Source organism: Apteryx rowi, unplaced genomic scaffold (assembly GCF_003343035.1).
Source record: "Apteryx rowi isolate R43461 unplaced genomic scaffold, aptRow1 scaffold_62, whole genome shotgun sequence".
NCBI lineage: Eukaryota > Metazoa > Chordata > Aves > Apterygiformes > Apterygidae > Apteryx > Apteryx rowi.
Genome location: NW_020450894.1, coordinates 527,709 through 671,887, shown reverse-complemented (window position 1 = coordinate 671,887; position 144,179 = coordinate 527,709). Strand labels below are relative to the sequence as shown.

The window sequence follows — 144,179 nt, the reverse complement described above, 5'->3', positions numbered from 1 at the left end:
AGTTTTTGCACTCTGAAATAGCAAAGAAGAGACTTCTTCAAAGGGCCGCTCATGGGATTTATTATCACAAATGCTTAATATTTAACTATAGGCAAATAGTATTGAATAAGAGACAATTGGGTTATTTTGAAATGATACTTGAAGAGAAAAATATAGCTGTGTTCTTTTTCTTCTTTTAATTACTTATGAAAAAGACCTGACGTCTCTCTTTCCTTATCAACATATAATTGGATTACTTTTGCACTACAGCTATCGAGATGTTCACGTCATGTTTAAAAGACGATGGACAGCTAGAAAATGAATGAAACTATAAAATAAGGAGCGCAGATGTGCTAAAGCTGTAGCTTCTTAGATACAGACAATTCTCAAGTTCTAACTGCAGCTCATATGACTAGCTGGCCTCTGTAAAAAAGCAGAGGCTGTTTAGTAATCCTAATTCCTCACTTGGTGCTATTGAAGCTGACATTGCTTGGAAATTTATTTGCATGCTCAGCCCAGTGACTGGAGCACAGTGCAATGGAGCACTGGGAACATATTTTTATCATCTCTGACCTATAAAAACTCCAAGAGATTCCCCTTCCCACAACTTTCTGAAGTATGTTGCATGGCTTTGTGCCTGTAATCCAGCTGAGACATTGTTATTTTGAGAGTCTGAGAATTGAGGGAAAGGAATTTTTAATTACTTACACTTTTGTTAATGTTATTTTATATGAATACATCTGTCTGAGTCAAAACTCTTGAAAAATATTTGAGTAAATTTTGTTATTGTTGTTAAAGATTTACATGCTTGCACCTTCTGGTAAGGATCAAGAAGTCCCTTTAGGAGTCCATCAGTTAAAAAAAAAGAAGATCAGACCATATTCTAAAGTAAGAAACTAGTAAAAGCACAACCCTCCTCTCTAACTACTACAGAAGGACATTACAATTCCAATCAAGCACTCAAAAGTTAGTTACAACATGACAAAATTAAGGTGACTGGTACAACTTTAATTGGCCCTCACTGTATACAGGTATTAGGACAGTATTTTGACATGATCAACAGCCATTTCTGCTACAAGATCTTTGCCTCATTCAGTGCACTTATGAGATAATGCTCCTTTACTGACTAGCTATCCAGTGGGATTTCATTATTCACTGCATCCCCACATGTTATTTACTGCACACTGTCAGATATTGCTTTCAACAGAGAAGTGCTAATCTCCCTATGGACTTTTCTGTGCTGCTCCCCATTACAGCATATGAATGCTGCGTAAGCGTTAACACATTTATATTCATAAGAGCCTTGTGATGTGAAGATAATTATGTTATCCTTGCTTTACAGATGAGAAATGAAGGCACAAAGAAGTTAAATTTGAAAATACCCAATAATTTGAGTGTACAGTATAAGATACCGAAGAACTCATATTTTAGAGAGTTCAGCATTTGTGGGCACTTATAAGCTCAGGGCAATGTTTAGTGACTTCAGCTGCAGCTGTTACTGCAGAGCATTTCTGCAAATCAGACAGTAGGGTCTCAAGTCAGACACCAAGAAAATGAGGAACACTCAGTAAGTGACCACCTGTGAAAGTTTGTTCAAAGGGACTTGCCTAGCATCATTTGGGAACTCTGTGGTAGAGACAGGGTCACAACCCACTTCTCCAGGGTAGCATTCAGCTGCTTTAACTTTGAGAGCATCCTTTCTCTTCCTTATTTACTGTGTAGTTTGTAACTTCTGCAACAGATGCATCAGCGTTCCTACAGATGACAGTCTCCTTTACTGAAAAGTCACAGGTCACCATTAGAGCAAGACATATCCATTCACTGAACGAAGTAGGGACCTTTGGAGGAAAATGTAAAAAATATATACCTAGGCAGGAGGGAAGGGAGGAGATAATGTTTTGATTTTGGCATTTTCTAACATAGGAGTGCTTTCACATTCTGGAAAAGCCTTCCCCAGTTTCCTTAGTTAACAAAAATAACATTGGGCAAAAGCCTTCCATAAAAATCCCTTCAATCTGCCAGCTGATGGCAATAGCAAGTTGCCATCTTCCTACTTTGCCAGAGAATTTCATGGGTATTCACTGCAGCAGAGAAGCATTAAGAGTCCAGGTGAAATACTGGGCTCCACTACAGTCTTGGGAGTTCAGAGTGGGAAGGCGACACTGGTCTTTCCCACTCTGTTCCTCAGCTTGATCCCTCCTTCCCTTATCTTCTCCAGACCAGTCTTCTCCCTCCCCTATCTAGCTCCTATTCTTGCCTCCCTAACCCAAGGCATCTCGGCACAAGCTTCCAAACCCAATCCTGCTCTCTTCATCCAGGTCCCACAAAGTTAGTCCAGATTCCCTTACGAATATTAGCCTTCCACATGTCTTCTTGCCAAATCAGTTCCAATTTTCTCTTCCCAAATCCTGGTCAGATCTCTTTTTAGCACTTCTCCTCAACACTCCAGTCAGCTCTCTGGTGTTCAGAGCCAGTGGCTATGTAATCAGCTTTTGTCCCTGATGACCTCCAACTCCCAGCCTCCTTGCCCAGCATCTTCCCTGCTCTTCTGATTTCCAGTCACAGTTTCTTTCGTACATTTCCCCATGCATCCTGCGTAGCAGTCCCTGGTAGTTCTTCTTCTCAAGTTCAGCTCTTCTAGTACCTGCAATTCAGTCAAGCAGCTACTCGTTCCATGGTGCTTCAGTACTGTCCAGGAACTGGTGGAAGAAAAAGTTGGTCTGAGAGAGCACAGAAAAACTGGAATCCCTTCTTGCATTGCTACTACTCAACCTCATCCTGGTACAAAGCTTCAGGCACAGGGCAAGTCCTGCTTTGCCCCTGCAGTACTGGTTCACAGCATATGCTGGTGGAAGAGCATGTAACAGTCTAGCACCTGAGAAGAAGCCGGGAAGGAGCAAAGCACATTCCCCCTGCTCCGGGTCCTCAGGCTTCAGATGCTCAAGTCTAAGAATTTTTTGAGCATGGGTGAACTGAAGAATTTCAGTGGCTGGCAACTTATCTAAATATGGATGAGTTTTTATGGGACAGAAGAAAACTTGTCTTCAACACAAACCTTACCACACCTGTTAGATTTTCAGTGTCTGATCAATAGCATATAATTAAACAATCCTGAAAAGGCTGTTATTAGGGACAAAGCAATTTTGTTTGCCTTGCACTTCAGCTAAAACTATTGAACAGATGTTCAACATGAGGCTCACAGTGGCATAGAGTCATAGCATTTAGCCAGTAATTTCTGTCATGATTTGTGTTTATGGACCTTTCTCAACATATATTTAAAATCGACCTTGAAAGCAGGCAAGAATTACAGGATATCCCCCAGGTTGTTATAACTTCTTGACATGGGATGGAGTAAAGCTTGGTCTCTAAGGGTGTGCATATGAAATATGTACTGGCACTGTTGTGCTTAATTTAACTGAGCATTTCTATATTCCTTGAATCTAAAAGTTACTCAGACCTCCACCATACATTTTGCATAGATAATAATGTTAAGAGCTTTGCCTAAAATGAGAATAGTAAGGCAGACACAGGTCAAAAATGCTATTTGGTTTGAAGATTGATGTGGCAGTGTTCCTCATTTTTCCCTGCTGCAACATGTTAAAAATGTAACTTGCAAGCTGCCTTCTCTGGGAAGCCTATTTATATTTATTTCTGTAAGGTGTCTGACATCTTCTGGGGGAGCTATTAGAATACAAAACACTACTTCTAACCATGCAGTAAGCAGAGTAATCAGGAGCTCAGCTTGTTTGGGTGTGTTGAGCATGTACTTAGTTTTAAGTTAAAATATGCTTCTGATGAGTGAAAGACCACATCTGAGTGTTTTCTGGAATTGGATCCCTAACTCTGAATATCTCTAAAGTGAGCTTTAAAGAAGTTACTTTAAATTAGACCTCTCACATCTTTAATTTAGATTCTTGTATATGATGAAATTAAGTAGTTAGCTGGCCCACAGCTTAATAGCAATTTCATAAAATATTGGAAGGCAACTAGAAACCTTAGCTTATAAACCCATTATTCCATTTCTCAATCCATTTCATGTTTTTAAGTATTTGTTGTACCAGATTAACTAAATATACACCCTACCTTTATCAAATGCATCCTAGAAAACTTAAATAAGCTAGACTCACTGAGATCCCATTGTAGGTGTGGGTTGGGGGAATTCCATAGAAGACATTTATATGATATACATAAGGCTAAGGTGTGGTGTAACTGTCAGCTCTCTTGCTTTTTAGTTGAATTTAGTGATAAAAACACTACATACTGGCATTTAGCCTTCTTTTGTTGCAAGTGTCTCTTAAAGAAATCAGTTTTTAAAATATTTATTTGATCCTGTGGGCTTGTGTGGCTGATGAGGGGAGAGGGAATGGCAATGTGGCCAACTCAACCATTCCTATTTTTTTCTTAACTGATCTTTTTTCCTCTTGCATTTCATTTCTCTGTTTTCTAACTAGTTACCCAGGGAAATGTAGGGGGGGGGAAAAAAAACTCCCAGGCAAGTTAGTTTTTTGATTTTTACAATTTCTTTTACCTCAAAAAGAAATTGAAAGGAGTGTGGCCAAGTAGAAGCCACTGCAAAAAGACAGTTTCATTTGAAATTTAAAATGGTAAACTACTCAGTTTCAGAAAATTCTTTTTCAGACAAAGTTTCCAAGCCAGGACATAATGTTACCAACATGCCTCCTACCCTACCATCAAGATACAGGATTTCTTTAACACCAGTTTGTAAAAATCCCCAAAGCCTAAATGCTTTTTCGGCACTTCCCTGATAATAATAGGAAGCATTTATTTGCTAGTCATAGCACTTTATGCCCACACAACTGTGTGTATCATCAAAGCATAAAACCCCATTATATGGGACAGCATTTTTTTTAGTTACCTTCAGAGCATAGTAATGAGATTAATTCTATTTTTAAAAAAAAAATCTTTTACCGCTCTGCAGTTCCTTAAAATGTATTTCTCTTATCTAGAATTCAACAGAAACCTGACCTCTTTCTGCTCCCTCAATAGAGACAAAATGTGTTGATTATTTTGTAATAGGACAATTGTAACACCAGTAACAGTGAACTGTCTTTGGCTGTAAATAGTTTTTGCCTTTTAACTACTTTTATTCAGAGCATTTGACTGTAAAGTCAGACATGATTTCCTGTCTCCAGCTGAACTAGATCAATAGGTTACCTCTCCCAACCGTGTATTACTATCTTCCTCCCAAGCCCACAGCTTCCTCCTTTCATAATATCTATTTTCAAGTCTCCTACTCTTCTTTTCCTTCTCAGTCCTGTGTAGGAAACACCTGTCTACCTCCCTGGTGGGACTTAATCTAGATTTCTGGCCCTGAAAATAGAAATTTTGTTAGCAACTCAAACTGATATGCTTTTGGTGGTTACATACTCCAAGCATTTTCTTAACTTTGTGGAACCACTCATGGAGTAAGGTAACCTACATGAGAAAGGTATCAAAATCCGATCTCACACTGTAAACTTCTTCAGAAAAAAATATAGGACATACTCACTTTGCAATGGGTCTGTCTGGGAGATGGCACTTAGCCTGTCTGTTGCACATTGCAGAATTTGGGCCAGGCTGTCAGCATACCTTACTTTTAGTGATTTAAGACAAATATATCTGCAGCAGAAATAGTTGGAGAAAAATTCCTATGGAACATTTCATTCTTCAGTTGAAAGCCCAAACTGATTTCTCTTTTCAGTTTTTCGGGAGGTGAATTCCAACATACATTTTGCTTTTCTGGTTCTTGGCCCTCTGATGAATTTGCACATTTTCCATGAAAGTTTGAGTGCTGCAAAAAGCTCAAATTTGTATTAGAAAAGTTTTCCTCTCCTTTTAAGTAGAAATTTATTCCTTATATAGTGTCTCCATACCATTTCTGCCTATTTTGAGGTTATAAGTGAAATAAATATACACTTCTTAGGCCTCGTTCTCCTATCCTGTGGGGTGTTAAACTTCATTTAAAGTGAAGTTCAGTTTGTGTTCGTATGATGGCCATGTAATTTTAATTGATATTTTCATTACTATGGCACTCATTACTCCTATTCCCTACTCCACAGGCTTAGGAATACCAGGCTGGTCCTATGATTTGCCTCCACCACTTTCTGTCATAGGCATATTTTTCCATTACTGGTAATTTACAGAGCATTTGAAGAGAATTTAGAGCTTGCTTAATTACATGTGTTTATTTTTTTTCTTGTTCAACTACAGAAGTAGCCTTTCAAGAGATGCTTAAGTGGTCTGTCTGCCTAAAGCTGGTATGTACCCTGCCCACTAAAAATGTTAGGATTATGTTGCATTTATACTGCTTGCTTCTATATAGACCTGCTATAAGTCTTTGAAGCTTTTTTTTTTCTTCTGCTATAGACTTTTTAAGACCTTCTTTTTCCTTACTGGCTCCTCTGTCTTTAAATCTCCATCCTTCTTTTGTACCAGATATTCTGTCTGTTTTGTGGTAACTATATCATAATCATGTCCAAAACTTTGGTGCAGGTCATTTAAGATCAACCTTAAATACTGCCCCCCCTCCCAGTATCTCACAATTTAAATGGAGCAAATTTTTCATTCCCTGCATACTCTGATTTTTGAACTACAAAGTGATTCCCACCAGACATTCCAAATTCTTGCACTGTAGCCCAGCAGCTGTGCTGTTACATGCTCTTATGGAATTTCTTAGAAAGCATGTATTTATTCTGATAATATTTCTTCTCAAACAGTCACCAGCTGGGATTTGTTTCCAGGTTCTACCTGGAAATACTATCACCTATATTGCAATACTATTGCAGTGTTATGATTGTTCCAAACTGTGGACTAAAAAAACAATTTTCTGCAACTGCCTAATTCTGTAGGCATTAAATTTCATCAGCACCTCACCACTTGCTATTCAAGTTCTCTAGATGATTAGAGATGGTTACATCTAAATGTAACACAAGAATACCATACAGGGTCCCCATGTGTAGATGTCCTGGTGTTCCCCAGATTTGTGGCTTAAGGAATTTGACGATATCTCCGTCTTTAATAGTCCTCAATGGATTTTCCTCCAGTTGCTTTTTGAAAAGGTATTATTTCTCAGTTTCTACAACTTCCTGTAGATAACTGATATCTTCTGTAAATCAACCATGTGTTGTGTGAAGTAGTATATCCTTTGCTGGTTTTGTACTTATCTTCTGTGGTTTCCTCTGATGTCCCTTAATGCCTCTTCTAATACAAGAACTGTATTAGAACCATAATATTTCTTTATTCACTTTCTCCACATTAGTACTGATTTTATAGATTCCTATCATATCATCCTTCCCCCTCTGTTTTTTTCCAGGCTGAAGAAGCAGTGCAGCTTTTATGAGTATCTAGAAATGGCCCAGTCTGACTGACTAGCCCAGTGCCTTCATTTTTCCTAATGCTGACCAGGATCCAGACAAGGTATTCATCTCTCTGAGGTCCCCTGTGTGGTCCAAACTGGCAGCTGTTTCCAGATCATTCCCACCACTTATGAACAGGCCTTTCACCTCATGCAATTTCAGACTTTTTTTTTTAAATATGGGTGAGGGTTGCCTATTTTTCACATTGTGGTTCCGTGGTGAGACCATTTGCCTTGGAAGTAAGAGATGTATGAAACAGTCTTTTCAATAGCTAACAGAGATTCAAACTTGCATCTCCCACTGAGTCATAGGCTGAAGGTGAAGAAGTGCCCTGGCCCAGGTTTAACCTGCAGTGGCTCTGCTTTTTAGGATGTTCTGAATAGCGGGGAGTGTGAGGTTAAACTTGCTGGCGCTGAGGAGGGAACTGAACCCAGATCACTGCTGACTGTGGCAGCGCTGCCATCACTCAGCTAATCTGTGAAAGGTTGACATGCATACCACCACCATAGTCCCAGGGGGAGCTTTAAAAGGAAAGAAGAGCATGGAATTTCACCCATCTTTTTTGTAATGTTTCTTACTACCTAGATAAAGTGCTTTTATTCCCTGCACAGTGCTCTGGCTGCTGATTCTAGTCTGAGGTACAAAACTCCCTCCAAATGCTTCAGAGGGAGCCTAGGGAAAGTAATATGCTGCATTCTGGTGGCACGGCACTTAAAAGATCTGTATTTCAGTGCCAATTTTGTAACACCTACTTTTCATTGATCCACTCTGTGCAGTGTAAAGGCAGGGTTTGTAAGTTGCAATATGGATGGAGAGACTACCATAGCTCTTATATGCCTTTCTTTTCAGCTTTTTCAAAATAGCCACGATTGCCACCATTCTTTGGAAGAGGTTCAAAACTCTTTATCACCTCATCCCAGCATTTGCCAAATCTCAGCTTTATAATTTAGGGGGAATGGTGTTGAAATGGGCTATTGAATTAATCCTGAATAATATAAATGCCTCTTGAATCTGAAGGTGTGTTTTTTCCACAAATAGCTCAGCCACCTGGAAAATGATTAGTTCTTATTTGGTTTCCCAAATCTCACCATTAAAAAGGTTATTAAAATACTCTGTTCTTGTTTGTTCAAATTCTTTCTAAAAGAAAAGTAAAAGATTTCCATTTTTAGCATTCATCAAACTAACCTCCTAATGACACTCTTCCCTTTAACACTTGCTGTTTTTGTAAAATACTCTTATATTATTAATATTTTTGTCTTTCTCTGCTAGTTTTCCACTGAAGTATTATTGGCTTGTAGGTGTTTTAGCTATCCAAATATTTAAGGGATTACTCATTAAACATATACATTACTCAAAGTAACTACATATATATGTTTCACTTTAAAATTTTCTTTTAGTCTTTTTTTTTTTTCAATGCACTTGTTGTTATTAGTTCCCTGTGCTTCTGTTGTGGTTTCTGGTTTTCTATCTTCCCGGGACTTCCCAGCAGAAAGTCACTTCCTTTGGTTATATGGAGCCAAAGAAGAAGCTTCCTGAGAAGTCCTGCTGACACGAGCAACTGGACCAGTATATTGGGTCTAGTTGTAAAGTGAAGGCTTTAGATGTGGGTTTTCCATTGAAGAGATGATCTGCCTGCTTGCACAGCTTCAGCCTCCTTCCCACACTTCTCTTTTTAGGCCACAGAGGAGGGAATTATTTTAGACCTAAACTCTGCAATGATTTATCCAAATACCAAATTTTATGATTGCAATTACTTGATCGATTGAAGTGGAACGTGTTACACATGCAAAATTAAGTAAGTATATCTTTTAGGATTAGATCATAGGTTCTCAGTTCAGAAAAACATTAAAATTCAAACACTTAAGTGGTTCCATTTGTATCTTTTACATTGAGATAAGTACATTTAATTCTGAAATAGTCTGAAAATAGTGTCTATCTTAAGAAATATCTGGAGGTTTTCTCTTTAAATTTATAAAGTCCAGAAAATTATCAACTCTAAAAAAGAATTAAACAATATTTTTAAAGCAATATTAAATTTAAAAAAAGCTTCAGAGACAATAATCTGAAGATAATATGCAAAGGTTTCAATCTCCATATACAAAGGTAAGGAAAATAGTTTGATAGAGATAATCTTTGCTTAGCTTAGGCTTAAATTCTGATTTTTTAAACATATTCAATGATGTCTTTTGTTTTCCTTAAGAAAAGAAAAAGCTGTGTACATAAGACGTAATTGAGAGAATGGTTGGACAAAGCTCTTTTAAAAAAATGTTACCCTGTAAGTAACTATGAAGAGCTCTGAGAAGGATTAAAATGCAAAAACGCCATTCTTTCTGTTTAATCAACTGTAATGCTTTATAAGGTAGCCAAAGAAACAAAACAAATCAGGAAGTCAGGGAAGAATGAGCAGTATTAGTGCTAATACAGCAAATTTCCCCTTACCATACTGCAAATAACACCAGAGTGTGGACTAGATGAGCCAGAACCTCTGTACAAATCAGCAGTGATCCTTTCGCTTTGGTGGCTCTGAACCAATTTCCGCCAGTTAAGGAACTGATACTGTAACTCCACCTATTACAATAAAACAGGATATTTTTTGCGTTACAAAGAGTTTCATTGCCATTTATAGAACAATTCATGAGGCAAGTGAAGAGTTATAGCTTATGATATATTCTGGTATTTGAAGAAATCATTGTATTTGTTGAAATGCATATACTAAAATTTTCTAGCACAAATAGAATTTTTAGACTGACTTTCATTATCTGATTTACTTATCTGATATGGTGCCAGAATTGGGTTTTTGGCTTTTATGTTCCCGTTTAGGGTTTTTGTCTCTATTCAACACTAAATTACCTGACCAACATCACAGTAAACAATATCATATAGGCTGGTGGTTAGCAGGGTTTATTTCTGATTTTTTTAAAGGAGAGGTTTCCTTGTAGTCTGGAGATGGGAATATGAATTCAGGTGTTTTCTGAGCCCACTAATTTGATGTTCAGATTCCAAACTGATTATCTGTGAAACACTTATGCCGGGATAATCACTGTATTCTACATGGAAAAGAAGAGATCGCTCCACATGTGGATTTGTGCTCTTGTGCAGAGAAAAGGTTGCATCCTTGCTGCAAGAAACTTCCCAGTTTCTTCTGAACCCTAAATGCCATGGACCAGACCCGGCATAACGGCAGAGGTTTGAAGGTCCACTGATATGGTTAGGCTAAGGAGGGGAGGACAGGCATGTAATCTCCCTACCCTTCCACTTTCATGGAGGCAACATCTGGGGTTGTTTAATTACTGTGAATCTAAAGCCAGGGGGATTCAGGACAGAAAGGTTGCTACAGAGCTGCATGGCCAGCACAGGTGTGGTGGAGGGATCTGCTGAGGCCAGGACAGAAGCTCTGCGGCCGTCCCACTCGCTGGTTGATTTCTGAAGACTATTTAGCTGGGAGGCAGCCTCTTCTGTGCGGCGCAAGTGATTCCCTGTGATAGAATGATTTCCACAAACAGGGTTTTTTTTCTGTGAAATCCTTTCTGTCTTAAGTGATCTGTCTGTGTTATTTGGGCAGTTACAAATTGTCTGATATTCAAAAACCTCTGAGAAAGCCACAAACAGCTGGTGAAGAAACTTGCTATTTCAAATTTTACCTTCCTTTAGGAAGGGGGACTGCTTTTTCTTCTATGTTTGGACAATGCCTCATGCAAGAGTCTTCATGCTTTCTAGAGCCCTCTGAGACAAGTACTGTAACACATTATTTAATTCTGTGTCTTTCATACAAAGACAGGTGAAAATGCTTCTTCTATACCGTTATTCTGAACTAACTTTTAGTGCAAAGCAAGGTGAAAGAAAGTTCTGAAACGTAATCACTCTGTTGTTGGAAGTTTGTTTTTAAAATATGGAGGAAGGCAAAGAACTTGATATTGTTGCCTCTCACTGATATTCAGATTTTGAATAGTAAGTTCTCTTTTTCACTGCAATCTGTCTTCCCATCGAATGCAAAAATCAAAGCAGACTTTGTAAGGACAGTTCTTGGCAGAGGCCAACATGCAGCCTGGCTTCACTGCACTGGGATTTGTTGAGGAGGTAGCTGGCTCCCTGTCTTGAGATGGACCTTCCATGGCCCATTCAGAGCTCCCGTGGCCTTCACAGGGAAGCAGACTGAGCCCCTGGTCTGGGTTTATAACAGGTCAAAGATGAACTGTGCAAATGGCATAGGGAGTCTAAATTCACCCTAGGAGACAATGATTGATTGCTTTCGTTTTAATGCTACGTGTTTGTACCTTCCACATTTCCTTTGAAAACAAGTATTTTGTTGGCTTGCCTGACAATATAACTTCTTACTTTAAATGATAATATTCTGAACGACCAATTTAATTTAGGAAAATTGGTCATTTTAATGGTGTTAAAACCTTTCATCTCTCGATCTTCACCCTCTGCTACTACAAGCAGGATGGGGAACACAGGAGGGCAGAACAGTAACTGCTCAACTTCAGATCTAAATGTGGGGGTAGGCAGCCTAGGTTGCATCACTAGAGCTTCTATGAATGCACAATTTATCTAAAGGAATCCAGCAGGAATCTGGGCCAGATTCAGATGTGTGTCACAATACAGAAATGTCATTAATTTCAGTGGAGTTTTTCTGAACTGAGTTTGCTATGACTCTGGGTAGAAGGTAGTCTCTAGTGCTGAGAATTATCATTGTGCAAAATACCAATGTAGCTGTTCCTTTTCAGAAGAATCTTGGAGCTCATTCATAATTTAAAATCTGCTAGATATCCCTACTGTAGAAAGGAAGTGAACTCTGAAATCTATGCTTTTTCACATTAAAGAGAAAAGTTAACTGCATCAAATTATAGATTAGCAGTTGGAGAGGAAGTTAATTGTGTAATCAGATTAGGCTATAAACCTGTGCTGAGTCACATTTTGCTGTTTTAAGAGCACTGTTCCTGGTCATTTTCCTTTATAAACACAAGTCATAGCAGAGAAATGCCACAAATGAAATGTAGTTCAAAGAAACACCATATACAAATATTGATGTATTTCCTTAGAAAAGAATGGCAGGTATTTTGAAAGTTTCTGGTTTGAATTTTCAAAAGGCAGCCTGCATTTGAAACCAGCAAATGATACTTGGTGTTAACACTGGTTTCAAATTACCTGCAGTCAGCATTCATAGCCAGGTGGAGGCTAATTCTTGACTATGGTTGTTGGTTGAGGGAGTGTACCTAAATAGCATTAGAGGTGATTGCACAGCAATCGTACAGCAATTTCATGGCATGTGATGAGGAAATTTTGTAGAATGTGCCTCTGAACTGGCTGCAAAGATCTAAGGCACAGGCTGGGTTATGTCAACAGTAAGAAGTTTTGTGCTGAAAAAATAGAGAGCCCTCATCCTATAGGACCCAGTAGCATGGCTTGTAGCTGTTCAGAAGGTGTGTGGCAAATCAGCAACTGCAGCTAGCTCCAGGACTAGCTCCAGACTAAAGTCTGAATCTTTACCAAATGTTTTAGAGCAGAGCTGGGCCTGAGCTACAAATCTGAACTTTGAAGTAGAGTTCTGAAATTCCCCCAAACATGCAGGGCTCATATTTGGGGTCTAGTTTGCTCCGCTTACACTGAGCTAACCGGGAAGGTCAGATAAAACCTCAAGGTCTCCTGCAAGCTGTATGGGACAGATCAGGGATGTAGGATTTTTGCCCTTGCCTGGTAACATAACAGTGACAGCTCTGTTGGGATGCTCCAAAGCCAAACAGAATCTGTCCTGCTGCTTAGAATCTGCAGGTTTGGGACAATAGCTAAAACATTTTATTTTATTCCAGTATAAATCACCCTTCTTGAAGGGCCGTGCTAGCAGTGTACTATACCTTTACTCTAAAAAAAAATCCCTAGTTGAAGCACTTCCCTAAAATCAGCTATTTAACACAGCCCCTTCACCAGCCCATTGCTGTGGGAACTCAGGCTTTCATTTATTTATGAAACCAGATTGATTCTTGTGTTACATGTGGAGTTGAAATTCTAGGTAAGTGTTCAGATTTTTTTTTTAAACTTACCTAAGCTGTAACTTTTTTTAAATATGATTTCAGCTGTATAAATGATATGACCATTCAACAGTACCTTGCTGATACTTCTATCTTTTCAGGCTTTGAAAAACATCAACAATGACTACCGATGTTCAGCCAAGGTTATCACATATCAGTTCGGAGTTTTAGTCAGGCAAAAGCATTTTAAGGAAAGTGAATTAGTTAAAATAAGGGCAACACTGGTTTCGGATCTTTACAAAGGAGATTCATGTCTTTAATTTCTACAGCTCTATATCCCATGAATCTGTGGCTGCCCTTATAGCTAAAGGATTGATTTGGTCCCTCTTCATTTTAGAATAAAATTAGATCAGTCTAGTGACATACTTGCTGCCTGAAGTCAAGGAGAAAACTCCCATTGATTTCACTGAAGTCAATTAATCACCAAGATTTCTTATGGCAAGATCCCTCAAACATATATGTTCAGTCATCAAGGTTTAAAAAAACTCTTACAAGTTTTGACAGCACTTTATAATATATGCTAAAATAGTTGCATGTTATCTGAAGCATAATTAACAGGTTAGAACATTCATGGTGAGTGCTGGATAAAATTCTTTCCCATTGATATTCAAGTGTCTTGTCACTTTGCATTTGAAAACTTCACACAGGGACCAATTCTGCATCTACTGGAACTACAAACAGAGCTTCCAGTTTTTCAATGCACTATGATCAAACCTTTAAAGAGTAAAATACTGATGTGTTGATTATTATTTTTACAATCTGGAAATCGCAACTGTAAATGAGAGCAAGAAAAAAACTGCAATGTAACAAGACCTGATTATTATAATCTGTAACAATGAATATAGTGCCAAAAGGAGGTATTAAGGAATCATTTCTGAATAATGTTGTATATAAAGTATATTCCATGTTAATCTGACTGAAATTTTGCCTATTTTCACTGCTTATTAAACAATCGAATTTGCTTATGGAACTTGCAATTACTCTGAGAGTTTATATATTTTCATATACAGTCATATGCCAATCTGCCTTATGGGAAAAAAATTCAGCTTGTTTCAATTACATCTGAAAAACAGAGACTTAAGCACTTGCATTCAGTTCAGGTCAGTATTTTCCTTGGGAATTAAGCAGTTAAGCTAATTAAGACTGAATGTTAGCAAAAACACATCTTTACTTCATACTGTCTTTAAAACTTGTTTATAATGATGTGGATAATAATCTAAAAGTTACAGTACTAATGAAGCTGGAAGCTTTAGTAATGAAAAAGAATTAATTTTAGAAAACAATATCCAATGTTACAAGTTATTTAATTCATTAGAAATATCACATTTTAATTCTAAATTACTTTTACCTGTATTGTTAAATATCTTTTATGTCATCACTGGAAATCATCTGGAGTTACTCCATTCGATTAATTTTATTGTGCTGACAGAAATATTGTTTATTTTGAAGTATACAATTTTAAAATATTGTTTATTTTAAACAGGATTCCAGCTTTGGTATCTAAATAATGGTAAGTCTACAATACCTTTATTCTCTTTCATTACTGAAAGCTTCAAATAAGCTACAGAAAACTCTTAGGTAAACCTCTCCATACCTCTCCAGAGGTCCATTCCAACCTTAACTGTTCCGTGAATCTGTGATTATGTAAACTCAGATTTTTTTCTTTTAGCTTTTATTTAAATACAAGATGTCCTAAAACAGCAATAAACAGTTTTCTGAAAATCCACAATGTGGTTTCCTATACTGGCATCGTACAGCATTTTCACTGCATAAACAATTTCTAATTCTTGTGTAATATTTTTTGACACTTCAGTGTTATTGAATGATAGTTTTGGCTTCATAACTCATACTATACAAGTGATATATATATCTCTGTATTGAATACCATAAAGCAATCTAATAACATTAACACCCTTTCTGTAAACTTCTGCTGCAAATTAAGGAAATGAACCTTGAAACATTTTCACGAGTGAGTAATTTTACCCACATGAGTTGTCCCATTGACCTCAAAGAGACTTCTCAAAGGAATGAGAACTTTCTCATATTAGTAAAGATTATGGGAAGGCCTAAGTGCCTGCAAAATGTATATTCCACCAGGATGGTGTGATATAGGTATATACTACATAATTGCTATATTTATTTTTTTCCACCTGATCGAATATTGAAGGAACAAGCCTGGTCTTTGCTGACTCTTAACAGAAAAATTTGTTCTTGCAGAGTTGTCCTGATCAAGACATACTGGGCCAGGCTTTTGAAGATGCATTAGAAGTACTGCAGCAGCACTCTGATGCTGAAATGCAATATTCACCAGGTAAAATAAAACTTTTACTCCATTTCATTTACCACTTTATATTTTTACAGAAAAGTACATCTTAAGACTCCTAGGTGGGACAGTAATTTCCCAGAGGTGGATCAATGGACAGTAGAGGGGTACATTGGGAGGAAGAAAAGAAGGAAGAATATCTGAAGGGTCTCAGTCCCTGCATTAATACTGCCTAGTGTGGCATGCATCCTCCAAGTCACAAGATAGGGAAATTGTTGGAAAGTCCTCCTCTCCCTTTCCCCCCAGTACTAACCTAAGTGCATTGAGCTCTGGTTTCCTATGTATATATAACCACAGTGCAACTGCCATTTTTCTAGTTCTCAATGTTTTAATTGAAAAAATGCCCTTTTATTTTGCTGTGAATAAACTCGTATAACAATGAATTCTAGTGCAAAAAAAAAAAAAAAAAAGACCAAGGATCCAACAGGTGAAATTCATTTCCACAATTACTTTTTTACATTAAAATACAAATTTTAAATATTTTTAATGTAGAAGTGGTAGTTCGAGGCTAGATAATTATCAAAAATGTGTTTTTCTTGGAGTATTTACTTCTTGGAGTACTCTTCTAGAGTAAGTTTTCCACTTCACAAAACTTAAAATATAGGCAAACTGTAAATTGTTCCAGTGAAGGCAAGGTTTTGCAATTATAATGCTATAGAATTAAAAATCTTTCTGTGTTTGATGATTTTACATCATAAATAGAAATGGAAAGAAGGGAAAATAAGAGGCTATATCACAAGCCTTCTAAGTCCCGAACAAAACTTCTACTGTTTTCAGTGAGGTATGACTTTCATACAAGGAAAATTATTTCCATATTTATCTACTATATACTGAAATGTAAATAGGACACAGATTGGGCCAGATATTCAGATGTTGTTGAAAGGTTTTTGGCTCCACTGCCATGGCAATTTATACATGCTGAAGGATCCACTATATAGAATGTTTTGCAAATGTTCTTGCCTATATCTATTATCAGGGTCAATGAAGAGAGGTTTTAAACACTTTCAACTCAGTGTTTAGATGTCCCACAATTGCACCCAAGTTTCCAATCACAGTAAATGTACCCCTCTGAGGTCTTCTTCTGGCCTCCTAAAGATTGTGTAATTTCTTCCAAATGTCTCAATTCAGTGTTCTCCTCTGCTTCTTTTAAACATCCTAAGGTCTTAGGCTCCTTCCATGTTGTTCTTTTTGGCACTGCAGATATTCTGAGATTTTTTTTCCTTGTAGTTGATTTGACGTAATAACATTTTTGTACAGCTGAGATGGTATTGCCCAGGTTCATGTTTACCAGTTTCTATTCTTCACTTCATGCAACATTCTAGATACTTGCTTGTATTGCTAATAGCCTGCATAAGAACTGTGTGATGTTCTCTTTTCCTTTCTAACACATATATTATCATCGTGATTCATTATGCTTGATGATCTGCTTGGCCCTCCTTTTTCTAGTAACCAAACTATTTCATAATGTTAACTGACATTTTATTTTAACAAATACTGCTTTTCATCATGAAGGCAAACAAATCCAGCCCAGGAACATCATTAGCAGTCACAGTGTACATAGCTATGTACAGATTGTGGTGGATAGCCCACTGATACAAAACATCCTGGCCCTGGAGAGTTTATTATCTAAAAAGAAGTCATAAGAAAAATATTTTGACGGACTCAGTAACATGTTAGGTTGTTTGCGCTGGGGATTTTCCCTCCTCTCTCCCTTCTACTCACTCACTTTTTGCTCCTTCCTCCTAATTCTCAGGTTATAGAAATTGCCTGACTGTGATCAACCATCATCCTCACTTCCGAGCAAGTCCCAGCTACTCTGCAGCACCATCTGCAGAGGACCCAGGATATAGCTGGAGAAATGTAATAGTAAGTGAACTGATTCCTAATAACCCAGTCAGCCATAAAAGGAAAGCTGGTCTGTTCATAATTTCTAATGCAAATCATTATGTTAACTCCATCATAAATCCAGTCTGGCCAGGATGAAACTGTCTAGGGAAATATTTGCAAAACATGTTTAGTAGTCTCTCTTTAGGATTCATCTTAACTGTTTGACTGTGGTGCTCTTCTGTGGTTCATCATATAATAGGACAAACAAACCTACTAGTACAGTAAGGAAAAGAGCTTCTCTCTCTTACCTGAGAACAGGCAGAGAACAACAAATTCCAGCCTCCGCACAGCTTCTGCCCCTGTGAGAAAGTACCATGCCTTTGATTTCTTCTCCACCAGTCCGCCTTGAGATTGCTGGAAAGACCAGCATTAGTTGGACTCTGAGTTCAACTTCAGCCTGAAGAGTCCGTATTCATTCTTAGAATGAATTAGAATTAGAAAACTTACAATTAGAAAACCTGAAAGTGTGGCCTCCAGATAGTGGTGGAAAATGTGTGGGGGAGATAATTTCAGGTAGCTGGATTCCACAAAAGCCCCATTTTCAGCCAGCAGATTAGCAGAGCAGGACACAGGAGCTACAGTCTCTGTCTAGAGACACTGTTCAGATGAGCCTTGTCTTTTATTAACTCTGGAAGAAGAACCCACAGTTCCTTTTCTGCCTCCAGCAGAGCAGTTCAAGGTGCACAGTGAGGCAATTATTGTGTTTTTCCCCTTAAGCTCTCTCACAATGGGCAGTCATTCCCACTGGACTTAAGTTGGTGCTGCACTTTACTGGTACAGTACACTGCATGCATCTGTGGTTGTGAAAAATCTTGTGTGTGTCAAGTGAAGAAAGGTTTTTTTTTTAAGGCTTCAGGCAATTAATTAGTTAAAAATTCTTTTTCCTCAGAGAATGTACTCTATTTGTAACTCTTTGTCTTAATTCTTGAAGAACAGTGCAGCGGATTTTTGTGCAGATGAAACTGTCTATCACACTCTGCAGAATATTCCAGAAAACCAAGTGATGCATGCTGCTGGCCAGCCAAAAGCAGGGAAAGGTGTGTAGAAAGAACATGACTTGATATGGATGTTGTGTTACTTTTAAAATTCTTTGGCAGATCATGCTTTCTCTATTTCCTTTTTTATTATTATTTTTAACAGGAAAAAAAAAGGTTAAAACATTTAATAGTTATAGAGTACAACTGCTAAGATTCAGTTCCTATCTGCTAAATCTCATAAGGTGAGATAAATTTGTTAGCATCTCATTCTCTCCTCTTGTTTATTACCTGCAAACGTAGATCAGAGAAGTGTATCAGTCCAAATCACCTGGGATGAAGTCTGGTGCAAAGAAGTGAATCTATCAGTAATGTCCTTACCCACTTTAATAACGTCTTCTATTTCACCAGTGAACAGTGGTTTTCTTGAAGGTTTTTCATGCATTTAAAAATTTCTTGTACCTGAATTTATGTCTTTCTCTGCTCTTCAAATTTCCTCTTAGTTTTTGTAACTTCCAGTGCACATTTTAATATTCTGATAGTTATTGTTCATGCTCCTTTTGCATGACTTTATTTGAGTAGATTTCTGTTTTCCGAAGAATAGGTCAGGGAACACTCATCATTACAGCAGTTTAATTGTTTATTGCATTCATTCTTTAGTTTTCATTTGGATCTCAGCATCCTTTTTATGACTCTGTTAGATGAGATTTCCACAACTTCCATTCCAAGCTGATGTACTCACTTTTGCCCACGGGGTCTTTTCAAGTAGCTTCCTGTTTTTGTTGCTTTTTGAAATCCCCATCTCTCAAATTTAACCATATAGTGCCAGTTTTTGATATCATCCCTTCCCGTTGATGTTGAGCACCGTGGTTTCTGTTGCTTAGTAGCTCTACTACTACTACTACCACATGTTCCATGGGACTTTGGGAAGAGTAGCCTCTCCTTTTAAGTCCCGTACTTCTGCACTTGGAATTCGCTACTTCAAAGGCAAGCCTGCCAATCCAGAAATATTGCTTTTTTAAGTCTTACCCAGTGTTGCACTGGGGAATTTTACATGTCGTTAGCTGAAGTCACCTTCAGCTATTACTGCTCCATTAAACTTCACTTCCTGTTTAATCTTTCTTTAACATTAGGCATTCAGTCTTCTTATCCTTTTCCAGAAGGCTATACAGCATAAACTTTTAGAATGATTGACTATTCTTGTGTTTTCTTTGTTCATGGCAATATTCCTGTCAGAAATTTTAATTTGGGGGACTATTTTCACTGTGCCTAAATAAGTTTAGTCCTTTTGGCCTCCTATTAAGCCATGAGAGCTTATGTCTATGCTAGCATGTAGTGTGGCCCACTAGGAATGGGCTTGTAGAGGAGATGATCAGTACTGAGGAGCCGATATCTGTGTTAAAAGTATTTCACAGGGAGTTTACTTAGGACTATCTCAAGACTGGCACTGAGTTCTAAAGCTGGAATGACTTGGATATGCTTTTGGAGTGTATCTTTGAGTTTAGTTTCCTCTGAAAGGAGTTCAGTTCATGCACTTCAAGATCATTCATATGAGAGATGCTCCAGTCCGTCATCTTTGTGGCCCTTTGCTGGACTCACTCCATAAATCTGTCTTTTTTGTACTGTGGAGCCCAAAACTGGACCTAGCACCTCAGATGGGGCCTCACCAGTGCTGAGTTGAGAGGAAGGATCACCTCCCTTGGCCTTCTGGCAACGTTCTGCCTAATGCAGAGGATACTGCTGGCCGCCTTTGCCACAAGGGCACACTGCTGGCCCGTGTTCAACTTGTGTCCAGCTGTTGTTGTCCACAGCAGCCCATTAGGCTGCTCCAGGACAATTCAGCATAGTAGTCTAATGCAGATGCTCTGAAACATCTTCTGGAGGAGTCCCCCTCTCTCCAGTAATAAGAAACCTGCAGATGCTAGCCCGTTAACTTAGACTGCTGTTGTACAATAGCTTAGGGCCAAGTAATGAACGCTGCTAGCTTGTGCAGTGGCATGCGAGTACAAAGATCCCTGAACTAACTCCAGCTCAGTCTGGTGCATCCACATTGTGAGGCACTTTGGAGATAATAGCTGGGCTCTAGAAACATAGCTGCATTAGCACATATGAGCTAATAAGCCCTCTCAAACAAAGACATCAGCTAGAGATGATGTGTCTGGAATTAAAAACTTGGACAGAAATGACAGCTGAACTAAGAGGAAGGACAGCATGAAATCTGAGATGCTATTACAGACATGGCTACACTATCATTTTCCAGCAAAGACTCAGTCAGCAGTAGCTAGAGACTCTATTGAGCTGCATAGACATCCAGATGTCTCATTGTTCTTATTCATCCTACCATAGGTTCATAGGATTACAGGATAACTGAGGCTGGTGGGGACCTAAGGAGGTCATCTGCCATGATTCAGAAGTGCTTACTGTGACCAGGCAACCTCCTTCACCTGTTTGCTTTTAAGCTTCTCATCTTCATAGTCTTACATATATTTCTAGTAGAATATGTACTTCTAGCCACAGACCAATTTTTATTTAGCTCCTGACACTTCATTACTTTCTTGGAAAGTACCTCTGATTTCAGGCTCTTCTTCTTCCTAGTTTGGCTGTCACTTCTCTCCTATTTCCTTACCACCAGATGCAGGGTTACCATCATCCCTAACAGATGTCTTGGCTTGACCTCAGTGCTCCTTAGCAACTGTCATTTTCCCCAGCTCCTAGTTTAAAATAGCCATGCAAGACAAGACCTTACGGTCTTTAGGTGCAGCTGCTTGTCTCCACTTTGATTTAAGTGGAAGACATTCTTCTGCATAGACTCTGCTTTCTCCAAAATGTTCCTCTTTGTCTCATAATTTTCAGTTCTTCCTCCATATGGCAGCTGCTTGGTCAACCTTGGCTTTATGAAGGAAACTTGAAGCACTTCAGAGAGATAGATCCACTAAACCTAAGTGAAACTAAGTAAACACCATCAGTAGACTTAAGTTTGAGATCTGAAGCTGTGGGGAGGAGAACAATTCAGTTAACTGACAAATGCTGTAGTACTGAAGCTTGCTTTTATTCTGCATTGGAATGAAAATTCACACTCTGAATTTTTTTTATAAACTGTAGTATGCCAGAAGGTCTGTTCCCTTATTGACTAGGTAAAGTTTATAATTCAAAACTACCTTGCTCTTGCTGTTCACTCACCCCCTGCTTCTTACATTGAACAGAGACTACCTTGCATCCCAGAAACTTTCCTGAAATAAATTTGGACAAAATCAATTAATCTCCAAAACCTTTGAGTTTTGATTAAGCAGGGAAAGCATTTATTAGAGAACGTTTAGACTAGCTCTCTGGAACCTCTTTACTGCACTGCCTGAAACTGTAAGTTCCTGTAATAGCTTCTTTGACCATGCAGCTGCCCAATATGTGTCTGAAGATTCTGAAAGTGGTTTCTGAGAGCTACCAAGCAGTGAAATCACCAAATATTTGTCATGATCCCCGAATAACTCGCTCTTGAAAATCTAATGACCAGATCCCTTTCTGTCAATCTGTACATATTTCAAAACTATCACCTCATTAAATCTGTTGCTGGTCTTTTGTTGAATTGTTTGTGCTGATTTTTTAATTTGTGGCAGGGTATTAGGTTTACCTATGTTTTTGTCTTTAAGATCCTTTCCAGGAAAAGGGCAACTGTTTATCTTTCAAACCAAGTAGGAGTTCTGTTCTGACCTTTTGTACTTTATTTCTTAATAGGTAGAAAAAAACTTCGACTGTTTGAGTACCTCCATGAGTCTCTGTATGATCCAGCTATGGCAAACTGCATCCAATGGGTGGATAAACCCAATGGTGTCTTCCAGTTTGTCTCCAAAAACAAGGAGAAACTTGCAGAGCTGTGGGGAGAAAGAAAGGGAAACCGCAAGATCATGACATATCAGAAAATGGCCAGAGCACTGAGGAATTATGGAAGAACAGGTGAAATCATTAAAATTCGAAGGAAGCTGACATACCAGTTCAGTGCAGTTGTTTTACAGAGACTTTCTCCATCTTATTTCTTGGGAAAAGAAACAGTTTATCATCCATACATTCAGTCTAATCAAGAATATCAGTGTGCAGATGACTGGATCAATTACAATAATTACATGTATAACAATGGTTATGCATTACAGCATGCTAACAGCTAGACACATCTTTCACATAAACAGGCTTTCCAGCACAGGAACTCTTCTCTATACAAGGCTTTTCTTTTAAAATATCTTACCAACACACGCTGAGGAGAGTTTTAAAAATGACATTAGCCTAGTTTTGTTCTTTTTGAAGTTAATGACTGTCAGTGACTATTCAAGAAAAGCAGCAGCTCTAGGGCAGGTTCTGTTCTCCGTTACATTAATCAGAGGAATTTCTTCAGATTAAGTTAGCATACACAAGATCAGGCACAAGGCTTTTGCTTGCTACTGGACACAAAAGATCCCATCCTGACAACAGCCCTCCTACAACAGTCATTGTCTTCATTGGAAGTTTTGCATATATCCCCAACATTTACAATCATAATTTAGATGCTATTGTACTCTAGCACACACATTCTGCATCAGTTGGATGCATGTGAATTAGAAAGGGAAGAGATTTGCCAACTGCATGAAGCTACTATCTGCTTTTTTCATCAATGCTTTCTATTAACAGACATTTTGTGAGTACATGTTTGGCTGAAGTGTAGAGTCCACATGAAGATGCACCTGTTGGCAAAGCTGTTAATCCTTAATCACTTAAATTAACATATCTTAGCACAGATCCTGACATATGGTATTAGGATGGCCAGGTGCACATTTCACTGTTGGCAGTGGATTCACTGGGAGAGTGACCATATCATGAGTTAGTAAAGGATTATGCTTTTTATGAAGTTATTTACAGTTCTTCCCCCACTAATATGAGAAGCTGCACTTTTGTCCAGCAGTTCTATATTCATCTGACAAACACAGCTTTGTTATTTATAACCTCTTTTGTAGTTATAACTTTATATATATACATACAACTTCACTTCTCCAACTCTTTTTCCTACAGGGTAGCGTAGCTGAAAGGCTCAGTGATTTTGCACTCTCTTCATGGGGAAGGAGAACTAAATTTAGGTGAAGAGAGAGTACTAGCCATTTATGCCAGGGTGATACCTATAAGTCTACTTTTTCTCACACTTCTGCTTCCTGGCACCCTTGCATCATCATTTGTATTGGCTGTTGTGCCAAAATACTTCCATTCAACTGCATTCAATTCCATGTTCTGCATTTTGCTCCAGGTGCCTGCTAGCCCAGATATTAATAAAGACAAAATTGATTTGTACAGAGAGATATAAATGATGGCCTAAAATTTTTGATGAAATTCATTGACTTTGATAGTTACTCTTTGCTCTAAGCAGGACCTTACTTCTACAGAGAAATCATTTTATGTAATAGACACAATACAACACTCCCTATTCAAGCAAAAATCAATGTTTTCAGTTAAGAGATGGAAGATGTGTACTCCTATAAATCTGAGTCATGTTAAATAGTGCTAAAAACAGACCCAGATTTTCAGCCAGCGAACATCTGCCAAAATAAGAAGGTTCATGACTGTGTTGTTAATATTCTGTTTTCAGTGTAGTTTCCTGAAATATATAAGCTTTAACAACAAAATAGACACAAGAATGCCTCTGCTCCCATAGAACTGAATCTGGATCCTGCTGTAACATTGTATGTAGTGGGAATTTTACAAAGTACTGAGGTCTTTCAGTTGGGATGCCTTCATTGTATAAGCACATATGTAAATACAACATTTCAAATGCACACACACTTGCCAAGAAACTGCACAGTTTAGTTATTCTGTATCTGTTACCCACTGCACACTGACTTACGTTATTTACTAGACTGATAACATACACGAGGTTGTGCAACATGCTTCCTTTATCAGAATGTTCAGATTCATTTTTCTCAAACTCATCTACTTGTTAAGGAAATAAATACTTATTCAGATTCTGTGTTACCTTTTTAACTTGTGTACAAACATTAGCATTTGCTTCTTCTGAAATTGGTAGCCAGACTGAGAAGCTATAGCTGCATCTGGGAGGACTAGCCATACAGGAGAACAGTACAGAGCTGCAAGAGAAGAACACTAGAGGTAATAACCAAAGGGAACTTCAGGCAGAGAAGAAATGAGGGAATGAGAATATTTGTGGAGAGGATGAGAGAGAACTTGGAGTTAAGTAAAAGTGAGGGATGAGCAAAGTATGAGCAGGAGAACTAGAGGGAGAACCAAAAAATGAGAATGTTATGGCCTACTTTTTTCAGCAAAAGAACTTGTGTTTGCAGATACATGTGTGAGCAGGTGGGAGCTAAACAGCTTGGATATGTGTATCCTGCAGGAAGGGAAGCAAAAAGTTACTGTGCATGAAATGGAGAAGACAGCATTTCAGCCACAGGAGTAACCGTGGGGACTGACAATGTTAGAAAAGAATAAGAGATTTCTATGAAAAATGGTATGCTCCTCCCCAAAATCAAATGTACCTAAGAGACTTTAGAAGCTGTTACTGTAGTTCTGTGCCTGTATGGAAGGATTTTTGTAACTGTGCAATGAACCAATATTGTGCTTACATACAGAAAAGATTCCGGACTGTTAGCAGCTCTTTTACCTACCAAAACCAGATCAAAACATAAGCAAAGACATAAGATGACCAAAAACCTGAAACACAAGAATTAGATATATTGAGATTGGAAATACGGTGCATCTATTCTTAACTGTGCGAGTGTTGAACCACTGAAAAAACACACCAAGGGATGTGGTGGATTCTTTGTGTCTTGAAATCTTTAGCCCAGATCATATCCATTTCTAAGATGTACTATACTGCAGTAGTGGTAGATTCCAGGAGTTAGAGTTTGATGTAGAATTGTTGGTGCATAAATCTACCAGGAGTTGACATATCTCCAGTCAAAATGGAGGGCCGAGATGGCTGGGTGCTAAAGTCACACAGCCATGTCAGAAGATACAAGACATGCAGGAAGTTGGGCTGCTGCTGATCTCAAGGTTTGCATGATCATATCCTGTAACTCCATGGAAGAAAGTCAGGGTTTCACCTGAAGATCTGAACAGAACTGAGAGATGGGTACCTGTAGCCAGGTAAGGCATTTTGATTCCCAGCACAATCCCCTGTGCTCCTCTCACCCTCCGTTACTGTCCTCCCATCCTTGGCCTCTTTGTTGCATCTGATCCCTCCCGTCCACATAGGCTTGGACACAAGTGGTGCTGGTGCCAAACACCCAGGGGAGACATGCAAAACAGCCCCCAGGGCAGCAGTGTTATCCCACCCATGTGACTCTTGAGATGGGCCCCATTGCTGCCACTGATGACTTTGCCTTTGTTTCTCTCCCCTGTCCCCTTTCTCCTGACCCCCAGCAGCCAAATCGCACCAGAACGCAGACTGCCTGCCTATGTGCCACATTACACACTCATCTCTGACTTAGAAGCTGCATCTGGAAGAAGTCTGCAGCTCCAAAGAGCCTGGGATAGTGCCTAAGGGTGGGAAGAAGGTGGGCTCCTCCCAGCTCCTACACTCAGTATCCCACTTTAAAGGATACCCCATGCTCAGCCAGGTGCCCCTTACTGAAGTCCTGCATGTAACTAATAGTTTGCTTCATGATGCTTCAGGTGCTTTAGTAGCACATAAGCCTTTCAGAGCAAAGTACACCTCTAATGGGACTGGCAGAAATCCCCTTGCCCAGGTGCAACTAAGCATTTGGGCAGTCTTATTGCTCATCCCTTGTGCCCGCTTTGTAACAGTTTCTGTTCAGACATGTCAAACAAGATCAGGGATTATCAGGCTTGTTCCCCTCCCCCGGTTCTTGTTTGCTGCTGTGACTGTAACCAAGGAAGAAGTGCACCTCATATAGGGTATCAGGCTTTAAACTTATATCTGCTATAGCATCAGCATTATTGTCTGATGGATGTTTCCCATACTACAAGCCAGGATGACATTAGATGGGTTACATCCTGGCTGGAAGAGCTTTGTCTTTTTGTCATTGTGGTGCCTGGGCCCACAAGATGGCACTGAAACACAGCTTTTCGTACTGATTTTGTGTTGCTTGGATCATTATGGTCATTTGCTCTTCGCTGCACGTCTCTTCTTTTTCTTTTTTTCTTTTCACGTTTCATTTCTTTCATCTACATGCTGCACACTGCAGCTGCAGATGTGGCAGAAGCAACACCTTTTCTTTTGAAGAAATATGAGACTAGTTCTAGTTGTTGCAGATATAGAAAACATCATATCCCAGATGATGATATGAAATCCACATATTAAAGCACATAACATAATGTTAACAGATCCATAGCTTTGTCCACTACTGTAGGCAACAGTCAGATTTATTGGTGCAGCTGAGGGTCTTCTCCAAAATCAGTATGACTGCAGTGGCTTCTAATGTTGCTGAGAATGGTGCATGAACAAGAAACATAGCTGAACTTTCAGATTTAGACCTGTGAATTCCTATGAGCAGGCAGGAATTACACCGATAGCCTTACAGACTCTGTGTTGAAGGACACAGAGCCAAATTATCTACATAACACATTTTATTTATCCCATCTTGCCCCTCCTGTGCCATATAGCTAAATATATATTTATTTATTTATTTACATTTATATAAAGCTAAACCCAGTGTAATACAGCGGGCTGCCTGTCTGACTTGGCTCCTCCAGATCAGTTCTCTGCTTTCCAAAGCATCTTCAGGAAACGAAAAGCAGGAGGGGTTCTTAACTTCCAGCTGAGAAATGAACTTCACTTTGACTCCCATGAATCTTTTCCCCTGGTAGCTGCACTTTGAGCACACATCAAGTATCTGCTTCCACTTTGTCCAGCTCCTACCAGATGTGCATTTGGGTTACAAACGGATCAGACTGCTGCACCATTGCAAGCACAGACAGATGTTGTCCCATGGCAAGCATTGGGTTACCAGCTCCTACTTTTAGAAAGCTGAGATCTTCTTCTATCACATCACAGAGCTGTGTGTGCTGGTTTTCCATCAGTACATTGCTTAGTGAGTATAAGAAAAATGGAGAATGTTACACAAAGAGTGTTTTTGCAGGAAACTGTTTCATGGATTGTTTCCTAAAAAGTATCCTGGGTGTCAGAGGTAAACAAAACTGTTTATTCTTCTGTTTTGGTTAATAAGAGCTGCCCCTGCATTCTTGGCAACCTCTAAACAGCCATAGCTAATTATCTAAAAGATGAGCTGGGACTGTGAACACGCACTGGTATATCAGTTCAAAGCTGGAACCTCAGGTGGGCAGCCAGGCTCTTTTGTAGTTAGGTTGCACTGACCTTGGCAACTTTCCTAGTTTTCTAATTTGCAACTTTGATTTTACATAGAAGGTCAAGGAATGCCCCCAAACTGCCTCTAATCCACAGGAGCAGATTCCTACATCTGTGCAGAAGTCAGGGGTAACAGCATTACATGTACTTGCTGGGGTCTGTGTGAATGGACTCACTTGAGGGACTGGGTGGGAGAACTAAGAAGACAAAACAAACTTGTATTTTAAATCCTTTTGGACAGTAGTGTTCAGTTCTGCTTTAAATCAGGTTGACAAAGACTCTGTATTTCCAATGTGATAATTTTGCATAATATTCCTATAATTTTAGCAATGTGATTAAGGACTCGTGTATTACAGCAGGGCTGGAAAACAGATAGTCAGTGCAGTGCATAGAAAAATCACTTGTTAATAGTGTCAGCAGAGGGCGTTTCCCAAAATGCACCATTTTCTTGGTTTTTGTATGTCCACTAGAGCTTCCTGTGACTTACAAATTGGCCTCCTGCAAGTGGCTCTTCACAGAAAATTCTTGCTATCTACCTGAGTAAGGACTTCTGCTGAAATCTGCCACTGTTCTAGGGCTTTACTTCATCCAAGTTCTAGCTGTCTTACCTGCTCCCTACATGCTATGAATTACACGGGGCACAATTCAGGCCAAGAACTGGTAGATGTGCCTATGAACTCATCATTAGTTTATTCAAAAGAGGTCGAGACCTATAATACTGGAGTAACACGTATCACCGACAACACAGTGGCTATCTTATAATATGGCTGCCTTGTAATATTATATCACTTTCACCAGGAAATTTCAAAGTGGTTTATAAAAGTACAGTTATCACCATTATATCTCTAGGGAGAGTGGAGCGTGTAAGAAAGCTAGTCGGACGTCCGTAGACTTACAGGGGGTCAGTGACAGAACAGGAGGGAGACCCTGGCCTCCTGAGCCCAGTGTTACAACCAGCAGCCAGGCCCACCTCATGCTGATCCAGCTTCCATCCTAGACCTGCCATTCCTGGAGTGTCAGAAGAAATAAGTAAAATAATTAGCAGAATCAAATGTATGTGTTGAAAGTGCCCCAGAGAGACAGCATGCAGTCCTCCACTGACAAACAGCTACATGTGACACACCTGGTGGCAATGCAAGCTTTTTCATATTACTCAGCAACACATCTTGGATTTGAAACGCTGGAAGCACTACAGCAGAATGGCAGTTCTGGGGAGATGGGCACCTTTTTTGCCTAAGCAGAGTATTTCTTTTGCTTTCTGCGGTGAAAAAAGATATTTCCATATGTCCTATCATGACTATAGGGAGCCTCAAGCCAGACAGTCTGGGCAATGGGGAAATGTTTTAAAATACCACTCTCCCAAGGCAATATAGTGCCTAAGAGGCACCAGCCACCTAGTTAGGAAGCTGCACATTGAACAGTCAGTGTTGATACAATGGATTATAAGGTGAATTACGGTGCAACCAGGCTGTATTAGCAAGATGCCATCAACTGCACACAGAGTGTAAATGGATGGATGGAAAAGTAAATTCCTTATTTGACATTCCAGAAACACATAACCTGAGCCAAGGGTTCAAGAACCACAACAGAATAAAAAGAAAGACAGCTGGCTGTTTGTCGTGATATCTCCGTGTAGAATTAGAGGCATTAATTACATATGGGGAATATTAATGACAGTTTAAAGTGGAATGTAGCTAATCATTGCTGTACTATCTCCAAGCAGAATGCTGATGAAGCCATATAATATTTTTCTTTCAGAGGAAATGAAAACTCAGCAAATCTATTTGGAGTTCTAGCAGTATGTACTAGCCCAAGGGTCTGGGTTGGCTTTTCTGCCTCATTAGCACTAAATTCAATCACAATTAGAATACAGTTCTTTATGGATTTGACTAAGCCCATTAGTCTTGCTGAGATCCAGAGAGCACAAGAGTTGGCTTAAAAATCATGAGATTGGCTTAAAAATATTATTATTTGAATGATCTGATTTGGCTTCCAGTTTTTAAGCTCTTTGGTTTCAGGTTTCCAATCTGCACCCAGCAGTGTTGAGGGTAGCATTCTTTTTAAAAAATGAAACCACGGACTTAGAGAACGCTGTTACTGGGGGAGCTGAGGTTGTTAGAAAAGCAGCATGTTTCAGCATGGTTGGAGAGATTAAGAACAGTGAGTGAAACTCCATCTTCTGTACAAACAGCAATATGCTTCATAATGGAGACAAGCCCACCCACTACAAGGTGTTAGTTACTAGCAGCCAAAGGCAAAGGAAAAAAGATGCAGCTGTGTTATAGACCCTGGCCATTGGAAGGTTGTGCAATCCCTGTCTGAAGAAACAAATGCTCATATTCAGGTGGCCAAGTTTTCACCCAATTCCTTCTGCCCTCAGTCTCCTCTTGGCTGATTCTAGGCAACTGGATTACTTTAGACCTCCGAGGCCTGCAGAGCCTCTCAGTCTTCACAGAGTAAGGAAAAGAATTAGCCAGCATTTTGGGGTGCCTGGAGAAGATCCAGAGAGTCTCATTGTCCATTCTACTGGTTTGTCCGGTCCACAGTATGTAAACCAGGTGCAAATCAGGCTTAAACATCTCTACAAGCCTTGGAAAGTTTGAGCATCTCATAGAAGTAGCCCTGCAGAAAGACTGCAGTTTTTGCTTGGTGTCACTGTGAGATTTTCCCGCATCCTGTGAAAAGCCCACTAGAAACAGACAGTGCTGTGCTGGTTATGAAGCGCCCAGGCCCTGAGCGCGCGCACACACACACACACACACACACACCCCTCCCAGGGATTTGACTGCTGGGGCTCAGGGCCAGTTTTGATAAGCAACTGTCTGGACTTGGAAACGTTGTGAAGAAAAAGGTGTTTGGGAAAAAGCTGAAAGAAGCCTCAGCATGGCCTCCCCCCGCTTTGCTTGGGAGCTGCATTTAAGCTGAGGATCTCGCCTTTGAACTCTGCCTGAGCTGTGCTGCAGCCATGCCCCCGCCTGGCCATGTACCTTACTGATCCAGACTCTGATCCTGACCAGTGAACTGACTTCTTGGCTCGACCTCAGATCTTCTTTGTCACTATGGACTTGTCTGGAGATCGCTGCAGTGTGTCTGACCCTGGCTACTGTCACCAGACCTGCTCCGCTCACCTCTCTCGGGTACTGTGGGCCCATGCCCTTGTTGGTGAGGTCTCTGCCCTGGTCTGCCTTGTTCTGCTCAGCTCCCAGCTCCCCTTCCCTTGCGGAGCAGCTTGCCCTTGCTGCTCCCTCACACAAAGGCAGCCCCAGTGCAAGATGTTAAAAATTTCTGTCCTAAAGAATAAATGACACTACCACAGCCTGCAAAGTGTAATGAAACACAAACTCAAATGGAATTATTTGCAGACTTTCAGAGTATTGTCTGGCATATGGAAAGCACATAATTCTCTATCTGGCCTCTGGGTAAAAAAAGCCACATGCTTATTTAGCTCCTGTCTGTATGGAAAAGATATTTTATTATATGCTAAGCTGTGAATTTAAACCAATATTTAACCTCTCCTCATGTGAATTCTTATTTCTCCTATGTCTCTGCTGAATCCATACTTATTCTAGAGTAAGTATTACAGAAGTACAATTTTAAGTGGTATAGCTTCCTTATCTAGCCTAACCTTTAAGCAAACAGAAGTTTTAATGAGAAAACTCTGCAAGATTTGTACTGTTGCAGGCTGCAGATAACTTGAAAGAGAAGTTGTTCAGCTTTCTGCACTCATTTCACTCAGATTCAGCATGCTTTAATTTCCACTCTGTGCACATCAGCTTGATTTCTTCTCATGTTTTAGAGTCCCTGGGTAGCAGTAATTCACACCTTGGCTTGCCCTTTGACGTGGTGAGGACAGCAGCAAGTAATCAATGGCAGACTCTCTCCTATTAATCTTTTTCAGTTAGGGCCTGATCCTCTTTCTGTGAAAGTCAAGAGGTTAGTTCACACGAACTTCAGTGTAGGCAGGACCATGCCCCAAACATTAATGTCTTCAGCGACAGGCGTTCCAGGAAACCCACATCAATCTTCCCTTTTGTTGAGATTAAGACTTTTGCCACCTTTTGCTGGGCTGGGAATCAAATACCGATGCAACCTGACTCTCTAGCATTAGGTGTGAGAGGTGCTGCAATGCCAAACTCTCCACTCATTTTAATCGGAAGAAAAATTAACAACTAACCCACTTGAAAAATGCACACCTGTAAAAGTGGTCACAATTACTTTCAGCTCTTATATTTAATGACATTCTGAGGTTAAAACAAAGCATTGTAACCCATAAAAAAAGGTGAACTTCTTACTTTCCTGTGGCAAAAATCCTCCTTTCTTACTTTTCTTAGGCCTGAAACAAGATACAGGTGTGGGTTTGGGGGTCAAATAAATGACTCAGTTTTCTCAGCCTGGGACTTGACCCAGAGTACTTTGGAAACAGAAGAGTCCTTGTTTTAGATTCTCAGTCTGCAAAGACTTTGAACTATCTGCGCCAGGTTTGGACTTAAACAGAAGTCTTTATCCTACTGTAGGCCTACTTATTTTTTAACAACAGCTGTCCAAAGATAGGCTGAATTCTGGAACGCTGCATTGCTTCCTGAGAAGGTAGGTTAAGCTCCAATCCTAAAGGGATATTAGTCTGTAAATCTTAATTTGTAATGTGTAAAATTAAGTAGGAATATAAGTCCTTTCAGGCAAAAGCCTGTACAGAGCACATCTATAGACCAAGTGGAAGGCAGAGCAACCAGCCAGGAACTTAGGACATATGCAAGTTATATGATTCCACAGTCAAACAAGCCATTTGGGGCATATATGCATAACTCAATCATCCACTGTCTTGGGGTTGAAGTTTTGTATATTTGTATTATTTATAATACAAAATGCGGAACATATATATGCACATGTAATATTTATATGTGCAGATACTTATAGAGTAAATATTTAAATTTTTCTATAGATCAAAACAGAAAGACATGCACTATTTGAACTATTTTTACTCCTTTCATATGATATATAATTGTTGGTATTTGATAAATTATAAGGAGTGCAGCAAATAGGTGACCTGTAACTCATGAAAATATTTTTCATATTACGTTGCTCTTTGAAAGCTAGTCAATTTAAAATTTTTGTGTGATTTATGCCTGGTTGATGGGATCAATTTTTAATTTCAAGGTAGCAAGAGGTGTGAATGGCTGCAGAGCAGAGACACAGTAACTTTCTCAGAATTATTCATTACAACTTCTACATAGTTCTCAGAGCTGTTATTTTAATTATTTTGGAGGCTTTGCAATATAAAACAGAAAGAGTTAAGCAAGTAAACTTTATTTTTATAACTGTATTTTTGCTAGTACTTGATAATATATGAATAAATGCTTTGTAGAGGAGTTTGAAATAAAGTGCTGTCTCCTGCACAGTAGATCTGTAATTAGATATTTACCTAGAATTAGAAGAGAGTGCTATTTTTTGTTAGTTGGAAATGATTACTCAGATGCAAGCTGGAAGGGAATTCTTAGTGAATACATATAGAGGAACCACATACAAACATAAGCTCATACATATTCATATGAGCTTGTAAACAAAATATCTGACTAAAATTTGTATTTTCTTATCTATTTCCTTATCCAAAAATAGTTAAATAGTTAAAGTCTTTTCAGTGACTTATCTCCAGTTGGGATACCTACTTTAATTCTTACTCCCACTAAGGAATTAAGCTCCCACTGCTTCACATTAAGATCCTAAGGTGTTTCTACTTTGCCATTTTTCTACCTAAAGAAAAAGCCTTTCATTGGTCTTTGTGTAGTGCCCATGTGTAAAGAAGCTGCCAGCTTTACTTTCATTCCTGAGACACATTTAAGTAGTGGTAACTTTCGATGTATGAGGAGCAACTTACAATCTTTAATAGGAGCATCTTAGAACTCTTACAGCCCTGGAAATAGCTAGGGAAGAAAATTTCCAGATCATGTAGTGGCACAAACCCTGCTATTGATATATTGGCTCTTAACAGCAATGTTTTGTATGCGGAAGAAGAAAGTCATGGAGGACACGACCAGCAGCCCGCCCCGCTTCCAGCGAGGGGATACAGGCTAAAACTACAAATACAGTAAGCACCGCCGCTCCTTCCAAAGACACTCCGTGAAGGTCCGCACTGCGCGTTAGCCAGGAGTCAACACTAGTGGCGTGATTCGAGGGTGTTTATTTCTTTAGGTAGCGTATGAGAAAGGAGAGGTGGATTCTGCACTGCTGTGTTTAATTCCTGGAAAAACACTGGAACGCTAGCACGCGCGCGCATGGGACCTGGCAGGGGCAGTCCCTGCGGTTTGGGGCATGCTGGCATTTTTTTGGTTGTTTTTTTGGTTTCTTCCCCCACCCCCCACCCCTCCCCCAATGTGTCAGCTGTTGTGATCTACTCCTTATATTGCCACCATCTCTCGGGATGGATACGGCAGAAACTGCCAGGCTGGGCCGGTTCAGTTTTGCATTTCCAGCAATGGCCAGTGCAAAGTACTTGGAGGGGAAAAGCTGCGCGAAATCCTGGCTGTGGCTGCTTTTGAGGACAGTCTGCCTCCCACGGGCCTCTCCAGCATGATTCAGTAGCAGCTGCCTTGCAGGAGGGTTGAAGTCCCCTCCCAGTTCTGGAGGGCTTGCGAGTATTTCATCAGAGTGCTTCATAAAGGGGCATTCGGAGGCTTCAGATGGTGCCTTGACCATGCCAAGCATCATCTGAACACTCCCAGTTAATTAGTCCTCTTGTTATGACCAGTTCAGCATGGGAGCCACCAAATCCACATTTTGAATGCCAAGAGGCGATGTTGCCCAAACTGCTCTGTTTGGAGATGAGCAAACGATGAAATCTGAGTTGGGAAACACCTCCCTCCTGTTCCAGGAGTGAGGGGTACTAAAAATTGGTGTTTGCTCTTGGAGCAGTCTTCAGAGACTTAGAGCCAGTCTTCAACTTAACGTTTCTGTGAAGCACTCTTTCTGGTGGGAGTATTTATTGCTGTTTGTTTTTCACCCTTTTTCTCTCTTGTCTCATGACACATGTCATGCTCCTAACACCTCGCAAATATACTCACTAGGTAACAGAGAAACAATGCAGGCTCTTGCCAGTTGTCAATCATATGATCAAAGAGCACAGCACTGTATGTCCTAGGTCAGAGTGATGAATTTACATCCATTCTCATCTAGCTCTTTCTTATTCTGGATATAAAACAGAGTATTTGGGTGTGGAAAACTGGAATTGGAGACTTGGCCAGAAACTTATAAGCCTAAGGCTTCACAGGCTGTTACAGTCTGTTACTTTTTTTTTTTTTTCCCTTCCCCTCTGAGCCAGGTAGCAAAAACCAATGTCACCTTCACCACTTTACCCTGCCTGTGACCCGGCTGATCTTGACCCACAGCCAGGATGCTGTGTGCTAGCTTTATGATTCAAGCTGTGGCATGCTGAAGATGGGAACAAAAATGTAAGACTTCAGATTACACTTTGGCAAGGTCTGTAAAATTCAACACTAAACCACTTTAAATCCTTTTTGTTAAAGCTCGCTTTTTTTTTTTTTTTTAAGGTTAGAAACCATCTCATCATCAGAGAGAGTTACTGCTTTAGCTGAGGAGCATAAATCAGGTCGCAGTGGAATTAATAACATTCCTTTCATTTTCTCTGTGTGCAACTTAAACATTAGTTTTAAGAGATTGTTTTACTCAGCTGAATAGAAGATTTGCTCTGCTTTCATGCTTAGGAAGGGTTGAGATGGCAGCTACCTGACAGTTCCTGCTTGTAGAGAGTTGAGAACTCCATTGCAACACATTGTCTTCTGACCTTGGTTTTAATATATTTCCAGTATGTGAGACAGACAGGATGCCTTTTCCTCCAACATGTGCCCAACCTATCTCGGCAGTGCTCCCAACAGCTCCTACTCTCCCCGTTTGCCAGTCTTCAATGGTACTGGTTCATGTTTGACACTGGATGGATCTAAACAAGTTTTAGCATGCCTTTTATGCAGAACAACTGAGTGTTCAGTATACTAGCAGTGCAAACATATCAGCTTTTCACTTTTCCAGTAACTGCATCACATATCTGTGTGTAAAATATACCTCATCTGATTCCTTTTGCTAGACATGAATGTTTTATAGCTTTGTATAGAAATTTTTAGTAATAAAAATAGAAACACTGATGTCAGTTCTTGATAAGTAACTCGTATCAAATCACATCCCACTGGTAATCTGCCATAACTCTTTCTTACAAAAGTATTAGGTGAATGGATGCCCAAAATAACATTTGGTGTACCAAGGTCTCATCTGTAATAACAATAACTGCTGAAAATTGTGCATGAATAAAACAGATGGCAATACTTATATAAGAAAACTTTTGAGTTTCTTTCTCGTTCGCTTGTGTGACACATCTTACTGAGATTATTCCAACCTCATCATTATCTTTTGTTAGTGATAATACACACTTCAGAGAAACTAATCCTTTCTGAAGGTTTTCAGGTCTTTTCTCAATATATGAAAATTATTTAAAAAAAAAGACATTTCACAAATATTGATATGAAGTAAAATTGCATTAGTCATTTCCTTTCATAAGTTTTCCCTGTAACTGTTATGTCTGCCAAAAGCGAAGAGTTACCCTATGGTACCAGATATGTTAGCATGAAAGATTGAATTTAGACACTATGAAAAATGTTGTGAGTGTGAGCAATGAAGCAATGCAATACATCTCTAGGGATGGTATAGATTCTTCATCACTGGAGGTCTTTATGGTCAGGTTGGACCAAAAAAAAAAAAAAAAAAGCAGGAATAACACTGGAATCACTGATCTTGCCTTAGCATAGGTGATGCATGAAACAATCTCTTGAGATCTCTTCCAAGCCCTATTTTCTTAAAATTTTATGCTGTAAGTTTTTCTTATGCTAAGTATTTTATAGGATTAATAAAGTATTCCAGGGTTGGAGCTATCAGTAACCATTGAAACCTTTAGGCACAAGACAAATTGCGCCAAAATATATGAAAGAAGTTACTAATGCAGCTGACCTAAATGAAATGAAATCCAGCCCAAGGAAGCTGAAGTAAAATTCTAAGATCATTAGAAGCTAAGTGGTGCTTTTGTTGACCTCTAAACACCCATTGGTATATATACAGGGTTGTTTATTTGGGCAATTATATGAGCACAGGTCCTGTGAGTCACTTCTGAAAAAAATTTGACTCTTAGATCATGGGCTGCAGAAATGAATATTTAGGTAATGATGTTTCTGTCCTCAAAGATCGCTAAGGCCCTGCTCCACTCAGCTGTGCTATACATGTAAGAGAAGGCTCTGTTAAGTCTGGCAGGGGTCTGATTGCCTAGGGACGGTTGGGAATCAGCCTGGCATGAAGGCTCAGAGTCATGTGGAAAGGCATCACTAAGCTGAAGCTAAGAAAGCAACCTGATCCTACTTAATTTCAGCAATCTAATTTCCATCATTGGTCTCTGAAAGTGAAAATGTGCAACATACATGTGTGGTTCACACTTTCTTAATTGAGTGCTTGTAAGGTTTCCTGGGGGGGGGGAATGCACTTTTTTGCCAGCTTACTATTGTTTTGGATTCAGTCCCAATTCCTGCAAGAAAATCTCCATCCAGGGAGGATGGTTCGATGTTCACCACAGCCTCTAGTGTGAACTGTCCCTCTTAATCTTGATTAACTCAAGTCCTGCAATAAAACCTCTAAGGAAAGCAGATGATTGCCTAGTCACACCAGAGCAGAGAGCATGAACTTTCCTTCACATATCATTCCATCTGAGACAGCTGTGACAGCTACTCACACTGTGGTCCCGCATTATATATAAGACAGAGGCACTATCCTGCAGACAATTGCTCTAGTCGGCACACTTATTCTCACAGAGAATTATTAAAGCTGATTTTGCACAGAATTGTCCACAAGGCAGTAAAAATGGTGCATGAGGCAACCAGATGCAAGAGCTTCCAATAGGACTCAATCTAAGAGTTTGTTTGCAGCTCAGTACAGCACTCAGAGAAGGACCTGCATAAACTTCGCTGTACTAATGGGGCTTAAATTCTCTGTGCCAGATAGAGAGATTTTTAGAGACTTTTCCTCTGTGAGGTGTTTGTTTGTTTGTTTGTTTTAATCATAAAGAGGAAGGAAGTTGACAGGCAGAGGTTAGGCACAGAACTATGCCTAACCAGGCAGGCTCTGTGTGCTACATTTCTGTATGCAGATTCACAAACAACGATGAGAATTTGAGGGATTTCCTAGACTTTCAGTAATCTCTCTGGATCTGCTGTGTATGGTAATGGAGCCCAGAGTACGTGCACAGTAACACCAGCATGGGTGTCCTCCAAAAGTTCATGGCGCCAGTGGCCTTCTGCCTCTATTGCTTTGTGTGAGGCAGGAGGTTGTACCACAGCAAACAGATAAAGCTGTGTTTGAAGAGAGTAGGGAGGGGAAAATTAGCAGGTCCATGGGTGAGCTATGATGGCAGCTGAGCAGAACATTCCTTTTCAATTGAATTTTCCTGGCATGCAGCTTCTAATGCATTCTCCTCTAGAACTGCAAGAAAAATCAAAGTGGTTTTAATATCTTCCAACATGAAAAAAGAGGGGGCATTACCATGCCATTCCATTGCTTTATTGGCTTATGGAAAGAAAGAAGGAAGAATTTCTTTTGATCCCACACAAGAAGAATCATGCCTGCTTCTCATTTTGAATTCAAAACCCATGCACAAGGAAAAGGAAACCAAAGTTGCTCTCTGCCCAAGCATACATAGGGGCACACACACAATGCTTGATTTTACCAAGAAATACTCCCTGTCAAGCCCATCTCCAACAGTGAGTGGAGTGTTGGTTGTCTGTTCTGACGTAACTTTTGGGTCACTTCAGTAATGCCATGGCTTAGTCTTAACAAAAAGTTTGGTGTAAACATGAGGAAACGAGGATAAAGTCTCAACTGAATACTATTCGCCTATGTTTCTATCTCTGTGGGTACAATTCATTAATAAATTACACACTGATTCAACCTCTTGAGACATCGAATATTGAGGTTTTCTTTATTTTGAGTTCTCCAAAGTGTGCTCCTTTAAGATAGCTGGTCTCAACAACCTGCAGTCAACATCTCCCTAAAATCACTAACATTTTTTGGCAGGATAAGCATGAAGGTATATTTTTGTGTGCAAGAGTGTATGAGAGAAAATAGGAGAGAGAAAGAAAGGAAGAAAAAAATGGGGAGTGGGAGAGTCTGATATCTTTTACTGTGCCTACCCTTTCTCTCTGGTCCCTATGTGAATTTGCTCAATTATTTTGAGCAAAAAATATTTTGCCTTATTGTAAAGGAGGCACCCAAGTAAAAGGACACCTTTAAAGAAAGACAAGGATTTTCTCTAAGGACACAGCATGTATGCCAAGGGCTTGCTAGTCACTTTATTGAATATTTATCCAGGTGTTATTTAAACTGTTTCCATATGCCAAAGGTCTTTTTGAAAAAACACCCACTCAGATACCATATTAAAAAAAGGCTATTGGATTTCTTTGGCATTGTCTGTTTCATAGATCTCTCTTGGCTTTAAGCCAGTAGATTTGTCTGCTCTAGCCATCTAAAAATAGATGCTTCTCTCAGGTTTTGCTAATATTTTACCTGGAATTGAAGTCAGGCTACCAGAGCTAGAGTTACCCAGTCCTCTCTCTAGTCTTTTTAAGGATCACAACTTTTCTGTTCTTTCACTTCATCTCTTTTCCAAATTTTGACATTTACAGAAACTTAAGCATTCTTAGAGAGTATATTTAGAAGTGCCAGGATTGCTAGCATTTACTATCACCCCTTTAATAAGATCTTTGGTATCTTTTTTTTCATTATTGCACATACATATTGTATGTATAATATTAGAATTAGAATTGATGAATTTGTAATCTCTTGTTATTGTTAACACTGTGCATCAGTGCTTTGCTGTCTTACTCTACAGATCAGCAAAAAGCTTTTTCTATTTCCCAGCTCCAGTTCAACCTAAAAGTTTTCGTTCTTGTTCTCCCTTCCTTTTTTTCTGATGTAACTGGACTAAACTGAAACTTTTGGGCACAACTCTGAGGACCTGATGGTGTCTAAAGACAGAAGTGAGCTGACAGTCTGGGTTGGAGGCATATCTCTGAGCAAGAGGTTCCTCCTTGCATCACCCTTGCTCCCAGAAGTTACAGAGAGGAGGGCACTTGTAATTTTTTACTAATCTTCTTTCTTGCGCTAGCTTAGCCACTCTGGATGGCAGATAGTGGTGAGGGGACGGAGCCAACCATTGCCTGTCTATTTCTTACCCACAAACTCTGAGTTGGCCCTGTTAACATCTACTATCTGAATTCACGGTCCCAACAGTCCCTGCTGGGTGGAAGAGGTTCCTCATTTCTGTGTCCGGATGTTTAATCTAAATTACAAAGTAGGTGAAGTGTCTAATTTAAATAAATGCCAAAGCTGCAGTGCTTATTCAAATCTTGTCGGAGTCTCCTGACTGGAGTTATCATGAAACCTCTTGTGAAACTGTTGACCTTGTCTTTCTGGCACAGTATATGCAGGTAGCAGGGAGGGCAAAAATGGCCACCCTTTCTCCAGAGCTCTGGTTAGAGCCAGCTGTGAGAAACACAGGGATAAATGAAAATTAAAAAGAAAAGAATTTAAAACAGAATGCAGGAGAGCTGAGGGGTGAAGCAAAAGTTTGAATCCGTTCCTATTTTTCTGACCTTGGATACATCCCCTGCGATTCCTCTGCTTTCCTTGCAGCCCCTTTTCAAGAGCACAATAACTACTGCTCAAATGCAGCCCTTGCCTCAGGCTGCCCAGACAGCAAGTGTCTCCTGTCTTGCAGTTCCAGGGATAATACAAAGCCTTTCATCATGCCATCACCTTGACATCATCAGGAACAGCAACTGCTTGTTTTACTTGTGATATATTACTCTGATGATACAACCTAAATGTCAACTGGCTGCCTGCATATGTTACACAAAGAGAAAACACTATAGCTCTGAACTTCTAACTTAGTTTGCAGACAAACTGAAATGCCTGTATCTTGAAAAAAATGAGCAGAGGTAGAATATTGCAACCCAAGAAATGGTTAAAAGCAAATTCACTTTTTATTTTTTGTGCCACTTGCCCTTTCACAGTGCTAGGAGAAGGGAAGTTTTCCATACATTCTTACCTCTTGCTTCTGACTGGTTTCACCTCACTTTTGTCCATACTGGGCATCAGCATATGCTGTATTGATTTATTTCTAAGGAACATTATTTTTTGAAAATTAAAGCCAATGCCATCTCAGAGAGGGTACAGTAAGCTGTTTGTCTAAGAACTCATATTGTTTAGTGAGAAAATGACCCTAAATAAAAAATGCTGAAGGTTGTTATCTCCCTTGGGGCTACAACTGTCTTGTCACTCCATTTTGTTTTAAAAAAAGCATTTTAGAAAAAAGTGAGAGCTAGTCTCTGTGTTTTCCTCAAACTTCAGAAAGAAAACCCAGGGCTTGGCTTGAATGATGTGATTCTCCTTGGCAGGAAAATGTATAAAATTGACTGAAATCAAAGATGAATCTTTGTGTGCACTGGCAAAAAAATGTTATGTTGTTGTAATGCTTTTGATGGTTTTGTGAAAGCTGGGCTCTTTTTAGAGAAAGATGGGTTTGATCCAGCACTAATTTAGTTTGATAATTGCATAAATACTTGCACATGATAAATCGAGTCAATTTGAAAGAGTACACTTCAGGAGGGAAACATAACTTTTAAAAATAGGCTCTTAAATAGGCATAATTTGCCTTCTCGCTCTGACAGTACACCTTTCCCTTTCTTCTAATTCCTGGCTGGGATGGTAGAAATAGATTCTAGACTGATCCCAGGAGAGTTCAGAAACAGTAGATTAGAACCACCAGATATTCAGAAATTATGTCTACCCTGATGTGGTTGCAGTTTTAAGAAAACTCATTCAAGGATTAATTGTACTCATGGAGCTCTGTACAACAGGCAAAGCCCAATCCGAATATTTATCCAACTTCTTGCATGGGTTTTGCAGCCTGCACTGTGTTCCTGGCTATCCCAGCTTAATCTGCTACCACTACCAGTTTAACTACTGGGTACATGTCCCATAAAGGAGTAGGCTTACATGACTTGTAGTCACAGCAGGACCTACAGTGCAGACATCATCTTAATGATGTCTTCTTTTGTTTAAGTTAGTGGAACTGTTCTTGAGAGCCAAGTTACTCATATGTTCATATGTTCCTTATATGCTGATATTATGAATAGACCCATTTCTTAATAACAGAAGGTAGTCTGCACTTCTTGGAGAACAAAGTTTTGTATGTATTTATTTGTGAATTAGATGCATATGAAAAATGTAGCCACCATACATAAAAGAAAGATATTAGGCCTTCCAGAAATTATGTAGAAGGTTAAGATATTGCTTATTTTTGTTCCCATTAGAATAAATGGTAAATTGAAGGCAAAAATACTGCACTTAAGAAACATTCCAGATGCAGTTAAAATAAAGACAGGTAATAGCAACAGATAAAGTTATAAAGGTGGCTATAGTATAATGCATTGCAAGAGACTGTTCTTTGTGCTTTTCTGCTGCAAAGAAGACCGTATTTATCAAAATAATTTTGTAGATATAGTTTTATCATAGTGTTTCAATGTAACTGCAAACCTCTGACAGCTGCAGCTGTTTCAGACGCTGTAATGAAATGGAAGATGAGTCAGACTGACTCTGTGCCAAGGGATACTGCCAGTGCAATACAACCTCCATAATACCTCCAGTGAGGAAAGCAATGTCAGTGAAGAGGAGGTGTCTAGAAAGGCTGAGCCAAAATAGGCCCCAGTGACAGATCTCAAAAAAGGAGCTACATCTCCTACAAGGGAAATTAGTGGATTTAAACCTCTTTATCTGTCTTTGACACTGTCAGCCTCATCAGTAGACTGGCTTCTGCTAATGGGCAGACTGTATCTGCTAAACAGTGGTCACTGTGGAACATACTTTAAGACATCCACCTTTGCTTGCATCAGGACCAGTGAGTCTGTAGGGCCTTATTGACACAGAGGGGTGTCCCCCAATGCCTTTTCCCAGAAACTTCATTCAGTATAATGTTGTAAAAGATAAGTGTGGGTAGACTGGACAAATGAACAGCACTGAAGTGGTGGGCTGGACATGTAAGGTAGCAGATTTCAAGATGGAACTTTTTAACTTAAAAAAAAAAAAAGGAGGAGCAAAGATAAAAAAAGCAATTGTAAATTCAGTCAATAACAGAGTAGCATATTGGGATTAAACCCAGGAAAATCTAAAGCCACAATCCTATAGCCTTTGCTAACTAGAGTACACTAGAAAACTGTAGGTCTTTGGAAAATTATTAGTCCATTATCAGCATTATGAGCTTTTATCAGATGGGATGTGTGACCTGCTAAGCAGCTCAATATGTGTAATCTGAGATGTATATGCAATTGCCCAAAGGGTTCACAGATAGGGATTTCTATAAGTTGAGGAACTAAGTTGATATTAAAGAAGAGAAGGAGCACATTTTCTTCCCCCAACCACCTCCACCGAGCAAACTCTGCTCCTTCTCGTCCTCTCATTTGCTGAGCAAGTATAACAGTACTTAGTGTGCGCATGCTGGCTCCTAGCAGCACTATGGACTAAATAGCAACAAAATGAAGGCCTAGTACTATTTATGATGGACCTTTCCACAGTTAGTTAGTCAGTTTTTCTGTGCAGAAAGCTAAGGGCAGGAAGGATATTTTAGAGTCTAGGATAGGATTAGATACTAGTTTTATCTGAACACAGAAGTCTCAACATCCAGTCAGAAGCCATCTAGTCTACAGCATTTACTAGTATGAGATGCCACAAACAGAGGTTTAATGTCTTGTTTAGGTCAATTTCTTCCTAACCTCAGGCAGTTGGATGTTCATTTACATCTTGAAACACAACGGCTGATATACCCTAGTTATTTTAGCTAGAGTAACCATGGGTGAGACTTCCGGTGAAATAGGCAGACCCAGGGCCAGCTGAATTTATTCTGACAGAAACTTTTCTTCCTGGGCAAGAATCAAGAGCTGACCACCCTCGCCCTTCTTTCTGAGAGTGCTAGAAATGACATCATTACCTGGAGGGCAATAGGGCTTCTCCAAGGAATGATGGATTTTTACATTTTCTTTGAATTCCTAGAGGTCTCTTCATACATTCCCACCAGCAGCTACATCAGGGAACACTGCTAGGGGCTATGAGACTTACCAGGGAAGTACTTACCTGGAAGGCAGCATAGCTCTATGCAAATACGATTGTACACCAAAACTGTATAAAAGAGTACAGCAATCTAAAATGTTGCTTGATATCATCATAGCTTACACTGGAGCTTTTTAGTCTGAAGATGGTATGAATAACTGAAATACTCTTCCCTGCTCTAACCTCACTTCAGATCCCAAGAGAGGCTGAAGTTATCAATGCGATCATTCCACTCTTTGGTACCTTACATCACTTTGCATCTCTTTACAGCCTCCTCCTTCCTCACCATGCCAGATTGCACTTTATGTTCTCACCTTCTAGCCCTGAAGATGCCATAATCCAGCATTCAGTTTCTTTCTCTGTGTCTCTTTCATCCTGCCTATCCCAACAACCAAACATTTTCTTTCATTACTCCTCCCTTTATTCTTTCTGAGGCCTCCTGTAGAGGTGGAATTACCTCTTACTTCTAGTTTTTAAAGCTTTTATCTTCTTGTGTAAATTCTTCCTTAAACTGTAATTGTCCTGCAAACACTAATGCCCTCCCAATTAAGATTGTGTGTGTGTCCCTAGCTTTCTTAATAGGTGTCAAATTATCAGGACAAAGACTGTGTGTGAGATTTATACAACTGCAAACACATCAGAAATATGGAAAAAATTCCACATGGGGAGAAATTTAAAATATTCTTAATATCCAGTCTAGCTTGTTTGCCTTATGTCTTGACTTTGGGTTGGAATAATGGCTACATGTCAACAGAGCTGAAATAAGTGCAGGATAAAAGTTTACCTGACTGATGTGCCACAGGCCTGCTTGACAACAGAGAGAAGATATGTAGGATTTTAATTTTCTAATCCATTGTGTAATTGGCTCCTTTCCTGAGGATGCCATCCCCACTTCAGTTGGCGGGCTACGCAGCTAGAGGTGACCCAAAAGCCAGAGATGGACTTCTCCCAGTTAAATGACATTCATTGTCATTGGCAAAGGGAAATGGAAATTTTCATATATTTTCCTCCATTCTTTAAGTATGGGAGCTGAAGCAGAGACTGGCTTGCTCAAGGCCACAGTGGGTAGAGGATGGGATTAGAACCCCTGATCTGCATATTCATTATTAAGCTGTATAAACTCTGTCAGTCTCCCAGCTCATTTTTAATAAAATAAAGGATAGGATTTTAAAAACTAGGAGATTGAAATTAGGATCTTGAAGCCCTATTCAGATAATTATTATGATTGTAATTATTATTAACTTTGACAGCACTGCAAGCCAGCAGCTCCCTTTGAGAATTTAGGGCTTCTGAAAACTAGACCAATGTTTGAATATTGGGTTTGGAAGCCACCTTTAGGTTCTGTCTTTTTTTGTATTCTTTTAAACCTGGCAAAAGCATATTCAGGAAATTATGTGACATTTACTAAGTTTATCCCTATTCATAATGTTCAATGCCAAGGAAAAGTGATAGTGGTACACACAGCCTACTGGCTGATCCTTTTGACATTGCAGAAATCTGATAGTTTGTTTTTTTCCCCTCTATTTTTACAGTTCTGTGCAGCTTGATCCTTGGCAAAAGCACATGACAGACAATAATTGCAGAACACTAACAAAAGAAACAGGAGAGGGAGAGGGATTTGAGACAGCAGATAAAAGTGAGCAAGAATATTAAGGAGACACTTGGTAATGCTGGAGGTCCCTGGACATGTTAGCCAGGTGGCTGCTGATGAAACTAGTAGGAGAGTTTAAGAAGTGACCTTTGCAGGTACTCCTAAATACAGGTCAGCTGGAGGTTACCACTGCAAAACTGAGAATATGTAACAAAGCATGAAAGTGCTTCTAGTCCAATTCAGTGTAGGTCAGCATCGTTAGTTTAAATGAGTGCTGAAGGGACCAGTAACTGCCAAAGGAGGGTGATAAGAAACTAGCTGAGATAGTAATTGCTTAAAGTGCTATATCTATACCTGCAAAAAGTCAGTAGTAGAGGGAGTGCTGAACACTGTCCAGCTGATTTGACCAAAATGCCTGCAGGAGTGATTTGCTGTGTGATTCACAAGTAAGAAGTGTTGCAACTGAAAGTCTGGGACTGTAGCTGGTTCCTGCCCAGTAGGGCCAGAGACGGACTGCTACTGTCTGCCTGAGGAAAGAGCATTTCGATGATATAAGTGATCATTTTAATGCAGATATATTTCACAGGAATAAACTACAGAACTTTTTTTAAATTCAGCACTTCAAAAGAAAAAAAAAAAAGTTTGTCACGCTTGTGTGTGCCAGTACTGCGTGCCAGTAGATGGCACACAGTCTTCCTGCTTATGCAGTTGATATGCAGAAAAAAGTCCTGCGGAAGCAATCCCAAGAGGATTATTGAACTGGTAATAACAAAGCAGTGATGGCATAGTGCACAAATGCTGTTCAGCCCCATTTAGGCTTCTCATATGTTTATATTGTTATGGTTCCAGACTGCTAATACCCTAAGCCTCAGGCTCTAACTTGAGCAGGAAGGGTTTATTTTTGGAAGAAGAATCTTTCCCATAGATGAGTCTCTGCGATACCAACTTTTTTTTTTAATAAACCATACAGTGAAGCTTAGGCTAAACTGAAAAGATTTGGCCCAAAACATCATTGTACCACTGAGAAAGAACAAGTCAGAACCCAGACTGAAAAGTCTGTGTATCAAAATGTATTGCACTGCCAACAGCATATCTAGGAAGTGGAGGTGAAGAAGAGATGGAGCTGGGTGGGCTCATATGTGCAAGAATGGATTAAGAGCAGTTCTGTGGGTGCAGAGCCCCTGTGAGGGTGGAGCCAAACTGAGCAGATCTGTGGCCACCCGGGGAGAAGTTGCCTAAGTCCTAGGGTTTGGTGCACATGAGTCTGTGGAAGAGGGGAGGAGCATATGAGAGGGCTCACTTTTGGGCATCCAGTGTATTGGTGTAGTTATGAGCCTAATCATCTCTCAGTCATTAATTTGAAAGTCATCTGAAAGATGCATTGGGCAGGTATCTCTGGATATCTACAGTGGAGCACTGACACGTGAGCTAGTCATTTTAAGGGGTATAACCACTGAAATCCAAGGTGGGAGACGTCCTAAAATTCACTGCTGCATTGCCTCTGAAATCCATTTGCTAAGGGCTCAGTTCATCTCCCTCAACACAGGAGTTTACTGCCATCAGATGTGCCTAAGGTACCTAAGACAGCCATATGGAGCAGGCAGATACAACACAAGACTTATCAGTGACCCACACCCTCTGCAGTGCCAATGGGAGACCAAGAGGGATACCAGAGGGCACTCTCAGATGGCTGTACGTGACTGTGGTCAGGTAACTGAACTGAGCCAGATGGCTAGATCCCCACTGACTGTACAACTGAGAGAGTAGTTCAGATATGGAAGCTGACACTCTACTCATAAAAGTTAAGCAAAAGGGATCACCCTATAAGTCAAAACATGAAATGTCTGTTCAGAACTTTCTGTGTTGAATCAATGGTAAAAGTGAAATATATCTGCATAGGATTCCTCCTCCGGGGTTCACAGATCCAGAAAGAAGCACATTCCTTAGAGCAGGAGCCAAGGGTAAGGACAAGGAGCCACATTGCTGGGATCCTGTTCTTTGATCCTTACATGGAACTGCAGGTCTCATGACTTCTCTGTTTATTCCTTTTTACATAAAATATTCATACTAGTCTACTCTCACCAGCCTGACTGTGAAGCTTAATTAAGGCAGTAAGTCTTTGTTAAGTGACTGTAACAGTCTTTTTTTGTCTTTAATCTTACCACTTCATGTAACTTTTGAGTTACAACCTACCTTTAAAATTCATGTGGATGTTATCCAAAAACTTCCAAGCCATAATCCTCCACATAGAGGGTTAATTGCTCCTTCAAACTTTAATCTTTTGGGTTTTCCTCAGGAAAATCTCCTTAGCATTCATTTAAAAAACATCATTAATTTCCAGCCCAGTGCTGACTCAGATTGATTAGAGGTGACAATGACTTTGGAAATACTGATTGAAACAAGCACTGTATTCCTGCTAAAGCCAATAGCTGTCCATAGATGAAGTTCGTGTGGTGACGCTATGTTCCTGTGATTATATTATATTAAGACTGTTATGCAAAAGATAACAGTTGTTAACAGGGATAGGGAGTACACAATTCCTTTCATTACATAATGTACAAGGGAAGGTAAATCTTCACCACCTGTTGAGTTCAAGGGGAACCACAAAGTTATGAGGCCTGATTAGGCTCACAGAGCAAATGGGGAAAATTTAATGAAGTTAGCTTATTAGTGAAAAAGTCCTCCACAAAAGCAGAGATTCATGGCTAATTATTGCAAGTTTGCCTTGTGTTTTTGGTAGATGGCTCTTCCTTTTCAGTTATGTCCCCTGTAACCCATTTTCACTCTCATCAGTGAATCAGTGGAAATCCCCCAGTGGTTCACAGAAGGCTGAAAGGAATTTGACTTTTTTGTCCAATATATAGGAGAAAAGACTTTGAAAAATTAAAGTAAAATCTAACTCAAAGCAGCAGACCTTATTGGAATGGAAGAATTAGGAGATCAATATGCAGTACTTAGCATGTATCTCAATTATCTTCCAGAACAGGAAGCAAATGTTTATAAACTGTGGATCTCTGAGATAAGGGTATAATTTCACATTAAACCTAACACTATGTGTGTGTAGGTTGCAGCTAAAAGGGACAGTCCCACTTCCCTGCCTACGGCTGTGCACTCCCATTGCCTCAGATCTAGCAATCACGGAGCTACAAGAGTGTATGCTTCAGCTAGCTGAGCCAACAGAAATAAAGTACATCCCACTCCAAATGAGTAGGATTCGCTCAGATCAGTAAGCTGAACTGACTTATCCTGCATAATCACTAGGTCCAATGCAAGGAAGGGAACAAGACCTTGCTATTGGGGGAGGAGGAAGCAAGAAAGGAAAGAATAGGTCCGTCCTGGTAGTGGCAGTCTGCAGCTCCACTGGATTACGTGTAACATGAAACTATACCCTTAATGTGTCAAACAAATTAGCCCTATTTATTATACTATTACAATTATGCAATTATGCTAAAAACAAGTGATTTAATAGAGAATACCAACCCAAAAACTTGATACCCTTTATTCCATCTATTCATACACAGTACTATTTTTTAAGTCAATATAAACAGTAATAATACATCATAGTAGCAACTGAGATTAGTATTCCACCGTGAAAATGGGTATTTTGGTTTTTGCAAACAAAAACACATTCCAAAGAGACTCTAGGCAAATAAAATAGCTATGATGATAGCTATAGGACGAAAGAACAGGTTTTCCTCCCCGCTTTACAAATGAAGAACTGCGGCATGCCCCAGTTAAGGAAGCTGTTTGTGATTACTATGAACTCTGTTGCACATCTGGGAATTGAATATATTTCTCTTAAAGCATGGGTCAGCACCTTCACAGAGTGACCACAGATGGTGAGGGTGACCTTAGATGTTGACAGTCAGAATGGGAACAGCCAGTTTGACAACATTTCCAGACTATCAAATACTTGGGAGTATTTTTAAAGCTTTATTTTTAGCCCCTTTGTGCTTGGAACTTGAATGCTTTTTTTTTAAACAATGATAAATTATGATGCTTGGATTTACATCAATCATTCTGAATAGTAGAAATATTTATCCGCCTTTATGAAATATTAAGGCTTGTAAGACTGCAATGTTTAAAATTCTAAAGCAGAGCAAGTGAAGGCTTTTAATATCCATATATTTCTGATACTTTAATTTAGGTCTTGGTACAATTTTAACATTGAAGACTGATGTTGTATAAGCACTAATTATGAGCTCTGCCTGTGCCATTGCAATAACTATAAAATTTTCTCAGAAGCATTAATCAAAGCAATTCTGAATCCCTTATGCTAGCACTTCCCATACTGTGTGGTAGGTATCTTTGGGTGCACAATGTGTCTGGGGAGTTTTGACACTGGAACATACTAATTGTAATCAGTATGGAAGCAGACTTGGAAAAAATATTTTGGGAATTTTTGTGCTATTTCTGGGATGGTTATGGATTATAGGAATTTCAAGAGCTACATTTGTACAGGTGTGCTTTGGAAATTCTGCATATTTCTAGTAAGATAGATCAAATGCACTGAACTCTTCTAAAATAAATCTACCAAGTTTAATGGTAAAATGCTATATTTACACACAAAAGCACAAAAAAGTGCAAATATGACAAGATCAGAATCCTAGTTTATACTGATGAAGGGGTGTTTTCTTCATCCCAAGCCTCATTGGCCAATGCTAGAGACAGCATACCAGAGTGGTACACTATCATCTACTCTGGTGAACCATGTGCTCTTCTGTAAACTAGAGGTAAATTGCACATGCTTAATGAACAGATAAAATCATAGCTGAAGAGACTTCTGTTTCCTACACTGCATCAGGCATTCAAAGTTAGACAGTTTTCAGTATCATGGTGCATATAAACCCAGCATAGGTCTTGCTTACCTAGGCATAACTCATGTGGGGAGCTGCTTCCAATTTCACCTGTGGAAGTAAGAACAAAAATCTGGGCTGCAATGTCTCTTTCCTTTCCTGGCTGCAGATTTGTCTTTCAAATTTCCTCTTAAAAACAAAGAGTGAAATAAACTCTGGCTCTCTTGAAGTCAGTGGCAAAACTCCCATTGACTTTTTCTTTCTTAGCAACACTCATCTTAATTTTTCTGGTTGATTCAGCAAGGCCGTCAAAAGAACAAACCTGCTCTCCTTCTACCTCCTCCTGTTTTGCCTGCTGCCCTGACCGAGGGGCTAGCTGTTGACTTTGGTGCCAAGTGCCTCAGTGCACTGGAATTTACTGTCAGAAAGGAAACACTGTGACTGCTATAGGACACCATGGGGCATGTGTTGCTTACACAGTAATGTCACTCTTTGGGTCATTGTAAGGCAGAAGGTAAAGCTGACAAGTGGTGTTTATCTGTCAACGACAGCTTGTACATGCCTTGAAGTGTCTCCAAGCCAACTTGTCTTGGAAAAAAATTGCAATCGAGGCTTTAAAGTTTAATCTTCTCTCGTCTTGCTACATAGAGTAAGACCCCATTTGTGGATGCTACATCTATACAGAAAATATTTCTCATCACTTCTCATCCAAGGTCATGTCTCATTTACATGGCAGAAGAGTAAAGTGCATGACAGTAGGAAAGTTTTTCCTGGGAGGTCTATAGTGTAAGGCTCTGATTAAACTGAGCTGGGCAAGTAGATCCAGGTGTCTTTCGTCAATACTAAAATATTCAGCAAAAGGACTACCTTCACAGATCAGATCTTAAAAAGTGACAAGCATCTCGAGATGCAGCATTCTGGATGAATGGACAGAGTGCATCCTCAGCAAGTTTGCTGATGATACAAAACTGGGAGGAGTGGCTGATACACCAGAAGGCTGTGCTGCCATTCAGAGGGACCTTGACAGGCTGGAGAGGTGGGCAGAGAGGAACCTCATGAAATTCAAGAAACAGAAGTGCAGAGACCATTACCTGGAGAGGAATAACCCCATGCACCAGTACAGGTTGGGGGTTGACCTGCTGCAAAGCAGCTCTGCAGAAAAAGACCTGGGAGTGCTGGTGGACAACAAGTTGATCATGAGCCAGCAACGTGCCCTTGTGGCCAAGAAGGCCAATGGTATCCTGGGGTGCGTTAGGAAGAGCATTGCCAGCAGGTTGAGGGAGGTGATCCTCCCCCCCTACTCAGCCCTGGTGAGACCTCATCGGAGTATTGTGTACAGTTCTGGGCTCCCCAATAAAAGAGAGACATGGAGCTATTGTACTGAGTCCAGCAAAGGTCTACCAAGATGATTAAGGGACTGGAGCATCTCTCTTATGAGGAAAGGGTGAGAGAGCTGGGCCTGTTTAGCCTGGAGAAAAGAAGACTGAGGGGGGATCTTATCCATGTGTATAAGTATCTGAAGGGACGGTGTAGAAAGGATGGGGCCAAACTCTTTTCAGTGGTGCCCAGCGATAGGACGAGAGGCAACGGGCACAAACAGAAACTCAGCAAGTTCCGTCTGAACATGAGGAAAAATTTTTTTATTGTGAGGGTGACTGAGCACAGGAACAGGTTGCCCAGAGAGGTTGTGGAGTCTCCATCCTTGGAGATATTCAAAAGGCCTCTGGACACAATTCTGTGCAACGTGCTCTAGGTGACCCTGCTTGAGCAGGGGGGGTTGGACTTAGACGATCTCCAGAGGTCCCTTCCAACATCAGCCATTCTGTGATTCTGTCATTCTTCCATGCTGAGGTGTGTGTCTCTCTCTCTTGCAAAAGGAGAAGGTGTACGTTTTCTAGTTTTACAATTTTAGTCTATCACTTGCCAGTATGGTAGAAATTGACATCACTGATTTGTTATTTTTGCTGGTAGAAAGGAAAAGGTGCTCTGTGGATTAGCAGTGATGTAAAAAAGAAATACATACACCAAAATCTAGAATGTCCTATTGTAAATAGCTTATATGGCAAAGGCAGAATCCAAACACAAGCTGATGTCAGAATGATGTGATTCTGCTGCAGGCATGGAGAATAGGATTTGCAGGCCTTGTGCAGGAGGGAGGAGAAGTGGGACTTGAGTGGGTCTTGGGCTCTATCAAACCTGATTCCTGGGGAAGCATGTTTATCAGTTCCCCCTGATGGGAGGGAGGGCTCTGTCTGCTGCTGCTTTATATCCATTGTCCTTAGACTCCAAAAATAACTTTTCTGGAGGCTCTGAAGCTCCAGATATCAGATCTAGTGAAAAATGATGTTCCTTTATGTAAGATTTCAAAACTTTGTATTCTTTATTCATATAAAAATTAAATAATTTTTAGTGAAAATAGCTAGACAAGGATAGATAGACATAGATAGACAAGGATACCAACCAGCCCAGCCACCCACCCACATGGGATGGCAGAGAGAATGCTTTGCAGTCCAGCTCCAATTGATTTTTAGCCATTTCAGTGATCTGCACAGTTCCAAATACAAGACTGAAACGAAAATAAACCTAGCATAGTCTGGTTATAAAGACATTCCCATGTGAGATGAGAGACACATATTCGGGACTTTGATTTGAATCTGTCAAAGCAGAGACTTGGCTGTAAGTTTCTCATATTCTAGTTTAATGTTCTGATTATGGATTGCTTGTTATTTTGAGTTGTATATCATCATTTTTTTTATTTTTGTCAAGGTTTTTCCCCATGTGGACTGTGAATCTTTTTCCCATTTTCCTCTAAACTGATCATTTCTGCCCAGCATTCTTGTTTCAGTGAATCATCTTTCCTCAAGAACAATGAAACATTTCAGTCAAAAATTTTTAAATAGTTTTGTTGAAGAGTTGTGTCCCAAGTCTTGAGGGGATCAGCCCTGATCCTTTGGCTGGGTGACAAGACAAAGATTTTTCTCTGGTAACAAGTAGACACTGACTTACTAGAATAGAGACTGAAGTAAGTGAGAGAGTTCAGTCCTAGGAATAGCAGCAAATATTAAATTATGGATGCAGATCTAGCAGCTGCTAGAGCAAATAAGTGCTTTGGATGTATGACCAAGGGAATTTATTAAAAACAGATGAGAGACGATGATTTAATTATTTGACGCCTTAGTGCTGTTTGGAAACTACCGAAGGAGCTGTATGGAGTTAAAATAGGATACTCGTGTTTCGGAAAGAGACCAGGGAAAGACAACAAGATTAATTGGGGCAGGAATGGATGGGAAAGACTCAGAGAGCTTAGCGCGTTTGGTCCCTGATGTGGCAGATAGGAGACCTTACAGTGATGCACAAAAGCCAAAGAGTGGTGAGGATGAATTTTGGTCAGAACACATTCACTTTGCAGAAGGCTAAAACACAAGATCACAAGCTAAATTAGGGAAGGAGAATAGCAAGTTATGAGAAGGCCCTTTTTCACTCAGAGACATGAGGCAGTCCATACAAAATAGTGAGTGCTTTTAGCAATAGGGTGAGTCAATAAAATGATGGCTGGGAAAACCACAGCCTCTAATTCTATCCACTGGGGTACAGGAGGTGGGCTGGAGACAAAGTGGAGCTCAGTTCTTTCCACCTCAGAACTGCTGAGGAGGGTTTGGCTCAGTCATCTGGCAGGTAGGCTGGCACTGGGGTCAGAAGGGATCCGTGAGTGATTCTCGGCCCTTTCACTTGCTCTAAAGTTGTGTGTTCAGCACAGAAGAAGAGCTAGATGCTTCCTATTCTGGCTCAGCTGATTCACAAGATGAGTCTAATCAGGTGAGTGATTGGCATATACAGAGGGGAACTGAAGGAAATAATGAAAAAATCAGAACTTTATACGATGAATAAATGAATGCCATTACTAACAGAAAGTGTACTGGTTAGGTTGTGGTCCAAAAAGCTTGAGATTAGACGTGGGCAAAATGGAACAAAAATGAATAGGTCTAGCAAACCCTAGAAAAATGTCAGGTTTTTCCTTCTTTTTTGACCAGTCTTAGAGCAGTTTGGACATTTTTTGCCAAAATTCACATCTCTCATGTACACAGTAATAGGGACAGTTTGGTGACTACCATGCACTGTACAAATGTGGAAGAGAAGTATACTCGTGAAGGACAAGCTCTGAAGGATATCTATCCAGTAGCACCAAAGTACTAATAACTACTACAGCATAAGCAAGGTGGGATCAATATTGTGGCAACATTTGTGCAGGAAGAAGAAAAAACTAAATTACCTAGGTAGTGTTAGGCTGGAGTCCAATTTATTATACAACCACAACTTCTCAATTAAAAGAAATCACAACTTGTTCCCCACAGCTGAAGATATCTTTCTCACAAAAATAAATCCCTAGCCCCGTGGCTCCCAAAAGAAACTTCAAAAGTAGATCAAAAATATCTAAATGCATGACATCTGTCGTCTCTGCCAATAGTCAAAACAATGGTTCAGAAAGAATTGGGGATATCTCCTGATTAGAGGAAAGTGTGTATCAACTTTGTTTTATTTTTCCTGTATAATATATCTGTAGGTACTTGAGGCAGGGATTCAGCTGGGGATTGGACTGAAACAAATAAAATATGTTTTACTTTTCCTAGGAAGCAAACTGTTTCCCTTCTCAGCACTAATGCCAAGATACATTCAGACATGAAAGCCTACATCTACTCCAGTGGCATCTTTTACAATGCAGTCACAAATTACATTTAAAAAAAAAAAGTTGCAACATTGAAATTTTTGATCAGAGTGAAAGAGAATATAATGTCAAATGAAACGAATTATACAAGCATAATGTAAGGGTAGGTTTAAGAAAGGAAAGAGTGAAAATGTGCATAAATTGTGACATGGTTACTATTCCTCAGTTTTGTTTCGTTTCATGTAGCTGAAGGGCCTTTTGCTTGCACTCTCAGCTGGCCATTACAAAGCAGAGACCTCAGGAAGCACACATCTCTCCATACGCTACGAAGACCACTATAGTATCTCATTACTTTTTTCTACACGTAACCTATCTTTTTCTTTTGCTGCCTAGTAGAGGTTATACCGCCAGTTTAGTCTTTCTGGCTTTATTTACTATACTAGTAAATAAGCAGGACTAGGGCATGGGTTCAGGTTTGTCCTGTGATTATCCACACTGGGTAACTGTTAGCATGCTCTCTGCTACTGTTTTGGCTCATGCCAACTAATACTGTCCCTCTGGATGCTTCAGTATAACTCAGGCACATGCCAGCAACCATTCCCTGTGGACATTTTGGCTCCAGCCTGCCTGTTCTGGGGTAGAAGGGGAGTCTAGCTGTGTGGATATGAACTATGCCCTTCTGCTTGGTCTCAGGGCCAGTGAATGGTCTCAGCACTGATTTATTTAGTAGCATAAAGGTAGTCTGTGAGTTAGCCTCTCTTCCTCAATTTCCTTCCTCCTCTGTGTCTCCTGCAAAGGAAGTCCTGTAAAGACAGGAGGTTATGCACTGGCCTGCTATCCTTTCTCAGCAAGAGGTTGCTATGGAGGCCCTCTCTAACCCATCTGGTGCTAGTCTGTGACCATATTTATTGTTTGTACTAACAGCAGTTCAACTGTGTGCAAACACATAGTTCTCAACACCTTTTAGCACATGGTGGGTGAAATGCAAAGTGAACTGTCTTTACATCTTGTAAGAGTCCATGCAGGAAACACTGTGCTGGAGAGAATCAGCCAAGGCATGTTGTGCTTCATCTCTCTCTCGTTCCAGTCATCACAGTGTTCATTGCCTGGGTGGGGGTAGCAGACAGAGGAACAAGAAAAAAATGGTCTCTGCAAAGGTTTTAGGTCTGTGCTTGCAGGGATTCCCCAATGCCACCACAATCAGACACAGAGGTACAAAATCCCCAGTTACATACTTAGGGCAGCTTTCTGTTTGCTTTCCAAAGACAGGAATTATTTCAGTGCTATAAGGAGGTTTACTTAGATAGTGATATGAAAAAAAGTGGGTTTAGGTTCCTGTAGGCGGAGGTCTTGCCTTTCTCTGTAATTTGTGGGCATATGGATCAGTCAAATAATAAAACATCACAATGAGTAGGGCAGAAACCTGATGCTGAGAAATAGTAGGTAATAGTGGTTTCTTAAAGAGAGGAATGAAATTCTTAGCCCTTTTAAGATATAAATATAAAGTGGATAAAAAGCCAGAAAACACAGTAGGGAGAACAATCATGCATGGGCAGGAGGATAAACAAGCAAGATGACCTGACAGGCCTCTTCCATCTCTAACTCCTATGTAAGGATGTAAAGTCTGATTTCCATAACACTTGGGTGTATTTAGTCCATGTGCAGGCTGTCTAGTAGCATTTGCTTCTTATTGATGTGTGGGAAGACCTTCCTATGTTTTAACAGAGTGAGACCTTTGAGGATCTCTTTATCTACTTCATTAATTAGTACAGTTGTGTCTCAAAATCCCCTAAGGGAATGAGAAAATAAATCCTAGTACCCCCGATTAACTAGACCTGCATTTCTATTGCTTACATATTCATAGTTTAAGTAGGAGTTTAAGAGGAGGGCAGCCCAGTGGCTTAGTTTAGTGGCTCAGTGCGTGTGCTACAGATTGTATTTCCATTCCTTCTGTCTTGTTTCCTGGCTTGGCAAAGGCAAGGCATTTTGCATCTCCTGGATGAGTGGAAAGGAGAGTACCTCATCTCTCAGCAAGCACCGACCTCTCCTGTTAATGAGGTACAGTGGTGAAAGGAACTCTATAGTCTCTATCGAAGCCAAAATGAGGATGGCAACAAGGAAAGTACTCAAGAAAGTGTAGAGAATGTAAATGGAAGGCGACATGGAACACAGGAATCTTTTTTTTTCTTCCTTAATATCACAAAGTGCTTCTCACTCCTTCATCTTTGAATATCACTTTCTCTCAAAAGAAGAAAATAACGTTAAATTTAACTGCAGACATACTTTTCATATTTATTTGTTCCTTTTGTGTTGTGGAAAAAAGGTAAATGTATACAGGTAGTTCCTATAAGTTCTGCAGGCTGGAGAGACTCTTTAATAGCTTGGCAGTCACCTTTAGTACCTCTGTCTGCATGTGTGTGTGTGTCTCTGTGTTACAGAGACAGAAAGAGAGCATGGTGCTGCTGAATTTAGAAAGTTATAGATGTTCTCATCAGCCCCATGCAATGCAGCAGAGATTCCTTCCAAAAGCCAAGAGAGCAGAGGCTGCAGACAACAGATGTGAGAGGGGTTCCCATAACTGTCAATTTTCAAAGTGTTTGCACTGAAAAGAGAGGAGGTGCTATTTTGATTGATATTTCAGTTGCAGTATATAAAGCAGAGGAATTCTTCTCCCCCTCTGCTTGTCATACTGATCTGCATACTCTCTCAACTGGACTTGGGGCTACTACTTGCTGTATCTGAAAGACTGAAACTCATTGGGAATAAAGATTTCTTGTAACAATGCCGGAACCCACCAAGAAAGCTGGTAAGCATAACAAATATAACCTGAGCATTTCTTAATACATGACTTATGAGTACACACAAAAATACCCTGTATACCATCTTGCATGGTTTAAATAACAAGTGATATCTAAAGTGATAACCTTATAACATCATTATACTATCACAGATTATTGCTCCTTTTAAGCTAAGAAATGACTTTCAGGTAGGTGTATAGCACAGAAAAGCTTGACCTTCAACTATTTTAGACAATAAACAACGTTTCAGCAGAAATACCAAGAAACTACTTGATTGGGCAAATATTGCACTCACTTTTTAAAGACTGCAGAATTTTGTAGTGCAATTAGTGGTCTCTCTATAGCTAAGATATCCAGACCCTGGAAAACAGGGTATAAAATGTTCTTATGTTTTAAAAAAATCAGCATGTACCTATGTTTTCATTGTCTCTTGTTTATATTATTAAATAGAAAGGATGTGTTTATGAATCGGTTTTAAGTTTTTGATAAAATATAATCTATATGTATCATGCATAAGTGAAGAATGTAGTAAGTTGTTCTATACAAGTCAAACTGCAGTGATATATTTTGCCACACTAGAGAAATTATTGTGATAGCTTTCAGGAAGATAGTTAAGAACAGTAATACTGGCCACTTTATTGTATTCTTTTCCACACAGTAAAGTTCACAGCAATGAAGCCAATTATGTAGTCTGTTAGCAAGATACAGAGACAGTCCAAACAGATGGAAAAAGTTTAGGGACTATTAATTCATGACTTTTTAAAAACTGGCCTTTATTTTTTACTCTTTTGGAAATATAAGCTAAGTAAGCCTCTTACAGTTACATTACTTCTGTAGCCTTTTATTATTTTTTTCATGCTTAGTCACTTTGAGAAATTCTGATAGTTATTGTTTAGCATTGACAATATGCACAGCCTTTATTAAGTCATAAATATGCAGACTGTATACTTTGGAAGCACTGTCAAACAGGGGCATATAGACAGGTTCTCTAACGCATCCCCAAATGCAAAACTGAGTTTAATCTTAAAGATAATTTGGGGGAAAGAATAGGAGTTTATTTTTGAAATATTTTCTAGTTTTGTGGAAGGCAAGAGCAGAGCAACTTTCAGGAGCATTATACAGTTTCAGCACCTTCTTGGGGTTTGGACAGGTGAAAACTAAGCTTTTTGCAGGACTGAGCCTTAACCAAGTAGTGTTGACATACCAACATGATCATTTTACTTACTGGCTCTCCTTAGTGCTCGAGGACAATGATGGATGAAGTCTCTCTCTGAAAATAGCTACACCAAGTGCATGTATTAATACGAGAGCCTAATCCTCTATATCAAACCTAGAGCCAAGCCCCTTCTAAAGTGTCTTATTTGTAATGCAAATGATTTACACATGTATTAAGTGTCCTTTTTATTTGATCTTATTTGTCTGGATATTACACAGTTTAATCAGAATGCATTCTGTGACTACATATTAAAAAAAATGAAACGTCTGCACTTTTAAAAGAAATATACTTTGGAGAAAATTTGTTTGGAGGCTCATGGTTTTTGAGGATATTTTTCTGTTTAAGAATGGATTATTTCAAAGATGTTCTTAGAATACAGTGAATCTAAATGCAATTCCATGGTCGTGTTACAAAATTAGTTTAGTAACTTTGAACAAAAATACATTGATAGTGGAACATATAAGTGTTTTAGGGTGAGTCAATATTCAGTAACATAAGACAAACAATATTAAAGCCTTAGGTCCTGATGAAGCTAAAGTTCACAGATAAGAATGAACTCTGGAAAACTAACACATACAGGTTTTAGAGTGGTTCCTCCTTATTGCACTCAGCTCAACTGCAGCCAGTAGATCAGGGTGATAACATATTTATCTTACTATACTTAAGAGATTGGCTGGTTCCTAAAGTCTTCTGGTAGATTAGGAGCCCACCTGAGTGGGCAGGAGTACTTGTCGTGCTGTACTAGTGGCAGGAGTATTTGTAGTAATGTACTATTAATAGTACATTACCATTGCTAGTACTGGTAGTCGCTCTACCAGTGAGAACTCAGACCCTCATGTGTCTGTCAAATGCCTGTTCTCAAAGCAGTGTCCAGTGTGTGAGGGATTGAAGGTAATTAATTAATGAAGATCAACCTTGGCTTAGCTAGATTGACTATGTTCTGGCAGGCGCCGCTGGAAGGACTCACTGAGAAACCTTTGGGGAACTAGTGGACTGACTACAATAGAAAGGCGAGAAAGAAGAGGCTTAAGGCACTTGCATCACAGAAGCACCTTAGCAGTAGGTTTCTTCTGCCATTTCCAAAAGAAGCAAGCTACATGAGTGATCCCATACTCCTTACTCTCATAGGTTCTTTCATCAGAGCTAAGATAAGCAAGCAGCTGCGAAATCAGAAACTGGCTCACACTTAAATATTAAGAAAATCGCACTGTTGCATTTTATGTCACTGGAATAAATGGCTAGATTTTGCAGAGACAATAGTGTTGCAAACTCCCAGGCTTTTTTCAGGCCAAATGCTAACTGAGCTATTTTAAGATTATTAGATTATGAAAGTGGGAAAATTCCTGATTTGGTGAGAGGGTAGCCCCACAATGCACATTTACACAAATAGGATCACCAACCTAAACACACACTCAACTGACAGAAGGTTGTTGGAGCACTTCAGCCTAATGGAATTTGTCACTGTAGAGACAGGCTTCCATAATTAATGATTTAGGGCCTTTGTCATACTCCTAAAAAGTCAAAGTACTATATATTTTATCAGCAGTGGCTTCCTTGGAGCATATGCTTGTGTTGTTGTAAGATAGTTTTGTCTGGGCCTGTTTAACATTTCCCACTCACAAGGTGAAGACTACATCAGTGGCAATCCCGGTAGCTGATCCCAGTGGATGACTAGGATCATGAGGCCAAAGACCTTTACCAGTGCAGTTAACTTTAACAGCCTTTAGTTCTCCTGGTGGCTAGCAAAATAACCCTCCCTCGTATGATTACTTCCTGTAATCTATTATAATCGTTCAGCTAGTCTTCCTCTCCTCCCCCTTTTCTTTTACTAATATTCATAATAAGGGCTGCCCATTAATTAGCTGCCCTCTTAAACTGTCACAGGCCATGACATTTGGCCATCCTCTTGTAAAAGTGCCAAGTTTATCAAGAGCAACAGTTTCAAACTATTGGTGGGCATCATCCCACAGGCACAGGTGCAAGTCAGCCCCCAGTGGGCAGCTCTGTTAATTTGCCATATTTATTCTCCCCAGTCTAGGAAATAATTCATGGCCATGAGTCAAGTGACCATTCCAAATTTTAAGCCAAAGTATTTATCAACTGTCTGCCAGCCTCATTTTCTAAAGATCTGCAAGGCCTGCTTGAATACTGCCTAGAGCATCCACACATTGGCAAGGAATTAAATAAGATAGCAGTGTTTCTACTTTACCCACTGTTTTAGTAAAACTATCTATAAATAGCATAAATTTAAAAGTTCTGAAGAAAACATCTGCTAGAAGGAGGATCTCTGAAACACAAAGCAATTTGTGAATGGGGGTAAACAGGCATTGCAGTAGAGGCTGTTTTGGAGATATGACGATACCGTTCCCTCTTAAAAAGCCCAGCCAAACAGCCTGTTTTCTATTGGCTTTTGACGGTGATGAATTTTGCTTCATTGCATGATTCTTGTATAATTATATTTGCATTATACTTACAATGTTTAAATCAGTTAATTAGTTGTATCAAGATAATAGACAGTCAAACAAGTTTCATCAAAGGTAGATTTTGTTATATAAGAAAATGTATAGAGCAGCATTTCAATGGGAAATCAATCAGTATCAGGAATGGATGAAAGATCATTGAAGTAAGATTTCTTTTAATATCATATTTTCAAAGTTAGATAATTTTTCAGAGCTGAAAAAAAGTTAAATGGAAATTCTGCTTAAGTATATGGATTTGGCTTTGGTCAAAATTAACCTTGTTGATAGAAAATTTTCCTGAAAATTCAAGAACCCAGCATGTGAACATCATAAAACCTTGCTTAGTGCTTTTCACCCAGAATACTGGACCTGTACACTCATTTTATTATGGCACCAAAACGGGTAGAGCAGCTGCTGCTGTCCTTGCTGCATAGGCACATACTTCAGTAAGGCACAAGGAAAGCATATAAACATTCATCTTCTGCCATCATCACTTTCCCTCTGCAGGACTGACTGTAAAATGCATTCTCATTATTCTAACTAGTTTCAGCCTTAGACCCCTCTCACACACAAAGCCAGGGCCATGCATGTTATTTACAGATACTGTATTAAAGTGATGAGTTCTGGTGTCAGATTTGCAGTGATACTGGCTTTGGCAGCTCTCTTCAGTTTCCTGTTCTTTACATGTTGGAGGTGGAAGAGCGAAGGAGGAAACCCTAACCCCTTTTCTTATTTTCCCTATCAATTCTTCAGAAAGTTTCTCTTCGTCACCTCTAGCTAATAAATTTAAAGCCCTTACAAGTAGAAAGCAAACTTACGCCTATCTATAGTAACTAGATCCGCAGGGTTGTGCCCCGCTGCCATGCTGAGCTCTATAGAGTGGTGTCCTCCTGCATAGATCTTGTTGCACACTGGGAGCTGGGGTGTTCTTAGACTGTCTTTGTCCTCCCCCAGCTAATTTCCAAGTGGTGCTCCCACACTTCCTTCGGAGATATCACTCTGTCTCCGATTTGTTCTGTGACCTTCCGCCTCCACCTCTCTGAAGTTTAAGACTCCTTTTCCAGTCACATTAACCTGATTGAAAAACAGCCTACACTGGCAAAGAAAAATCCCAAAATTTGTATTGGTTTGGTTTGGGCTTTTTTGTTTTTGTTTTTGTTTTTTTGTTATGGTGTAAATTGGGGAAATGCATTCCTTTTTTTCCCTCCTTATACAATGCACTGAATTTATTTTAATACAATCATAGGTGGAGAATGCAAGATTGGTCTGGCTTGCTGCTATTCTTACCTGAGTTGAAAAGCTAACCCACCCTGTGCATAAAGCAGTGAGGCTAGGCACAGGAAAACTATTTAATATGGTCGCACTAAAATCAAAAACTCATTGAGTTCAAGAGGAAAGAAGAGAACTGGCTTTTCAGTAGGCCAGAGGGTGCTTTGTATTTGGCAGAACTGAAATGAGCAAATGCTGCCTTTGTGCCTCCCTATGCTTGCACCTGTTGGGAAGATAAATAAAGGACTGCCCAGTTCTTTCCCCTCATACCTCCTAAATATATCACTTAAGGAGAGCTTAGTAAAAAAAACATGCTACAACACCCTTCTGTTCCATGAAGAACTGGAGAAGTTTCTTTTCGTTTCAGGGATCTACGAAACAAGACAGGAGGGTCTGTGGTCACATACAAAAAAATAGCAGAGATATTTGGTGAGACTTTGGTTATTAAAACATTAGTAACCTCCACACACTTTAACGGTCTGTGGAAACAGTGTGTAGTACAACATAAAAGAATCTGTTGCAGGAAAGGGCATCCAAAGGGTAGCTTGAACTGAAGGAGCAGAACAAGGTTGAACAGAAATTATCTGGGGAAATTTCCCTCAGGATAGGGCCAAATATTAGAAGCAGTTCTTCCATTATTCACCAGGGGAGTTTGTTGCACTCTATGATCACCTGAAGATTTTAGTCTTTTGCTTTGAAGAGTTATTGGTGTTTTAAGACTTAGTGAAGAGAGGACTGATCTGACATGAACATTCATGTTAGTTCATTGAAAATTTTGATAAGTTTGCAACCATAGAAAGATCCTAATAACCTTTACCCTGCAGCATTAGACGCAGGGATAGGAACCAGATGCTGAAATGGAGGTGTGCATGTGAACTAGGTGTCCCGGCTCCCACTGGAGTCACAGAGAGCAGTTCATTACAGTCGGTGGAGCCCAGACTGCTGTTCAGCTGATCAGCCAGCAGTTGCCTAAACACAGGTGCCAACTGCCATTTGAGATGCTCTAGGATACCTGAAATAACCATCTGGGCTGGAGATACGACTCAGGACCTATGGGAGACCTGTAACGCTCTGAAGTAGCAGCTAGAGACCAGGAGCACATGCTAGGGCATCTGAATGGCATTAAACACACCTATATTTTAAAAAATGAACTGAGCCCTAAGCAGCTACTTTAGGGTAAACAAAAACCTGATTCCATTAATTATAGTGGGAACTTGAACAGCTAGCTCACTGCAGACACATTCATGTGTCTGCCCTTTTTGATGAGTACCTTAAGCATAAGGCTGCAGAGTAATTCTTTATAATTTGCTCAATTAATGTTTAAAGATTTTCTGTAATGGGTAATTTTATAAGATGGAGAGGAAAGCATGCCACTCCAAAAACCTTCGTATGTGAGAGCTAGAATACTCTTCTTGAGCGTGACTGTTTGGGCCCAGATTCCTTTGAGCAGAGGAGACTGCAGCCTTCTGTAATCTGCTGGGTGCACTGATCAGCAGGCTAAGCTTCTTTTTTTTTGTCACTTAGGAGATCCAGCTGTTTTCACTTGCTTACTCACACTACACTGAACTTTTAAATCAACAACAAAATGAAATGTCTTTTTTATGTCAATGAGAAAAAACAGAAAGTTGCATTCCTGCTCAAATCAATATGAATTCCTCTTCTTCCTTTCTCCCATATCTTACTCCTACTTCCTTCAAAGCTTTAAGCTGTTAGACAAATGACTAGTTACATCAAGGAGACTTTCTACTACAAAGTACAAACACCTTTTATGTTAAGTAGTATGGCACTTTTTAATATTCTACAATGCGTTCAACAAAACACGTGTAGCTTCAGGAACCTCCATGAATTACTATTTCTGGTATTTTCCTCTCTCTAGTATCATTTTGGCTCCTTAATCTCACTGAACTAGCAGATGGTTCAGTGCCAGCCAGAATGTCCAGAGTCTTGCAAAGATGAAGAGGCTTGCAGAGGAGAGCACATTAGAGCCAAAACTCAGTTCTGTGTCTAACAGGGTTATCTAATGTGTAGGAAGCCATTCTAGCAAGCAAGCCACAGTAATGCTTTCAGCGAATCTTCACCCCTTGGCAGGATGCCATAGTGATAGACAGTTACCATGGATTCAAGAAGTACGAAGATAGCTTTCTTCTCAGAGACCTGCCAGAACCTGAAAAATGCAGCATTCACAAAGCAGTTTCTTTTGGCCTTCTCTCTCCCATTATCTATGTCTATATTTCTAATGATATCTTCACAAAGTTATCAGTGGGACCTAGGCTAAGTAGTACAAGGTGGCTCATATCCACACTGCTTAGACATACCTCTTCTGGAGAAGGCTAATCATATCTGCAACACATTACTGATTGGCCCAGTGTTTTTGTGTGTATTTTCAGTTCAGAGTGCCAAAATAGTGTGTGGCCTCTGTTGCAGTCAGCTATGGTGGTGTTAGATACCATGATACTGAGATGTTGCATACCCTGATTTGTGGTATTGCTATATAGGGGGTAACTTAGCATGCTAGACCTCCTGGAAGAGTGTTGAAGGGCTGTTAAGCAGAAAGAGTCAAACCGGGCACAGTCTCAGCCATACTGCCTATAGACAACATCAAAGGGGTAAACCACCTCAAAAGTCTCCCACAGGCTTTGTCTTGGAGGAAACTTTATTCATTCCAGGAGAAAACCCCAGGAGCAAGATAACTTGCAAGCAGTGTAGTGCCTGTGACTTACATGTAGTGCAGAGAGTCACAGTGTCAGGACATGGAGCACAGCTAGGTGACTGTCATTTCACAGTTTAGAGGCCTCCTACGTCCCATCTCCATGTTCCCAAAAGTATACAGTTCCTGCAGCGCAAAGGGAATCCTGCTGTGTCTTGCAGCAATGGAGCATGTTCAAGACAGCCATTGCTCTCCCTTCTCTGGAGATTAGGACATGTTTCTTAACATAATTTGCTTTCCTTTGTCCCTATGTCTAATAGAAAATAGCATGTGATCTACTACTTAGGGCAGTTGCCCTTATAAGTGATGGCTATGGCAAGTTATTTTGATCAGCTGATTATTACAAAAAGCTCTGTTCTAATTTAATTCTCTGGAGGATCAAATAGAGGTTTTAGTAAGTGTCTGAATGCGTTGTTTGATAGCACTGTGATGCTTCCTGCGAGAGATCTGTATTAAAATACACACTCATCAGGACTTTATAGGCAGAGAATACCTTCCTAATTTTGGTCATAAATGCCAGGAGTAGGTTGCAGTCACACACAGACACATATAGATGTATGTTTGTACATGTATAGCTGTATGTTTGTAAATCTTAGCTCAATGTGCCTAGACATAAATTGCACAGAAGTTTGTTCCACTTCTTATTGAACCTACTGGATGGAATGTGTTAGGAGCAAAACTAAGGCAAATCACAAACCACCACTGACTCATATTGTTTTCTTGAGCTGCAGTCATGCCCAAACTGTTGTTCTGAAATCTTTGTTCAGCCAGAATGCAAGCCCAGTCTGAAAGTTTATTCCAAATTTTGTCCTTTCTGAAATCGAGAGTTGATCTCAACCACTGCCCTGAAGTTTTGATGAAATTAAACTGAACACAATTGCAGCTAAACCTGAAAGAGACTCCAAGTGAAAGACTTACTGATTCAGCTGGTGGGATAGGTCTTACTTCTTAATCCTCAGCCCTCCACTACTCTGGTGTGCTAGTCAGGCCAGAGAGAACGGTAATACATAGTTTTTAGATAGTTGTTGAATTCCAGCCTATGGACATTTTTGTTCATTTTCATTACTTTCTGCCACGAGGTCTTTTCTGTGCAAAAGAAACGCACAAATTATGGCCCCTACCACCAGTTCCATCTGTCTATAAAGAACTAAAACTTTGTTTTATCTGTGYCACCTTGTAATAGCACTGGGATTCTCAAAATCTGAACTTTTTGTGCTAGTGTGATGGGACCTTTTACCCTTTTCTGACCTGGAATGAAACATTTCAAACGATTTGCACTCTGGAATGTGCACAGCATTGCATTTCTGTCTCTTCTTTTTCCAAGCTCTACCAAATTTTCCAGGACTTAAAGCAGTATTGTTTCTAGCAAAAATTGCAGAAAACATTTATGCTCAGTGATGTGGGGAATGTCTGTAGCTAGAGAGATCTAGGAACAGTCACACAAGAAATACCATGCAGATGGAGTAATTCATCGATTAATAGCTTCTGGGTCTCATGCTGTGATATTCACATAGATACAGATATACATAAACCCACTATAGCACACTTGGCATCCTCTGTTTTTATAAGAACATAGTATCTAGGCCAAAAACCTTATTTTAGACCCAAAGAGGAGCTGTAATACCAATGGAGGCTGTGACTGCCACTCCTCCACAGATGCAGACTTCAGTGAAGGCACAGAGGGTCAGATGCCTGGTGACATTTTTTCCATGGCATTCCCTCCAGCCTTACTAATCTTTCATCTAAGCTTTCCTTAGCCCTATTTTTAAAGGGGAAATCTGGCCTCTGGCCTCTGCCCCTTCTTCTTTGCCCTTGTTTTGCATTTTCATGTTTTGCTGTGAAGCTTTCTCCCTTATCCAACAGGTTTTTTTAGCTGGACAGAAAGTATATTCAGCTACCTGTGACTGTGATTTACAATAGCTTCTGAAATGCATTTCACTGTGAAGCTTTGTGAGAGCCTTCATTTATACATATCACTTTACTGATTTACTGATGCAAACCCTCAGAGTTTGTCTGCAGATATCCTGGTATGATGTTATCCCAAAAGGCAAAGTTAAACGTTCTAAGTGAAGGCTTATAATCCTCAAGTTATCAAATGTTTTATCTTTGTTATGGCAGAATGAGACTGAGAGGTGGAAAATGTAACTGTATTAACACAGAAGAACATATGTAATGCAGTATGCATAAAACTTGAAGGGACATATGTGACTTTCAGTTACATAAATATTGCTGCATGATCCACATCTGCTTAGTGCCATAAGTACCTTAGATCTCCTAATTTTCACCTACAGAGAAAGTCCCAGTGTTTTTCTGATAAAGCTTCTGTTGTATGCTTAATTCCAAGCATCTGAACCACAAAAACTACATATATGCAAACACAGATACAAAAAAGGAAAACCCCAAAAGTCAGCACAGAGAAATCACTTTAACTAAGCAAATTCTGAGTCTGAAAATGACTTCTGATTCTTTTAGTGTTTGGTATCAGCATTGTTGCAACTCTGTTACAAAGCTTTCCTCAATGGCTAATTATGTTTTTTGAAAAATTCTTCTCCAGACTTACAAATCACTCTTGGTTTGCATGTACTGGAACACTAGCACTCACAAAAAGCAGAACTCCTTGTATTTCATAGCCCATAGTTATGAGTTACCCTTAGTAAGGTAAGCAAGTGGATACTGCTACTCTCTTTTTCATCTTGGAAGAAGATGAAAAAAACTTAACTGAAAATATATAAACTTATATAAACTCATTTGAAATGGTTGAAAGTTTGTTTGTTTGTTTGTTTGTTTGTTTGTTTGTTTGTTTTCCCCCACAAGCCCAATGACTGAAAATTAGCATTTAATTTTCCAGGTAGGAATAAGTAATGGATTATTAGCGAAGCTATTTCAAACTATTTTTAACAACCCGTGCACCTGACAGCCTTGTATCATTCCTTGTCACAATACCATTCTGTAAGACTTTGTCTCTCAGGGCTGAACACTGGAGTGCAGATGACAGAAGACAGCTCTTATCTAGAGGAAGTCTGAGAAGACTCTTCCTTCTTGAAAAGATCACAGAGTATCAGATTATCTGTCACTCACTATCAAATAGACTTGAAGCAAATGCTTTTCTTATTTGGTATTTGGACACAGTCGTGGCAGTATTTAGACACAGTTGCAGTTCGTATTACTTTGAAGAAGAGCTGATAACAAGCTGAGAAAATCAGTCCTGGGGAAATCTCAACATTTACTTCTTTCTTTTTGCCCTGAAACTCAAAGAAAAGTTGACATTTCAAAATCTGTGTAATGGGAATTCCAGCAGGTTTTCTTTTTGGACTGTTGAAATATTTTATTCTGAAATTTGATTAAAATGAAACCTATCAGCACTTCTCAAGTATTTCCTTGTAATTTGTTGAAATAAGTTAGTTTATATGAATTAGCGTCATCACAGCCGTAGGCTGATGCCCTCATTTTCCCCTAAGAGCTGAGCTGTCTAAGTGAAATGATTCTCCTCTGATGTGCATATATTCACATGACTCTCAGGACTAACTAGGCTGACCTGGGGCATGTGCTCTGAATAATAGGATACATAGTCCTTTATGGATCTCTGTCCATTTATGAAGAGCATGGGGTCCATAATGCAACTTCCATGAAGCAGTACTTTGATTAAACTGCATTTCCTTGATTCAGAATGAAATATTTCAGGATAGTTCAGCAAAACAAGGTTTTGCTGATTTCAGTCAAGCAAGGGTGAAGGTGATTTTATTTGTAATTAGGAAAAGGGTTCCTAAGCTGGTTTGGAACTTGCCTGGACTTTCTGAAAGGAAGTTCTTCACCGGTTAAATACTCTTTTCTTGAAAAAACTACCCATTCAACTTTATTGTTGACTTTTATCTTATAATTAGAAGTGCACTTGTGGTCATTGAAAATATATTGTTAAATCTGAGAAATAACATATTGTAGCTCCTGAGCAGCAGTCCTTTATTTTCTGAAGTTTTTAATCCAATAACCTGTGGTCTACTTTATTGTGTTTTGCAGCTTTCAGAAAGGAAGTTAGCAATACTCAGTGTAATGCTATATTTGGTATCATATCATGGTGTCTTCTGCTTTCATTTTTCCCCAGGGAATCTCTTGAACCAAATGAAAATATTTACTTGTAGAGAAAAATAATTAGCAAATTATAGCAAAGAATGATAGGAAACTGAGAACAAGGTCTATCTGTTGCCATTCTTTTTTAAACTGGGTCAAGTTTTTCCCATGAGTGACTTCATTAATTTCCATAAATACATAGCAAAGATAAATTAGATTTGGGTTACTTAAACAGAATTTCACTTGCCTGGGCTCAGACCTCACCAGTAGTGATTCTGGCATCTTTCCTCCCAGATTAGAGCAGCTGAGAAGAAACCAGGTACAGACAAAAACTTTGAAAACTTGATTTCTTATTAGCACCCGCACACCGAAGACCCAAATTATTGTGTAGGCAACTGAGCACATAAAAAATGTGTTGCAATATTAAACAAGCCTAAATGAATCTCATGTGTGCCATGTGTGTACATTTTGTGTTTATGCAGAAAAGGTCGTTTTCTGAACACGGGAACTAAAGAAGTATGGTTATCCATGGATTTGCATTTTTTTTCCCTGCAAATATCTTTCTTCTTCCTTCCATCAATTCAACAATAGCTCACAGGGAGGATGCTAACTGTTCTCTACCTAGCAGTTTGTTTTCACAAAAATTGGAGAGCTGCGTGTCTTTGATAGTGCTGCGGTGACATTTGCTTAAATTGGTCAGCAATTTAAGTATTTTTTAGGAAGGGGACAGACAGACAAACAATGAGATGGAATGAGTCCTTTTGCCCAAAGAAACAAGTTAAGACAGATTTTTACCTAATGCGAAGGTGTTTATAAAAGACCTTCACCAAAGCTCTGTGTGATTTCACTGATTTTTTTCCAAAGGGCGTCTCTAAGCCTGTGTATGTGGTTCATCACCCCCAGCTGTCAAGTCAGAGAAGTTTTATGTGATTGAGGCTGAAAGACTCAGAATGAAAATTAGCCAGGTCACTAAGATTTATCTTGAAGACAAGAATCAGACCTACTCCGACTTCTCCTTGCTTTCTGCAAAACATAATCATGGCTGGGGCTGGAATCGCACATGCAAAAAATGCTGGAATATGCAATACTGTTAGCCAGCAGCGCCCCTTATGGGTCGCTAGCAAATACATTACGAGCCACAAGGTTTCAAAGGACAGTGTGATTCACAGTGCTTCATATCATCTTTTTAACACAAACTTTATAAAAGAAGGCAGAGTGGAACTATAGTACAGCAGGAGTGCTTCTGTAGAGCTCCCACAATGTTTACGGCCCCTTTTTAATACAATGTAGGACAAAAATTGGTGCTAACTGTTGAGAATTAGCAAAGCTAGGTCTTTAAGGTATGAAAATGAAGCAGTATGTCTATGAGGCAGAGAAATTCATATCGGATGTTTCAGGGCTGTTTGACCGTTGTTTTACAAAGTAAAAATAGGAAATCTGTTTGGACATAGGTACAGCTTCCATCCTCTAGACTTAAGTGCCCATCTGGTTGGCAATGGCTACGCAGCCAGTCTTCTGCTTCCACTCTTTAACAGTAGCCAGAACCATGTAGTGCTCCATGCTAAACCGACTTTAAAGGACCCCTCAGTTCATTGTGAATAGGTAGATGAGGAATTTCAGGAGGAGAGAATCATTTCAAACTTATATTAAATTATGGTATGTACATTGAAAGAGTGTCATAATAGAGTAAGCATGCACTAGCCCCGGGTGGAAATTCCACAGATTTCACTATGAAAAATATTGTGGAGAAAATACCTGCTCAGAATTTTTTCAGTGACATTTGGGTTTGCATACATGTTTTAGAACAAGTTTTGCACTGATAATTCAAAATAAAACCTAACATGGCAAGATATGTAATAAAAAATCAATATAGCCACAAAAAGACCCAGGCCTAGAGTATTTTTCAATGGCTTTGCAGGTAAAACTGTATTGACAAAGCCTTCTAGTAAGGTACAGTTATGATGGCAAAATGAAATACTTCTTCAGTATAATTAAGTCACTTTGGTAAATACTCTAAGACATTTCAGCAAAATCTTTTTCCCATATAGATGGAGTAACCAGCAAAGCTTTGCCTACATGATTTTGCAGTATAGATTGCATCACAAAATTTCAGTTCTGAAATAAAAAATATATATTGTTTTTAAAGATGGAGTAAGTGAGAAAACTGTGAATGTGAAAACCTCAGTGGAAAATTTTCAGTCAAAAAATTTCATCTAAGTGTGACCCTCAAGTTGCAGTCTGCTGCCAATCTGTGACCGGTGACAAGCATGAACACGAGCACAAGTGCTCAGCAGCTAATTTTATGGCTTCATTTCTTTAATATAGAGAAGAAAGATACAAAAAAGGGAATTTAATTAATCCATGTTGGTGCCTTGTGGGCTGTGTAGGTTAAAAATGAGATTGAGAATGCATGGGAACTTGATAACTAGATTAAAAACACCAACTTTAACTTTGTTTATCTATTTTAAAAGCTGGCAGCCCTCTACTTCCCAGCTACAGCACATATGCAATCTCAAGACTGCCAAGGCAAGATTTCACAGTCTTGCACTATCTGATGAGGGTGCTGACTGCCTACCAGAGATGAAATACCTTTATTTTTATGTGTGGAAGATGTAGTCTTTTACTAGATGGTCTACTTGCACTAACTCAAGAGAATATAGATATACAAAAAGAAATTATTCTTTTTCAAGGTCACTGCTAGTGTTCTTAAGTGATTAAACTACGGTCTAGAAAAGCGAACAGTGAGGTAGATTGAAAACTGGCTGAACTGCTGGGCTCGGGTGACTGTGATCATCAGCACAAAGTCCAGCTGGAGGTTAGTCACCAGTGGTGTCCCAAAGGGTCTCCATACTGGTCCAATATTATTTAACATCTTCATTAATGACCTCGATGATAGGACTGAATGCACACTCAGCAAATCTGCAGATAATACAAAACTGGGAGTGGCTGATACACCAGATGGTTGTGCTGCCATTTGGAGGAACCTTGACAGACTGGAGAAATGGGCAGAGAGGAACCTCATGATGTTCAACAAGGGGAAATGCGGAGTCCTGCACCTGGGAAGGAATAACCCCACACACCAGTATAGGAAGGGGGCCAACCAGCTGGAAAGCAGCTCTGCAGAAAAGGAGCTGAGGGTCCTGGTGGACAAGTTGACCATGAGCCAGGAATGCACCCCTGTGGCAAAGGCAGCCACCAGCCTCCTGGGCTGCATTAGGCAGAGTGCTGCCAGCAGATCAAGGGAGGTAATCCTTCCCCTATGCTCAGGCCTGGTGAGGCCACACCTGGAGTGCTGTGTCCAACTCTGGGCGCCCCAGTACAAGAAAGATTTATGGAGTGAACCCAGCAGAGGGCCGCAAAGATGATGAAGGGACTGGAGCATCTCTCATATGAGGAGAGGCTGAGAGAGCTGTGACTGTTTAGCCTAGAGAAGAGAAGGGTCAGAGGGATCTTACCAATATGTGATGAGATTCTTCACAGTGATGCCCAGTGACAGGATGAGAGGCAATGGGGACAAACTGAAACAGAGGAAATTCTGTGTGAACATAAAAAAACTACTTCTTCACTGTGAGGGTGACTGAGCACTGGAGCAGGTTGCCCAGAGAGGTTGTAGAATCTGGATGGAGGTCCTTGGAGATATTCAAAAGCTGACTGGACATGGCCCTGAGCAACCTGCTGTAGGTGACCCTGCTTGAGCAGGGGGGTTGGACCAGATGATCTCCAGAGGTCCATTCCAACCCCAACTATTCTGTGATTCTGTGATTAACTCCTATATGAAAGCAAATTCCTCATAAGAAATGAGAAAGTTGTGCAAGCTCACATATGATCACATTTTACTTAACATGGTCACAGGAAAATGGGCAACTGCAAGGAAAACAAACACTAAACAAATTATGGTTTCTGTTCTTTCTGCACTTCCATACTCATGAATGGAAATGAAAACAAATACCGGAGTGGGCAATTACACTGCAGCTCCTCAAGTGGATCTATAGACTGCCTCTTTGTTGTCTGCTCCACAGAATTCACTATTACTGGCCTTTTTTGTTTCAACTGCAGTATTCATTCAGTTTTCAGTCCTTCAGTCCTCCCTGTTCCTCAAGGAACATTATGCATTCAATATGTGATGATTTGATCTGAACCTGTGGCCTCTAAAGTCCTATTTAATTGGAATAATATAGATGGTTCCTGAAACAGGATTATTGTAGGTAAGATTATATTCTGGGACTAGTTATTATACTTGCTTTGGGGTTTTTTTGTTTTTTTTCCTTCAAGCTGAAATTCATTAGGAATGGTTTGAGTGTAATCATATGTAAAACTAAGTATTGAAGCAAAGTCAAAGTTTATTTCTCCTTCAGCCCCCAGCTGGATTCATCACTGGATTATGAAGCTTTTAACAGCTGGAATACAAAAGTAATTTCAGTTTCTGTGAGCATGCTGATTTGTTCGCTTTGTTGCAATAAGAGACAGGATGTAATGCAAAGCTGCTGTTCTCATGTCTAATCAGAGACAGCCAGAGAGAGCCAGAACAGGCACTCTTATCACTACATCATCACTACAAGTGGAAACAGAAAATAGAAAGTCATTAGTAAATTTATCACTCTGATTCCACCACACTGCTGGCCACAGTGACAGTCAAGTAGGCAGCCACAGGAGCTCCTCTGCTTATTCAGCTCAGTACTTTAGAAAAAAATGTAAAACCAGGGAATATTTGCTCTCAGGACCCAGGGCTGAAGTTTGTTTAGAATATCTTCTGTAGCTTTATTTTAAAAGTAACATAGAAAGCATCCATAAATATTCTAAGAAAAAGGTAATGACTTCATCTGGGATTATATTTTACTGCTTCCTCTCAGACTGGGAACTGTCTGCAGAAATTGTACACAAGTATGTTTAAAATAAAATTATTTCTCAGTAGAGAACTCAGACTCCTGAGGCACAGGGAAGACCTAGTTTGTAGGATTGTGCTCAAGTCTTGCAAAATAAGGAGTATTCTATCCTTTATTGAAAGGAATAGATATTTACTTTGATTTAAATCCTTAAGTGGCATCCTAACCTGGTATTGTTTACTATTGAAATGCTCATCATGCAATCTCTGTAGTTTTGCTGAGCAAGTTATAGTTCATATCTTCTAAAAGATGGCTATGGCTTTTGATCACATCACTGATGCCACTGTAACTCTACACTGGCCTGGGTGAAGTGACCCAGAGAAAATGGTCAAATCATTTTGAGTGGTTCCTGTTCTCCAGAGCACTTTTTTTGCAGGGAAGTTAAGTAATAGTGAAAGGAAGTAGCATTACAACTTTTCTCTGCTGCTGAACAGGAGGTGAGGTTTCTTGAGCAACTGCTCCACATTCTTGGTCCTTCCCTGCCCACCTGTTTCCATGGAGCACCTTCTGCCCCCAGAGAAAGCGAAGTGCCACAGCTGCAGTTCTGGTTTCTTACAGGGGCTGCACACAGGGGAGAATCCTTACACATGACAACTGCAGAAGGGCGCGGGGGAGCCGTGCTGTCTCCCCAAACTAGTACTTTTTCTTTTCGTCTGACTAGCGGAGTCAGCACTTTAGGAATGCCTACGTAGTAGTTATATTTGTCTGATCCCTTGAGGCTATGTCCACAAGTTTAATCCATCTACTTAAAATTGACACAAATTGGCAAGTCTTTGTGACAAAAAGCATAAAGTGACCGTCCTTGTGCTCTTTGACATATGAAAGTCGCTTTAATATGCTGTTGTTACACAGACAGATATCATACCTGGATCCATGGTGATGCAGCTATAGTCCTGGTTTTCCTTTCAGGTAAATGAGAGTAAGCCATGTAGTGAGAGTGGGTAAGATCCTGAATCCCTTGGCTGTTCAGACCAGAATCTTTGCTGGGTAGTAACCAATCTACATTTAACTGCAGAGAGAAATAAATACCAGAGACTTTCCTCCTCCCTCCTGTGAATGTTCCAGCCTGGGGATGGTGAAATACTATCTTTAGACTTTGTGCAAGCCCTGATTTAATGCTCAAGGTCACTTCCTTCACCTACGGGAAAACAACACTACTCATTTTCTGATATCATTGGGAGTTCTTCCTAAGCCTACCCAAAAGAAACCTGCTCATGCATACAGGGTCTCAAGATGAGAAGAGTATACAGCCAGACCTCTCTCCCAATATGCTTCCTGATAACTTGTAGCTCTCAAATGTTCTAAGCTGCAAGTCTCAGGTACTTTGGTTCCAGCACAGTGGTAAAGTAGGATCTAGGGACTGTTTTTGGAAGTGTCAGTATACCTCATTATGTTTACAGTCCAATGTGAAAAGCAAATGATGTGAAAATGATGTCAGGGTGTTTCCATGCTTGTTGCTGTCACAGACGGCAGTGGAAGTGGAAATTTAGAGCCTCTGAAAATTGGCCTTTGCACACAAGCACCCTGCCAGTTCCCTGCTGAAGCTTCTTGTGGTTATTGCATGTTGGATGTCATTGCAGCCAGACCTAAAATGGAATTGAAATTTTAAACAATGTTAGTCCCAATTTAGCATGGTTCTTAAACATTTCCATAACTTTAGCACATGGGAGACCTCATGGAACTTATTTAAGCATAGTTATCTATATGCATAGCAAGAGATTTTAAGTCTCATTTTATCTGAAAAACTGAACATGGTAAATGTGGAACAATGTTAAGTGATGGAAATTATTGGTGATGGGTCAAGTTGCATCCTCTGATGGTTTTCAAGAGTGTATGTGTGCATGTATAATTATAAATCACAAATCAAAATGTCTTGGCTCTAAGTGCTCATATCCTATGTCAAACTGGATCCTGAATGCATCTCATGACATGGCTGAGACATGAAAGCATTTCTGGAGATGTTATCTAAGTGACAGTTGTGCTTTCACTTTATTTGCTAATTGCGCTTCTTGATATACTATACTTTATGAGTAACCTTATAGAAAGCAATACTAAGTTAATTCTTTTTCTTGCTGTAGTCTTACAGTCAGCTGCCTTACAAGTTACGGATCCAACAAATAAACCAAGGTCTGCGTTTAGCGTGACACAACCTAATGAAATGCATCAATCTTGGCTTCTTAAATAAAGGACAGCATAGAAGAGATGATTAGCTTTTTCCTCAGAAACTGTGAGGCGAAAATTAGCTTTAGTTGCTTAGTAGCAGAAGGCCCAGTTGACATTATGATATCAATCCAGTGCATCTTATTTGCATTGCATTAAGAAGTTACAAAACAAATACAGTTTCTCCCCCTACTCCCTAAAGTCTTTCCATCTCCACCATCTGGAATCAGTCTTCCAAGGTCTTGGTTCACTGGACCTTCACCAGCCTCTTTGCCTTGTGGCTCAAGTGGCTTGTTACAACCCAGTGAAGAAACATGTCTTCTCCTCAGGGGCCGAGGAGCGCCTGCTAGAGGCAACGCTTTCTCCACAGTCAAGCCCCCTGACAATGCCTCGACAGAGCACCATATTAGGCAATGGTGCTGTCAAGAATGGCATTTGGGGACTCCAGCGAGCATGCCTCCTGGGGAAGGCACACAACAGTAAGCTGCTGGTTGAGAGCACGGAGCTCTTTCCTGGCTGACAAGCCTGTTCCAGAGGTCAGCCAGAGAGGGCTGTCATTCTTTGGGGAGGTGGAAAATACTCGGTGCTATTAATGGATTTTTCCTGGCTGTCCTCAGGAATGGAAGTGTAAGCCAAGCATGACCATGAAAGGGGTCGCACATGGCCAAAAGATTATGCTAAAGTATCTCCCATGTCTCTGCCACCCCCAGTGCCTGGAACTCTCTCTCTTCCTTTTGACTCCCACTCCATACTTCTGGTCTTTCCCCTCAGCTCGGTTCTTGCCTCACTTCTCCTGGCAGTAGCTGCACAGCCTTGAATTGCAGTTTAGGAAAGAAACTACTGAATTCTTTAAGGGTCTGCCTTCAGGCATCATACCTTGTACACCTGCATGTAAGAGATTAAGTTTAGACTATGCTAATAGTGTTTTAGGCCTGGTCTGCACTGTAGGTTTTGGCTATCTGTTGTGCCTAGTGCTAGGTAAGCCAGGACTGTAAATATGTACGATATCTGACCAACACAATTGTGCAATAGGAAATCTTGTGTATTTGTAAAACTGCACTGTGGCCAAGGTATCTGTTTTTGGTCATGATGGGTGACTTCCTACCACTGCAAAGCACAGCTTTGTGGAATAGCTACATCTAAACCATGAGTGTATAGTATACTGATAGTTTTATACTAGCAAAAAGGTTTCTAGGAGAAACATGGATTTATTTATAGTGCAAAATCCTAAAGACAGTGACTTTATCTACTTCATTGCATAAAGTAGACTGCTGCCTTTAATAATAACCAAACCTTAAGAATGATTTTTCTGAAGGTGGGGTAAAACTTTCTGCAAAATAAGACATGAGACTTACCTGAATTTGAACAGAACACAAAGTTGTGCCTATTTTCCCTAGGATAGTGTTCACATATACCAAACTAGTCTTATTATTTGTTGATAATTAGTAGGGACACAAGTGGGTAATCTTTTATAAAATAATCAAAAAATGAAACAATGTAAGTGAAACCAATTAAAAATGCAGCTACTTTGAGGATACAGCAAGCCATGAAAAAACTTTTGAAATGAAATAAAAAGCTCAAGGCCAGTCCCCACAAAAGCTCATAGCCTTCCATCTGAGCCTGGGCAGTGCTTAGACAGATGACCTTTTTTTTATAAATATATATAAATTTGCTGTTCTTGCTAGTGAGCCAGGGACTTCCATGCCACAGAGGTGTTATTTTAATTGGCAGCGGGAGCAGTCAGAAATTTCTTGGTCAGGAAGGGCAGATGTTCCAAGAGATATATTTTCTCTTAGGATATTATCCACCTCTGACTTAGACAAATGTATTTGTTGAGATTAAAACACTGAATGGTTCACAGGGGTTTTAACTCTCATAGGGCTGTGACTGGAGATTTTGTTTTTCCTTGGGAAAATTTTCAAAAAACACAAAGCAAAACTTAATATGTTAGTAATTAGACCAGAAAAATAAATTGGTATGAATCTAAGTAAAGCTATTTTATTATAATCAGATTGTGTATCCGTTGGTCTTTAATATACATTCTCTTTTGTACCCTGTATGATAGGTGCTCTGACCAGAACTTACAGTACTGAGCTCTTTCCCTGTAGCAAGTGGCTGTATATCTCTTTGGATTCTCTGCATTGATTTGTTATAGTGTCTGCATATGTGCCTGAAAGTTCCCAAACAATATCAAATTCACACAAGCAGCTTAAAATTATCTTTGTACTGAAAGTATTTCTCCCTTTTAAATGTTAAATGAATTTATTAAGAATGGGAAGCATGTTTTTAGTTATATTTAGACCTGAGGGCAAAGGAGTAGCCCTACCAGCATTTCTGTGTGACAGACATTGAAACTTTATTTCCTGACTATATGACCTGAGATGGGGTTCCAAAGGTTAATACCCATAACACGACAAGGGTTAGTGTCAGCCATCTACTATTACAGTTAAAAATTTTAACCTTTTAAATCTTTGCTTGTTGCAAGTAGTTGAGCTATAAGATGATGCACTATTTCCAATAAGTATTTCTATTTTCAACCAGTCTTGAGTCCTAATGCTTTTATAGTTTGACAATAAATTTTCTTTAACTGTTTTAAAAATAAACTTTATCAAGTTAATTTGTTTTTATGTTTTTAGATGAGAGTATGTGTTATCCCAAAGGATAACTTTTAAGTAGGATAGAAAACCTGGTTTCTATATCACACATCCAAAAAAAGGGAAGTGTTCTCACCCCAATTTGGATTTAAAATTCATGACAGAAAGAAAGAAGAAGCAAAAAAGCTGTAGGCTTGACACAGAGCAGCTAAGTTGATATTTTGCACTTTATGCTTGCACTGAACACTGAACTCTAGATCTGATGGTGCAGTGAAAATGTGATAAAGGACTCAAGATCCTCTCTGTGTGTGATCCTCCTCAGTTAATGTATCCATTACACTTCACTATTAAAGTCATATCAAATATTATTCCAGTTGATGGAAAATTTGCTCGAACACAGGATATCATCTGACAAAAGTGTATCAGCGATGATGTTGATTTTGTAAGCTGTACTTTTGAATATAGGCTCAAGACCAGTTAACTTAAGCAACTCAAACCCAAACTTGAAACTCAGCATGGATTCCATGATATGCAAGTACTGTCCTCCTAACTAGAATTGCCAAAATGTTCCAAAATGTATCAAGGTCTTCCTGTACAAATTATTATGGAAACATGCAGCTAGACGAGTATCCTGTCCTGAACCATATGCATTTTGATAAAAATGGGTCCTATACCAATTTTGGTAAAAGTCGTAGTTATGCATGTTAGCTTAACATAGAGCAATCAGTTAATCACTTTTGTTGTGTTTAGGAATAGACATGGTCTTGATCTGAACAGAGATGATACTCCTATTGCATATGATTGAAGAAGACATGCTGTAATGGCCTCTACTAACAGAGAGAGGATAAGGTCCCTTAGAAAATCAAGACACTCCTCTTAATATAAACATAATAAAAGCAAGGAGTAGGGAAAACTTTTAATGCCTGTTTGAGGTGACTAGAGATAACAGCTGTGGAAAAAGGGTATTGGACTGCTACAGAGACTCTTCGTAGTATGGGGTGGACTCTATAATGATGTCTCTTTCTGTACAAAATAAAACAATTTTAAATATAAAGCTACAGAAAAAGTGTATCTGGAAGAACAAATCATATCTGAATAATGTATAATACAGAGATGACAGCTGAAATATGAAATAAGGAGGACTGTAGAATCATAGAAATATTGGTTGGAGGGGGGGTTCTGGAGCTCTCTAGCCCAGCTTCCTGCTCAAAGCCAAACTCCTGCCATCACAAGACCAGGTTGGCCACAGCTTTGTCTGGTTGATTCTTCTAAAACTACAAGGTCTGGATATTCATACCCTCCCTGGGTAACCTGTTCCAGTGCTGCATTACCCTCGTGGTGAAATTTTTTTCTTAATGAAAGTCCCCAAATGCGCTTTGTGGCCATTACCTTTTCTCATATACTCAGGTCGCACCAGAGAGAGTTTGGAGTCCCTCTTCTTTGGAACTGTCCTTCAAATAGGTGCAGGCAGCAAGTTAAATAACCCAAACTGCATCCAAATTCAACAACCATATACCAAATGTGTGAAAAATATTTGCTTTTCTTGAAGGTCAATAGTTGTTTTCTTTCCTCATTTTTCAGAGACTGAAGCTGAAAGTGCACCACCACCTCCAGGTTAGTGTAAAATATGCTAATTAGCTCTGTAAGACTAACAAGAGAATTGCATGAGCCTGGATACTGCATTTGTGTTCATTGTGCCTGTGAAAGTGAAGGGATGGTAAGAAAAGTAAGAAAGCCTGCCCAAATAAAATGTTCTTCCTTCACTTTGCCTGAGAACTGTTGATTTCTTAGACTTAAGTTTTGTTTGGAAGAGATTTCATATTTCCATGATAATGCAAATGTCTTTCAGAATACAGAAGAATGATGACTGCTTAAATTCTGTGGCTAAATTATGTTTTCTTCTTTGATGCTAAACAGCATCTAATTACCAAAATATTCCCTTTCATTTCTCATTGAAGGTATACTGTGAATAAAGATGACAGAATCAAGCATGGGATACATCTCACCTAATTTTAGGCATAGGAAGATTATGTGTCTTGTCTAAGTTAGTCAACAATGCTCCACCTATAAGCAATGGAGCAGATCCTGTATCATATCTGCTCGTCCCATGAGCATTTCCCAGATAACCTTAAGGTTTCTAAAATGTCACTAGATGCCTATGTTCAGGCAATTACCCCAAGGAATCTAGCTGACTAGACTGGTCTGGGTGAGTAACTCAGGAAGCTGAAGTTAGGTGAGGTGAAACTCATGTGTACTGCCCAGGGCTTCAAGTAAAGCTGAAACTCTGTGCAAAGCTGTTACCATTTCTGCAGTGGGAGCTGGAAAGGTAGGCAAGTCTTTGCATTGCGGGTTTGATTTGTATTGGGTAAGTTGAGTTATGTTCTCAGATGGTGGTGAATAAATATATTGTTAATTTAACGTCTTGGTGAGTTTTATTCTCTGTTTAGCTACCAAAACAGCAATACCATACAGAATAACTATTGTCCAGTTCACATTTTAAACCATCATTTACTTACAGTCTTGCAAATTGACGTTTTTATGAGACTGATTCAAAACATTTTTAAGTGATACTCTCTTTCACAAAAAAATGGCAAAGGCTGAAGGTAGTGATATCATTCACCACAAGGATTTACAGGTTTAAATAGCCTGTATATTATTTTGATATTAGGATGTATTCTTTCATATTGTATATATTTACAAGGAAAGTTAATTGATATTTCATTCATCATGGTTAATGAGTTTTACTCAACAGTAAAATCTGTACAGTTGATGTTAAAGTAATTAATTACAAAAGATTCACACTGAGGTTCTTATTTGATATACTTTTTACTTGAGTTTATGTTCTTAATCAATCCTAACTTACAAGTAGGACTGAAATGACAAACTGTTTTTTATAGGCAGAAAGGAATGTCATTTTTGATGCATTACATCAAAAAATATCTACTGACCTTGTCAAATATGTAACAGCTTCTTTGTTTTTATTTAACTACACAGGATTAAATATGAAATCACTCCTTTAACCCCATTCCCTTTCCCCATACCTCTTCTTCTTACAATCTTCTGTAAAACAAGTAAGTTGTCAGTAGGCCTTGTAGGTTAGGCATAGACCAAACAGGGATATTGCTAAGTGGAAAGTGTCAGTCACTCAGAAAGTCTTCCTCCTAGCTCCACTCTGCCTAACCCATGATACTGTTGTCTCAGAATCCCAAGAGCTATCTTACAAAGAGGGAAGTTAGTTGTTCAAGTATCCAAATGCTAAACATATAAATAGTTTATTGGACATAATCATCATCTTGAACTGTACCAGGAAATTTTTGGGATGCCATTGTAAGAGCTCCTTCTAAATCTCACTGTTAAGCATGAGGCTGGTAAACTCAGCCCTGAATGAAGTTTTCAAATAGGATTTAGGCAGGCTACCACCTTCCAAGAGCAGGGAACTCTTAAAATCCCAGTTCCTAGTGAGAAAGGAACGTGTTACTGTACAAAATCCCTATAAAAAAAGAACAAGTATGACTTACTGGCCAAGGTGGACAACTATATTACTGACAACTGGAACTTGGAAATATCTGACATCCAGAAGCAGTTGAGGGTCTGTCAAGTCTCCAGAATACGTGTTCCAAACTTCATGTTTTTTTCATGGTTACTGTAGGTATGCACCTGTGAGCAAGAAGTCAGAAATAATGTCCACTGGTTCTTGCAGGTGTTTCCTCAATGGCACAAAAGTTATCTTAGCTCCATATTGACAGAGTGTTAGCCCGCTGACCTTCATCCCAACCCCATATTATGTTAGGCAGTTGACAGGTAAGTTCACCATAGAAAGTCAGTTTTTGTGGGAAATACAGCATTGAGTGTTTATACCTTGAAGACAGCACAATTCATATGACTTGATGAGCCTCTAAATGGCCTAGTATGCAAATTGAATGAGATAGGAAACAAAATGGAATCCTATCAAATACTGAAATAGAGAAAACTCTTCAAAATTTTGAATTTGTTGAGACTACTGTCTGAGTTTTCTCATACATACAAAGTTAGAGATACTCCATCTACACCTCCTTGGAATATTGGACAAGAGAGCAATTCTTCTGATCAAGTAAACTAAAACCAAATAGCCTAGGAAAGATGATGATGATAGTGGTGATAAAGAATCAAGAACACCCTCAGTACACTCTCTCTGCAGTGTATCTTGTCCTAAGCATAAATTGACAGGTGTGATGGAGCTCTGGATACAGTCAGCATGTGGCACTATCTCATGTGTGATCCAAGCCCATTGAAATCAGCAATGATATTTGAGGTCATTGCAACGGCTTTTATAAAGGACCCCTTCTAAACAAACCAGCATTTTGCTTCCACTGAGTATAGAAATATCAGTCTTATGTGACACAATCAAAGCATAGAAATACATTAATATGCATGCAGCTATAACACTTTATGAAATTACAATTGTATGCTATATGTATATATCTCAATAATTTTTAATCATGTTTTTTCAATACTAACAGAACCTAGAATCTTGCTGTATTTTTTAATGCTGTATAAGTTTTTCTTTTTACTTTAAGATCCTTTCAAAAATATACTTGTACTTCCTACACAGAACAAAAAACACTACAAGAGGGTGGAACCGAAAAGGGCAAAGGTGAGTCTGAAATCATATTTCAAAAAATGGCGGTAAATAGAACGTTCCTAAATGCTTCTCTGATGCTTGATTGCTTGAGCTTTATTCAGAATTTTGGTGCGCCAAATTGCAGAAGTGTGATATGAAGCTTCATGGGGGGAGAGGGGGGGGGTCTGCATGATTTACCCAGCACAAGGAAATTATGATATTTATGAGTATCTTCAAAAGTTCTGTGAACAAGGCTGATACTCGTTAGCAACAGTGCTTGTGTAGACTATTTTCTTAATAGATCAGATTTCAAATGATTTGCATGAGCAGAAAGCCTTCTTTAACTGAGCCTGGATGTTGACACCGGCCAAAAGTGCTAAAACTCAGATACTATGCCTATCAGTACTCTCAAATAAAGGGAACAATCTCCTACTATCATCCTAAGCTGTTTCCATTCTACCTCAGAAACTTGATACTGCATGTTCTACCTTTGCAGAAAAGTCCAATAGATTTTTACATATTCCTCTAAAAAAAAATCACATATTTTTCTTTCTTTCCTCATGGGGGGACCAGTGGTTGAGCTCATTACAAGTTCTGAAAATGTCTTTGAGGACTGTCTGCTGTGAACAAACACCTAAACGTTCCACTAACAATGCATCTAAAAGTCAGCTACACTTTGAATATATATTTCTTTACTCCTGTGATTAGAATCTAGCTCTGTTAGCTATTTTTCCAGTTAAAAAAATGTAGTTTGAGGGAACTAGGCCAAATGCCACTCCTTTTTATACTCCATGCCTAAGCAGAATTCAAACAGCTCATCAGCTCATTTTGAAAGGAATAATCAATTATTTTCCACTCTGATGTAATGCTTGCTTTTTATTTGGCATGGTTATGCTTTCTATGGCAAATCAAGAAACGGCTTGCTTGAAAATATATTCTGGCTTTTTTCTGGCTCTTCTAGACAAAATCTTACCTTTTATGCAGACAGGATGCATACGTGATACTTGCAGATTTATCTGGCAAAGGTGTGCATGGCCATTTCTGTAAGCAAAGTAAAAACATAAATGCTGAGAGTGTGTTATTTAAGTAGTCTTTTGAGAATAAAAATGCTGAACCAGGCTTCAGTGCATGTTATTATACTAGCTATCCTTGCATTGGGCAATTATTTTGACACACAAAATGTTGTGTGAGTAGTCAAATCTGTCATCTTGGTAATGCAAACACAATTCAGGAATAACTTGCATGCCTAACGGTAGGGGAAAAGGTGAAGGTCTTACCTCAAGCTATTCCAGCAGTTAGTTCTGCTTGCTTTAATTTTGACGTAAGAGAATAGTATTCTCCCCAGTGCTTATAAGTCCACATTTTACTGAATTAAAAAGAAAACATGGTAGGTATCTCAAGTACTTCTATTTTCTTTTTATACATGATTATACTGTTTCTGTTTTGAATTTAGTGAAGAACACACATATTTCCTAAAGGCAAAAAAAGCTTTTTCAGTGCTGACCCATTTGTTTCTACCTTGAAGGATTTTACTATCTGAAAAATTGCTTGAGATTCTAGTATAGAAGTCAGAATGGGAAGTATTTCCAGTTTTAATTCACAACATCAGCAGCCACCTGAGCAAAAATTCCAGTGAAAAACTGAATACCAATATGCAGAAAGAATGACCTTCCATCATACTCTAGTGAGGCCATCACCTTTGCAAAGCAATGCAAAGGTCATTGTCAGACTCTCAGCATGCTCCACAAACTAGTATTCATTTTTTTTTTTCATTAGATATAGTGCAATTGCTCCTAACAGCTCCTGTTTTGTTGCATAGTATCACCATGTAAGGGTGAATACAGTTTCTTAAACTGATTCCTTATGTTTATCTATTAGAAAAAAATCTTTATAATGGTAAGTGGAATACACAAAATAGGAAAAGGTTCTATTTTTCCCATTTGTTCAGTATCATTTACACTAAGAGATGATCAGTTTAACAGGGAAATGAGGATAGAACCAGCTAGAGGCCAGCTTTTGTATAAATTATTTATAAAAACTGTTTCTGTGGCTTCAGAAGTAACAGATTTGGGTACTTCCCTCAGCAAGGATGACATGGGAAAGATTTTGTATCTGAGTACAGTGAATCTAAGTGATCAGTGATTCTAAGATATCTGTGTGTTAGCACATGTGACTTCTTTGCCAATAATTGTAAAAAATAGTGCATTATAGGAATCTGGGACAGCTCCTCTCAGCAGTGCAGTCAGGCTATGCCTGAATCTGAGATCTGGGAAAGAAAGCTTGGTCCAGGCTGTTCATAGTTTTCACCTCATTTCTAAAAGTTAGCAGCAGAAGTTAGGAAGGTAAAGTATACCTATCTGTGTGTCTGTTTTACTGTTTTATTTCTTTTGAGTAGTCATTGTCTGTGTGAAATTAAGTATTTATGTCCCTTTATGTTCACTGTAAAGTTAAGAAATGGAGACCAGAGTGATAAATTCTTTGTTATCTTACAGTTCTTTTGCTGTAAATCTGTAGTTTAGAGCAGTAAAAATAATTTTTTCTTGCATACAATAATCTTTTATAGCATTTCTAATTTCAAAAAAATCTGAAGTAATTTAGTAAAAATTTTAGGGTACATTTGAGTATTCATTTTATTTTCAGAGCAAAAAGTGACTCAGTGAAATCCTACCAAATTTGCTATGTTATCTCATTCTGATTCATTTTACATTTTTCAGCCTTTGTTTTTAACATTAGCATTATCTTATATACTGAATAGTGTTATCATTGTGTTCCCAATTGCTGGAATTATATTTGAAATTTAATATCAATTTGCTCATTCCTTTTTTAGGTTCCATCCAGCCACTCAGAGAGCTACTAAACTTTTTGCATGTTTTACTGATACCTCTTTCTCTAGGTTCCATTCAACCATCTACTAAAATGTTTGCATGTTTCATCCTTGTAGTTTCTCCAGATTTCACTTATCCATTCATCTCTCTACTAAAACTTCCACTGTTTTATTTACATGCTTTAGTTAGGACTTCCAAAGTGCCAAGTCCCTTGATGGGACTGCTGAATACTCTTTGAAAATCGGGTATGTCATTGAAGGCACCTAGATTTTAAACTCCTGGTCTATAGAAAGCTTAAACTGTGTTCAGTAATTTCAATAATTAAAATGATTCAACCCATGTGTTGAGTTACTCTGTATTTGTATAAGTACCATGAAGACAAGGGTTCACTCTTTGCACTGTGTATCTACCTCCTATCTTAGTCAACCCTGAACTCTTATTCTAGGGTGCAGTAGTGCAGATACGTTAAAGCACTCTGAAGTCAACTGCAACTGAAAACAGTGTTTCTGCCCTGTTCACCACTCCTGCCTATTTATATATTTCTGCTGTGTCTCTCATGCCAGCTCCCATGGCTATCAGCAAGTGGGAGCAGGGAACAACCACAAAGATTAACTGTTTTATTGGCTCTCTTCTCACAAAATCAAGTTTGAGGTGCTGCTCCAGTGGAGTAAATTTCAAAATTCCTGTTTGGCTCTGTGGCATCAGGACTTTGGTGGTGGTGCATGGTTTTCAATCTTCTTGAATGTACTTAAAAAAAAGAAAAAGTTTTCTTAATATTATTTTTCACGTCTGCAAAATGTTACATTTATCAACAGTGTGACTGATGGCAGAATCACAGTTTCCATTTTTCTGTGGTTGATTTCAAACTAGAGAAATAAAAGGTCTAAAATTCTTGATATCAATAGTTCATATAAAGCAGTAATTTATTACTTATATTTTGGCAGTTTTTCAAAGCTGGTGCTGTGTCAGCAATCACATATTTTAATATTGAAGTTAAACTAATTGTAAATATAAAAAAGTTTTATATTAGCTACTTCTGAGATACAGAATGTTCTTTTTTTCTACCACAAAAAATTCACTCCTGATGGAATTTCAAGAGGCCTGCTTCTCAATTTAGATACAAGGGAGTAAACATAAATGGTGTATTTGTTAATGGAAATGTGCCATACATGAATAGGAGCCAAAAAGCAAACATTTCTATAGAGTTACACATCCTTTCAACCTACTGTGACAATATTGTCATGCAACAGATAGATAGATAAATACATTCCATTGAAATTCTACTTGTAGAGGGAAAGGACAGTAAAATAATGATTGTAGTTCTACCATCAAGTCTGGTATTTTTTTGGATCTTTGTTATGTTTAAATAGATGTTATTGCTAGTGTAAAAAAATCATTCCTCGCAGAAAACAAATTTATTATTTTTGTGGAACCATTTTTCATATGTATTTAATAGTTATTTTTGTCCTGGAAGCCTAAGACATAAGGAGTGATGGATTGATACAGTTACCCCATTTGTCAAAACAATGCTACTGGCATTTATTGCTTTTTCATACTCTTTCCATTTACAGTACATTCAGCTGTGCCTTCATTTTGATAGTTCTGAAATATCCTGTGTGTTTGAGGTTAATGTTTTGTTTGAAAATTGATAGATTACAATGAAGAAAACCCAGTGATCCTTCTGCAAAACAAATAACCCCTTTTGTTGTTTTAGTGTTTCAAATGTTTAAAGAAAAGTAAACTAGAGTAATCTGTTAATAATATGATTATCATACATCATCAAGTAGTGTGCATCACATCAAACATTTTATGCCAATTGATCTTATTATTTGTTCCTGGGCAGAGAGAATAGCAGTCTGTACCTCTTCAAAGTTATCATCAACCACAGCAGTGATATTATTAACAAAAAGACATGAACACTTACTTCATATTTTCATGAAATATAGAGCCAAATTTCCAGTCTTGCATTCCTTAATTGTTACCACAATATGTTAAAACATCTGATATGACTTTATCATTACGATGCTTTCACTGAAAATCAACATCTTCAGTCTATGCTGATGCCATTGGAACATGCAGGTGGTGAGAACTTTCCTACTCAAAGTGTTCTTTTTAAACTTTTTAAACTATGAATAAGAAATCATTTTGGTAAGGTGACACATTAATCCTTCATTTATGGACCTACCCTTTACAATTGCCATCCTGTTCCCAAGGTTGTTCTAAAAGAATTTTGATGAATCATTAAAAAGGAATGAGTAAAATGTTATGGCTAAGTAGCTGAATTCTATTATCAGCCTTTCAATTAGACATCAGTAGTTAAACAAGTATAAAAAATTAATGTGACCACAACTTTTAAAATTGCAATTATATTTTATATATGATTTAGCCGTAGCTATTAAATTTGTCCTTGAGAAAATAGAGACAGATTTAAGAAAAGGTCAATATCAAAAGAATCACTTCAGAGTTAAAATTTCATTCTGGAATCCTGATCTGAAATCAAAGAGAATTTTTTGTCTCATTAAAAATGTGGGTTTATGTTTTTCTGAGATTGTTCTAATTCAGCTACTTTCTCCTCCACTGTGAAAAGTTCTCCAGATGATTTTATGATACCTTATAAAAGACACATTATGTAACCTCCTTTATGTTATATATGTATCATATCATAAATACATCTAGTTTATTCTAGCCTCCCAATGCTATACAGGCAATTTTAATTTTTTTATCAATATGCTTTTAAGACACCAAGACATTTTGCCTATTTTCATCAGAAAGTGATATATCCAAGGTTTCTAGTCACCATCTAAAATTCAGTGAGAGTTAGGAAACTGATGAAAAGATTGTCTTTACCTTATCATTCTGGTTTTCTAATAATTATGATTGCATTATTTCAGGTTTAATGTCAGTTTCATGTTTTTCAGGCTTTTCATTTATATAAATAAATAGAAATCATCATAATGTATGAGATTCAACTTTTTAAAATACCTGGATAACAATTGCTCTTAGCGACTTAATGCCTGATGATGGTCAACATTTTGTGTGATTAGAAGAAAAATCCAATGTGATGATAATAATTCAGTCCTTATTTTAAAATATTAACCTGTATATGGGAGAAAATTGAGTTGTTTCCTTCTTGCATTTTAGATTAATCTTCTAATACAGCAATTACATGGTATAAATACAGTGGAGTATTTTTAGCTATTGTATATCTTGATTTAATGAAGCTGAATGCATATATGGTGCCCATTTTAATTGCAGACATGAACATCAGAGAAATGGCATCTTCCTCAGAAGGTCAGATATGTGGTTGACCTTGATTTCATTGTGGCTTTTTTGTATTTACTGTGGATTACATCTCTAACAAACAGAATCACTCAGCAACTTTCATATAAACTCATGTTTTAATAATAGATCACAGTTCACATCTCATTTTTCTTGTACTCGCTTGAAACATTAAGGTTTACCATTTCAGCTGCTGAATGACTGAAAGCTTTCTTCATCAGTTTGAAGTTTCCATTGTGAGTGTTCCTGATTATTACGATTTTTCCCTTTCTTTTGCAGGTTTTGCATTTCATGTAGTTGTTTTAAAGCAGATGATCGCCTGTGCTTTCATTTATTTTATGTACTTTTTTATTGTATTTTCTTTCACAGATGAAGATGACACTTCAGTTAGTACTCCACCAGCAGGTTAGGCGTGTGGAAGTACTTTATGTGTGTATGTATGTATGTATTTTTCTCTGACCGATTAACCAAGAAAGAGTCCAAATCTTTGGACTGCACTCAAAACATACTCATTAGAGAAAGTGATTTTGAGGTGCCCTACATTAAATTAATCTCTGTTCAGAAGTATAAGACCTTCACACCAGACAAGTTCTTTTTAGGTCCTGTCTTGAGATCTTCAGTAGAACTTCTGCCATTGGAAAGTAATATATCAGCTAGCAGCTCTGAAAGCAATCCCCCTTATCCATTCCTGTGGACAATTATGGAGTGCATTTTTAAGGTTAGTCCTGAGAGCAAATTCCAGAATTATAAATCAAACAGATGCCTTATGATTTCAAAATAGTTTTCGCTACAAACCTGTCTATCACCTCACCTTAGTCCACTGCCCTACAAACCAGCTAGAAGACAAGTAGCTTGAATATATCACTCCAAGCCATCACTCAGCTGGCAGATAAAATGCCTTTAGCTGTTAGCACGAAAAGAAAAGCAACAGCAAAGGGGTCCGTCATGGTAGATGCACCACAGGAAATCTGGATGTGCCAAAACTTCATCCTTGTTTGCCAAGCATGATATTTGTTAATTCGCTTTTTAAAAATATTAGACTGTGAACGAAACATAGGTTTTGAACACTGAACAAGGCTTTGCAGTTTGTCAGATGAAAAATATGCTTTGAATCATCATCACTGTCTTAAATGATCACATTTTCTTGAATCCTCCCAAAAGAATTGGGCTGAATCATATCAGTAGCAGCACAGTGGTTTACACTAGCAGAAGACCTCACTGGTAAATACTAAAAATATAAATAACATTTTAAATCACAGAACCCTAAAATTTCATTTTAACTATTTATCAGGATTTTGTTCAACCTAGATAAATAAATAGAAATATTTAGAAAATTCAGAGTACTGTCCTTTCAGATAAATAATGGATTACAGAAAATCATCTGTTATCTCAAACTACACAAATTACAGGAAAAATTGTCAGCTTTGTGGAACCCTTCTAAGTATGAGCTACTATAAAGGAAAGCTTGGGTGGGAATTGAACTAAACAAATGTAGCTTTTCTAGAGAAAATGGAGAGAGAGATCTGGGGTTTTTTTCCTCTGTTGTTCACTTCCTTTTTCTGGTATTCAAATAGTTCCTCATGGGTATAGTCCTAAATATTTATTCTAATCCTCTTGCATGAAGAATTAATGTTCTTAAAAGGCCAATGTTCTGAGGTCAGTTAAACTGTGATCTCTGAACTAGTGTCATCTAAATTACTCTTCCCTTTCAGATGGTCCCTCTAAACCAGCGGAAAGAAAAGATTCAGGTGAGACCTCCTGAAGAACCTGCTGACACAGTCCAATTTTTACATAATACAATTATATATTCATTTGATTTTAATTTCACTTGTCATACAGTATCAAACTTTAACTTTACAAATGCTTTTAAATATCAGAGAAAATAGGTTTCTAGTAGCTGAACTGGAGTGAGAGAAGACTCTGTTGCACAAGACAAGACGTGTATAAATCTTTACACATACATACATACCTATCTATCTGTATCTATTTCTATATGGATAGATATCCAACTATTCCCTTCCTCCTCAGCCTGCAGGGTGACAGTGGCTTACCTGAACACAAGTCCCAGGAGAATGTAGGTGACTGGCTTCTTCTCACAGCTCAAAGGACGGTGGGGAGCACTTAGCAAAGTCATAATCTCTTTCTTCCCACTCTGCCAGGTAACACATACTGCACCCGATTTTGTGGTTTCAGGATTTGCAGTCTCTGGAACAAAATGAGCAGCTGGTACTTCAACCATGGTTACTGAACTGGCATAGCTGACCTATGCCAGGCCTGTGAATCCAAGTCAAATCTATGTTTTGTTCTGTTTGTTTAATAAATAGGAAAACATTAAAATCCAGAGGAGGCAGTAATCTATACGTTGTGTGGTACAGAATTAATGATTCCTTGTAAGCTTCTTCCATCTATTAATATCATTTTTTCATTTCATCATGTGGTCTGTTAGGTTTGTTACTGCGCATGACCAGTTCCTGTACCAAACATTGTCATATCATCGTATTCACTCTCATTTGTCACGCTCACTTGTACTTACTTTAAGTGTTTTCCGGTACTAGTATATTATACTGGCATAATCTAGATAGAGTACATACAGATATGTGTCTATCTATATATATGTGTGTGCATGTATGTCTGTGTACATGTTTTCATTTATGTGTACGTATATGTATGTGTTTACATGTAAGAAATATTATACAAGCAGACATATACAGAGTTTTGTTAGACACACTACCTGTAATTAATTGAAAGATTGAAAGGCAAAGATTTTATAGCAGAAATATCTAGCATTTCCCTACCTTTTTGAAATTCGTGATAGACTTCAGTATAGTAAAACCAATTTGGTTTCATTTTCCCATGATTGACCAATGTGCCATGAGCTGTGTTCCACTCGTACGATGGCAATTTTCATGAGTTATAAAGGTTCCTTCAGCAGTAATCTTTACACAGCAGAAAGACAATTCTGACTTCTGGCAAATTAGTTTCTACAGAAAATACTGAACCGGAGAGAAACTTTTAATTTCAACAAGGACACTGGACTAGATGAGAAGTGTTGTGCAATTGGTTCATCTTATATGCTAGTTATGATACCAAAACCAAAAAGCCAGTGGATAAACTATAAAAAAACTACCTTCCACTCAGAAATGATTAGAAGTCCAAGGAGAACAAGGAATGCAGGTCTGACTTGAAAGAGATGGCCTGCTTTGTCCAGTATACCTATGCATTTCTACATTTGCTCTACTTTTCAGCGCTACCAGGGTAACGCTGTCTTCATTCATTCTCCCCTCTGCCCTGCCCTGACTCCTCAAACAAAAGAGATACTGACATTTGGACTCCACGAGTCCTCACTTGGAATATGAGACACATACTTTGCCTCCCTGGAGAAAGGGAGCAGGTACCGCACAGACATTCACCATCTTGCTCTCCATGGCTTTTTGAGGGGGAGGAATCAGCTTAGAACAGGGTTTTGCATATATTTTCCCAAGATGTAACTGCACAGCACAAAGCCAGGGCTGTTCAGACAAGCATAAACACCAGAAACATATAGCTGTGTTAGCACAGTTCTCTGCCTTGGGGAGATCACTCACTTGCTTCTTCTCTCAGTATTGTTGTTCATTTTTGGTTCCAAAATCTCATTGACTTCCAGAAGAGAAGGTGCTATGTTTGAACATGTGGCAGAACCATTTGCTTCTGACAAGCTACTTCCCTGTAAAATATCAGCCTATGCACAGGGCAGGACATGTTGTTGATTGATCCCCAAACTCTCTGGTTCTATCACTGTAAAAGAGAAATGAAATTCAAAAGCAAGCTTCTTCCCTGCCCTATTTTGCTAGCAAAGAGGAAAAACTAGCTTGTACAAGCAACAAAGTTTGAGACTGAGAGATCCCTACAAAAACTATGCATTGGGCCATCATATGTGTTTTGTCCGTGCTTACAGCTGTTTGTGTTTTCAGAACTTCCTTCTCTGGTTTCTGTTCTGAAAAACAAAGAGCTGGCCTCTGTGTATTGCATCTGTAAAGCACTCATGGTTGAATGCTGGTGCCATTCAAGTCACACAGTATCAGCATTTGCTGATCAGGTTCCCCTGTCTTCCTCCCTGATAGTTTCATTTTCTATCACCACAGAGATAACATTCTTGCAGGAACTGTACACAATATGACAGCCAAATAATGGATGTCAGTGTGAACAAAAACTTACATATCTTTCAGGATATCTGAAGAGAGAGGTAATAGGGTCAGAGAGTTTAGTAAGTCCAGGTAAGTGTATTTTGGAGGGAGTAAAACGTGCTCAGATAATTGACATTTCCTTCTCTCTCTGCATATCAGTATGGTCTATTGGAGAAGGAGCTCCAGAGGAGACAGAAAAGCACGACGACTCCCAGAGATCCACTTTATTCATTGAAAAACCTCAGAGTGGTTCAGTGAGTGTTGGTAAGTGCTTAGAAACAAAATCAAAAGCTGCTTCCAGAAAGACAGAGACTGAGATAGAGACCAGAAAGGCATGTGCAGTTCATATAACATTCAAATTCCTCCCTCAGCAACAAGTAATTCCACTGATTTTAGTTGGACGTGAACCCCAGTCTTCAAAGGCAAAAGAGAATGTACCAAGAGAGACAATAACCAAATGTTTAATTCAAAACAAACTTGAGAACTAGTAGTTTACTGAAAGCAACAGCTAAGAGAGAGAGTTTCTGGAGAAGATGAATACTATGTTGGTGTTTTAACTGTAATATTATTGATGAATCAGGAAGGTCTACCCAATGGACTGCAATCTAGTTTAGAAATTCCCAGGCTGGCTTTTGCACTCTACAGCTATGTGTAAATTAGCAAGTAGACCCATAAGAGCAGATCTCTAGAGTGAAATGGTTGGTAACAAGGACCTGTCACCAACACCAAAGCATTCCGGAGGTATTTACTTTGGATTAGCTCTAGTCTAATACAGTGGTCTAGATACCTATTAGCACAACTGGTAACTTGGAGCACAACTAATAACTCTTGGAGTACATCTTTTGTTTTAGTTCCACCTCGAATCTTTTGTTCCTCAAGGAATCCAGTTCAAGACCGTTCTGTGATGTAAAATAGAGAACAGTAAATGGGGACAGTTACGAGGTTCACTTCAAAACTGCACTCCTGAGCCAGACTAAAATGTTAATGTATCTGTACCCTAAGAACTGCATCTTAAGCAGTCTAGCAGCAATGCTGCAAAGTTCAGTACAGGCTACTTAATATTTCTTCTATGTCCTAGAATACACTAATAGGTGGTCAGGTTGTTTTATATGTGCTCTCATTCTTCTCAGTTTCTGGGTAGAAAAAAAGCACTTGGGAGAATTTATTTGGCAAATAGATAGAAGGAATTGGATGTATTTTTCTCTGAAGCTCATAAATGTTAGGATGGAAACTCAACAGGGGCTGGGCAGTGATGTTCTGGAAATCAAGCTAACTTTCACTGTTCCCAAGTTATTGTGTACAGAAGAATCTTTCCCCTCCCTTTTCAGCTTAAAGAATTAATGATAGGAATGCATGAAGAGCTCCAGGCTTTCTTTTCCAGCCTGTGAATATATTTGTGCTACACACTGCTTGTTTTAAGCAAGCAAGTTCAAATAGTGGGAGCAATTCACCCATGACAACATGGAGTTTTGCCTCGACCAATTTATCCTGCTTCTCAGTTTGTCTCAAGCTCCACATTGCCATGGCCAGAATGCTTCCAGGACCAAAGTCATTACTCTCTAAAACACTCTGCAGTATTATCACAGCCTGTGGGACTTCATCTGATTCTTACTGTCATGGTAGAGCTAACACATGGAGATTGAAAGAGGTAGTAGTAGAAGAAACTTGTACAAACATGACTGACCAACCATATGTTCCTCAATGTTTGAATTATTTTTTCTCTTTTTAAAAAAGGAGGAACTATCACATTTATAGCCAAAGTAGAAGCCAAAGATCTTCTGCGAAAGCCAAATGTTAAGTGGTTTAAAGGGAAATGGATGGACCTGGCCAGTAAAGCGGGGAAGCACCTGCAGCTGAAAGAATCATTTGAGCGTCACACAAAGGTGTGTCTTTGCTTTTCCTTCTTAAAGAAGCAAAGCTCCAAAGAGAGCATAAAGATCAGTTTAAGACAATAGATAGAAATTCAAGAGAAGTGGATTCAAATCCTGGCTTCACCACAAAGTTTTCAAGGATGCTCTCGGATCCTGAGTAAAAACAGACTATTCTGCTTTGCCAGTGCAGGACAAGCAGTGGTGTGGAAATCAAAGTTTTCAGTTGTCATTTGTGGGTTGCAGTTTCTTTCCAGAGTCCTTTATTTAAGTTATTCCTTATTCCTGACTTAGGTCTGAAAGAACATATTTGCAGCAAATTTTAATTTGTGCTTTGTAGAAATGCATCATTCGCATTACTGAATAATTATGTTTGTTTTTTTTTTTAGATTCACACATTTGAGATGCATATTATTCAAGCTAAGGAAAACTTTGCAGGGAACTACCGCTGTGAAGTATCTTATAAGGACAAGTTTGATAGCTGCTCTTTTGACCTTGAAGTCACCGGTAAGATTCCACTTGTGTCTAGCTTTATAAAGATTTCTTTTTCCACTTGAAATGCCACATAATTTAGTTCAGAATCTTTAAATGAAGCAATGTTTTAAGTGAACTTCTTAGCATAGATCTCTGAGAGGTCTTTTAAGTGTCTGATTCGTTATTTAAATGAACATTGGGATAGATACTGACTATGTGAGACATTTAGGATCAATCCAAAAATTAGGTAAAACTCCCATTGAATTGAAATCAGGCTCTGGCAAACAAAGCAGAGAGCTAGGCCTAGGACTATTCAGAGAGCGAAATTTCCTCTAGTCACATCTGAAGAGAGCGATACGGAACGCATCTAGTTCTCTAGTGCTTTGCACCCTGTTAAATCATGGTATGATCATACACCTGAAAACCTTTTCTTCCAGTCTGCATAAAAATAGTAAAATAAAAAAAGAATAGCACAACGTGCATAAGACTAGAGATTCATGCTTTTGACTATTTCTGCATTATAAAAGGGCTTATGCCTGCAAACATTAACGCACAAACTTATCTTTTCCTTAGAGAGCAGTTCTGTCAGCACAACAGAGTACATGCATACCTGCACGATCAGGCTGAGAAGGAGAGATGTCTTCCCAAATTCCCGGGCCAGCAGCCAGTGGACAAAATAGTTGTTCACCCTAATAAAACATGCCTACCAAATTGCCTAGATCAGATTGTTCATTCATCAGCCCGGGGAAGCAGGCCACAGTTAAGGGAATATTTGACAGCTGACTGACAGCCCAAGGAGCCTAGGGATGTGTGTGTATTCACAGGCCAGCTAGGCAGGTGGCCAGCATGGCTGCATGCGTTCGCTTTCTGGGCATCAGAACCATTTAATTTGATTAGCTGGCACAAACGGGTAATTCACACCAGGGGGATTCATCCTTGTGCCAAGAATCCACATGAGCCTGTAGCTGTAGAGAAGAGTGTCTCTTTGATGCTGAGTTTTTTTAGAAACTGAAAGATGCAAGCAGGAGAGAAAGCATGGGAATGGGAAGAAAAAGGACAGAGCCTGCATGGAGGCAGAAAGGGATGCAAGAGAAACGTCACAGAGACTGGTCTCATATGCAGAAATGCAGAATGTAGTTTAGAGAAATGCATTTTAAAAATTTAGCTTTGCACTGAGCAGGTTTGCATTTATCAGAGCTTAATACCAAAGAAGCACAGACTGTGGTCACTTAGCAGGACACTGAACAAATTTCATATGCCAAGACCACCAAATTACATTTTTAATTCCTGTATTGTTATTGTTCCATAGAATCTTCTCAGGCTGCTCCATCTATTGACATCAGGTCTGCTTTCAAAAGAAGGTAACCTCAAATGTTGATCCTATGAAGTTCCTCAGTAATGGATGCTGATAGCATGTACAGAGCTTGCATCAGCCCTGGTAGATAAATGTATCAAGTACTTTTAAAAAGTTTTGGGTTTTTTTTTTTAACATTAAAGAAATGGGGTCTATGGAGTTTGGAAGTGGGTAGAATCAAATAGTTACAACTCATAGAAGGTACATATGATATTAAATACTCTACTGTGAAATTACAGTGTCATTGCTTTAAGGGGAGGTGCAATATTTAAGACAGAATTAAATATTTGTTTCTTTAGAGTTTTTTTTAAATCATATTTTCATTCAGTAAAATATTCTACTGCATGTTGCCTGAAAATTGTTAGCTACAATATGAAAATTCCTGGTCCCAGTCCTGTACTAATCAAAGGCAGAGACAAAATTCCCACTGATTTCAAAAAGATAGGAGTTGGTCCTACGTTATCTTGCAGTAAAAAAGTGCATCATAAGGGCATCAGAAAAATTACAAATGATATATTGCAGAAGCTGTAAGATAAAGCATTGTGTCTGAAGTCTTTTCCTTTATTAGTCACCTTTGAGATAAAATAGCTATTAAAACCAGTATAAAGATTTCATCTTTATATTTTATGCAGAAAATGGTCTTACTAGGACAGAAGTATTTAGATTGAAAATATTTTATAGACAGAAAATGAATGTAATTGGTTAATTTACACATACAAGCAAATTTGCGACTCAGAGGTAACTTTTTATTGAGAGGTGTGATTTAAAGAGTAAATGCAAAAGATATTAAATTCAAGGTGCACTCCTTTCTTCAGCACATTTTTTTAAAAAGTGCAATGACTATTCTGTTCAAGCAGGAGAAAATCTCTAATTTTCTAAGAAATGCCCTGTGTGCAAAGTCTGGGATGAAATCTTGGCATCATTTGACTTCACATTTGCAGGATTTTGCTCTTATTGTTTACAAACTTTGAGGGCTTTGCTTCAGTATATGTATGTTTTATAATAAGATTTTAATGCTTAACGTCTCCTAATAGAAGGGGATGCACCTTCCTAAGACTATGATTTCATCCATAAAAGTGTACAGTTTCTGTTTTTCTTTTTTTAACTGATTTCTTCCTTCATTTAGAGAGAAAGGTTAAATCTTAAGTGTAATGCTTCACAATCTGGTATTTGACATGGTTATGCATTGTTAAATGCATCACAAGCAGCAATGCAAATCTTTGTTTTACATTCATAGCAAAGATCAGCACGAGCCCTTTGTTTTTATACGCATACACTACAGAAATGAAAAACAAAGCTCTGTGTTGACTGGCTTAATTTTATTTGTGTTACTGAAATCTAACACAAATCTTGGCAAATTTGTGTATACAATTACAAAAATTTGTCATCAAAGTAAAATAGCAAGCAATACAAACCTTTGTGTTATTTTTCACAAGTGCCAAAGGCAACATAACTTGCGTGAAAAAGAATACAAGTTTGTGTTGATTTTATACCATTAATTGTGTGTCCAGACAGAGTTACATATATGAGAGCAATGTGTGTAGAGCGTTTGCAATGTGTGTTGTCCAAGTCTTTCTGTATTAAACAAAGATTTGATCTTTTTCTATTAATAACAGCGGTGATGGACAAGACGATGCAGGAGAACTTGACTTTAGTGGTCTCCTGAAACGTAGGTGAGAACCAAGTGATGCAGTGAGCAGGTGTGGATTGCAAACCATTAGGTTCGCACACAGAAAGAGTCAGGTGTAGCATTAATAACTTCTTAAGAATTTTGTGATCTTTCATCCTTTTCAATGTTTCTAACTATCATTCTCATAAAATAATATGCAAATGTTCAGTTAATTGTACCTGTAAGTGTGTGTGCAGAAAAGAAGCCTCAGATCTGAGTGTACCAGGAAAAAAGTGAGCCACAACCTAAAGAGACCAATAACATTTAGTTTACTTGCTATTTCTTTTGTGTTTGCATGGAGGGTAGAGGGGGAGAATTTCCTACACAGGGATGAGCAGTTCAGAAAATTGAGCCTGGCACAGAAATAAAAAATTGCAAGGGTTAAATTTATCTTTTTTGGTACATCTTAATTTCATTTTCATAAACATCCTGAGATGAAAAATCATATATCATGGTTTCAAAACATAAAGAATGGTATTAATTCTTTGTAGCTTTCTGTTTCAATATGTGCAAGCAAATGTTCAGTGGTGGTATATTCAGTTTTAATGCAGTGATGGGGAAAAACTTGGGCATATGTTTCTCTGGTTCACCTTGAAAATCTGGTGTTACCACAGTTATGTCTCCAGCTGTTTCAGACCTTAGACCCAGTTTAGTCTCTTAATAGATTAGGACAATTCATGGTGAAGAAAAATTCACTTACCCATCTACATCAGTTAGTCATTTCCTCATTTTTTTTAATTTATCACAGAACTCACAGAAAATTTTATATGTCACAGAAATCATTGAGAGCTTAACATAGAGAACTGGAAAAAGAACTAGACCTTTTCTCTTATCTACAACTTACTCTGAAAGGGAAAAAAAACAATATGCGGTATTAATTACACAAAAGTTCACAATATGCTCATGAACAGGTTGCCCAGAGAGGTTGTGGAGTCTCCATCCTTGGAGATATTCAAAAGCCATCTGGACAGTGTCCTGGGCAACATGCTCTAGGTGACCCTACTTGAGCAGGGGCATTGGACTAGATGATCTCCAGAGGTCCCTTCCAACCTCAACCATTCTGTGATTCTGTGGTTCTGTGATTCTGTGAAGTATGATGGCATGGATGGTATTTAAGTAACTGAAGTATCTGACTTGTTTCTTACAAAGGAAAAAATGTCCAGCCCTGGAATCACTGCTGTTAAATAGGAGTTAAACAGGTTAAACCACTGCTTTTAAGCAAAAGTGAACTGGTTGGAGAAAGTAGGAAGGCTGAAAGTAAAAGTAGGAAGTGAAAGAATTACGTGAACCGACTCACATCCACCAGGCCTTTGGGTTTTTTTTAATCTTCTCATCCCTAATTAGGATCTTCAGTTTGACATTTTATCATACTAATACAACTTACCATGACAGTTCTCATGACTGCCTGTGGGGTGTTTTATTGGTAACATGAGATTTGCATGTAAGAGGTCTTGGTGTTCTTGTGGAAAGAGAAATGTGAAATGAGAGTCATGATCACCTCATTAACAAGTAACTCACATGTTTTATAAGATAAATACTGCATAGCATATAAACATAGTATAACTATTGTGTGGTTAATGGGGAAAGCAAACTTTCAGTTTTTAAACACCATTATTTAATATTGGTGAAACCAGTGTGTCACTGCCTTACTTCAGGCACTGAAATGCAACCTCATATTTATGAATAAGAAAGCTGATTGCTACTTAATCCCCAGTGTGGATATTAATATCCATTTTTATCAAGAAAAATGCAGGTCAAATTTTCAGTTAATTTCAAATTTTCAATGAATTTCAATTTTTCAGGAGGCAATGTTGCCTCCTGAAGGTGTATGCCTTTTTTTTTGTGTGGTTGTATTACCAAGAAAAGAGTAGAACTTTTCACCTGTGGTGCATAAGTACTTGAAATATGTTTTTTTTTTAAATCTAAAGGCACAAAATCTATATACTGCCTATTTTCTAATTTCATGCTTGTCTTGCAGGAAGACAAATCAGTTCTTATCTCACTAAGATACTCTGTGACTGGTTATGCTTTGTCAATGCAATGGGCCATTAACAGCACGAAATTCTAGAAGGCACAGGATTTCAAAAACACTGAAACATTTAGGTCCTTTTTAAAAAAAGTACATCTTTCAACAAATTGCACCTCTTCAGGGAAAAGATCTGAAAGAGATTTTGTAGCTAAATCAATCTGGTTAGAAAATATTGAACACTGTTTGCCCACTACCCACAGCAGAAACTATCGTGTTCTCAGAACAAAGTCGGTTTGCTCTAGGTGTCAAAATTTGTCCTCCAGTTGTACAAGAGGAAAAAGAGTCTGGAGTAAATTATTTTAAACTGGTTGAAAATCAGGATAGTCTAACTGATCCTCATTCTCAACTACCGCCTGATTTATGGAGGCCTATTATCCTGAGTCACGTGGATATGTGAGTGTCACTCTCCCTAGCATGGAGAGGAGCTGCATGACAAGCGGCCAGCCCTGTGGGATGACAGTTCTACCCCATAGGGTAGGTCAGCTTTTACATATGTTTGCAGGCTGATTTTGACCTGCTGCCAAGCAGAAGGAATCTCACTGAAAAGCCGGTATACACAGTACATAGTCAGTCTCCAGAAATCATGAGCACAAGCGAAATATAAAATTACATACATGAAATGATGTCTAAGAATTATTCAAAGAGAATGATGTAAGTATTTCAAAGAATCCTCTGTCAGAAGTGTTTTTTCCTTTTTAAAATAGCACTGACATACTAGGAAAATTAACAAACCTCATGGATTAAACAACATAATGTTTTTTCCATAATTACTCATCCAACTATGCAGGGATTCTCAGGGATCTCAGGGGATCTCAGGGATCCCAGTGCTACTTTCTGTATTACTTTAAACAAAATTCCCTCTCTGACTTGATAGATCTCAGCTCTAACAGTATCTCACTGCAAAGCTCATTCATTTTTTAATTCTTAAATATGTATTTTCTCACTCTGGTACCAAAAGTACTGATTTCATTAGACCAGCCAGATTAAGACAGAATGAGCCTGGCCTGAGCCTAACAAACTTACAGGAAGCAAGGTCAAGGTTTCTGCTCCACTTCCTGGATCGTTCTAGCAGTTTACTTTTTTGAGCTAAGCTGTCAATCTCAAAAATTATCATTTTGTTTAGGATGCTTCCATTATTCTTTCATTTAATGGTTGCCCCTGTGCAAATAATTATCTATACTTCATTGTTTGTCTTAGCTCAAGTATTAACTTTGAAGTTGTATACAATAAATACGGTATTCAAGCTTCTACACAAAGGTCTATAAGACCCTTATAGACCAATACATTCATCTTGGAAGTCCAGGCTGGTGTGGAAATCCCCAGTTCCTATCCATATGTCAATTTTAAACAAATCTGAGAAGTACTGGTATAAATATAAATTGGTACAGATTCTTTTGGATTTCAATATGTCCTCTCACAGGTCACCACTAGTAACAGTTACAGGGACTCAGGGTTGGATAGCTTTTTTATATATGAAATGTATGGATTAGGCTCAGATTTCAGTTGTGCTATCATAAATCATAACTGATTCCTTTGGAGTTACAACAGATAAAACTGATTTAAGGATGTTTAGCCCACTTGCTATTATAGGACTATATTATCAAACTAATCTTTTTTATAATGAAGAAATATAAAAACTCTCATAGTTGATTACATCCGAGAAGGCCAAACTAAACTTATATCCAAATTCTCCTTACACTTTGAAGACATATCAACTAAAGTCAGAATATCATTCTGAGCTATTCCACTGATACTGAGTAAGTCTAGGGCTTGAACTCCCTTACTAATGGGCCTTTGGAAGGTCTGTCTTCAAAGTGAAATAAAAAAACTTGATGTCAGCCTTCAAATTTTGACAAAAACATTTCTAACCTCACCATGGACTCAGTTCCACCTTTCTTCTGGTGTGATGAGGCCTCACTAACTCTTCTCCCACAATTTTATTTTGCTAATGTTAGGGAGATTAAACAGCAAGAGGAAGAACCTGAGGTAGATGTGTGGGAACTCCTGAAGAATGCTAATCCCAGTGAATATGAGAAGATTGCTTTTCAGTATGGTATCACTGACCTGAGGGGCATGTTAAAGCGTCTGAAGCGCATGCGCAGGGAAGTGAAGAAGAGTGCAGGTATGCATAAGGCAGAATATTCTTGAGTTCTATAGTCAAACATGAGCATCCATTTTAAAAGCCCAAATGTACTGCCCTTCTGTGTAAAGGTGGGGTGAAGCCTGCCCTGGCTTGCTCACCACCTCTTCAGCCTTCTCAAAGAAACTGCAAGGAGTTAATCAGAAGAAGGCTTGGTCCACCGCAGTTAGTGTAAACACCCTGTCCCATTCCGTGCCTAGCAAAAATGTCCCTCTCTCTTGGCCAAAAATAGTTTTTACCAGCACAAAGTCCCCCAGATAGGTGGAAAAGTTTTGCCTGTTTAAACAATATAGGAATTAGACCTTGTATTATCAGTAATATCTTCTGCTTTAAAATGGAATCATTCCAAACACATCCTTTGTTCTTCACCACTTCATTTTGCACTTCATTTTGACATTTATCTGAACTCCCAGCTGGATTAAAAACCCTCCCTGCTGTGTGGGATAAGCACATTCAGGGATGTCCCTCCTCATCTACCATATTGAATAATGAGTGGTGCAATACATACTTATAGATATGTGTTTATATGTATGTGTGTGAATATATATGTATATATAAAATATATGTATATATTGTGTAATATGTATACACACACATATACATATAAATACAGCACACTGCCCATAATAATATTCTGGCCTTTGCTTGTTCCTGGAGAGCATTTCAGAATGGGATGCAGTACACATCTGCTGCTCCGCCAGTTTCCTGGAGGATTCCCTCTCGTGTAGGTGAAACCCCCACCCTGCATGAAATGCAGGAATCTTCCCGAAGGAAAGGAAGCATGGCCAAAACTTCTTTATGCCGTGCTGGTTCTTACCCCTTAAATCAGTCATGGGGACCAATGGCAAATGGGTGAATTTATAACAGTCTTCAAGCTACTCTGACTTCTGCCAGGGACTGGGCCAACATTTGGGCTTGTGTTAAAAAGTGGTGAATATAAAGACAGTGCAAAACTATTTTTGCTCAGTGTTTTTGGTTCTGCACTGAATTTGATGAGGCCAGATCAGATATTCTGGATCAGTATCTTGGCGTATAGATATGTGTATTTCAGTTTGACTTACATTCTTAAAAGTAAAAAAAAAACTGTTGTACTTACTTCAGTCTTCTTAGGCAATTTGAACTGATTTATAGCCGGCTGGACTTTCAAAGAGCCATAATTTTTTCCTTGCTTTTAAAATAATTTGTTTTCTAACATTCTAGTGTACAAACTCATGATATAGAAAAGGTCAGTCTGCTGTTTCTGTTTTCCCCCTCCTCAAAGGAGAATAAGGAAACATCCAGAATAAAATAAAAATAACTAATTTAAAATTATAAAATGGAAATATCTTTGTATCTTTTTAAACATTTAATTAACTTAGAGATTTCTTATCCAAAAGCTGTTGTTGAGACACAGTCTGCTTGAAAGAGACACTGAGTTCATCTAGAAAATAAGAACACAGGTTCTCTCAACATGTACAAAAGTTAGCATAAAATAGCCTGTAGTAATCCAGCTGCCTGATATACATTCTCTCCTCCTCCATCACCAGAGGTGTGATACTACACGTTAATTTTGATGGGCATCTTTTTGCATTTGCCATTATATCTGATTCTGGCCACTGTTGGAGTTGATGGGCTTTGGCTGAGCCACTGTGGAGGTTTCTCTGTTCAGGGGAGCTCCCTGAGGGGTGGAAGATGGGGAAACTCCTCACCATCCCCCGCGAGGCTGGTGCAGGAGGAGTGGTGGAAACTGGTGCAGGAATTGCATGGAAAAACTGCACCCTACACAGATGCATCATATGGATGTGCTTGGATCTTGGGAAAGGAGTAGCCCTCAGCCCCTGGGACTGTTCTGTCTGGTCCCTCACCACAGCTCCCCGTTGAGTGGGACAGAGCTGCCAATCATATCAGGATTTTTCAGTAGACAGGGTATTCCCTACAGGAGAGTCTTTAGATGGTGGGGGAAATGTCCATTGTACTGACTGGCTGGGAGTAGGGTGTTTTTCCCTCACACCACCTTTTATTATCAATTGAAATCTGTTACGCTGCAGCCAGATACATAATAAATCCTGCTCTAATTCAGTAGCTCTACTCCTGCTGCGTCAATACATCGAGTCCCTTGCAATCAGATATGTGCATGATGTAAACCTTATCAGAGTCTGCTTACTTAGCTGTGGAAAATTTTCTTGCAGCACTATTTATTTTTGAGCCACTGGATATCTGTTCCTTTGGGTCCGACTGTTGTGGCTGGCAATAACTAAAAAGTCAGTGTTAACATCTTTTGAAATATTAGTTGCACCTGCCTTACCCTGCCCAGTGGCGTACTTTGGCACCTCAGACTCTTTTTGAAAAGCCCTGTTAGGAGTCATTCACTGACAACTTTTGCCCGGTTTCAAATATTTTTGCAAATATTTTACAGCTGTAACATTTATTATAAGTGGAATTGTAATTTGCACCTTGCAACCAACAGAAAGAATCAGGAAAGATAACTTGGCTTTTAGCCACACCAGTATGTTTATTCTGATAGTGGGAAACTCAACAGGAGTTTTAGCTTAAAATTCCCAGTTAACTTACACAGCAGTACTAATAGAGAACTCCTTCATAACAGATTCATTGTAAATGATTCCATAGCACCAACTGTATACAGTTTAATTCTGACTTAGTGCTTCTCAGCAAGCTCTTAAAGGTATGTCTACCCAATACTGTCCAGAATACATTCATACTGCAAAGTCATAAAGAGATATAAGCTTGAGCTTGGTCAGGATAATCAGATCAGCATAGCTCCGCACTTTGGCTAAGACTGTTTCTGGGACATAAACCGATTCATTTGGACGAGTCTAAGAATGTAGAGTGATGAATAATGTATGTATATTCTGTCAGCTTTGATGAGATTTATATGCAATGTCCTTTCAGCATTCATATTATCATTTTTTTCTCATCTTCTTTTATAATAACACTTACTTCTGCAACAGCTTTTGCCAAAGGTCTTGATCCTGCATATCAGGTGGATAAAGGAGGTAAAGTAAGGTTTATGGTGGAACTGGCAGATCCAACAGTGGAACTCAAGTGGTATAAAAATGGCCAAGAAATACGACCAAGTGCAAAGTAAGTGGTTCTACTGAATGTAAGTAATAAAACATGTACGTATGTCCTTCCTTAGCAATTGTGTTGAACAGGTCTATCTCTTTGCCCAGATTTGCATCAATTTTATTTCTGATATTTGATTATACTGAAACAGTATGCAAATGATGTCATATTGCTCATGATCTATAACTTCATAGAAAAGTCCCTGTACGCTGTGTTAATGTAGATTGTCTCCTTTGCCTCAAGAGATGAAAATTAAACATCCCCAACAAGACATGGAGCCATGCTTTGCCTCTCAGTTTTTTTAAAAACTGGGAAGCATTGTACATAAATAAATCTCTTGTTCTCAGTCTTATGTCAGAAGGTCAGAATCTTTCTATAGTAATTGTGTGCTAAGAGGAGAGATGTTTATCCTCACACACTTGCCAACCTGACTCATAAACCACCCGTAAAATCATCTCTGAGGAGCACTGCCTGTGAGTTAGGTGACCAGTATTAGGGAGGAAAGGGGAGCAAGGTTTGTCTCACCTTCCGCTAACCAGTTAACACTCACGCTGAACTCAGTGACCTGCATTAGCTCTGGTCATGCACGACTTTGGTCATGCATGACAGGTCTAGCTTACATACACCCAGACTTCTTCATCTTCCTGCACAGTACCACCTGCATGTTGGCTTACACTCTGGCTTGTAGCTAGAAGAAGTAAGTGGCTTTTCAGGTGCAGACACTCCAGTACAGGTAGAGCAATGCTGGAACTTGAGCCCTGTCCTTTATGCAGGGACCAGCTTTCATGTCCTGATTCAGCAAATTCCACTCTGTGGTCAGACACAGCTACGACTGATAATGTACAGCTAGTCATAGCTTTCCTGTTCCTCAAATGTTGCTCAACAGCACAAAATCATAGCACCTTTCTCTTTCTGACCCTATGAAAAAATAACTGTTAGCAAAAGCCCTGTTACATAGAATAGCAAATTCCCTTTATTCTGTTGCTGCATAACTCAATGGGAAGGATTTGGAGTAGTATTTGTGACTGACAGAAAATATGTAATAAAGAGGGTATCTTTTCTTTAGCCCCTTTATCTGTCACGAGCAGTTCAGAACTGTTTCACAGGCAGATATGTGGATCCCTCTCTAGTAGAAGGACCTGGATTGAATGCCCCAGTGCATTTCTTTCAGGCTGCTGAAGCAGCTGTCAGAGGCTAATGAGCTTTGGTCATTACAAACCTGGAGCAGATCTAAACTGGTGACATAAAGGTGAAGGGCTCCATATCCTGTTACCGAAACCCCATATCCCATTACTGATCTCTTGTGCCATCTGGCCTACCAATAACAGTAACTTCTTAACCTTGGCTATTATTGTACTTTATAAAAATGCTAAGAGTGTTGGAATGAAGATGGTCTCCTGTTACTGGTTATTTTCATCTTTGCTCACCTAGAGTTTCAGACACCATTTTATTCTGCCATCCTTCAGAGCATATTAATTTTTTTATTTTTTCATATCATCCAGCCTGAGATTTTTGAACAAGCCAGAACGTGCTAGTTGACACCGTACCCTATAGCTTTTTTTTTTGCTACAAGGTCTATAATATTTCTTATCCTTTCTGTTGAATCCTGGAAATTGCTTCCCAGGACAACTTTTCTAATTCTATGTACACACCAAGATTTTCACTAGTAATAATCCCTAAAGCATCTTCTAGATAAAACAAAAGTAAGATGTCCAACAGTTTTGCTAATGTATGTTTGCTCTATTCTTGTTCAAACAGATACATTTTTGAGCACAAAGGTAACCAGCGAATTTTATTCATCAATAACTGTACAATGACAGATGATGCTCGCTATTATGTAACAGCTGGTGATGAGAAATGCTCCACAGAACTGTTTGTGAGAGGTAATTACATCTGCTTGCTCTTATTTTGTAGTGTCACCTAGTGTAAATTCATGTGGTTTCATTGACTGTAACAGAAATTAACAGGGAGGGTCTGGCTCAGTATATATTTGTATTTGTATTAAGAGCACTTAGGAGCACTCTGCATGTATTTCTGTGATTCCTGACTATTTTTTCCTTGGCCCAGATTTAGCAATTTAGTGATAATTCTGAAATGGGGATATGGTTGATTTCATACTGTGCATTAGGATCTAGTTGGACTGTGGATCCCTTCATAGTTTCAAAGTCATTTTGGAGACTCACTCATCACAGTGTTGGCTTTCCCTAACAGCACATTGGATACCTGATAACACTGATACTCTTGATCCAACTGATCTGTTTCAAGTACTCTCAGACCAGTCTTTCCAGCTGTTACTTTTAGCTCCATCTGTCCAAATTTAAGGAAAGACTCTATCAAAAGCCATGGATGGGTGGCCAGTTCTTTACCCTGTTTGCTCCCACAGTGCTGACAGACTTATTGATAACATTAATAGTGTCACTCACATTCACAACAAACTGAGTTTGAAGGGACCTTTTCATTAGAGGTCCTTTAGAAAATGATTGGGGAAACCCTGTGTTCAGGAAAACAAAACTTACAGTGAAAGAAAAAGACATCAGATATATTTCAGAAAGCTATTTAAAATGATGGATCCAACTGCACCTATGAAAATAGTAGTATAAGAGTTGTATGATCTCTTACTATTAAATAAACTTGAATTTTGACAACAGGAATGGGTTAAGCCAATAAAGGCACAGTGGTATGTCATATTATTGTGCATAGTGGGTTGCAGGACCTCATGAAAATGCCATACTCTGAGAGGGATCTGTGGGAGGCAAGAGGGGGATCTCAGCTTCTCATATCGACCTACCTGGACAAACTGTCAATAAAAAGGGACACAAGACAGGTATTTATTTGAACAAATTGTTATTTTTTAATTCCCATTTCGTACTGGCCCCTTAATGGGCAGCCTCCTCTCTGATTTCAGGTAGGAAAAACTGCACCGAGACTGACATTAGAATTTTAAAGTAGTGTCAACTTCTATAGAATGCTTTTGAAAATCTCTTTCACTTAGCTTTTTCTCTCAAACTGTAAATCTGTAATTTTCTCTTGCCAAAGATCCTCCAATTTTGGTGACCAAAGGCCTGGAGGATACCAATACCTATGTTGGTGAACGAGTAGAACTGAGCTGTGAAGTGTCTGAGGACGATGCAAATGTGAAATGGTAAGCTACGTTTTGAATAGATATTGTTTTCTTTGAGAGTAAAACCCAAAATAGCTTAACTGCAGGAAAAATGTGGACATCTTTTTCTATATTGGTAAACATGAAATTTGTTCAGAAAATCTCAGAAAAACAGTATTTAAAAATGCAGCAACAACAAAAATATGCTTATATATTCATAATTTGGTTCATTTAACCTTTTCTTTTGCCTTAAGTCTTAATAAAATCTTCTCTGGAAGCTCCAGTTCATGGAAGTCTTATTCACCCAGGATTTTTACTGAAAGAATAATCAGTCTGTGTTTTCTGTTAGGTTTAAGAATGGTGTGGAACTCACCAATGAACCTAAATCTCGATATCGAATCAAGGTTGAGGGTAAAAAACACACTTTGATCATAGAGGAAGCTGCAAAAAATGACAGTGCAACTTACTCAGTAATGACAACTGGAGGCCAATCAGAGGCTAAGCTTTCTGTTGATTGTACGTATAATACCTCTTCTTCTTGAATTTGTATGTCATAATCTACTAGTCTGCAGAAATACCTAGTTGGCTTGCCTTTTCTTGAGGGTTAAAGGGAGACTTATCTCCCATATTGATTTCTTTGTTGCAGACCTCCAGGATCAATGACTTTCCGTTAGACACTGTTTGCATTAATAGACAATGACCTAGTCCTTGTTGAAAACTCTCTGTCACTCTGTTAAGATGGAAAACAAAGTTATCCATCCAAAGTTATGATGAGTTAACAAAGTGAACTTTCCAATGGAAGTATCTGGTCTTCTTGAACACGTTTATTTTTTCACAGGAAAGCAAAAACCAAGGCTTTTTAGCCAAAATCAGAAAAAAAAATGTTTTTGGAAATAAAAGCCATTCTACAGTTAGGCTCCAAGTAGTGTTAACAGGCACCAGTTCCACCTCACCTGAACCCATAGGCACAAAAATATGACTATGTAGCACCCTCAGTACTGTTTGTACAATATCTCTTTAAAATGCCTGTGTTTTTTAGCAAAGTGTTTGCATCCTTATAATCTCTTGCCACTTCACATTTAGGCAGACTGGAATGTGTTGTAAAATTCCCATGTTCATTTTGCAAGTACATGTATGTATATTACTAGAATTGGCCTTGCCTGTGTAGATGAGTCAGACAGCTTCTGAGATCATATGTAGTTGTGGTAAATTTGTGTCTGCGTCATAAACTTATCATACATCGTATATACACATACACTCATTTTTTAATATTTCTAACACTTTTGACATTTTATACAAAATGGCACGCTAAGCCCAATGAATTCATTCTGTTATCAAGTTGGAAATGATTGTCCATGGCTACTGGACTCTGTCATCTTTCCTGCCACAATGGTAGGTTCATGAAGCATCCTCTGAGGATTTTCCACTAGCTTTCTTTAAAATGCAGCCTTTCCCATCATTCTTTGTTTCCTTCCTGAGATCACAGTCAGGGGTATTTACTGCATACACATGGTACCATGTATTTAGCCTGGTCTCTGGTCTAGAGCATCTGATCTTCCAGAAAGTAAAGTGCCCCAGTTCTTAAACTTAATTTTTACAAAAGCGAGTAATATCCTTGGGTATTCATAGGATGAGTTACGGCATTTTAGCAAATGTGAAAACTAGTCTATGAAGTAATTTTACTGCTCAGTCAACCTTTGCTATGAGACTGGCAAAAAAGGATCAGAATTGCAGTCTATTTTTCTGATGATCTATTTTGGTAAGTCAAGTCATCATCTCCTATTAGTTTGGAGAACTATGTGAACGGTTATACCACTGTTAGATGACAGGAAAGGTGGGTGAGAATCACTTCAAGCTCATTGGTCCTGGGACACAGATCTTTCTTTCACTGGATTCTGTGGGAATAGAGACACCCTACCTCAAGCACCTAAATGCAAGAGAGGGAATAGAATTCAGATATGCTTCTGGACTTAGTTTTTCCACTGGCTATATCCATAGGGATTCCTCAGTCAGGGCATGGGTATTTTGGCAGCAGGCTACAGGGAAATTCAACATAAAAAGAGGTTAACTTACATGTACATATTACTGGTATTTGGATTCGGGAGTTTTATTTATTAATATATAAGTTGGAGGCATTTTTATGATTTGCAGATTACTGTGATTGCTAGTAGCAGCTCTGGGATAGAAACATAAACTATTGTTTCATATTAGCATTAATATTTATGCTTCTGTTTTCCTAAGTGAGACCACTGAAGATATCACTTGCACTAGAAGACCAAACTGTGAGGCTTGGACAGGAGATCCACCTGAAGTGTGAGATATCTGAGAATGTGCAAGGGAAGTGGTACAAAAATGGGCAACTGGTTGAAGCTGGTGACCGTGTAAAGCTTTATCACAAAGGAAGGTAAGCACGTTCAGTATTGACTTAACTTGTAATGAAGTGACATTGTAAAGATGTGTCAATGTGTGGGTTATTTCACTGAATTTTATTCAGTTCTCACACTCGGTCTCTGTCCTTCAAACATTTTTATCTTTATTATCAAAAAGGCCACATCTCCTTGCACCCTTTCAGCTTGTGTCTTTTGGCTGTAGGGGATAACAATCAAATTTCTCGATTCATCTACATCCCAGATATTTACTTTTCTTGACATTGCTGTTGCTGTTAGCATGGAACATTAGGTAGCAAGGTCAAAATGATTGTTAGACAATACTAAAAATATATAGCTTAAAAATGTCTGGTTTTGTTCATGTCAACTCAGAATTCATATCTCTACCCATGCAAAGTATGTGGTGGTTATCAGGTCACTTTGCACTTATAATCTGTCCTTTTCCATGGAAGGTTTGTCAGTTTTTAAAATAAATAAATAAAAGGTCCTATCTTTAAGTACAACCCCTGCACTTCAGCATGGCACTGACAGTTCATAAAGCTGGGAGCTGCACTTGTGAAGATGCTCCTGAACAGGCTATGAAGTGATCACATTGACCCTATAATACTTCCTAAGTCCCAGCAATTGGGCACTCTGGGCACAAGTGCCAGCTGTACAGTGACCCCTTGCATTAACACAAGGCAAAGCAGCTCTCCACAACCCTTGCAGACCCATAGGATGATGTGAGGGGAGGAGAGCAGAAAGGGGTGAGTCCTGCCTTGAACGAAGCTTAGCCAGAGCAGTTGGTAGGTGAGCAAAAATATCATTGCATTCCTGAAGATTCAGTCAGGTAGTAAGAACATCATATGCTTTACTCACCCCTTTCTTTATTCTGGCAAACAACCAGTATATTGGATCCTATCATGAAGATGCAGTCAGCAGAAAAGGACTGACAAAAATTAGACCATTCTCACAATGGGATCACCTAAAGATTTCTTCATGGACAACCTAATCACTATCTAATGGCAGTAGCACAGAATTCATGTATCAAAGAGATTACAATCCTGTATTTTTTCCATTTTGGTGTTCAAATAAAGTATTAAAATGGGTTACGTTATTTGACAGTCTTCTCAATAATGTGAGGTACAAACCTCAAAGTATTTAATCACCTAAAATACCACTAAGCAGCCAGCAAAAGGGTGTTTTGGGTTTTTTTAATCAGTAATCTTACACACTTGCACAAATCTGGTGAACGTTTATCTTCACAGATTTTTCCTTACAGCCTCAAGCAGTCTTCAGAGGATAATTGACATAGATTTCCTTCTCAATTTTTCACAGAATCCACAGATTTATTATAGCAAGCTCTGCTGTTGATGATGAGGGTGAATATATGTTTGTACCAGATGCCTATAATATTAATATTCCATGCAAAGTACACGTTGTAGGTAAGTACACATACAGCAAGTTGTAACATTTTCTTTCTCTGACCTGTGGAAAGTAGAAACAGTGTGAAATGTCTTTGATTTCAATCCGTCTGTTTCCTCGGAATGGGTACCTGTCACATAGAACAGATCTGCTCCTTTGCAAAGTGCAAGTAAGCTGGTTGGAGAGTGCTTTGCTTGAGTTTAGGATCTGGTCACAGTTTGCAAGCTTGTTCCTAAACCCCCCAGGGAAGGCTTCTCAAGGATGAATTCCTAAACATAAACCAATATTAAGAGCTTGCATAAAACATCTGTTGCTCTTCTGTCTTTAGAAATAGTGTTGTGTTCTTTGAAGAGCTGGCTTGCTGACATTTCCAAAAAAAGAACTTAATTTGGCAAAGGAGTAGTCAAGTAACTACATATTGTCTTACGCCCCAAATACATTAGACAATATATAGATGGTTAAATGTTTCTGACCAACTTTTATTCAATCAGCAAAAGAGAAGGTTTGTTAATGAGCCCAATCATTCAAACAAAAATAAAACAAGGCATTGACTTTTTCACACAACAATACCTCATTGGCTAAACCCAACCTTTAAAAGCAGCCACTAAATTTTAAGACTTTGAAGTCTAAAGAAGAGCAATATAGATGACCTAAGGGTTAGGAAATATGGTCTGTAACTGAAGCTGAAAGAAGTGGGATACCCATGTTAGAAATAAGATTGGCTAGGGTGGGGGAGAATGGAGGAGGGGGAACTGGAGTATTGGAGCGTACTAGAGGAATAAGCTCACAGACATAATCTTCCAACGTGAAAAAAATTGTAAGAGGATAGTCATCAGTTGTTCTCCATATCCATGGAGTACAAGAAGTGATCATTTAGTTTTCAGAGAAAAGATTTGGATTAAAAAAACTTTTAAACTGTATGAACAGTGATGGCTGGAATGTGATACCTCCAGGTATCGCAAAATCCCTCCATTGGAAGCCACTTAGAGGAAATCTAAATATACATAATTCTGCCTCAGAGCAGAAAGATGGATTATTTTTCTTTTGTGGTCCTACCAGCCCAAAATTTATGTGGTGCTCTGATTCATTTTTCATCAAACAATTATTTTCTTCAGAAAACTTATATCTTCACAAATTTTCTTCCAAACAAAAGAACAGTTGACTAAAAATGCCCTGAAAATCCAAAACTTTGGAAAAGCTTGTTTCTCTATATCGCAGACCTGTTCCCAGGTCACTGAACTCTCAGAGTGGCCGCCCTATGACAAATTTGATAATCCCTCCATTTTCAGATCCTCCTAGACTACACCTGGATGGTCTTGGGGACGATAACACCGTGACAGTTGTGGCAGGAAGCAAACTACGACTTGAGATCCCCATCACTGGCGAGCCAACGCCAAAAGTCATGTGGAGTAAAGGGGACAAGGTACATTGTTACTGTATGCATGTTTCTTTAGTTTGACAAGGGGCCTTTTCCTTCAAAAAATAATCGTTAGCCTGGTGAAGCCATTGATTTTAATGGCAGCATATAACAAGGAGATAACATTTTATCTCAAAAACTCCTCTCAGTCAAAAATGAAAGATAAAATTGATATGTATCATTTACTATCTTTTAGGTCTTTTTGAGGAAAGGTTGAAATTATGAAGGAAAAAATGGTCTGCTATAAATAAATTGTAAAGGAGAGAGATGTATGAGATGCAGAAGAAACCTAGTGAAAATCTACCAAATTGCTACTTATTGTGTACATACTGCACAGAAGGGCTGCCTGGTTTTGACAAAAAGCCATAGTATGGCCTGGTTTTGGAGAATGAATGATAAATTCTGATGGAAGGTCAAGTTTGGAATGAAACAATAGGCCAGGCATGCATAGTCTAGTGTCTTAATGCAAAACATCACACAGACCAATCTCTGTATAATAATACCAAAATCCAGACTTTTCCCACTTACTTTTCAGTATGCCATGTGAAAATTGGAACATGCTGTACCTGTTGGATTCATCACACCTATCTAGTCAAACCTATGACTAGTATTTTTCAAATATTAACAGTAGTATCAACACCTTGGGCTTGTCCAAATTAGGAATTATTCTAGGAGAATTACTCCAAAATACATGTCATAATTTGAAATCAGTCAGGACAAGCTACTGACCTTTACAATCATTCCAATCTGTAAATGAATTACATTTCAGTCTGTAAGGCTCTTGGGAGAATCTAGGACTCTCAGAGAAAGCTGAGAAAACAATATGCTCTTCATCGAATTAAAAACAGATAGTGTTGATCAAAGCATGTTCTTGCTCACCTGACAAGAGATGGCCACATAACATCTCTTGCTTTCAGATACGATGGCAGAAACGAGTACTAAACAGTTATAGTACCTTAAAGTTATTTACTTGTCCCTCAGTTCTTTTGTCATTTTTATGATGATCAAGTGCTTGAAATTCTCAGCTTTCATGTAGTTTGTCTTACAGTTGCTTTATTCATTTTGCAGAAGTGTCCAGTACTGCATTTGGATTTTAATTTTTGTTCATTTTGATTCCCAAATCAGAAAAGATGATTTTTCCCTCTGATTACTTTGATTCCTAGTGGATCACAGACAGTGGAAGAATACGGGCAGAAACATATCCAGATAGCAGCTGTCTGGTCATTGATACAGCTGAGAGGGAAGATTCAGGCCCTTTCAGAATAACATTGAAGAATGAGGCTGGAGAGGACACAGCTCTAATCAACATCAAAGTGGTTGGTAAGTCATATGGGACAGTGCACCGAGGTGATGTCTTTTATCACAACTCTTCAATTAATGCTCCTTAAAGAACACTGCTTTTTCTGCCCCCAAACTAGGGCCAAATTATTCTTCCTACAGCTGATAGGCCTCTTCTGTAGATGTTGTCCTCCCTAGCTACCTAACTGTTCTAGGTTCTCAGAAACCTTCCATTTCCCTGTTTTTCCCCATTTTCAGATGTGGAATTGAGGTGCAAGGATAGTAAGATCCAGAGCTACTGAAGGACACGTAAGATGGGATTTAATCAGGAGTTAATTATCGCCTTGCTGCCACCTTATGCTGCAGGGGCCAGGGTTCTGTAATTGCCTCAGGCTGGTGCTGACGTTCTCTGTTCTCCAAGTGGCTATGGGCCATGCATTAGCTCATGTCCTCAAGTGTCTCTCAAGTGTCTTGACTGTGCTCAAGAGCTTGGCAGTTTTCCCTACTAACCTCCTGCCAGAATCTACAAGGATCTTCTTTCTCTCTCTCTCTCTCTCTCTCTCCCTCTCTCTCTCCCTCCTCATTAGGAACTCCTAGATCATGTCTGCTGAATCAGTATCCATATGAAATAATGCAACAACTGCTTAATTTTTAAAAAAAAGTGAGGGCTGCTGCTGACATTACCACTGTGCAGTAGCTTGTTGGTCAAAGAACTTACTCTAGATGGGCAAATTTTAGTTCAATTTCTTTCTCAGCCTGAAGGGCTACCTCCCATGAAAGTGCCTTAAATATCAGGCTAAAGAGCTCTGCAGTCCTACCACTGAAACCAGCAACTGTGCAAAGAATTTGAGATGCACTGAGAGACAGTGTGAGGCTAGGGAATCATCTATCTTAGAGAATTAGGTACAATGAGTTCTGTGTACAAGGAGGACTTTTCTGCATTATTCAGGTGCTTATTCCAGAAAACAGTAATTTAGAACTTTAAAGAAGAATTTATGATGTTTTGCTCTTGTTTCTCTGTTGGCTAGCCCACATAGCTCCCTCTTCAGCCTTTGTGTGACCCTTTCTAGGACATGTAATTCCCCTTATGCATTACAGAGAAAGCCTCAATTGTCTCAGGGTCACAGATTTTTGATGGGAACTATATATCTATTAGTAAAATGATAGATATGACAACAGAAAACCCTTAAATGCCTATGGCTCTGTGTGAGACTGTACCTAAGTTACTCACATAAAGCTACAGCGGAAGGACGAGCAAAGCACATCCTCTCAGAACTGCTTTCTGAACATCTTTCCTGCCTATGAATAATTTGGTACAAAAAGGTTGAGGATGTTCACAGTAGCCATGTCTTTTACCTACTGACCTGAATATTGTAGCTTACATTTTAGGGATGAGTTTTTATTTCGCTGGTACTCTTTCTTATCTATGTACTTGGCCCCCATTCATTCAAACTCACCATTTCTTGTCATCACAAGCTTACTTTTGTGCCTGCTCATACATTTTCTATTTCAATGTACCCTGTTGCACTTCAAAAATTATTCAAATTTGTTTCTTGTTTGGCATTTTCTATTTCAGCGTAGGGAAAAAAAGAAAGATGAAAGATTAATTTTTTTCATTTTATTCTATTATTTCCTTTGTTTACAATAGATGTCCCTGATCCTCCTCAGGCACCAAATGTGACTGAGGTGGGTGAAGACTGGTGTGTTATGACCTGGGAACCTCCAGCAAATGACGGTGGATCACCTATCTTAGGTAGCTGCTTTTCTTTTTTTTGAGGTGATGCTCTAACATAGACAAAAGAAACAAGCTCCAAATAATGGACCCCATACTATCAGAGTTTAGCTCAGGCTCTGAAGAATTCCTCTCTGAGTAGTCAGTTACAAAAATGTTATTTCTGATCTGTTATTAGATATCTTGTTCTCTGATGCTTTGAGATTTGCCATTTTGTATGTTGCCACAGTATCACTCTCCCCATGGGATGGAGTTTGAAAGACAATCTCTGCATTGCTGTAATACCAGACTTCAATCAGTCATTTTGAATGTCAGCAGCGTTTTTGCAAACAATTTACTGAGCTGAGGAATATCTTCCCATACACTAAAAAAAGAGTAAAGTCAGAGTGGACCGGAAACCAGTAGAACTAAACACAGCAGTGTTGTAAGTTGGGTCTGAAAAAAGATTGCATGTGGCCATGAAAGCCTAACAGATGCCTTTCAAATAGTTTGCAATGGGAAAAATGAAACAATAAGCCCTAAACCACTCTAAGGCTAGAAGGGGTTATTGAGTTGTATCCAGAAAAAGGGCTATTAGCCAGTCAGAAAAGAGACTCCTCATTACTGAGTCCTATGCCACCAGTTACTATACTACCATTTTTTTTGGTCAATAGGATATTTCATTGAAAGGAAAAAGAAACAAAGCTCCAGGTGGATGAGGCTGAATTTTGAGCTCTGTAAAGAAACAACTTTTGAGCCAAAGAAGATGATTGAAGGTGTTGCTTATGAGGTCCGTGTATTTGCTGTTAATGCAATAGGAATTTCCAAACCAAGTATGCCTTCAAAGGCCTTTGTTCCTTTAGGTAAGTAAAGAAGAATACAGAGCATTTAGAAAATTTAGAATACATGCATTTAGAAAATTCTCTTTGATTTATTATTGCTGTCATTTAGTTATATAACTAGTTCTTACACTTGTAATACCCTGGACCTGTCCTTACTAGGTGCTGTACAAATTATATATCTATCTCTGAAGAATTTGTAGTCTTTTATAAACGTGAAACAAGCAGACATATCCAGAAAAATGATGCACAAAAACAACACATTGACATACTATAGGTGAGGCTGATAGACTATGAACAATACATTTTAAAGACTGTAATCAGTCGGCTGAGGTTTCTGTGAATCGTATCTACCCTCTGAGTCAACAGAGTCAAACTAGTGGCAATTTAGAGAATTGACAAAGATGATGGATTATAGTCTTGCTTCTTTTGTGTCTTTCTCCTGCTATAAGATCAGTAAGGCATTGGCTTTTGGCCAAAAATAGTCAGAAAGAATGTCCAGAAATCTAAAGATCATCATTTTCATGCTGCATGTTATGACAATGAGACTTTTTTCAAATTTCACTACTTATGCTTTGCTGTTACATAGTGCTTTGCCATGCAAAAAAGTGCACATATTCACAAATAATCCATACATTCCTATTCAAAAAAGCAAGTATACAATCTATTATAAAGATAGAAAACTGTGTCAAAATTAAGTGAATTTGCCTGCTATCACATAATAAGGCATATGATAAGATATATTTGAATAATCCCTAACTTCAGTCTATGCTTCAATCACCCACCCCCATTAACTGAAATAGGGTTGTTGTTTTATTTTTTTTCAGAAAGGGATCACGTATTTTACAATATCCTTTTTTAGACAGTCTAAACAAGGCCAGGCCATTTTTCAAACTGTTCTACATGTCCTGTAATTATTTGTGCTTTAAATTACTGTAACAACTAGGGGGCATTGTCATTGGCCTAATGTCAGAGTAATCTGAGGGGCTTTTCATATAAAGAAACAGATTTTCAGACTACTGTGACAACCACATGTCCCTGTAAAGAAATGGTGCCTTCTTCTGTAGGCTGGTAGGAGTTTCTGCCTTGCTCAGAGGCCCCCCATGATGCAGAGGAGCAGCAAGGAGAAGGCTTTATCGCTACAGTGTGCTCTCCTCTTGTGAGAAAATATACGCTGTTGTAGGATGTGTTACTCAAATCTTTTCTGCTATAGCTTTCACTGCTCTTTGTCCTTCTCAGTCTGCAGCAGAATAAGCCTGGCTTTCTAGGTTAGGCTGTGAACAGGTACTGAATGAAGTACCTGCTTCTCCTAGTTTGTCTTAGTTGGGAAAGATGTGACAGGATGAATGGAAATGTCAGGCAAGCAGGGTTTAGCTTGCTCCCTGCCAGTCTGCTGATGCTAAACTGGAGTAATACACTATAAATGCAAAACTTTAGTAGTAATACAGTTTTCTGCCTTGTTCCCACTACCTGCCTGTTTTAGCTGTTACCAGTCCACCAACTCTCCTGGCAGTCGATGGAGTAACTGATACCTCAGTTACAATGAAATGGAGGCCACCGGATCACATTGGAGCGGCAGGTTTAGACGGCTATGTTATAGAGTACTGCTTTGAAGGAAGTAAGTGACAGTAACTGTGGTATATTACTAGTAGTGAAAATAGGTGAGATTTTCTCCATTCTTTTTCTATGGATGTCAGGTGCTCTCACTTTACGGCAAAGATTAACTAGTCAAAATCCTCAAGCTGCAGGATTTTGTTCAGGCTTCTCTTTAGTTTGTACTCCAGATCCCTCCTGTTATGGTAGTTTGATCGATCTTACATTTGATCTGAATTCCCCCCAAATCCCCGTATAAGCTGTCGTAATGTACCAAGTACTGTGTTCATCACTTTCCTCATCTTTGAGCTAAACAAAAGTTGGGTGCAGTAAAGAGAGTAAATGGATGAATGAATGGATAGATGGGTAGATGGATAGAAGGGAAATAATAAATGAGTGTAAATGTGATACAAATTATGTGCAGGTTGGCGGTTTTTTAGGCACAGGAGGTCCTTAGTGTGGTAATGCCTACTTTATCATATTACTAACTGGCTACTTCAAATGACAATTCACAATACTGTGGTCAGACAGCCTCCCCAACAGCTGGCTGTAGACATTATCTAGGCATGCAAAGCTCATGTCTGGATATTGAATTTATTCAACATTTCAGGGTAGTTAGATACAGGATCTTTAACTGTATCCATCTCAGACATAAAACTATACGGAAGTGAAGAAAGTTGAAGATAAAAGAGAGAGATTGAACTCATGAGAGTGAAATAATAAGTCATAGATAAACATAACATATGTTGTACAACTAGAGGCTTTGGTGATCAAACAGCAGAACTTCAGTATTTCTCAACAGATTTTCTTCTGACTTGACATCAAATGAAGTCTGTTTTCAAAAAATAAAATCTAGCAGCTCCTGGGTGAGTACTAAATAGGCTGAAGTGGTTTATGCAATATCCAGCCACTGTGGCCAAATGCTGATCAGTGGGACTCCAGAAACACTGTGTGTTTGGATGAATGGAACACAGTTTTGTTCAGCTCAGTCAACTGCTGATGTTAACAGTGTTGTTAATCTAAGTGATGGGTTGGGTATGTTTTACATGAGGGCATTTATTTCAATGAAAGCTTTTTATGAATGCAGTCCACAGCCTGGAGACAAGAGGTAGAGGACAGAACTTGTGATTCATGCTGTCACGTGTTTCATATTCAGACAATCCAGGAAAATAATAGTTCACAAAAGTGGTCAGATACCACAGGAGCAGTGTGCCCTCAGTTCTCACTTGGGCGAGTGGGAGAGTGAAGAAGAACCACTGGCTTTTCTCAGGAGCACTCAGCATTTTGTAGTATTGAGCTGAATATCGGTAAAAAACAGGAATAGACTGCAAGAAGCTCGGAGGTCTGAAGATTACCTGAAGGCAGACACAGCTGTAATGCTAGGAAGGGTATACTGGGAGGAAGCTGCGGAAACATCTCAGAAAGAGCAAGCATGCAGTTTCAGATTAATATGCAACAACTGTAGGTGACATATTTTCCTATTTCCACTGCATAGGTATAGCTATGTACTGGCTATAGAGGGGACTGACAATATGAGGACTATATATTATGCTGTTTGCAGTTAGTAGGATGGTAGGGAGAAAAATAAAAGAATTTGAGGGGGTTTTTTAAGTTTCAACATTGCAGTCACAAATCCATTGACATTAGACTACGTGATTCACTGCCAAATGAGACAACAAGAGAAGAAAGGAAATATATTTATGATAACGCAAACATTGCTATTCAAATGAATTTTCCGAACCTACCTTTTAAGGTTTATCAGACAAAAGATAATTGTATACCTTTTGAATGGAACAAATTCTGTACTTTTTTATTTTTCAGATAGGTTTAAAACATATAAAGATACAACAAAACGGCAGTCAAGCCTGTCATTTTACTGTTACCCACCTCAGTTAAAATACAATGGGTACAATGTATTTTACATAGCTTTTTGAGTGTTTATGTATATCTATATATGCCTCTCATATATGCATATACATCTATATATACACAATAAACATTAGTTATGTGTATATGTTATGAAAATGTTTAGGAAGAAACAAGCTGAAAATACCAATAAAAAAGACATGTAACTTACTATAGATCCTTTTTCTATGTTCAGTCTTCTTTTTCTTTCTTGCAGTATCTCGGTGCCTCCTTTTCTCACTTTTCCTAGTGCCTGTTCTGCCTCAGACTAATTTTTCCTGTACTGTTTAATAATTCTTTTTAATTCCTGGGTACTTTTTATGACTATCTATGTTCTTTCTGCTGTTCTTTTCTTTTTAGTTCTGTGCCTATAAACCCATTTGTCTTTACTTTCACTGTTCTTTCATTTACATCATTGAGGTAGTTTTAGAGAGGGTTTTCAAGTCTTCTCTATCATAGCAATCTTTAGGAAAAATCACAGGCTGGATATAGCAAGAAGAAAATATATACAAATATAATTTGGAAGAGTCATTTATGATGAACATTGGTTTGGCTTCCCCCAAATTTGTATTTCCTTTTATTCTGAATCTCATAACTTGATCTACATGCAGGACTCTTGGACTTCCTTAGCTACAATAAAATCTCTGACAGCTCTGTGGGTATACTGCAGAACTGGAGTTTCATCATGAGTATCTGAAACCGGCAGTACATAGGGATGACTAACACGATACATACGAATATAGGACTCCCTTTCCCGTGGCCAGTTTAGAACATCCAGCTTGAACCTCTTGCTGTGGTGGTGACTCAGAGTAGAGCAAACCTTGTTTACACTGGAGAAGTAGTAGTAATTTAGTAATTCTTAGTAATGTACGCTGCTGACTGGTTCTTGTGTGACATTTCAAGGGTAATCTGATGAGCCCTAGTTTTTCCTCAGAGATTATATTTATCTGCCTTCAAAAGGCCGTTGTACCTGCAGAGGATCTGTTTTCATAGCTAGTAAAGGGGCATTTCAGAGAGGTTTTTTTTGGCTGAGATCTTTGCCAGTGTATCCATCCAGGAACATGCATAGATTCCAGGATACTATTTTTACTATCCTGAAAATTGCCAAATCCAGGATTCCAGGGAATCCAGGGCAGTGATGACTTTGACCAAGAAATAAAGCCTTTGTGATTACATCGTGTCTACTCTTATTCATGGTTTCTGTCTCATTTAATTTTCTTTCTCTGATGCCTTTAGCTAAATATATTCTATTCCTCTGTCTCTTCAATTTTTTTTTCAAGCTTCCTCTTTTTCTCTCTCTCTTGCTCAAAATTCTTCTCTGAGTTTCTTCTTCCCTTTATGATATGTTTTCTTCTCCTCTTACACTTTCTCTCATCATCATTTTTGCTTCATTTCTCTGTCTTCCAAATGCTCCTTTAGTCTCTTTCATTTCATCTTTCCAGGACTGTGATTGATCAGGCAAAACCAAAAAAACCCATCTCCTCTTGCTTTCTCTTTTCGCTTTCCTGTCAGCATCATGCATAACATCTCTTTGATCTAGATGCCCCCTTCCTGCCTCTTTCCTCTCTGCAAACTCCGTAAATACAGGTCCTCTAAATCTTTAAATCCCAGCATAGATCTTTGCAGACTTACTAACAGGAAATGCTAACCCCTGACAAAATGCTCCATCTGTGTGAAAGTGGGTGTCTCTGATTAATCTTAATGATGGATTCTCACAAGGTGTATCGACAGATCTGTGTGATGAAATGGTGGAGCCACCTTATAACCTGGAAGGTATGGTATTCAGCAAAAGGTATAAAACTTCCTTAATGAAAGAAAAATTCTCTTAATAAAAATAAAGCTAGCTTTCTGAGAGTATGATTGAATTCTATGGGCACCGATCTACAGAATTTGCTGCATTACATGGAAGGGCAGTGGGGAGGGATTCTGGAAATTAAGTCATTGACTGCAATCCGCTTGTGTTAGAAAGTGAAAGAAGCAGCTTTAAAGAGAACTTAATTCGTAAAAGTAAGACACACACTTATGAAAATGTACCACAGTACTGTGCACTAAATCTCCAGGGTGCTCCAGCTTATAATGGTGCTCTTGTCTTTTATGCCAATATTAGAACGCTATTTTCATAAGATGTGGAAGGTATTGATACTTACTGACTTGCTGCTACATAAATCTGACTCTAAATGTCAAGGTGTCAGCAGCATTAAAGTGATCTATGCTTGGTGGACAGGATGGGAAAGGAAGTATCATTTGTAATTGGAGCTTTTCTGAATGTACTGTTACAATGACTCTATGGATTATATGCAACTGCCTAATGGTAGAATAAAAAAAAAAAACTGAGAAGGCTGTAATTATGTGAATATTTATGATACAGCTTTCCTTTTTTAAAGGCACCAGGAGAGATGACATGTCAGTGCACTTTGTAAATACCCTGTGCTTCTCTCATCTCTGCACTTTGAATGGTATTTTCAAGGGGACTCAGCACTGGTCTAATTAATTGTGATCTTATTGAAATGAATTCTAAAACTCATTTCTTTCCAAGGAAGCTGTTAAAGCAATGCTGAGTGCTTTCGGAAATCTACTCTATTTCCCCATCCACCTTGTTTTTTATCAGCTGACTTTAAAGACTAATCAGATTTCTCTCATGTAAAATTAAAAAGTAGCCACATTCTAAAAACATTATTTATCTAAATATAAACATATAATTGGCAGAAATCCATTACTGTTAGAAGCATATTTCCTATGTATGGTTAAAGTGAATCAATATCATGTTATACCTTAATTAGAAAACAAAATAGAGGAATTCTTCAGTGTGTTTTCAATCAGTTACCATTCTGTGATTTTCCTCATTGGTGCAGTGGTTATATTTATAATTCCCTGTTCCTTTGCTTCTCCCTCCCATCTTCTTTTCCCTAAACTAGCGGATGAATGGATCGTGGCTAACCCAGAACTGACAGACAAAATGAAGTTTACTATCAATGGCCTGCCAACTGGCTCAAAAATCCTTGTGAGAGTAAAAGCTGTGAATGCTGCTGGTGCAAGTGAGCCTAGGTACCACCCACAGCCTATTTTAGTCAAGGAAGTGATAGGTAAGAGCCTCTTGCTTACACTCACACACAAATATATTCTGTTTCCATACTTAGTTATTTTTAAGGCTAATACCTACTAGCTAATCACATGATATGGCCATATAGTCATTTTGCAGTGCCTAGAAATCATGAAACTGTCCTTAAAAATATTGGGGATTCTTTTTATTTCTTTCATTTCTGAGACTTCATCTCTCAAGTTCTGAAGTCTGAATTCTTTCACCACTGCTCAGGTTTTGAAAGGCTTTTTTTCTGCAGAACTAGAACCTGATTTTCCTTTTTTTTTAAATAGAGCTAAGATTTTCACCCCTTCTTATCACCATAGTATTTGGGGTTACAAACACTGGCAGTGTACTGTCAATACAGTGTAACATTGTGGTACCCAGGAATATTTAAGATACTTCACTCACTAGTCACTTCTAGGAACTGCAGACCACACATTCTCATACTAATAATGATCAGCACCAGTATTGCCCCACTTATAAAAGAAGATAAATGTCAAACGCAAGCTTTCTTTTTTTTTAGAACCTCCGAAGATTCGTCTACCAAGACACTTAAAACAAACCTATACTCGAAGAGTTGGAGAAACTGTGAATCTTGTTATTCCTTTCCAGGTGAGAACTGAAAATGCAGATAGGAAAATACTCATTCTTCTTATATTGCCACTTTTTAAGCTTCCTTTCCTGTAACTTTGGTGGTACAGTAAGTTAATTTAAGCAGGCGTAGAAGCACACAGATATACATAGGTGTCTGAAAGCTTTTTTCTTTGACTTCTGAAAGACATAATGTTAAAGAAATTAATTAATTGGGTAACTAGCACACACAGACTGATTCATTATCTGGTCATCCACAGGACACTTATAAATCCTCCCAGCAGACATCACATATGAGATAATCACTAGCATGACACAAAGCAGTTACGCTGGCAGTAATAAATATGGTGTCAAGGGTGGGATTGTAACATTTAATCATTGCCTTGTCTTGAGCGAGGAAAAAGGAGGTGCAGATTGGGCAGAGTTTCATTGTCTCCCACAGAAACACAGCAATTTTTAAATCCTTGGGATCACAGCTACAGTATCACTACTTCCAAGGACATAGCACAGGTTTCCCACAGCAGAGTGTTAACCCTTCATTCCTTTACCTTTTACAAGAGTGAGTTCCTCTTTACTGGCAGGGTCCTTATTCTTCTGAAGACAAGAATTACAACTGAATTCATTTCTAAGTCTTCTCTGCATGCATAAAAACACTGGGCATAATATGACTTCTACAAGGTTAATAAAAGCTTGTTCATCAATACACAACAAGATACACTGCTCCCAAGAAGATAAAACAATATTCTGTGGTTATTCTCTAAGCTAAGGCACTCAAAAAAGGGGTGAGGTTACCCTCTTTGGATAGCAAGTGTATATTGCTTGTCCCCAGAGGGGCACAAATCCCACAGGGATGCAAGTGGAATTCACTCTCGTCTTATTTAAGTACCTGAACTGGGCACTGCCCTACCAAAAATGTAGGCATGTCACCCCATGACAGAACATGTCAATCTGGTCTACCTAATAACCATTCCAAGTGCTTTCCCAACAAAAGAAGAGCAGTAGGGATCCCTAGAGATCCAGCCCACTATTTACTCAGATGCCTTCCTCTTTTACTGGCAGTGTAGAGAATACAGGCACTTCTAGAGGGTGAAACATTTTGTTGTAGGTTTTCTGGGTTTTTTTCCTTTTCTTTTAGAAAACTGGAAATTGTTTGTGCAATTTTAGCCTGAATTTGCAAATATTTTCAGTCTGCTTCTTAAAAAACGCTGCATTTCAGGCGAGTTAATGGGATTGCCTCTCAAATGCTGCGTGTTTTTAAAAGAATTCTCACTGTTTCTTTTAGGATGGTTTTGATTTCCCCTTTAAGACTAACACGATCTCTCTCTCCCAAAATCATATATCAATTTTTTTCTGACTTCTTACAGGGAAAACCAAGGGCAAAAGTATCATGGAAGAAAAATGGTGCTCCAGTAGACAAGAACCAAATCAACATCCGCAACACTGAAAATGACACTATCATCTTTATTCGAAAGGCAGAAAGGAGCCATTCTGGAAAATATGACATGAAAGTGAAAGTAGAGAACTTGGAGGACAAAGCTACAATAGATATTCAAATCGTTGGTATGTTTTGAAAAACTAAAATAAATACATGCCAGAGAAGCCTACTCCAGCCATTTCAAGGCTATGGGAAAACAGAGGTATCCCAAAGAGAGCATCTTTCTCTACAGTGATAACTCTCCACATCAGATTACTTGGCTAAAGATTTGTGGTTTCTAAATAAACCTCCCTGGGCAATGGCATGTGCTCATCAGAAAATGCCAGTCCCTTTCAATACTTTATTGTTTTGTTTTTCATGTTCTTGTTTATCCAGTATGGAAGCTTTTTCCAGTTGAATGGTAGCAATAGCCAGAAATGGTAGAAAATTTCTCACCAGCATAATGTGGAAAAACCCTAAATGTTGAAAGAACACGAAAGAAGAAAAGAAAGAAAAGAAAACACATTTACTTTTCTATCAATCTATTTCTTTACACAATGTGCAAAACTGATACACTGACTTTAAAGTGACTGACACTTCCTGTTTTAAGAACACATTTTCAACTGCTTACAGCTTTCCCAAAATATCACATCCTTATGCAATTAAGGAACATATTATAGTTCATACCCCCAAAGTGGTCAAGTTAAGTTTTTCATAGCTCTGGCATGCCCTAACTTTTAAAACTTTTGTTTTGCAATCTTGGCATTCTTTTGACATTGGGTTTGCCATGTGTGTGTAAGAAAGAGGGAGAGAAAGCAAACAGTGGAAGATGTCAGCTACCATGTTTTCATTGCAGATCGCCCCGGACCACCAGAGGTGGTAATGATTGAGGATGTCTGGGGAGAAAATGTAAATTTATCCTGGAAGCCACCAAAAGATGATGGCAATGCTGCCATTACTGGGTACACTATTCAAAAAGCAGACAAGAAGAGTATGGTAAGTGATAAGTAGATTTGTAAAAGGCTGATGTACTCATGAACTTCTTCCTTAAGAAGTTTGCTTTATTTGCTTAAAGTAGTGTAGATGGACAAAGCACTGACTGGTCAATGTTTGGAAAATCTGCAAAGCACATTTAAATATCCCCTATTTATTGTATCTAAAATCTAGAAATGGAAATGTTTTCAGATGAAGCAAAAAAGGAGGACTAGCATGGAAAGGACAGGTGGGCTTGAGGGAAGTAATTCTGCTTTTTTTCCTTTCTCTCAATACAGAGAATAAAAAACAAAAGTATTAATTTTTAAGGCAGCAGGTTGCTACTAGAATCAAAATGCAGCACTATTGCATTTATCCCTGTAATGTTGCAGTGTAAGTCATTGCCACTCCTTGCTACACAGGGGGATATGATACATACATAATTTATAAAATGCTTTGAGATTTACAGGTGAAAAATATGACATAAAAATGTTTATTATTTTCATTAAACAAACATCAATTTTATACTTCTTTAAAAGACAGTAGTTGGATTCTTACATTTAATACTACAAATCTGAACACTGGAAATCTAGGATATTATTTGGGGAATCTTAAGAGAACGTTTTTGCCCCAAAAGAACTTTAATATGTTGATTTGCACCAAGGTCTGATCAATTCATTCCTCTTGTGCCTCTATTTCCCTTCCCATTCTTCATTTTTCCTTTCTCTTTAGATCATAACATGCAATGGTCTCTGTACAGTGACCATAACCATGGTGTCATAACCATGATGTCCCCTGTCTCTAAGTTACTGTTTTAAGGAGAAAGCAACAACAGCATTGTCTAGGGTCCAAAGCGTCATGGGTCATTCATGACATAGTTTTCCTGCATTGTCTCTAGTGTGGAATTTTGTGGTTCTGGCACAGCTGGTCTTCTACAGAAGGTCGGTGTCCCAAAACGCAGCTCCTTAAAAATAGTTCCCCAGAGAAAAAAACAAAACACTCCAAGTTCTATGGAGTGGCAGTCCATTTCTGAATATGATTATCTATATTTCTGGGAAATCTAAAATAACATGGCTCTTAAAATGAAAAAATATCAGTGCAAACTGTGGCACAGGAAACTCAACACAGGTACATCTTTAAAAAGTACACCTTTAGAATAGCACATCTTTAGAAAAGCAAGAAAACTAGGTAGGGCAGAGTAAAGAAAAGCAAAAACATTGTTGTGCTCATATTGTGTTTTACATTAAATGTATTTTTAGCATTAATCTCTTTTATCTCTGTTTACTATTAAGGTATTGTGTACTAGGATAGAATCCACATGCCCTGCTTAAAGTGATGCCTTTCATCTAGCTATGATTCTTGCAAGTGTTACACAGATAGGTGCCTGAAACAGGATGCACTTAAACTCTCAGACCTTTCCAAGAGATGTGCGCAGTGCCGAAATCAGAGGAATTCTGAAATGATGGGGTCACGTCAACAATAATTTGTTCAGGAGGAGGACAAGCGATTGCCTGTTCCTGTCTTCTAGTTGCCTTGATCACAAATTGCTATGCACTGCCCTGAATTTCCGGAGCTGCTTATTGCAAGCTCATAGTGCCTTCTATTTGCAAACTATTTCTCAAATTGTAATCACATAAGAATTGATATTACTCCTCTCTATTGTCTCCTTCCAGGCAAAAATTTCTGACTGACTTTTATACTGTTCTCCACTTGAGCTGTCTGTTCTTGCTGCAGGCTGAGGCTTTAAAACCCACCTCCCCATCTCAGCCTTTAGATTTGGCTTTCAGTCTGGAGGAATCACTGGATAAAATTACATTTCTCATAAACACTCAACTTGTGGAAGAGGAGGCAGATTAGTGCATCAGCCTCTGGTAGTACACATTACTGTAAAGGGATTTGTTTTTTCCCCTAGTCTGCAGTTTTCTTATCTGCAGCGATACTCTCTGCCAGCAGAGTGGAATCTGAAAGAGGGAGCCTGCCTTGCCTTGCACGATGCAATCTTTATAATATCAGATGTCCTAGAAAGATCCCTCCCAGCTAACAGAGTGCAACAAATCAGCAGGGTTCACTTTCCATTCAGCCTGCAGTGCTCAGTGGTGAACTATGTGTGATACTATCACCAGTTCAGATGGGTGATTAATTATTGTTAGCTTCGCTACGTCGGTAATCATCAATGTACCCTTAAAAAAATCTCTTACTCCCACAGGCTTGATGATCCTTCCAAGCAGTTAATGGATGAGATATGCTGTGCACTGCCGGGAGGCTTAGGCTCTGTGTTTGTGTGTTTCAGGAATGGTTCACAGTAGTTGAGCACTACCACCGCACCAGCGCCACCATTAATGAACTTGTCATAGGAAATGAGTACTACTTCCGGATCTTTGCTGAAAACATGTGCGGCCTCAGTGAGGATGCAACAATGACCAAAGAGAGTGCTTTGATTGCAAAAGATGGTTAGCTAATTATCAATTCCTTATCGAGAGGGAAGGGGTGTTTCCAGAGTATGGAAGGTGATGAGAACTAAAGGCCGTGTCTACAAACATTCACATACATTCCTAACCCCAAGATCAGGTGCAACTAACAGCTAACAAGTCATTGTTTCTTCCATATTAGGACATTTCATATTAGGACACTACATTTTTGGCTTGTCCACCTGGTCCATATTTTATTTTCGAGAGAGGGACTTTTTTCTCATGTTCCATCACTTTCTATGATCTTGGATCTCATACTCCTGTCACCACTGACAGCTCTAAGTTGACAAGAGCTGAAAGAGGAGTTAAGAAGCTGTTCTGTTAGAAGCGGTAGGTTACTGCCTCCCCGTGGAGACCCGGTATCAAGTGTGCAAGTGCTTCTAGTCCATTTTAGGGCAGGATCCAAGAGGTAAGCTTAACCCCCACTGAGCATTATTCACAGGTGGAGCAGGACAAATTCAGAATCTCTGCTGTGTCAGAAGTCCTGACATTTCAGAAAGTTTGAGTGCAGAATGGCACTTGAAACAAAAAAAAAAAATTGTTAATTGCCATTTTATGGAAGGGAAATTCTACAAACAAGTGGTTTAAAGGAAGAAAATCAAACCAGTTTACCTCAGTTTGTCTGAAAGAAAGGAATATAGATTGCCATGATGCGGAGGACAGACATCTACAACCCACACAGACAGGGATCTCCTTCTTCAGAGCAGAAAATCTAGAAGCCCCGGGAAAAAAAGAAAAGTATTCCAGGCTCCCTGACATATGATGGGGAACCAGGCAACCCTGAAATGAAATTCTCAAGGTTTTGGGGCTTCCAGCAGTGGAACTTGGACATGGAGCCACTTCCTAGTTAATGCTGGAGTTTCAGGGACTTTCTGGTTCCTGTCTCCACAGTGGGCAACAAGGTAGCCCTAGGGTCTCCAATCTGGAAACATTTAACATTGCAAGAGTGTCCCTGACCCATAGCTTTAGAAAAAGCCCGCATTCCCACACAACCCATTAGATAAGCTGGCAGGCAATTGGACATGATCCCTGTTTCATCAAACATGCTTTGAAACCAGGAGATTTTGATAAATTAGCACTTTGCACCAGCAAGTTGTTTCAGACAAAATCTCCTGCCTAGCTCTACATGCAAAGGTTGTGTAGTGTGAAGACAATCAGCCTAAATTCAGGGACATAGAGGACAATTCCCACAGTATATATTGGCCACAGAAAACTCCTCTTGTGATCATCAGGAAATGAGCATCCACATTAAAGGCTGAAGAACTTAAGGTGCTGGTACTAGAACCTACTTCCACTGTTAAAAAGAAAACTGCTTTTCTATTAGAAAAGGGATTGTGAACAAAAGACGGGCTATAGGAATTGCTTTTTATCACTCTTATTTCACCCTAGGCCTACGTTGCACTGGACTCAATATGAGAGCTTGGATCAGGGTTCAGTGAAGCAAAAACCTTTAATGATACCTGTGCACAGGAACTGCCCAAATGCAATTACCAGTTATGTTGGTACACAAAGCAGTGCAGATCAGAACAGCCTCAGACTCTTTGTATCTTTCTAAGATGCTGAAATATTTAGCTACACTATAACACTTCTTTAAAATGTTGGATTTTCATTTCATAGGTAAAGTCTACAAATATCCAGTTTACGAAGATTTTGATTTCAGCGAACGACCACTGTTTACTCAGCCTTTAGTTAACACGTTTGCCATAGCTGGTTACAATGCTACTTTGAACTGCAGTGTTCGAGGCAACCCCAAGGTACAGCATATCTCTTAACAGAATCAATTAAACCACAAGAGAATTTAATCTGACAATAAAAATTTTAATACCATTTTTACCATTTGTCTCATTCACAAGCCAGGCTGAAGGAGAAAGTGTGGTATGGGCTCTAAAGAATACAGAAAAGGAGTGGAACAAGTTCCTTAAGTATTCTTCCTAGTTCTGCCATTGATTTGCTGTACTGCGAGACAGATCTCCTTCTGCCCCTACTTTACCTAGCTCTGCTATATGTATTGTAATAGTTATTAAATCCACAGATAACCCAGTGAAAGGACAGGACCTCAGCAAATGACTGGGCTATACTGGGTCCAGCTGTATGGCTAATGTATCAGTAAAGGTTGTTACTAAAATAAAACCATAATTAGTCTATAAAAATCTAATTTTTTTTTGTTTAAGATAGTGCATTGCAAAAACACTTGGGGACCACATAGGTTCTTAGACCATTGTGCAACCAGTTTCTTGTGAGTTGTGTCTCTGTGATCCATTTTCCGTTGTGAAAAACTGAACTGACCCAGTAAAATGAGAACTCAAGAGTGTTTCTCTTAAGAACATGTTCACTGTTTACTGTGCACCTTCACAGTTTCTGACTGTTCTGTGTGCAAATTATTTTAAAAACACGCTTTACTGATTAACTTGGAGGATTATTCAACTTCAGCAGAATATCACAAAAAGATAAAAAATATTTCAGTTCATAGGTCTGTGCATGTGGTTTTGATTTTATTTTTACCACAGCCCAAAATAACCTGGATGAAAAACAAAGTGATTATAATGAATGACCCAAGATATCGAATGTTCAGTAACCAAGGTGTCTGTACCTTGGAGATCCGCAAACCCAGTCCATATGATGGAGGTACTTATACCTGCCGAGCAATCAACGAACTTGGAGAGGCAGAAGTTGACTGCAAACTGGAAGTGAAAGGTAAGAGTTTTAAGTCATTGCAAATACACTGTTTTTCTGAATACCACCAAAGTAGGAGTCAAAAGTATGAAAGGCAAATGCAAAGGAAGGTTCAAAAAACTCTTTAAAAAATTTCCCAGGAGAAAATAATAGCTTGGTTAGGATAAAATAAACTATACTGGTAGCTTTGTTATGTCCTAGAGGGCAAGCATGTTGTGCTTGCTCTAAACCCTCTTCCCACCTCCCAGTTCAAGCATTCATTGATTGCAAGGGCTTTTTCACAAGTGAAACAATGATAGGCTATAACTTGCAAAGCTACACCACTTAACTCTAGCTATATATATAGCTATACCACAAACTCTAGTAAGACTCAGTCACAGGGAACATGTCTTTGGGACAACATTAAAAAAGTCATCTTGGATAGGAGACAGATCTCAAGGAAATGTAAAGGGAAGGAGGGGAGAAGAAAAGAACAGAAAGAAACATTAGTTCAAGGCAGATTTTGTCTGCCTTAAAATGGTGTATTAAACAAAACAAACATTTGCCTCCAAGGAAATCCTCTTAGTGTAGTTTGTTAGCAAAAACATGTGGCAAAAATTAGTACTGTTCCCAAGGACAAAAGCTGGTTAATGGAATTGCTGTTTTTGCTTTAGCAACAGAGTATTCAAAATCATGGATTTTGCAAATACAGGAGAAGAGGAAGAAGAAGTTAGACTTTTACTGCTGAAAACTTATCTTTTTTTTCATTAATAGATACATTTCATGAATTCCAAGTAGTTTAGCATTGACTAGGATATCATGAATGGCAATAGGATTTGGATTGGAATACTAATGAATAATCTAAAGAGAATATTTTTCAGAAAATTGCTTCCTAGTAAAAAGCAGGGTCATATTTAGCTGCACTAACTTCCACCAAAAGCTGTTTGCCTTGATTATAGAAAAAACTGAGTGTTTATAAAAAAATGATTTTGAGGTTCTAAGTAAGGCAAACTGCCTATAGCCAACCAATAGGAAGTGTCTAACTCAGGAATTTATATGGAATTCAGGCTATCTGCATGTGGCCCTAATTATATTACAACCATCATGTTCATCTGTAATGAAAACCAATATGTTTAATATCCTTATGAATTGTGTTGTGTTTGTTTTGGATTACAACTTGCATTTTCTGCAGTTACTGATGTATCTTGTCCCACAGCTCAAATCTGCTAGCAAGGAAATATTGCAATAAATGTTTGGTCTATAAAGTTGTATATATAACTAATGAAATATGCATAATATCATATTTCTTAACTGGCATGATTTATTTTTAAGATCTTGTGTTTAAAAAGTGATGTCCTTGTCTCAAAACTATGAATCTTTTCCTTAATCCCAAGCAAACTTTCTATTTCACAGCGTAACAGAAGATGTCATCACCTGAGAAAGTTGTTTCGTTTATTCTTTATGCCAAAAGACGAAGTTAGTTTGCTATTTCATTAAACTTCCTAAATCCCCAAGCACTAAAGTCCTCACCCATATTTACATTCAGTTCTCACTTTTTAGTCTTCATCACTTTGCTTGTAGCACCATCAAATACTACATTTTGAATACATGAAGCCTTTTTTTCTATCCTTAGTTTTAAGAAGAATTTCTGTTATATAATGTACAGAGTACTATGAAACATTTTTTAAATATGAGATAACTGAAGTAATGCCAGTCCAGTTTAGGAACCCCAAAGTCCAAATGTTGCCCAAGATTACATATTGTTCTTCAGTAATTCCCTTCTCAGTTGTTGTGAAATATGGATGCTTATGCTGATCTTGGATCTTTTTATCACTGGAGATATGATAAATTATAGTTTGCTGGTTTTGAAGCATGATACAAGTGCCATGTCTTCATTCAGATTCCCTTTCCAAGAAGGCTGTTCTATGCTATAGTTTTTGAGAGATGAGTTTAGAATTCAATTTCTTGCTATTGGACATTTATGTCCTGGTATCTGAAACATGTTGCAAATGCTTAGATCCTTTTCCAGCATTATAAGTAATTTATTAGAAATTATATATTTATATATATATATAATAATTATAAGTAATTTATTAGAAAAAAACTTTATAGTTCTGTCCATTAAAGCAGTTATTAGGTACATTTGAGATGACCTACTTGAGAATTTTTGCTGACATATTTATTTAACTTTTATATGTCCAGTTTTCTGAGTAGGGGTCTGAAACAGAGAGCACAATCCAATGTCTCCACAGGCTGCCAAGCCTTTCCCATAAACAGCTCATTCTTTCCACAATGGCTGTCTGATTTAAAAAAAAAGTATATCTAGCAACATGGCAACAAACATTTAGGGTAGATAGCAGTAAGGACAGTGAAGCACTAGAACAGATTCCCTGCAGAGGTTGTAGAGCCTCTGCTACCAAGTGCTTTTAAGGGCAGGTTAGACAAATGACAGCATTACAGTTTATTGTTAGGGTTAAAGAATGCATTAAAAGACCTCTCAAGATTGGGTCCACCCTTTCCCACTTTTAAGCAAAACCTCCCACACTCACTGACTGCAAGCTGTTGGTAGCATAGACATTTCTAGCCTCATAAATACCTTTTTTTTTTCTTGAAGAAGATAATATCTAAACTTTAGAAGATCAACTGAAAAATTGGAATAGACTCTAAATACTGTGTCACAGACATCTTAGAGCATTTGATTCTACAATATCCTGGTTTTGCATCACATCTGGAAGAAGTCCTCAAAAAACACTGTTAGCCAGTATCCCAGCTGGGCTGTGTGTCACTCCTCTCTCCTTAGCTATGTGACAGGCTGCTTCATTAACTGAAGTCCCACCTCTCTTAGTTAACAGTTAGTTTCCAAATCCAGTCCCAAATTAACCATCACGTGGTGCAGCCCTGCTCCCTCCCACCAAGCCTATGTGGTTTGTGAGTCCTGTTTCCCTCCCCAGGGTTTCGGGCTGGGAGTCATCACCCCCCTTGGGACTCCTTTCTGCATCCTGGCAGATTTAGCTGTCACGTTAGTCTCCTTTTTTGAAGAACACTCAGATTAGCAACCTGTAGGGCGTAGGCACCATACAGCTGTGGTAAGGGTTCAGTGCTGACAGCCTTAAAATGACTGGCAGTTTGATGAATTCAGGGAATACAGCAGCTGTAGCTGGGCAAACCAGGGTAGGCTCAAGGCTTGCTGTGTGGTATAGACAAATGCAAACAAGTATTAGGCCACCAGAGCATAAAAACATAATTACACCTTATTTCATGCTTCTGTCTACTTATTTGTTGAACTATCATTCTCTTAAATTTCCCAGCCTGTTTATTCATTTAGGAGGGATGTTCAACTGACTGCACAGGGCAAAGAGTTATGGGTTTCTGACTCACTGGAAATGGATTGCAGTGTGTGTGTGTGTGTGTGTGTGTGTAAGTGTGTGTGTAAGTGTGTGGATGTGTTTATACGTATAGGTTAAACTGGTTCACCTTTACTCCAGCAAGGAACAATCAGGGTCTAAATTTGTAATACTGGCATCCAGTTGAATGTTGCCTGAATAAGGCCAACAAGATCAAGGCCATGCTGCATACCTGGTGAACATACTAGCTGCAGTGCTATTATTACAGATCTTTCGATAGTAAGTTATGCTAAACAGCGCTATGCTACACAAAAGTATATATTGCAGTAAGTGAAATTTCCTTAAGTTGGTTAGAATTTCTTTTATCCACCTATTTCTGAACTGTTGAAGATTGCAAGTTTATCACATGTATATATATATGCACAGTCCTAAGAATGCCACAGAAGAATTATTGAGAGAACAGTCTAGGATTTCGGATTTGACATTGTGTTTGAACAACTGAGGAGCTATGAATACTCAGGCCATGAATACTCTCACTGTGCTACACTTTTCTACTTGCCAAGCCATTTGCTTACAGTATTTTAGGTGTCAGTTTAAAACCCCTAGCTGTTACTAAATTTAATTTCTGGAAATGTTTTAATGGCAATTATGAGCACAAAAACAAATGGTTCATTTTTAAATCCTTATTTTATCCTCAAAAAATTTTTTTGCTTTTGCTAATTTTACTTCAGATAGACAGTACTTCATTCTTCTATTTTCAGTTTTGCTGAGTGAACTTTAAAATGGCAGTTACATCCTGCTCAGTACAATTGTATATACAATGGCTTTTTAAAAAATACGTGTGCTGAAAAATATCATGTTTCTATTTCTAATACATTTTAGAGAAAAGAATAGCTCTACCTCATATATAACTTGAACAATGACACATACACAGAATCTCATATTCTTCATACTCAGCTTACTAAGGAATATAAAAAGTATGTATTTTTATATTTTAAAGTTTGTTGAGGTAGGTCCCTAGATATGGCTGTAAATCTCTCTCTACAAACAATAAAGAAATGACTCCTTATTAACTTCACTGAGGTAAATGAAAAGATACCCATAAAGCATCACGCTTCAAGTATCATGAAACAAGTGGTTTTGGAGAATGTTCACCTGAAGAGTGAAATCAAGGTTGGTGATCACTCTGATAGGTTGATGATAGCAAAGATGCTATATGAGAAATGTTGAAAAATAAGGTGTTAAAATCAATTGAGAAGAATTTCAAATGAGAATAAATACCACTATGAATATTCTAATTCTGCAGTGATATATCACGGAGTAATTAACCCAGGAGAACCATTCTTCTTGGCGGGGAATAATCAGGTTTATAATAAGCATACTCCATTGGACATTCCATTTCATTCCCTTCCTCTCTTTTCACATGAAAATGTGTTTTCTGCATGCAAGGTGTGTATTTACTTGCTTTTTTTAGATTAAACTAGCTAGTGGCTCATGGCATACAATGTCTATGTCACATGAGCAAAGAAGGCCAAAGTAATCAAGAATAAAGGAATTTAACTTCAGAGTTACAAATTATTTAGACATATTTCTGCTATGTTTGCATAGAACCACCTGTACATATAAAGAATTTATTTAATAACTGTAACTACCTTTAACCAGAATACTGACGCCTTTCAGGAGATAGAAATTTGCATCTCAAAAGCTAACTCTAAGTTAGTTTGTAGAACTACTGAAAGAACAGAAGTATCATAAAGTCTTTTGTTGTTCTTAAAAAACATTCCTTATTATAGATTAGTCTTTGGTTACTAATTAGTGCTCAAAATGTTAATCCATGCCTGCACTTACACTACAAAATCTAAGGACAAAATCTTGATTCAGTTGAAATCAGTGGAAACTTTATACTTACAAGCATATGCTTCTACTCCATATGCTTCTACAGAAGATTTTAAATTCAGTATCAGTGAATTTTAATGGCAGAGAATTTGGCCTTTTCTATAGAAATGTCTTTGCTTTTAACATTGCCCAAATCCAGAATATTGACAGAGCAGTTTTAAAATGATAGAGATGCCCAGAAACTTGTCTCCACTATTTTATGCATCAAAATCTACTATTTCCAACCTAAAACACGTTAGGCTAGATAATGTTCCTGTAGTATTTGAAGTATTAAGGTACTTTTCCTAAATGGCTACAATAGTTACAAAATTAAGTGCTTTTATATGTATATATATATATATATATATATGTATGTATGTTCTGTAGAGTCAAATTGCTTAATTAAAGGGCTCCTATAGAGTAAATGGCATGTTTTAAGTAATGTAAATGCTGATGTGTGACAAAGTACATATTTTAGTGCATAGCTATGTAATTCATCTGTACTTGATTATTTTGCCTTATAGAGTTTCGACATATATATATATGTTTCAGTGTTATGTGTGTGCTTTTTTCCCATGGCGGAAAACACTATATATATATATGTGTTAGCTTCTTTTGAAGCTACGTTTGGAAACTTTGTCAGGTGCATAATTTGGTTCCAATCAATACTCTAGACTAATTACAGGAGTTATAGTTACTTGAACATATTAATATAGTTTTTACATATTACTGATAATTTTGAAGTGGAACTGAATCCCTACCTTTACTCCTCATGTGCTTTTATTCCTACCTATTTTACATGACTAAGGATTAAAACATCATCTTGTCATAATTGTAAACATAATTTTACTCAACAATTTCTCTCCACTTTTGTGTTTGTGATTCAATGGTTACTTCTCTTTCTCTCTCTCCCTTAGTTACACAGTAAGGATTTTTGAATGTATATTGTCATCTAAGGTAAGCTTTCATATGGTTCTTGCATATGAAGCTTATGTCTGTTTTCATGTCATACAAAGTTTGCCTAGTATGGCATGATTTTCATTATGTTACTTAATGAAAATGTTTTTGGAATGAGTAGCATGATAGTTTTAATGCATATTAAAGCCAGATCTTTATAATAATTGCTTGTTATAGTATCCCTGTCAGTAGTACATCCCGTTACTTTCTAATAGTGCACATGCTTCAGTGGAATTTAACACAGCATGAGCTAGGATAACTCATTATTATGAATAAAATGCAAGTAATGAAAGAGCATTCTGCATTTACAGACAGTTATTTGCATATAGGATTATACCTCTACATAAATGAAATATTTATTCAACACTTACTTTCCTTTAAAAAAGGAATGATTTTTATCACAATTTGCACTTCATGAGTTGAAAAGAACGCTAAAAAGCATGCATTTTTTTTGTCTGTATTGTGCATCCACCTAAAGTTGGGAACAAACAGCTCTGAAACAACAACAGTGTTAAATGAGATAGCACAGTTACTTATAATCCCCAGTGACTAATAGCACTTTAACTGGATGATCCTTGTGTTAATAAAGGTTATAAATTCCTTAAATCTGTAATCAGAACAGTTGCTGTATGTAAAGATCAGCTCAATTGCATTTAGCTGAAGCACTCAAAGACAGTAATATCTTCCTCTTCAAAATGTACTTTTGCTTTAAAACTTTTGGTGCGCTCCCGAAAAGGCTGAGAAGGTAAGTGCGGTTATTAGTGGATGGTTTGCAACTTGCGGGATGGAATAATCACACAGACTTATAAGAGAAATAGCAATGGTATGCAGTTTTCTTACCACATATGCCACCTTTCCCCTTGAAAAAGGACAACTGCTAATGTTTTTAGCAAAATATTTATCTTTTTCCCACTGTTCCTTCCAAATGCCGGCTGATTTCAGTGAAATTAATAGAAATATTCATGTATTTTCTTCTACAGATTTCCATGGCATTTTTTTCAATGGCATGAAATTTCAGCTCTAATTTGGATTATTTGTATTAAATGACTAATTGTATGTCAGTGGGATCCAGGGGGCCCCCACTGGTGCATTAGACACCAGACACACATATTTTGGGGGGCAGTGACAGAAATTTTGCCTTGGATTGCCAAAATTATTAAAAATCTACTTTAAAGATGTGCCTTGCCCCTTTTTCAAGAACAACAGATAAAACATTGAGGACTTCCATTGGCTTTCTTCTAAGCCTAGGTTGATACTATGGCAAGGGGATTTAAAATACGTTTGCTTCAATTTTTACTCACTGTGACCAAGCCAAAGCCCTAAAGCATGTAGACCTAAAAGGCCCTGAATGTTACTTCTGATACCTGCTCTGTGAATATTGACACCAACCATAAAACTGCAAAGTGAAGAAACTTCGTTTTCACAGCGGCAGGAAGCAAAGTTTTGTCAGGGCTAGAGGAAATTTTCAGGGGGGCTTGTGAGCATGGACATTCATTTGCTGCAGCTAACAAAGATGCCAGCGGCTGGAACCAAGTGTGGGGTAAATCCCTCCTGTGGGTTCATGTGGCAGCCCCACAGCCCCAGCGACAGGCAGAGCTTTCACAGAGTAAGCACCTGGATCCAAGGTGATTCATGTCATCTGTTTTTTATTCCAAAATGAATTGAAAGTTGTTCTTCGTTTCAAGTCTTCCCCAGAAGAAGAAAGCTTTGACTTTCATCCGTTCTCTCTGGAGTCTAAATTTAGGCACCTACATCTAAAATCCTGACTTTTCTGTATTATTCTTTTACATATGTCATCCCAGCTGTAAATTTCAAGCAATGGGATAAATATTTTGCTAAATACTTATGAACTATTATAAAACCCAACATTAAAATCATCTGAATGTCTCTGCATGCTCTCCGCCACTCATCTTTATCCCTTGGTGTCAGGTGTTTTCTACCTTGTTCTTTCTGGGCTGAATTCCATCTTCAACTACACTCCTAATGGAAATCAGGAGGCTTACTTGCAGTGAAGCTTCTAGCCTATTGCATGGGGTGAGACAAATGACAGAAAATGACTTGCCAGAAATGAAACTTGCCCTGGGCAAGAGACCGGTACAAGTCCTCCACAGAAAAAAGATTCAGTGATGGTTAATTCTTGTGCTGGCCTTTTGAACAGGCATGAATTTTACCACATCTCAAAATGAAGTATAGGATAGGGATCGACTAAAGCTGTCACTTAAGCCAGGAAAATAATGGTACCAGCCTCTTGCTCCAGGGACCTTCAACCTGAAAATTGTCTTGTTCCTTTTTTGTAGGTGGTCTTTCGCTATTCAGACTATTAATGGATGGAGTGCCTCCGCATGTCATTGATTCATATATGCGTGAAGTACAGCCAGACAAAACTGAGGGGAAGTGAGAGCCCGTCCACAGTGCTTCCTGCCACTGCGTTGGAAACTGGTAGCCAGAATTACAGCATTTTATTTCTTGCAATGGCAGAACAAACGTGTGGTTGGGGATTTTTTTTTTGTTTATTTGTTGTTTTGTTTTCCCTACCTGCGCTTACTGAAAAGAAAGAATACGCATGGATTGCTTTGGGGTTGAAATGAAATGAACTGAAGACAACACACATTTTGTAACGTTCAGCTTTATTTTCTGTTTGATGTTGTATTTTGTTTTTTAACAAGGAAAGAGGAGAAGCTGTGTGATAAACATGAGGAGGCAGTCAGAGTTGGTACTCAGTGGGACAAAGCATATCTTTCTCAGGCTGAAAGCATATGGATTAACCAGTAGCTGTGCAATAAGACCTTTGGACTACATACCTCTTTGATAGCATATCTTATTCACCTGAGAATTGTTTTACAGAATATGGTTTTACTATACGTAATTAATACATATGTACTTAAAGATCATTTAAGCAGAACATATCTTCCTTTAGAAGTTTTGATTTCTTAAATCCCTCCCATAAATCTCCCAACTGAACTGAAATTGTTTTATTTAATGTACAATAAATATGAAGTGTTTAAGATCTATCAAGTTATTGTTTACTTTTTTTTAGTTGTTGTTCTGTCTCATTTTACCACATTTCTTGTTTGCTTTCCACATACTGTGATGCAGGAACTTGAGCCCACTATACTGAGTGGGACACAGTATCAGCAGTCACATGATCCAATGGGCTTACACTTTTACATGATGCAGAATGTGAATGGAGAAAAAAAATTATATCTGATCCAGTCAATTTAATATCCATATGTTTCCAATATAAAACATTATAAATACCAACAGTGACAGCTTTCATCATTTTGGATCAGCCGCTTTCCTCAGCAATTCACTGAGTTCTGGCAGGTATCACAGCAGATAAGTGACTCAGAGTCTACCCCTAGTGAGTTTACTGTTGTTGTGTAAGGCGAAAAAGTCTTAGATAAGTTAAAATGGCTGCATTAATCTTCCAGCTCTGGGGTCATTAACCTCTAAGAGAACTGGCTATTAGTAATATTTCAGCAGTGGTGGTATTGCATTTAAGTCCCCATCAAAGTCTCAAGCATGCGAGATACAAGATCACATATTATTTGACTAGGTTGTCAGTTCTTTACTTTCCTGTCATTTACCAGTTCTCAGTACAAATATATAGGTAGGCCAGGTTATGAGCTAACTGACTAGTTATTGTCTTCAGTTATGGTGTATACAGATAATGGTCTACTAAGACCAGTAGCAAAGTCATTGCAAGATGGTTATTTTTCAAGTCAGTGCATTTTCAAACATCTAGCATTTAGCAATCATGGAAAAATAAATGGATTTGTTACTATGAACAACCATTGCTGATCTGGTGTTTTTACATTTGGATTACCAATTCCTCTTTCACTTTGGGAATTTGATTGCCTTTTCTTGCTTTGCTCTGTCAAACTCACTTGTTCTGAGATCCTTTTTCTTTCTTCTCTCCTTATCTTTGTGGTTTCTTCCATGCTGCCTTCTGTGCAAGGAAGGAATTCTCCATTCCCAGTGATCCTGGAACCCCCTAACCTGCATTTCACCCTGCTCCTACCAAAACCAGTTCTTTCTCTTTTCCACACACACCTACACATGAAAGCACACAACATATCTAAGAAAAAGAAAATGGAATCAATGTTTGAATTTTTTTCTTTATTCTGTATCTTACCAGTGAATCAAGTCTTTCTTCATCTGTCATTAAGCCTGCAAGGCTGGGGGAGAGGGTCAGTTTGAATACATGCCTTGCAGCTTTAAGCACATGGCCCTCATTTAAATAATATCACTTGGTTGAGACCTATTATGGTTAGCAACATAAGCTTTAATTAGCATGAGTTTGTGCTTTTCATTAAGCCAAAAAGAATGTGCATAGCCATCTATGCTTTGTGTGCAACTATGTTTACAGCTGTAAGCTTATATACCTGCTGCCTCAGCCTTAAGATATCATATATAATAACCTGGTGGCCAGCATAAATCTCTGCTTCTATAGGCTTTCTGCAGAAAGAATTAGCTACTCTAA

At 38.6% G+C, this 144,179-nt stretch overlaps 2 protein-coding genes across 2 annotated transcripts; both read left to right on the top strand.

The window, feature by feature from the left end:
* The first annotated feature begins 7,363 nt into the window (after positions 1–7,363).
* On the top strand, positions 7,364–22,704 carry SPIC (Spi-C transcription factor). The gene is made up of 6 exons (XM_026083948.1): positions 7,364–7,395; positions 14,847–14,873; positions 15,581–15,674; positions 17,440–17,552; positions 18,505–18,610; positions 22,277–22,704. The coding sequence occupies exons 2-6, from the start codon at positions 14,871–14,873 to the stop codon at positions 22,702–22,704; spliced, it is 744 nt and encodes a 247-aa protein (XP_025939733.1). The 5' UTR covers positions 7,364–7,395; positions 14,847–14,870.
* Positions 22,705–57,781: 35,077 nt separating this feature from the next.
* MYBPC1 (myosin binding protein C, slow type) lies at positions 57,782–142,094 on the top strand. Its single transcript, XM_026083888.1, has 30 exons — positions 57,782–57,898; positions 80,825–80,857; positions 83,835–83,876; positions 94,270–94,374; positions 95,845–95,993; positions 96,368–96,485; positions 97,762–97,813; positions 99,423–99,479; positions 103,460–103,626; positions 106,593–106,725; positions 108,466–108,590; positions 109,744–109,849; positions 110,157–110,323; positions 112,049–112,211; positions 113,512–113,618; positions 114,888–115,021; positions 116,179–116,335; positions 117,942–118,046; positions 118,679–118,867; positions 120,327–120,462; positions 124,047–124,114; positions 124,307–124,348; positions 125,257–125,424; positions 125,947–126,035; positions 127,379–127,574; positions 128,285–128,424; positions 130,691–130,850; positions 132,486–132,622; positions 133,376–133,562; positions 141,994–142,094. Exons 1-30 carry the CDS (start codon positions 57,874–57,876, stop codon positions 142,092–142,094), a joined length of 3,558 nt encoding a protein of 1,185 aa, XP_025939673.1. The 5' UTR covers positions 57,782–57,873.
* The last annotated feature ends 2,085 nt before the right edge of the window (positions 142,095–144,179 follow it).

Excerpts from the sequence above, each read along its gene's own strand:
- SPIC (XM_026083948.1), top strand. Across the intron at positions 15,675-17,439 it reads TGAAATGCAATATTCACCAG|GTTATAGAAATTGCCTGACT; the intron begins GTAAAATAAAAC and ends CCTAATTCTCAG. Across the intron at positions 18,611-22,276 it reads CCAGCCAAAAGCAGGGAAAG|GTAGAAAAAAACTTCGACTG; the intron begins GTGTGTAGAAAG and ends ATTTCTTAATAG.
- MYBPC1 (XM_026083888.1), top strand. The coding sequence starts at position 57,874 with ATGCCGGAACCCACCAAGAAAGCTG. Across the intron at positions 99,480-103,459 it reads AGTGGTCTCCTGAAACGTAG|GGAGATTAAACAGCAAGAGG; the intron begins GTGAGAACCAAG and ends TGCTAATGTTAG. Across the intron at positions 125,425-125,946 it reads TTTAGTCAAGGAAGTGATAG|AACCTCCGAAGATTCGTCTA; the intron begins GTAAGAGCCTCT and ends CTTTTTTTTTAG.